The 144,179-nt window shown below is 40.3% G+C and overlaps 1 protein-coding gene and 1 long non-coding RNA gene across 3 annotated transcripts; both read left to right on the top strand.

Annotated features, from left to right (window-relative positions):
- Positions 1-43,190: 43,190 nt before the first annotated feature.
- grik3 (glutamate ionotropic receptor kainate type subunit 3) lies at positions 43,191-139,898 on the top strand (the record flags this gene model as incomplete). Of its 2 annotated transcripts, none has more annotated exons than XM_083990504.1 (16): positions 43,191-43,305; positions 93,616-93,789; positions 98,991-99,248; positions 99,352-99,533; positions 104,072-104,125; positions 107,461-107,631; positions 109,176-109,319; positions 113,298-113,405; positions 115,587-115,700; positions 118,883-119,086; positions 124,571-124,794; positions 128,810-128,928; positions 134,310-134,527; positions 138,075-138,300; positions 138,544-138,794; positions 139,419-139,898. In XM_083990504.1, 16 exons carry the CDS (start codon positions 43,191-43,193, stop codon positions 139,896-139,898), a joined length of 3,042 nt encoding a protein of 1,013 aa, XP_083846630.1. The 2 variants fall into 2 exon arrangements, with proteins under 2 accessions (XP_083846630.1, XP_083846631.1); XM_083990505.1 differs by having other exon boundaries at positions 139,531-139,725.
- LOC310999897 lies at positions 96,361-97,214 on the top strand. The gene is made up of 3 exons (XR_014596069.1): positions 96,361-96,511; positions 96,768-96,863; positions 97,085-97,214. It is a non-coding gene; the product is annotated as an uncharacterized lncRNA (long non-coding RNA).
- Positions 139,899-144,179: the final 4,281 nt, after the last annotated feature.

Genomic DNA, 144,179 nt, shown 5'->3' with positions numbered 1-144,179 from the left:
AGGCACCTTGATTTAAATGGTGATGGGTTGCTGTGTGAAATCATCATGTATTTTCTCTGCTCTCAGTCAGTGTCTGCACAGTCGTCTTTTAATGCACATACATAGTTCTGAAAAAAAAACAAAAAGAAATTGAAACTTGGCTATACCCATAGTGTACAGGGTACTCAAATATATTTGTCGAAAGGCCAGAATTTTTCTCAACAGACACCTTGGGGGCCGAACATTCAAATAGGCCTAGATTGGAATTAAATTCACCTTTTTGCCTAATAATTTTGTTGTTTATATTTTATTTTACTTGTAAGCACATCATTTTTATTTATACACCCACGGCCTATGCAGACAGGCAGGGAAAACCCTACAGTCCAGCTGGCTCCTCAAACTTTCGCGCAGGGCGATTTGGGTAGATGGGCGTTTCCTTATCCCAGTGTAAGGGCTCACAGGCACACACAAACACTTTCACTTGTTTCCTTGTCCCAGTGCATTGACTTACAGGCATACACAGAGACCGGATTGGAAGGTTTGTCGGGCCACCATTTGGGGACCCCTGGTGTACATCTTCAAGAAACCTCCTATGTCATGACTCATAACAGAGAACAAGACTGTTGTTTATCAGCTAACCGGAGAAAGCCAACTCAAACCCCAACCTATATCAATCTATCCATCACTCTAAATAAGTGTAGGCAGTAGAGGATTAAAAAATCATGCTGTACAATACATCTGTTTTTTTTTGTTTGCCTTGAGTAATGTTCTTTGCCCTCATGTAGTACGTGTACACAAACATTTCCACCCATTGCTGCTAAATCAGTAAAGCAGAGAATCTAATTATAGGTCCTTATACTGGGAGGTTTTTCCATTAAACTATTGGCAATACTATCATCCAATTAGTACTGGCTTCTAATTATTATTTTTGCACCACAAATACCCTAACCCTCCATTTCCATGTAAACAAATGGGGCATGCACAAATATATTTCATCACCACTCAAGAGTTGCTGATCATTTAAGTAATATAAATATTAACATCAGAGTTTCTATTTTAAGCACCAACAAGTAGATGCCAAGTACACACAATGATAAATACACACATCCTGAAGTGGTCATGCATATTCATGTCATCCCGCTGGGCATTCATTACTAGTCCTGCTAGAATATGCTATATATTTATACACGAGAGATGTACAAAGACATGTACATCTCCTGTGTTTATAGAGTGTGTGTGTGTGTGTGTGTTCTTTTTCGTGTGCAGGACAAATGATAACATCCCAGATCTGCTACATGGGGGGTCTAAAACATGTTGAAATGCTGCATTCCAAATCGGCCAAAACTGTTTTATTTTTGATTTTCTAATAATAAATTAAATAGCCTTGTAATTGGTATTTTTCTATTTTGAAAATACTGAATTGCTTTCAGGCAAACATGATGTTTTAACAAACTGAACACGTTTCTTTCTCTCATTACCTAGTTCCATTTTACAAACCTCTAACAGCTCCCACAGCCTTGACTACCCTACACTGCAGAGCAGCACCCAGAAATATGTACTCGCTCAGCCAGTTAGTGTGAGCCTTGTTTTTCTAATATTACTGGACATACAGTGTACATGGTTGTTGTGACTCAACATCCACTTTTATTTAGCAACAAAAAGAGCAACACTGCACTTTAACTACTTATTTTGAGTTCAACTTTCTGTTGATAAAATCTAACTTTTCGCAATACTGCACTTACAGAAATCAAAAATACCCCCTCTTCTTTTGTCTGTGTGGCTGCTGTGACTCATGTCCTATAACTTTCTGACTGGGCAGTGGTGGATCAACATGAATGTAGACACTGTCTCTTTCCCCGATTAATTAATAACAGGTGTCAACAGAGTGGGAATTCAGGCAGCCAGTGCACAGCTTGTACTTTATGTATCCCACTGGGTCTTGAAGTCCGGAGCTTGTTTGTCAACCGACTTGTTACCAGCTGTGACAGTGTGGCGAGTAGTTTTCACTATGTGTGTTTGCATGTGTGTAGTTTTAATGTATTAGTGGGGCAGCCTTTATACATGTGGGATCCAAACCTGCTTTGCACAAACCAAAATGCTGGATGCCATTTTGGTCTTGGTTATTCAAAACAGTTGGTTGAAGGTACTTGACACTGAGATAAAATCACATCTGTAAACACAGTCATGAAAATTCGCTATATTACATCAAAAAGCCCAAGAGAAGCCTATGTCGTAACCATATAGTAATGACTACTGAGTCATGGACTGATATGTCAAGATGTGTGATATGTGTATTTCTTTTTTTTCTCTCTTTTTCACCAAGAAATATGTTGCAACTTTTCTGCCTCATTTCTCGCTTCATGCTAGGCGGACAGTCAACAAGAAACAATACAGATGCATTTTCTCTTTTGGCAGAATCAGAATAAATATTTCAGCAACCATCCATGGTGCTGATGCAAGCAGATGAATTTAACTGGACATTTTCAGCACGGGCTACTGCAGTCAGCTGTGATAGGCCGGCTTTTGTTGACGCTTGTCTTTTGAAATCGTTGACCTTCATTCACTTTTACAGTAGGCGTCAAATATTTTGGGTCCTACATTTGTGTCCTGGCAGGACACTTTCTTCCGTGGTGGGGTTGCTGTACAGTAGCAGTTTAAAAGGATTTTAATTTGTGGTGATACATTTATTGTCAGAAAATAATCAATGTCTGTCTGTTGTGATGTGACATCATGGGATGGCATATAAATAGTGTGCCATGTGTTTCAGGACGTTTCTCGTGTCATGTCTATTCATATTAAACTGGTCTCATTTAACATCATCTACTCCCGTGTGCCATTTACCTTTTAATTAAGGTTAGAGTGTAGTCATTAGAGAAATTATGTGTCATGAAATTATACCACATGGAAAGTACAAAACGCACAGTGAACACGCAAAATGACTTAAGTAACATGGTGAGTTATTCATTATGCTGTCTGGTTGCAGTTGCCTGCTCTGTTTACCTTTTTCTTTGCGAGATGGAAGTGTACAGTGTACAGGCCTGTGTTTGACACTTTGAATGGGCCTTTGTTAGATTATTGCTGGATCGCACAAAGGCTGTGCTCAGATCAGCAGGGTAGACTCCAACCACCTACTTGTCTTTCAAACACTACTGTGTGACACCTGCGGACCTCAAGTGAGTCTCTTCTGAATGGTGGTGGGCTGAGGTGTCACTCTAACCTGTTTTCATCCTGAGGAACTTTGGCTGACCTCCAACCATTTCTCCATGTGGATGTAGTGCACGCTCAGTTGGAAATGTTAGGGATGATGGGAGCATACTGCTGGTTCAAGGGAATATGATAGTCTCATTTTCATTTGATTTCATTTGATTTCATTTGATTTCACACACCACACATATTACTCAACGACAATATTTAGATCGTACTGGACACAATTGTGTGGAGCGCCAGGTCTCTCAGGAAGCTACAGTGCTTACAGCTTATACAGTAGCGGTAGCCTGAGCAGCAGTTGGTCAGCTTAATAAATCAGAATGTTAATCAAGAACTAATATAATACATATAAACAGAAAAAACAAAAAACATAATAATACAAGACAGAACGCAACTCACAGAACACACATGGACAGACAGACAGACAAACCCAGATAGAGATTATACATACAAGTTAAGTAGTTGCTCCTTCAGTTTCTTCTTGAAGACTCAGATGGATTTGGATGTTTTCAGACTCAATAAGCCCATTCCAGATATGCAGCCCCCTGATGGTTATACTTACAGTAGGCTTGCATTTCATTTTTCTTTCCATTTAAAAGATGTGTATTTCTGGTGGAGTGAACATGCACAGGGCTGCTGACTAGGAGGGGCATAGAGAGTCTGGGATTCAGGTTAGAGACAACTTGGTATATCATGGATGCATTTTGATGGACACTGAACTCTATAAGCCTCAAGAGGTTAAAGTTATGGAAGAGGGGACGTGTGGGAGTGTTAAAACCAAACTCTCTCTAAAATCTTTGAAATAACAGGCTAGACAGATATTGGACGATAGTTGGTGATGCTATTTTTTATCTTCCGATTTGAATATTGATATTATTCTTCTATTCTATTATTATTCTAGCTTCCTGATTTATATCCAGTCATCCTCTGGTTTCTGTGCTTAGTCCCCCCGCATACCACAGCAGGAAGGTGACTTAGTTATAGTTTAGTTTGGCCCATGTCCTCATTCAAAACAAAACAAAATTGGACTGCTACTTTATGTCTTTTACCTGGCGTAGCCCCAAATTCCAGACCGTTAGCTGTCAATGTGCTCCTGCGTTCATGCACTCAGTGAGAGCGGTAGGCTAAAGCTTGCAGGTTGAGGGCAGTAGTGGGGATGCAGTTTAACAATGATCAGTAATCCATGACAGCCAGGTGACTCAGTTCCATAGAGTCATTTGCAAACGCAAAGACCCCAGCCATGTAAATCGGAATCAAAACTGGGCTGGATGGTAATTTTGGGACAGCCAGACAGCTACTTTGTACAAACATGTCTTCTCAGACGTCAACAGTATTACTTACTGTGGCCTATCCCCAGCTGTTCAGAAGTGCTTGGGCTTCCTCAGCTTTGGTGAACGAGTATTTCATGCCACCATGCGAGAAAGAGAGAGTAGCGGGGAGGGCCATGTGGAATCGGATATTTCTTTTAATCAGAAAGTTGCAGACTTTGTTGAAAGACCTTCTTCGTTGAATGACTCCTGGAGACAGGTCATGTCGGATGAAGACTGTAACTCTGTCATATGTCAAGGGCTACTTTGCTTTGTAGGTGGCTGGGATCTTTATTTTGTCCGCGTAGTTATGCAGCTTGACTATGACCATACGGGGTTTGTCTCCTCTCGGAGCCCATGGCGTCCTGTGGGCTCTGTGCTTTGTGTCAAAGTCCAGTACCTTAGGCAGCCAGGTTTAGAAAAAATCGATAGGTTGTCTTTCTTCGATCCCCTCTTTCAGTCCAAATATACGGATGTTATCATGGCGGCTGCAACTCTCAAGATCGTCAGTCTTTTGAACCAAGGTGGAGATTGTTTTTTCTGCCTGGTCAAGGCGTGCTTTTCAGTTTGGTTACATCATCCTCGGTTGCAGAGATATATGTGTTTCTGTTGCCTCAACACGTTCATCCACTGCTCAGAGTCATTTGTCAATGTTTTCCAGCCTTGTGCAGACCGTGTTCAGTGTTTCAAAAATTTGGGCTTTTTCTTTTTTGTATATTTTTTGGGCCTTTTATTGCCTTTAACCTCTTCATGCAGAGGCCATTTTTGGCAATTTCCGCCTGTTTTTGTATCACTGCAATTAAAGCTTTTTATTTACAGAAGTACTAATCCCACAACTATGGTTAATGGCTTAAATGAAAGAAAACCTTTGTCCCTTTACATCTATATCTATAAAATATTGAATTGAGTCATTCCATAAAAAAATGGGCTTCTGAAATTACAATTTTTTTTTGAAAAAAAAAAAAACGAGTTTGAAATTTTTGGTGAAAAGGTGATATATCAAAATCCTAATTATAAAACAGGTTGAATTTTACATATATGGTTCACACACTCCCTGTCCACATATGTACCAAATTTTAGGTTGATATGTAAAACTACTGAAGCACTATAGAGTTTTTCCAAACAGTGTCCCTTGGCGATGTACAGCGTGCAAAAACTGTCCAAAATTGTCCAATTTGGCTAAAATGCACACTGCAAGATTTTAGTGAGATTTTTTTTTTTTCCAACAGATAACTTACTGGGGCCAATCACATACTTGATGGCTTTTAGGAACACCAGTTACATAAGTAAAATGCCATTTGAAAATTTAATTTATGGGGATGAATATTTAGTGTCCAAAACCCATCCAAACAGGAATTTGACCTATTTTCGCCTGTATTATATTGTTATTTTCCTTTACAACTCCAGAAGTAAACATCCCACAACCATCAGTGATGGCTTAAATTAACAAGGACATTTGAAATAGTTAATTTTGTCTTTTATTATTATTTTAATTAAACTTGGGGCAGTAAAAACACACTTTTTGTGGATACTTGTATTGCTTACTTGTTGACACTAGGGGGAGAGGGAACCACAGGAACCAGCTGGGTGCAGGCTTAAGCTTTGCCCAATCAGGGATCATTATACATCAGGTCACACCTTAGAGTCTCTGCTATTGGACCAAAAAGTTTTCACCCCCGTGACTTTGATTGACAGGCGACGAGAGATGCGCAAAGCGGGTGCGCAGTCTGACGGATAATAGCTCATAGCATTAGCACTGCGGGTAAACGTAACCATTAACGGATTATCTGGTCACGATGGATTAAATCACCCATGCCTGTTTTGTCGAGCACATCTTCAGCTTGAAAAAGAGGGTAAGCTTGTAATTTTATTCAGTGTTTTAGTGGGTCTGTGACTGATAATGTCCGTCTTTTTCGGCACTCGAAAATGACTTCCGGGTTTGTTTGTGTTGCAGTGAGCAGGCTGGTTTAAACCTTTAAAGCAGATATCAGCTTCACGGCCGTTTCGGCTAATGCTGCGTTCAAGGCAGGCTTTTGAAACCGTAAGTTACAGCTTCAAGTCACAACTACGACTTGGTAGCGTTCCAGGTAACCCGTAGCTCGTGTTTTTACCATCCTGTTGTCTGTGAAAGTTCCCTATAACGGCCACTCGTAACTTCCGACCCGTGAACTCGTACCAGATCGAACTGGTATGACTTCACAGGAAGGAAAAACACAAAGTACGAGTTTCTTTGAACGCACCATGAGTTAGCAGCCCCCGCCCTTGTCAGGCATCAATTGGTCCTCGTGCTACGTCACCACATTCACGCGCATCCCTTGGCTGCACACACAGCCCTTCATGCCGTTCTCTCTCCTCATTGGATAACACTTGTATCCCACAAGGAAAATTTTCTCCTCGGGTTACAGCAGAGCAGAGTGACGGAGAGACTCGTGTTTAGGCTGAAATACTTCATGTAAGTGATTGCTGACGGAAAATAGGACTATTTAGGACTTATATTAACAAAAACATTCCACTGATATCTGCTTTAATGGGGTAAAAACTGCATTTTTGTGCTTTGCTTTTGTTTATATGACAGTTTATGATTTTTTGGTGGTGAAAGAAGAGGTGTACAGATGGTAAATATATGTTAAAATCACCTTCGTTGTTGACGTGACGTCACTTGTGGGCTGCCGTAGTCTGATATTGTTTGAGACATTTTCAGTGACTGTGAAAAAACCGTAGCACCTAAAAACTTCATTTTTTTTTCTACATGTTGCCGAAAGTGTCCTTAAAAGGTCTGTGGTGGAGTTTTCATTACAGCATGCCTACTTTTCGTTGTATTAAGGACGCCGTTCATGTGTTATTGATTTGGGACGCCGGCGTCCCAACCACTAGGGGGCCTGCGTGAACAGGTTAACTCATTGGCTGCCATTGACGACTATAGACGTCAATTGCGTTTTTCAACGGGAAGGGCTGGAGGACGGTCTGGCGGAGCTTGTCCATCAATATCAGGCTTGTAAACTAGTGTAATGACGTGTAGGTGCCCTGTAGGCCCTGTAGGGGGCAGCAGTGCCCTCTTTGGATGAGAGATCAGCATTGATTATGAGAAGAAGAAGCGAGATGACAAGAGATATGCTAAAGAAACTTATGCACGGAGCCTATGTGTTCCGCACGTCGGCACATTATGTACCGTGTGTGTCGCGGTAGTTCGGAAAGGAAGAGGGTCGCGATCGTGAGAAAACGACGGAGATCATTGAAAAAGACACCGACGACCGACACCGACGCTGGACACCGGCGATCAAGCCGGGCCGAGCGGCCGGTGAGAGCAGCAGCTGACGGTGTCACCACAGACCAGAGCCCAGCTCAACTGACGGCTCGGTGGACGTGACCCGAGCGATTCCATCCGGATCAACCAGGAGCAGCAGAGACTCGTCCCCACGCTCCAGAAAGACATGAAGGTAATAATATAATACATCAATGGTAAAAATAATAAAATAAACTAACTTGCTAGCGAGCTAACTTTTACTGCTTAGAGAAGGGCGGATCGCTTTGATCGGAAAGGTTAAAAAAAAAAAAAAACTCCACATCACACTTGACTACATCTAAGAGATGTATTTTTATGGTAATTCTATATATTTCTATAATTTACAGGTGGTGGATCGAGCAGTGGTCGACCATGGGGCAGAGGTCATGTGACAGCTACAAACGTACAAAAAAGTTAATGCATTTTTACTGATATTTGTAAATAAATTATTATTTTGCCATCAAAAGTCCTTTCTCAGTGTTGTTTTTGTTGTTTTATAGAAGGAGAACATTGTTCAGATGTGTGAGGTGTCACTAAAGCAAAAAATATCAACGTCAAAGTCACTGTTCTGCTTGACATGTTTCTTTCCACAAAAAGCTTGTTTTCTCAGTGTTTTGGTCAAAAACTGCTGTTTTTGGCGAAACCAGCCTACGTTCTACTGCTGTTTACAAAAGAACGGAAAAAGGTAGAAACAAACTTTTTTTTCCTATTGAACAAAGAGAGTCTACTCTTTCTCTTGGTAGTTTCGGTGTTTATATAGTCATAGAACACAATATTCTGTGGGTCTTATAAGATCGTTCAAAATGCTCTAAAACGGCTGGCAGTATGGGGCTCTCTGATCTGAAAATGGCTGGCAGCCAATGAGTTAATCGATAGTACAGTGGAGATAGAGACAGAAAATGGGGAGGCAGAGAGGGGCAATGACATGCAGGAAAGGCTGCCCGTGCCCAACACAGGATTCGAACCGGGGCCGCCTGCAGTGAGGACTGTAGCCTCAACGTGGGGTGGCAGCTCTACCAAGTGAACTAAACGCCGTCCCATTTGGGCAAGTTTTACCTCCAACAGAGCGCCTACTTGATTTGCTATGTCATAACTATTAGTGAAGCATGTTCAATGGTCAGCAGGGTCGAAGTGGTTGTGAGGTTGGCGTCTCTTTCTTTGGCAGCCAATGGATGCTTGACGGTGGAGTACGCTTCTTGTTAATCCTGGTTCGACAGAGGTATTTGGAGTCTGTAGAGCTTTCTCCTTTGTCATAGGACTAATTCAGCATTTGACGTGGCAAAATGAAGCCAAGAAGTTTTGTAGCGTGGGGGAGCAGGAGCCAGGTGCATGTCCTCTCAGTTACGCATGCTCCAGATGAAAAAACATCACACTAATAACTCAAGTGCATCTACTTCAGCTGCATGTGATAGACACTGTTTTAAAAAAGACATTTAAGTTAGGTACCTCAAACTAAATATTTCTATGGACACAGAGATGCTCATCATGAAAACAGATGAGAGCAGCACCTCTTCAGATGGACAGTGTCAGCCAACATGACAGATGAAGCAGCAGACTGAGACCAGAACAGCATCCATCAGCACCCATCTCATTGGTTCACTTACCTTCACTGTGCTGTAGCAGAAAGTGCTCGCGCTTGCACAGCTTGACAGAGAACCAGAGCCAGGCTCACAGATCCCAGTATGTTAGATTTCTTCTATAGATGTTTCAAATTGCGATACTAGAATTCAGAAACTGTAGATCCTGCCCTCATTTATTCAACCACTCATTAACCCTTCCATCCTTCTGCCTGTTCTCTTCACATGTCTCTCTATCTGGAAAGCTTTTGCTAGTAGTGTAATACTATAATTAATAATTTTATTGGACATATCATGTTTGAAATGTGCACCTTTAAAATTGATATTTACAGTACGCACACTATGCAAAATTGTTTTATTTGTAGCAATCTTTAATTATAGCTCTGTGTGTGAACTGTAGTACCACTGTGAGAGAAGAGAGAAGAAAGAGGAAGAAAAAAGAGAAACAAGAATGTGTCCATTTGTATGAGTGCAAGTAGCATTAGATCTCAGGCTACCTGGGTATTCATCTGTTATCATCTGTAAGCCCAGTTTAATGAAAGTAGTAGTAATCCTGTAGTTAGGCTCGGAGCTAATGCATCCCGATTGGCCTTTTCCTCTCCAGGCAAACCCAGAGGTGTCAGACTTCATCCGCTCCCGTCCTGCCGGAGGGGATATCACCGAGTCTGATAAATGATGAATTCCTAAAGGATCGCCTCCAGTCAGTCAGCAGACAGAAAATAGCTCACAGCTCACATGACGAATGTTACCCTCCCCACACACTACATTTGACCCCAGGAAAGATGGACAGCCTGCCTTGTTGTTATTTTTCCTCTATCCCTTTTAAACAACATGCTCAGCTGTCAGTAATGTTAACAATTACCACGTCCACCTACCAAATGGGTACATTTTCAGCAGGCGGATTTAATTCCTTTAACATACGCGTGAATTGATTGTTAGCTTCAGAATCGTTAATTAAAACATGGGACATTTCCTGGCAAGCAGCGCATTGATGGAGAGCGGATCATTAGTGGCCCTTTGGGTCCTTTTAATATACTCTTCCGACAGTGGGCAATTCAGCACTGACTTGAGTGGGAGGAACCAACCCACATATCAACCTTGTTGACCTGTAATTTGCTGTGGATAGGATATCAGCTGCATGTACATTTATGCATACTATTTAAAACACCATAACACTAACACTTAACTGGTAATGCTAATATAATGTTTTGGTATATTGCTGTATTCTTAATTTAAACTAACAGCATGAATTGTAATAACCACAATACAGTATACAACCTTGACAAAGTCTGAATTGAAGGTGGTCATTGCCATGCATTTACTTTGGTCTACTGTATATAAATTATCTGCCTGCATTTCTGGACTAAGTCCTGTTGATCTGTTATGACTGGCGAGCCACTCTGAGGGCTATTTTAGTTCAATAGCAATGATCACCAATCCTGAAATCAATTATGTTCTTATTTCCCCACTTGTAAGTATTGGCACTTTGATAGATCTCATAACTTCAGGGTATTGCATGTAATTAAAAGGACTGAAAAGGATCCTTCAGGTGACAAGGCTTTGCATTTCAAATGACCCCATTTTCAGAACCTCACGTGCTGGTGCAGATGGAGATAGAAAAGAACAAAAATCAACAGCAACATCGACTTCACCATGAACACATCTTACCAAGACTAGTAAGATGTCACATGCGTGAATGTCCCCGCACACAACACACTCTAAAAGGCTTGTGACCTTTACGAGAAGGAAGTGCTCACACTCCATTGAGGGTGAACTCAGACTGATGGAGAAAGGACATGCTCTCTGAGAGCACTATTTTTGGACCAGAAAAAATGAAAAGCTATGAATCAATAGGTTGCCTATTCTTCAAGGGGTATCTCTATGGGGCAAACATTTGGTGCTGGCAGTTCCCCTGTGGGCCCTGAACCCAAGAAACAGTAAGACTTAGTGTCACAAATCAAACAAAGCTCTCGATTGCATCTTCAACCACCATTGATTTCCTGGGTCTGTGGATGACCACAATTCAATCTCTGGCCTGTGATTAAACACCGGCTGCATATGTGACAAAGTGGTGGAGGTTATCTCTTGATCGCCATCGGTACCACTGGGAATCCAATGCTGATTTTTAAGTGGTTAGTTCACTGAGCGGCTTCTTGTTAACGAAGCAACCCCTGACATGTGGGGGACTTCCACTAATCTTGATACAATTACAATCAGAAGCAAAAAGATTGAATTTAAGCCCCACAGAGTACTACATTATGCTTCAAGAAAAACGAGGTTGAAACCACTGTTCCAGATTAATGTTTAAAACCACTGCCCCTGATCAAGACAGCACTCCAAGATCCCTCAAGCATAATGAATCAGGAACCAAGACAAAACTTAACCTTTTATGGTGGATAAGATGTAAAAAAAAAAAAAAAAAAACCTTAAAGACGGCTTTGAGAAAGCTTTTTTCAGCTCAACTGATTTCTGTAAAGCTGGTTTTCGATCTACGGCTTTGAAACATTCACAGCCAAAGGCAACACAGCAGGTCACCTGGGCTTTTAGTCCTTTCTGTCCGAAACAAAAGAGCCATTGTGTCCTTTAAAGCCAAATTAAAGCCCAGTTGAAAGTATTATGAAGCATTTGAGATTGGCTCCTGTAGATAATCGTGTTTGTTCCTGCCATCATCAAATGGCCATGAAAGACGTCTCTGAAATCAGAATTTGTGGGCATGGTAGTGGACACCAAACACCACAAGGATAAAAAAAAAAAGCTCATGTCTTTTGAAATCAGGGTAGAACACATATGGATCAACCCCTCCAAGAAAAGAAGAGGCTTGCACCATTTAGCATTTTAGCTGGGCTGGTGTCCAGTATTATCTGGTAACTTGCTGAACACCCAAATAAAATGTGCAGTAAGGAGTTTTTCCCTTCAAGGAGGATGTAAACGGATGGGGTGCTCTGCTAGAGTGGATTTGGGGGAGCCAGCCGAGGCTGACTAATCAGAGGGTGCTTGGGAGAGCATTAAGACAGACGTGTGGAGGGGAAATGTGACACCTGGAAATTACACAATGTAATGGAATCAGCCAAGTGGTAAATGTAGCTTTTAAATAGGTTTTGTGTTCCCCATTAACTTGCCAGACACTGATTGGTCCTGACAGCAAGGGAAAGTGACGGTCAGCATGTTGCCCCCTCCCTCCAATGCAGCCTCTACTGCTCTACTGCACACACACCAGAACACACAGACACACACACTGCACACACTATGGGACACAAAGTTCTTTTAGTTAGAGGGGTGTCTGGAGCCAAATACAAGTCCAGCTGGAGCTGGGCACAGGTGATTCAAACACAGTGGCTGTATTCAACTGCATAATTTTGTAGCTACAGGGGGAATGTTTTTATTTGGTTTTTATTATAGTACTATTTTAAGTCTCTATTAGTCTTTTGTCATCAGTTCAGAATGCATATGCATATTACAGCAATCATCTGAATTAAATTTAACTCATTTTGAAATGAAAAAACATTACTGTACATATAATTATTTGTGTTTTTGAGCTCCTACATGTTTTGCTACAGCTCTGTTTACATATTCAAATCCCGAGGCAAAGGAATAATGTGCTTGTGAGAACAGCTATCTTTCAGCATTGCTCTAATTAGGCTTCTAACCCCAAAGGTTAGAAACCTAATTAGACACATTTGACACATATTAGACACAAGTCCAGCTCAAGCTTCTCTACGAAAAACATCTTGGAACATTCAAGGCCATAATAATAGATGTTAATTTGCATAAAGTGACAAACAATTAAGTTAAATAGTTTTGGACTGATTGTATACAACAATGGTATCAAAAATCATGGAATTTCAAGGATATTGGAACTGACAAACACATCCTTGGCATCCTATCCCCAGGATAATGTTATTTAATGGTGGATCTAGCTGGAGTTAACTGTCATTCTTTTAAAGTGACAGCAAATGTCCAGACTGTGAGGCCGCACAGTAATGGGCACTCAAGCAACCTCAGTGCTCTGCATATTACACTGTGACTTGAATCTCATAAATTCACCTAATCAGTCAATGCAGGCAGGCAGTGAAATACTAGGTAATACACCATGTAACACATTAACATACACTATACTTGCATATTTATTCAAGTTACCGTTTATGCCTTGCTGCCAAAAATATGAGTGGGGGTAGTGAGTGCTGTTTGCCTTGCCTTTGCTCACAGCTCTTACATGTTCACCAACATGTGGGAGTAGGAACTGGCTCAAGGGGGCCCACACAGTGCCATGAAGCTCATGAGCCTCAGCCTTCACACAAACCCTGCAGTCCTTTCAATGCAAATGAGAAAGGAAAGGGCTTAGTTGGGTATGTTCAGTGTCTGCCTCCATGCTTTTGCATTTCAAATGAATAAATGATAAAAGCCCACTTTTTAGTCAGTTGGTGACTGTCCTCTCTCACTCTTTCTCCCTTTTCATTTAGTGAGCAGCCTCACTCTCTTCACCCCTCATCCCATCCTCCCTGTCATTCTGAGTTTACTGTGACTTCCCCTTGACTGCATGATTATTTTTATGAATCTGAAGTCACTTTTGCATAATATCTAAAGCACACATTATCCAGCTAATTTGACCGGTTGTTGAAACTGTTATTCTGGAAATTAACTTCATTTATTTGAGAGCCCCTGAGGTATAGAACTAACCACCAAAGAAAAATAAAGAAAAAATTAAAACACTAAAACACATAAAGTAGATTCTCACTGAAGCTAACAACTGTCTGTTCAGTGGAGCAATTTCTTGGAGATGTACTAGGCTTTTGGATCCCAATTCGGCAGAAGCCACCCTCTCTACCACTGTTTCCACCTCTACTCTTTAGCCTTATCAGCCTGTGGTGAATGCTATGGTTGGTGTGCATTGAAATAATGGCCCATTACTACTTCTATCTCTGAAGAACACTGCAGGCCTGTAATACCAGAAGAGAGGGAATGATTGAAGCCATGGGATGCACGGGTGGATAAGAGCATGTTGAAGTCAAACACCAATTACTGTAGGCACTGAACTCTAGACAATCCAGGAGTGAGAGAAATACTGAATATTTGCAGAATGAGTGATGTAATGTATTTACAATACATTACAGTAACATGTTGCTACTTTGACATGCAGGAGTTAGTTTGTTCTGTAGGAGTCTCACTGGCCATGAGCTTGACACAAGGTGGAGAAATGCAGCCGCCAATGACTAAAACGACTTTCTAGCTCTATTTCAAATACTTTGAAAATTATTTCTGACACTCGTTTAGAATCTAAGGAAAGTCACAATAACATTCCTTTGTGTGATCAGTAACTTAATGTCAGGCTTAAAGCGAACTTTTTGTACGCTCGCTACATACTTACACTACATGCGGCTGAGCCTGTATCACTAGGTATTGTTCATAGGTTGAGGGCGTGTGAATTATGCAGCTTCACTGAGAGGACAGAACATCCTGAGTGCTGCCTGCAGCCACCAGTCCTAATATTTAAGCTAGGTGCAACACGTTCAAGACATCCATTCATTCTTTCTTTTTAAATTTCTGCATACAGAAAATACAAGTCATGAAATCAATGAAACAAATGTAATTGATTCATTTGGTATTGTGTATTTAGTAATACAATTACTGTGATTAACAATTATTCTGTCATGAGTATGGTCATATCTTTCAAGTGGCTGGTGCTGAAAGATGTAAATATGCTGGGGGCCACATGCAGCCTTGGGCAAAGACACAACTTTTGCATATTGCATTCTGTCTCAATATAGTTGCACATTAATGTGGTCAACATACTGCAGACCACAAGATTTTTTTTTTTCCAGTGCCAAACCTGAATATGATTTTTTTAAAAGCAGCACTCAGACCGACTGGAACACAGAATGGCAAACAAGAACATTTCTATTTTATTTCCAGCTGAACACTTGGGCCTTGTATGAAGGTGACACTGAAAAGAAGCTTTATCACTGTGAATCCTAGATGATACTTTATTTACAGACAATTCAGCCGCAGGGACTCATTGAAGAGTTACAGCATGACATTTCTCTCTGTATCATTGTCTATTCTCTCAGCCCAAGATGCTCAGTATAGCATTGCCATTTGATGGTTTTGTTCATTTTTAGTGAAATAGAAACACATGATATATTCAGATATCCCAGAAATATTGAGACTTACTAAGAAAAAAAATATACTAAAAATAAATAAGAGAAAACTTCTCAGTGATATTTTTTTTTAATACAGAGAGAACATTTATAATCTTAGCACTCTAAAATGCATATAAGACTTTAGGATTTAATTTTTTTTTTTTTTTCATTATTGATGTCAACATGAGAATGAATACTGTAAGAATTCTAAAATACTTTTAACACAGATGATGATGAAATTAAAACTTAATTTTTTTCCCCAACACAAGATACTTGGTTGCAGACGGGTTTGCAAGCAGAAGAATCTGGGACAAATTCATTCATTATTAATCCAACTTTTATTTCCACACTTTCTCATTTGATTATCTGCTGTCTGAAATGGCGATGCTCATTTGCCTTCATATATTAATAATTCAGAATTTATACTGGTGTACAGACACAGATACTTTAACACTCATGGTGATGTGCTATACAGCAATGCTTTTGTTTCCTTGTTGCGTTCAGCGATGCTGATTTCCTGTCTAGATCACTGGGTGTTCCTATTGGAAACCAATACAGAATGTTGAATTAATGACTGAAACATTAATCCAACATTCCTTGCCTTGTTTTCTTGTTTTTCTGCACCTGACAGTTTCCTCACGGTGACCGTTTTTAAAGTCTGAGGCAGCAGTGACTTTACACAAACAACATCTACAGCCTCTTAAAACTCAAACTGTGTACTGAACTCATGGCTCCAAATGTAGCAGCACGTGTTTTCTGCCCTCACAATGCTATGTGAGTAGAAATTCTATTAGGCTCAACATTTACCACATTTAATCTTTAATGAGGCTAGTTCTAATTTTATCACATTTCCCTTTTTTCGAAGCATCAGTCAGAATCGTCCACGCCTTGTGAGAAATCTGAGGCCATGATGCGAGACGGGTCTTATCAGAGAAGACAGATGGGATTGTCGATAGTTGACAGACATGCTGATAACGGATTTTGGTTTTATCTCCAATCACTTCATAGGCTGGAAAGCCTGACAGCCTGCATCTTCAAAGCGACAAAAGGCCAGAAACACACCATGCTCTGACAGATGGAGAGGCTGTGTTTTTAATAACCTCAGTGCCACCGCGGCCCGGCAGTGATGCCAGACACAGGGGTGCCAGCGCAGGAAACCACGCTGTCGTGCCCTCTTGGCTCTCACATCTGTAAGGCGGCAAAGATGATAAGATCTTCTCCAGCGTTACAACAATGTTAATGCGATAGAAGGGGCTCTTGTGTTCTGGAATTTGCTCTTTCTGTTTGCTTTGAGATGTTAATTTCTCCGTTCCATGTGGTCAGATTTAAATGCGGCAGCCAGATGCCGGGTCACAACTTTGTGTCCCGCTGCTTCTTATTTTGAACACTATTAAGTTCACAGCTCCTCAAGGCTATACACTGAGTTCAGGTAGTTTGGAAAGCTTGTATATTTGTTTATTATTCACTCACATGCCGCAGCCCCCGCCCCCGAGGAAACACAGTCAATGTCAGGTCAAAGCCATTTATCTTAAGTAGAAAAGCTCAGTTCATGTGACATCCCTGCAGCTGGACTGACACCTCACAAGCTTCAACAAAGTAGCTTTAACTGTCTCTGTGACAGTAGCTGAAGAGCCACAGCTGACCACGGAGGGTTAATGTGAGCAGATCTTAGTCTCTCAACAGTGCGCTGAATTCTGATGTCAACAGTCATGCTCATTTTTCATTAGTATTATGAATCACTGCCTCTGCTCATCATACTATTGCTCTATGACTCACTGATGTGTAGGTTAGCATAGCTAATCAACCCAACCCCCCTGACCCAGCCCTAAACAACTCCTAGTGCCGCGATGGATTCCTCTTCCAGCTCAAAACCCAGCAAAGAAAATGGAATTCAACAGGAAATTTAGACCCTGCAGAGAAAAGAACTGACTATTGACTGGCCATTGATAAATAATGCACAACTCCACGGATCAATTCGATGAGAATTGTGGAGCTGCACTGTTTTAAAATGTGGATAAAATGTACATACTGTAGGCATGGGTGATTATTTAGCCACTGGCACTGAGCTATGCATTCGGTAACAAAGATAGTGAAAGCATACAAACGGTTCACCCCGAGGTATTAACAATATATCCAAATATTATTTGTGTGCTAAAATGCTTTTCTTTTTCATTGTAAGCTACGATTAACAAATAAACACTCATTTAAAGCTTGGACTATACAAAATATTTAATATATACCTGAGTTGTTATCTCATTCTACCGGTCCACATATTTTCATAATATAAAATAGTGATATTGTATGTCCTTTATAAATACAATACATAATAGAAAATTACTCTGTGAGCTTATTTATTTCTTAGATAACATTCATGCTGGCCGAAGTAGTGAGGCTGACTGGCCGTCAGATTCTTGCTGGTGTGTGCAATCCAGTTGTTGTCTGACAAATGCAGATTGCTGGTGTTACATACAGTATAAATGACCCACATACATCTCCTGCTGGAGCATCTCTATGAAAAGGCACATGAGCAGGCAGGAGACTCAAACTCAACAGTGTTGAAAAGTGGATGAACCTGAGCAATCTGACTCACTGAAGGAAAAACAAACAAACATGAGCCTAGAGTCATGCTAACGGCTCTGTGAGGCTGTATTTATGGATATAGCAATGCCTTAAGCTATCTCTAAAATCAGCAAAATGATATTGCTAATGCTAATAGTCTAATGTTAATATAATGTTTAGTAAGTGCACCATCGTAGTTTGGGTGCATTAGTATGCTAACATTTGCAGGTATGGCTGGTGGGAGTGCTTTACAAGTAATTCTGACCCCATGATGATGCTGAATGAAAAAGTATTGAAAACAAAACAAAACAAAACAAAGCGTTTACAAATCCTGAAGCAAAGATGTACCTACACAATCCATCACACCTCAAGGTGGCACCAGAAGAAATAAAGTCAAGGATCACCAAAGTTGTTCTACTTCATCCCCTCACGACCATGGAATGTCTGTGAGGTTTTACAGAAAGACTTCTGATCTTGGTTGAGATATTTCCATCTGGATCAAAGTGGCAGACAGTAACTGTCACTTCCTCCGCAGTGGAGGAAGTGACAAATTTGTTAGCTCTATTGTTTTGTCTGAGTCACCTCCAACTAAAACGTAGAGTACGACCATACAACATGCTCCTAAAAATAACAGCAGACTGTTGACAAGCAGTGGGGAACCTCAGGCTCAATCTATGCACATCTGTCAGGCAGGTCTGAGCAAAAGCATGCTGCATTATTAACGATGTGCAGCTTAGGGAGAAGCTGGAGGCCAAGCCTAGGGATGGCATCTATCAAAGAGCAGCACATCTTTTTCTCAGCTCAGTCCAAAGGGGTGTGATGGGAAGAAAAGTGTGTTTGAGGGGGTCCTTCTGGATTGACCTTCAATTTCTTTAACCTTTATTTATCGCCCATTCTTCCCGCTAATTTTCTTACATTACTGGCTTTCCTCGCTGCGCAGTTATACGCAGCTTTGTCAGACAACACACTTGAGGCTATTTTAGAACTCATTAGTTTAATTGGCAATAAACTGCAATTATTTTGCAGCTGCAAACCGCATTTCGAAGCTACTACAAACACTGTTGGACTAGCAAATGAAAAGAATGCCAGCACCAGCTTCCCTGGATTTCTGCCCCTCCGTCCTACACGGCTGTATGGAGAGATACAGTAATAATTACTGCTGAGGGGGTAGGCCAGTTCATCGTAACAGTTCCCCTGCACCAAAGGAGTCAATTTCTTCTCCCCTGCTTAAACAATTGTACATTTGTGGGCTTCTCTGTGGCTTTCCATGACTCAATAAAAAAAGATGAATAAATAATAAGCTCAATTGAAGGCACTTGGTCAACATTCATGCTCCAGCTTCTTCTCTGTTACACAGAAACCTCTCTATTCCCTCCTCACATGCATTATTTATACATTTACGAATGCAAGTGTGTGGTAGGAAACCTTACTGTGTGCGAAACTAACTTTACAGCAGGAAGTCTGAAAAGACTCTAGTTTGTTTCAGTGTTTATATACCTCATCACATATTACTACTTGAAATATAATATACATAATAAATATAATATTGGGTAAGGCATGTTGTATACTGCATGGTACCATCCAGTGTAGTAGCCCTGCACTATGTTCACTGATTCGAAATAAAGGCACACAGCTGTGGCATTGTACCAACAGAAAAGCAGAACATTGCAGAATGTTCTCTTATTGAAAAATGAAGGTGGAAGGAGACAATCATATTAGTGAAAGAGGTGGACTAACTAAAGGATCAAAGCTCATTTGAGACCAGTTAATGGCCACCCTACCCAACTGGATAATGTACCACAAAGAGAGACAAGGTCTGGTTCAAGACCGGTGTGTCGAAGGTTGCGCAATTAACCTCTGCGAATGATTGTTTACTGCAGAGGGATGAATAGGTTTTGTGAGTGTGTGTGCATTTTTCTCTGCATTTTTTCCCCTATGTGTACATGTGCGCATGTGCATGTGTGCGTATCTCTCAGGCAATGAGACCTTGGACAGGAGAGTAATTGATTCAGAGAATCCTCAAATCAATTCTTGGACAGCTGGGGCCGAGGAGATTAGAAGTGAAGCACAGGCGGCCTGGAGTACAGTCAGACAGGTCCCAGAGCAAACAGTAATCTCAGGATTATAGACCTGGGGGAGATGTACCTGTTTTCTCTCATTTCGTTCCCTCTTGCTCTCCCAGCAGTGACAGTCTATATTCACTACTAACCACTTTCCCCAAAAAAATGCTGCACTCCCCTCTTCCATCTGTAGAGCTTGACAATAAAAAGGTGACTAAAAGCTCTTACTGAAAATCAAGATTTCAATGTGAGTGCATGAAAGAAAAGCAATCCGAGTTGATGTGCAGTAGACTGACTGATATACACTGTTGGATGACTTCTGACCTTTTTATTTGCTGCCTTTTATTTAAATAAAGCTCATTGTAGTAGCCAAGTCAGAGGCCAGTGGAGATTATTTGGTCTTGTAGCTCAAAGGAACCACTTAACCTAATGAAGTAAATAAGGTAATGTGTTCAAAGGTCATTTGTATAATTGTTTTGGTCGGACTGAATGCAGACGCATATTGCAGACCTTTGTCCCATGGCTGGAATATATCTCATTGCCCTTTTCAATTGATTGAATTAAATCACAAGAGTAAATCTGTCAGCTTAATGGTGGAAAAATCGGCCTTACAAGGAGGTAAGGAGGAGTAATTTTAAAAAGAGCTCAGGAACAGACAGCACCACAGGCTGCAGTTGACACAGAATAAACCCTCGTGACTTGCTCTATGTGTCATATTTGCAGTTTGACTTCTGAGTGCTTTTTAACTCTGCCTCTGAGCACCCATGAAAAATAGAGTATATAAAACCCCTAATTAACCAAAGCTCGGGAGGTCCACTGAATGCATCTTTGCATTCACAAGATATGTCTCGGTATGAGAGGCAATGATAGGCCAAATCCCTTACGCTATCTCCAGTATTTTCCCAAACTACAACAGTTTCCTCTGGGGATCTTAATGAACAATGGAACAGCAAAACATAGGGTAGTGGGGCAGTGCATGCTCACCAGTCACTCGGTCAAGGAACTCTCCAGGGATGCTCTTCTCTCTCATTAATATTCAGGGAAACCCACACTGACTAAAAGTATTCAAAACTTTATATATTACATTTTAGCTTCATATCTCCCACAAATGAGGTGTGAATACACCTTGACAATGACTCGCATCATGACTATTTTAATAGGCTGTAGGGCAACTGTTTATTTCCATGAAATAATGGCAGCTCTGGAATAAATAGATAACATGTTTGCAAAGAATAACAACAGAATGCATACCAATACAACTGAGATGACACTACCAAATGAGCAGTTACCATAATGCTGTATAGTCTTTTGGGACAAATGAGTCACTCATGCCTGATTTATCAGTCTGTTCATCAAAATACCGCATGTTCCATTTGGCAGCGCAACACTGAAAGCAGCTCTTATTTTGATTTGTTCAGCATGCAGTCTATGAGGCCGCCATTGTAAATAAGAATCTGTCCTTCATGGCTTGCCTGTTTGAATAAAGGTTAAATAAAAAGAAGCTCAGCTCTAAGTTAGAAGTAGTTTTTTTTTTTTTTTTTTTTGGGGGGGGGGGGGGGGGGGTTGACCATTGATAAGACAAAAAAGGCTATTTGAAGTATTCACCTTGGCCTCAATTAGTAGGAAAAACAAGATCTAATTATCATAAGTGGGAGGCCTAATCTGCATAAATCTGAAAATGCCATTTCTTTGAGAAATTTGAGCTGAGACCTGGAGGTCCTCTCTTTACAGTGTCTTCTGTGAAAAGCTCAAATTGAAAATGTTCTGTTTGAGGAGATTAGAGAAGGAACAATGGCTGGAGGATGGATATCTCAGTCAGCATATTCAGGCTGGCTGTAGTTCAAATGAAGGCCCATAACAGGATGAGACTTCTGTCAGCTGTGTGGTCACATTGATGAGAACGGTGTCCCCCACAACAGTCTGTCAAGGGCTTGACAGTCTCTTAAGGTGATTACTGGCTGATGAACTTTACAGTAATCACGAGATGATTCCTGACACTGAAGTGACTGTTGCACCACATTTCAAGTCCTTTAGCAGAAGCATTATTCCTGGCCAGTGAGTGAGATCAGGCATGGTTAGATGAGAGAACTTCTGACTGTGTTTAGCACAGGCAGGAACATGAATTCAACTTACATCAAAGCACCATCTTGATGCACTTTGCAGCCTGTCTGACAATCTAACATCAGAGCTGAATTGCTGATGCTGGCTAAATTACTTTTGATATCTACCTATCTCATAAGTAAGGAGCAGATCTTTGAAAGTAATACTTAATATTTGTGTCTCACCTGAGAACTTCAGCCTGTGTAGGGATGGGTACTTTTCACATTCAAACCTATACGGTACCGATACCTGAGAACCGGTACCGGTAGCGACAGTACCCGTTTACTTTTTTGCTTTTTATGTGTGGTAATTTAAAGGGACAACAAGGAGTTTCTCCAGCGGCAGAACGAAAAATTCCGCGACAATAAAAAAGTCTCATATTAATGTGGATGAATCTACGTTACCCACACTTGTTAATGGGCCCATTTTCGATAAACATATCGTTTTGTCTCTATCGTTATTTTGTTATTATTATTAGTGGTGGAAATGGTGGGCGAGCCGACCAGCGTTTCCTTACTTTCAGTTTCACGGACGCTGCCCGGCGGGTCATGAGAATAACGCCGCCGAATCGCCGTTTATGGTCGGGACTACGACGGTATCTGAACGTCTTCAAACCTCTGACTTTAATTCTTGAGGAATGAAAACATTCTTGGCAAGACGTCCGTCTTGCGCCGGTCCAAGAATTTCACCGTGCATGCAGAGGCTCATGGTAAATGTAGTAGGAAACACTTTGCTTTCCAAAACTCCTCGTTGTCCCTTTAAAGGGACAACGAGGAGTTTTGGAAAAGCGAAGCGTTTTCACACTACATTTATGAGCCTCCGCATGCACCGTAAAATTCTTTTGACCGGCGCAAGACGGACTCATGTTTTCATTCATCAATAATTAAAGTCAGAGGTTCAAAGAGGTTCACATACCACCGTAGTTCCGACCATAAACGGCGATTCAGCTACGTTATTCTCATGACTCGTTGCGAAACTGAAAGTAAAGAAACGCTGGTCGGCTCGACCAGCATCTCCGCCACCACTAATAATAACAAAATAACGATAGAGACAGAACGATATATTTATCGAAAAAGGGCCCATTAACAAGTGTGGGTAGCGGAGATTCATCCACATTAACGTGAGACTTTTTTATAACCGATTAGAAACTCCTCGTTGTCCCTTTAAATTATTTTGTTTATAAAAAAATTGTCAAAACTTCAGAATTTTGAATATTTATTGTTGTGGTGTAAACAAGCAAAGCAGGCTGAGGGGTCTTCCTTAACGGCAAATGGGATTTAAGACGGGCTTCAGAGTGTGCACGGAGAGGAGGGGCCGACTCACATTAATTCTCAGCCTGAACACGACCCAAACCCGGCAAATTCTGTACTCATCCCCAAGTCAGTGCAAACAGGAATTCAGAGCCACGTTGGGCAGAGCAGTGCTCTGAGCTACTGACTAAGTGACATCACCATCCCTTGAGCAACACAGCTAGTTTTTTTAAGTCTCACCTTTCGCTTACTCTAACGAACAGGCAATGGTGAACTACATTTCACAGCACCCACAGCTTTGCACCATATGTAAATCTTAATGCCGTACATTCGACAGAAATGGTAAAATCTCAGTGAGCTGCATTATGACGACTGCCAGGAGTTTTCCACACCATAAAAGGGGGAATCAAGGGATGATGGTGCAGCGACGGAATCTGAGAGGGGCATTTGCTTTGCTTTTTCCAGAAATCAGATTTAGAGGAGGAGAGGCAGCAGGGTGGATGAGTGGATTCTGGTTGTAATGCACCACTGTATGTGTGCAGCGATCCACAAAAGGGAAGTATCGGATCAGGAAGAGAAATTAGAGGAGCTTCTTGCGAAGCTTTCCGCTGCAAAGCCTGGGGTTTGACGGAGCCATGCAATTTTTATACTTGTCAGAATGTGTACCAGATGCATGACATGTAAATTGAACTGGCAACAAAACACTGCCACTGGGCAACGAAGGCAACTGAGGTCTGAAGTTCCCACTAAAATATCTAAAAGTATTCCCAGGGATCAGATTTTTGAACGAGCGTGTTGCTGTGGCTTCTAGAGGAGCTCTATTACTCTCTGCAGAAAACAGTTGGGGGTTGGAATTCCTGCCTCACTTGTCTAACATTGCCAGTGGCAGTCAAAAAAAAAATCAATGAGTCCAAAATAAGACTGCTGCTCCTCCAAATCCTCTATGATTACTCCCACATCACCAATAACTACTGCAAACACTGTCCTTAGCCACACTACCTCAGATAATCTGATATACAGTCCTAAATGACCCATAACTGAATATACACTTGTTTTAGACACAGGGAGGACTCCACTCTGGCAAACCATTGTTATCTGCAATACACCAGATATCAATTTCTCCTTCATCTCTTGGATAACATGCTGGGACACAAATAGAATAAAAGTCCTGTAAATCTAGTCGTTGATCAGGAGAGTGTTCTCTGGCTGACATTTGGCTTTTTTTTCTCTCTTTTTTTTTGAATCAGCTACCTGGAGCAGAGCAATACTTTGGCTGCAACCTGAGTTGTTTTGGTCCCATCATATTGTGCAGTATTGGGGCAGGCATGTTTTTTTTTTCATGCATATGCTAGCTGGCATAACCTCCAATGTGGAAAGCTGGGAGGAGAGAGAGACATGGCTGCAGTCCAAACACTGTGGAAGAAAGGTGTAGAGCTCCTTCTCATGATCAGATAAATCCTACTTTCAGATTCAGTTTAATTTATCACGATTCTGTGGTTTTAAATGCATCATTTCATGACAGGTCTTGGAATTTACTTTTTCTCCTATCCACACTCTCAACCTTGTAGCATTTTTCTGTACAGTACCCCCGAATGATTTTCTACATACAGAAGCTACAAAAGACAGCTGAAAACAGTGAGCACAAAAATTGTGAAAATAATCAACTGAAAAACTTTCAGGTCACAAAAAGATGAGATACACCTATACTCCTGTAACCTGCCCGTCATATGTAATGGACTTTTTTCCTGTATGATTGCTGAGCATGAAGACAACATCTAAAAAGAGGCTCATGCACTCTGAATCTCAGGGTCTGCCAAGAAAAACTGATGTTTACATTTATGTTAGAGATAGGTCTACTTTTTAAAACTCCAAGGTAGTTTCACTAAAATATCTCAGTTTGACAATACAGGGCTCACAATTATCCACAACCAGACCAGAAAATTGATGCAGTGATACTGTATAAGGTTACTGATAGCAGTGTTTTAGCAGTGTTACACTAAATGGATTTAAGATGGATTTTCATATTCTTAAGAGAAAACAAATACAAAACAGTAAGACAAAGACTTGATGAACAGAAAATGACTGTTGTTTGTTTTACAAATCCTCCAAGAAATCAGCTTATACATGTGAAATTTGAATGCTCACCACCACATTTGATTTCAGGAGTTCCTTATGCATTCATGCAACCCCTTTTTCCAATTTTCAGGATAGGGAGCGCATTAGCGTGATTAGCAGGTGGCCCCAAATGTTGATTAATGTGATTTGATACAGGGAGATAATTCTGCCTGATGCCTAATATTTAGCTGATCCAAAAGACAATGGACATTAATTATAATTATTACTAATGCTTCTGGCATGAAATGTTCTCATTACCTATTCCCATCTAATTTAACACAAGGAAAGGCAGAACAAGAAAGAGAGAGAGGCAGACTGATAGATACTGTAAGGCATGCCAGAGAGATAAATGATGAGAAAGACTGTACAAACACACAGCTACATAGTGATAGATCAACAAATGGATAGATGCCGTAAGGACAATAAAGGTCTTTTTAAGTTCAGTTGAAGTTAACACTTTTTTAACACGATTTTCTGTTCTCACATCCAATTTACATTGATTACAGGTGAGTATTACCCCGTCAAAATTTGTAAGAAAATTGGCTCCTCATTGCAAGGCAACATCTGGATGGATTTTTACTGGCTCTATCTGCGATTGCCACCAGCTTATTTGATCAGCAACAGTGAGGAAGTGTTAATCTATACTACAGCTTGAATGATGTGTATAATTGGGAAAATATTCCCCAACTTTTCAATGTTGGTGGATGTTTGTTTTGTTTTTTTTAAATGAGAAAATCAAGTCTTGCATCTGATTTCCATGATTTAATGTTAAACTGCTGCCAAGCACCAGGTAATGATTCCATCTGTCAACAGACAGTATTGCTAGTAAGAAATTTTGTGACAGGTTAAAATCAAAATATCGGCAATTCTGTCTAAGAAAATCTTTAGATATTATGACAGATTACTATGGAAAACATCGCCATGGAGAAGCTACACAAGATCAGAGAAATTCAGAGCACATCGGTTGGCATATAGCACCTTTATTTTTTTTTTTTAGCTGGCTAACTTAAAATGCTCTATAGCCACCCCCGTTAGTGGTTGTACTAATGCAAACTCTTGCTCAAAGTACTAACAGGGTTACAGATTTCTTATTCCCTAGACATGTTGGCACTTGCTGCTAATTAGCAGGGCATGCTAAAATTTGTAGCCTTAGCATTGTGCAACCCTTTCGTTATACCTCTATTTTTAACCTTTAAGATAAGGGGAAAAAAATCCATTGGTTAATACAACCAACATTTTCCTTCATGATTTGTGTAAACACTGAACTAGTTCAAGTAACATTCAGACACCATTGAGAGTAACGCTGAGATTCTTCAAACCAAGAAAATATTTCAAACTCTTGTACAATTTTTTCTCTTTGGAGATTTCAACTGATCGAGGACATTCTTCTCTGCTTGTATTACAAGACCTTTTGTTCTGTTGAAGTGAGTTAACTGATCCTGTGGCAGATCTTAGAAAATGCCTTTCCTTGAGGTGATAGAAAACTTTGTAATGTCTCCCCATCCAGCATTCAATGGGAAAACAATAAACAGGCCTTGGGGGGGGGGGGGGGGGGGCAGAGATTGATAAGCATGCAGCTCTGATCACTCAACCAACAGAAGCTCACTTTATCGGTCCTGTGCTTTATACACATTTGTGTTTATGAAATTGCGATCGATTGTTTCAATTACATGCGCAGTTGGACCATAGCGCTGTCACAATTGATGTGCTATTCTGAGTCAACCTTCGTAAAAATCATTCAAGTTGTAAGTGGTGTAAAAAACTTAGTTTTCAGACAATTACTTTTTCATCATATCCCGCTGTAGTCTGAAGCACTGCAATTATACAGCCTCAGCATTTGACAATGTTGGTAAATACCAAACTGTACCAGTCAACAAAGCTGGAGTCTTTGAATCAACCCTCATCTATGGACACAAGCTCTGGGTGGTGACCATGAGGAAAAGATCATGGTCATAGTGTTGTGTCGTTCAAAAGAACGATTTTTTTGAGCGAACTTATGGAATAGAATCACTTCATGAACTGATTCGTTCCTTTCTTAGTTCAGTTGAGCTCAGCCGCAACCGTGGGTGGAACTGCTGTTCTTCGCGAACCTACTGCACACACAGAGAACTGCCGCTGAGGACGCTGTTACTCACTCACTCACGAATCGCGAACCTATTGCACACAGAAAACTGTCGCTGAGGTCCGTATGAGTTTCGCTTTTACCGCGCACTGCTGTCATGCATGCACAGTGCTTCTGTGTGTGTGTGTGTATGTATGGGAAACACTGTGTACTATGGTCCGTGAAAGCACCGCCACCGTCCCTCAGTAAGTGCGGTGAGGTTTCTCTGTGGGTGGCAAGACTCCTTCCCCATGACAGCATATGGATTTCAGTGATCTAAAAACACCTTGGATTCAAACAGCCATGCAACTAAGGCACCTGGTAAAAAGTCTTTGTGGTCGACCAGCTCCTGCAAGGTGGCCGTTACTAGAGCAGAGTAATGACCTGATGGAGAGACTACATTTCCAAACAAAGTACTCGTTACTCTTTTGTACATAACACTGAACCCTGAAGCTGAAGCTAGCATTGAGGAGCTTCTTTAACTGCAGCTCCCCCCACTTGTTATTATAAACATCATTGTTGGTAAATCCTTTACATACAATATGTTTATTGGTTGAAATGCACTGAATGTCTATGAGAGCAACATGATGCTTTTACACTTACTAGTAAATGGTTAACAGGGCATCAACCTCATTAACAGTGTATGTGGGGTTGCTCAACTAATCAATTTAATTATCGTAGTATTTGAAAATGGAGCCATAAGAGCTTTTCAAAATTACAGCTTAGCAGAGAGTTTTACAATCACTTATTGATGTGTTTGAACCACCAACTCAACCCCAGGAATAATGGTCAGAATGGAACAACCAGCAACATACAATTTATGTCCGAATGCTATATTCAAGTTTTGTGTGTGCGTTTATGTAGCAAAGTGAATGACCATGGTGTGGTTGTATAACCACCATCTTTTACCAACTTCAGTCAGTTGTTAAAGTTGTTTTCTTATAAATAACATTGCTGTCATGTACTGTATGGATATCATTTTTTAAAATGTGTGCATTAAATATTGCCACTGAATGGGTTTGGTGTCAGGGCTGGTATACTGGATGGTGATGTTATCCCCTAAATACAAACTACAGAAGCACTCATGATCTAATCTCAACTTAACTGGGAAAAATTAAATAAATAAGAAAACTGATTTGTAGTTTTTGCATCTGTTTGGTGCTCACCACCTTGCAACCCTTAATAACAGGAACTTTACTGATGAAAGGCCATTTTGGCTTTGCTGCTCTGTCATTACCACAGGCCAAAAATAGATGGCTACGGATGATTTTGATCAAGCGTACAAAGCATAATGATTTTAAAGTCCCCATGATGAGTGCTTTCTCAAATGCCATTATTGCCCTTTTTATTGCTCTCTGAAGAGTGGTTGATGCTATTTGGGTAAACCAGTACCCTCCTTCTAGAAATTAAGGGCAAATCATATTGAAGGATCAAATGTTTGGTGTTGTCGCTTCCCACAGCAATAAAACCAGTGCTGCTGTTTTTTGTGTAATTGCGCTCTTAAATGTATAATCATTGCATCCTGCAAAAATGACCACACAACTTCATACGTCACCACCAGTGACAGGAATGCAAAGAGAAACGTATTTACCCATAAAAAAGAATATATTTTGTGGTGCAGCTCTGTCAGGTAATCTGCTGTTAATTACTACCACTGCACCTGTGTTTGATTACTGTCTACAGAAGCTGATTTCTGGGCTCATAACGTGTCAGCACGGCCTGTCAAATAGGCTCCTGATAATAGGGTGGCAATTAAATGCTCCTCTCTGGGTTGTAACTGGAATATAAAGTGAACATGTGACTAAATTATATGATGCAGTGCTTCTGGAATTTAATATTTATGACCTGTTAACGACAGCGCTAGAAAAGCCACTGCCAGTCTGTTGGTCAGCCTGTCCCTCAGTCTGTCACTTTTGTCTGTTTCCTGTGAATATTCATGGTCCACAGAGGACAAATCTTACTGCTTTTGGTGACCTTCTCATTTTCCCACTCTTGCCAACATTTGTCTACTTGTTGTCACAAACTGTGAGAATCTAAGGGACAAACTGTCCCCAAATTTTAATAGTAAACTATTGGTTCATCTTTAAACTAACTTATCATCATCTATGTACTTGACAATAGCTAAACAAATTGCTGGTCAAAAGTGTTTTTTTAGAGGCCTTTCTCTATAAATATAGGCCACTAATATTAATGTTTAAAGTCACAGTTATTCCTGTGATTCCTTCTTTTTCTTTTTTTTTACTGCAGAAATCAGACTTAGTCATAGCTTACACAGTCCAATCAATATAGTTCCAACAACAACAATCCACTTCTGTTGCTGGATTAAAAGAAAAACAACAGCAACATTTGTTCCACATACAAGCAGGTCTGATCCACTGATATAAACCACAGCTAGCCTTCCTCCACTAGGATGGATGTGCTCTCTTAAAGTGACAGTTGACAGGTGATAATTACCAAATTGCTAAACCCAAACTCAAACTTTTCTCTATTCTAAAAAAACTGTGAGAAAAATATCAAGCCAATCTTTCACTATCATTATTTCTAGCATGACTTAGTGATTTAGAAAAAGCATCTTTTTTTCTATTGACTCTTAAACTGGTGTTGATGAGCATGATAACTGAGTTTTTCTGTGCCACATTTTTATTATGTCCTTTATTTCTTCTGTATGTTCCTGGTCGGGTTTTTACTATTTAAATAAAAGCAATTGGGTCAAGTTTTTGTTACTATTCTTGTTTCATTAAGAGCTGCTGAAACCTTTGAGACTGTACCTGTAATTAATGGGGGGGGGGGGGGGGGGGACTTGTCCTTTCCCACAGTGTACAACTCCCCTCTCTCACCTCAGGTCTATCATTTACTGAGGTAGCACCAAATTGTTGATTAAAATTTCATTGACTGTACACAAATCCCTGGCCTCTAATCCACATAATTCCAACATATTGTATTGTCATTAACCACTCACTGGCTGGTAAATACAAATCCTTTCACCTTTCACTTTACAGTCCATGGATAATTGCTGCATCTTCTCCTCAGAAGTGTTCCCATGGGGAGATCCGAGCAGCACACAGGAAACAGGCGCAGTTGTGCTTGACACTGTAATATGGAGCTACAGCAAACTGGAGTTTACTTGGCAAGTGGAAGGAAGGGCCCTGCCATCGCTGACAGAGCAGACACAGTCGCTAATTAGACCTTTGCAACCTCCCAGTGGTGAAACACTTAAATGTTTGGTCTTTGAGTTGAAGCCCGATCTTTAAGGCTGTTCCCCAGTGGAGCCAGAGCTCGGTGGTTTATTTAACAAAATGGAGGCTGCTTACTTGAAACTGAGACGCTTCCACTGACCGAAGAGAAGGATTTCATGTAAGTGTAAACGTAAGATGTATTAAAAAACGGATGGACTGTACTGTAAAACATCTAATTGAAAGAGTGACAAAATTGAATCAACCAATTAACAACATGATGATATACTCCTCTTGGCTGTTGATAGCAAAAAGCCAGTCGCTCTCTTACTGTCATTTCAAAGGATATTGCACACTGTTACCAGGAACAGAGAGGCAAAGGAAACAGGCAGCACTGTGCTTCATTAGACTGCACATGTGCAACAACTTAAATAAAATTTACGTTCTTGTCAGGTCACTCCCATATATTGACTACGCAAGTAAAGGAGGAGCACTCGCTTGCACTATTTCCCACAGGGCCTTCAAGGGATGTCACCATGAACAATATAGGTTAATTAATTCCCATGAGACTTGTCCTGGTCCATGATGACTATCTCAGAGAGATTTCTCTGACAGCTGGGTACATTAAGAAAAGAATGAATAGAGAAAACTACAGTAACTAAAAAAGATACTGAATGAGGAGCATTCTCGAGCAGCATGAGTATTAGTGGTAGCAACATCATCTTTCTAAATGAAACAGAATATTCTCCACTTTTTAAAAACAAAGCCTCAGTCCTTGCTGTAAACATTATAAAGATGCTGGAATTATTAGAGGAAAATGTAAAACGACAGTTAGACTTTTTTTCTGGCAGATTTTTTTTTTTTTTTTTTTTACTTTCAACAACAAATAATGTGTATATCTTCTTTTATTTCTTTTTATTCTTCAAATATCTTGGAGGAGTTGTATGTATGTTAGAGACATACATAGGTCTGCTTTATGGTTGCACCAAAAAACTGCCCCAGTCCATTATGCAGTATCCATGCTGCCCCTTGGTTTCCATGGTTATGCAGATGATACATAACTGTAAATCACTAGTGAACCAAATGCTTCAGGTATAAACTCTGCTACTTGTCTTCTGGCAATGACTGCATTGATAAGCAATAACAATCTATCAAAGTGAAAAGTGGATGAAATCCAACTAGTCAGCCCAAAAGCAAAGAAAGAAACGCTGAAATTCTTGTTTCGCATATACTGTATTATTAGATTTTTTTGTTATTTTATCATTATATCTATAAGCAATGATATTGTGCTTTTCACCAGGTTGATTCCTGTTTTAATGTTCATTTGGTCTATTTTCACATGAATCACTCGCTGCCATGCAATATCTTGTGTGTAAGGTACTTTGAGGTCTTTTTCTTGGATGAAAGGTGCTATACAAATAAAGTTTATTGTTATTATTCACTATTATCAAAGAAACTCAAGTCAGAACTTCTATGTGAACTCTTCTGATTTAACTCTCAAAAATCTTTCTTCTGAGAGTATATTATCTTCAATCCTAGTCAGAGTTTCCCATTGGAAATCTACTGATGGCACCCCCTAGGTCTGCCTTCAGTTCATGGTTTATTTTGTTTATTTATCAAAATGATCCAAGTGAGAACTTCCACAGAAAATTTACTTTTAACTCTCAGTCAAAAACCCCTTTGAAATGAATTGAACTGCTTTAACTCTCACGTCTTTCTTCCTGTTGAATCACACCCATACTTAAGTCTCAAGTAAAGTTTTATGGTTTTTAAATATATAAGTATTGTTATTATTTGCGTAATTGTGGATCATTAGCAGTAGGTCCCTGGTGTGTTTTCTTGGACGTTACTTGTCTGTAACTCCTGATCTTGGCAAATTAAGATTCACTCCCGTCTCCGCACCCTCAGACAAAGACTAGAGGAAAGACAGACTGTGTGGCAGGAATGTCTTCTTGTCTCCTGTCAATCATCTTGTGAATAGATTAATCTCTAACCCCCTAATGGGGTTCCGGGACCCCCAGGTTGGGACTTGGTTGACTTATACTGAAGGCAAGGAGACTGACTGGACATTAAATATTCATGAATGCACAAGGGTTGGTAAATTAATAACTGGCCAAATGTCTGCACATTATCCCGTCACACATGCACCAAGGAGTCCACCTCCAAACTAATGTGTAAAACAGTGACTGTGATTTTCCTCACCACTTCAACATATTTACTGTTACTCTGAAACAGATTCAGAATTGTGTTCCAGCCTCCCATTAAAGAGAATCAGCGTCAAACTATAACCACGCCGGTGTGTAAAAAATTATTCGAAGAGAGCGTTTTTGATCTTTTCCGCTCCATGTGGATAACATCACACGCAGAGATCCACTGAATAGTGTCTGAGCGAGACTGACTCCTGTAACTCAATATATGCAAATGTCAGCCAGGCAAGGTTCACTTGTAGTGATTATCCACATACAAGATCTTTGATTAAGCCAGCACGGTGCAGTGTACATTGATTGAAAGAGCACGTTTCCAAACGACCCCTCTCTCATTACAGTTTCTTTTCCTTAACCCAGTCAACGGTAACTTCAGTGAGCGTGGTGGTCATTTTTACACTGTGCTTCATGCATGCAGCCATAATTAGTCAAGCATTAAATAGGTATTTTACATGTCAACAAGAGCACGCCTTGTAATCATCATCATTTAAATATCTAATAATAAGCCTTGCTGGGCTTACACACACACATGCACACACACACACACACAAACTTATCCTTATTCACGAACTCAGTACACCTTCATGGTTTCATCATTATGTTATCTCATCAGATGTATCCCGAAGGTCTCTTTAATCCGCTCTGGAAAATTGGTCTCATGTCACTCAAGATATTAAGAAACTCTAGAGGGAGAAAAGCTGCCAGAATATGAGACTTGTTGGTGTAACGCTGCATGTTGTTGAGCTGGTGCTTTACATGGATCTACCCTGGTACGTAACTGACAAACTACCTAAATAATTGAGCTTCCTTTTTCCTCCATTTTTAATTGAACACACTCTGGTGTCTACATGTTTTATGGTGGAGGTTGCATAATAAAATGCTGATAAATGCAAACAAGAAAATGCTGTTTCATGCTTGTTTACGTGTACAGTAATAGTTAAAGAAAAAAAAAAGATTGACATTTCAGACCTGGGAGATCTAGATGTGTTGGTCAAAACTGGTTGTGAGGCAATCATGCTTCAACGTATTCCTTGACTTGAGTGTGACAAGAGGGACTTGCCCAACATGAAACTGTGAGTGACATGCAGCTGGTTGGTATATGTGCTTCACTTCACACTCATCTGCTCCTACGATGATGGACAGCACACACACACGCACACATCCATCTCCACTGGGAGAGATGTTTCAGGCATAGGCCATACAAGACATAAATGATCCATGGTGCCCGAGGAATATGTTGCAGTGGGGTCGTTCATTCGTGTTGTCAGTGCTCTATCTCTGCTCTGCGCTGTCTTCAAAAAGGCAGAAGAAAAAAAAAAGAGAAAAGGCTTCAGCTCCCCTGCTGCCTTTCAGCTTCTGTAAGCACTCCACTGATTTGCTACACATTATTTTTAAATTCCTTATCATACGTAACACAAAGGATAATCCCTGACTCACATCAACAAAATACCACGGTGTGAGTTTATCTCCTACGGTTAATAAACACGTTTTTTGCGATTTAGGCAAGCTAGTCCTCGTACAACACCGACATGAATGTAACAGTTCGGGACTCTGGCGGAGACATTAATGCAGGAGAGTAAGTGCGCTTCGTAACATAATTAAAAGTTGTCCAGGGGTAGGGACCGCTGCAGGGTGCAATTACTCATAACTGCCAATGTGATAACATGAAAGTCTGCGGATCACTGTATTGTGCACAAATGCAAACACGTTTCAGATGAGTGAGACACTGTATTTCACAGGTTGTCTGAATGTGTGTGTGCACGTGTGAGTGCATGACTGGTTTACACACACAAACACGCACACACAAAATAAATAAATAAAACACAAACAGTCTCCAAGCTGAAATCTTGCCTGTCCTGTCTAAAATGAACATACTATTTCTGACCAACATGTTTGCCCAAACAATAAAGTTGATATCAAATGCTGCAAAAACCTCCAGGTCTCTCTCGTCACAGAAAGACACACAAACTCCTGTTGATCCTTGTCTCATATTATTTGTCAAGCTCATGTCTGTCCAATATTAAAGATCCATCAGAATAGGCCACATGAGGATAATCACATGCAAAAACCACAGGTTCACTCGCCCTGTTAACACCTGTGCTTTCATGATACCCATTTTATGTTGGTGCACATTTTTTAATGGGCCGTTGATTTGGCAGACACAAACGAAAACAAGGTGGAAATGCATTCTAAAGCATTTATAATGTAGTTTTGAAGCCACTAAGCTTGTCTGGGTTGGATGCTGCATATAATTAATTTCTCATTGTTTGTGTTAGACAGGGTCGTTGAGGTTAATTGAGTCTTACTTCAAAATTCTGGCTGGGAGCCACACGAGCAGTCTTTACTGTATATTCGTTTTAATTATTATAAAAGGAGTATGCAGCCATGCCTTGCCAAGTCTAATGATGGCCAAACGCTGTGTAAACAACAACAAAGGCTGGCCCTGTTCAACTGCCTGCGCAGTATTAGCCGACATAGAGTCTAATCGTACTGTGGCTGTCACCACTGCTCCCTTTCCGTCACTGATAGATAGGCTACTTGAGTGAACTGAGAGGAGCGCGAAGATAACCTCCGAAACAAAGCCTTGTGGGTATTGGCTGCTTGAGTATTTGCAAAGCATGTCATGATACTGGCCTCTCACTCTGCCTCACTTTGATGCTCTGAACACAGTAAACACACTTTACGGATGCTTCACTAGTGGCCTTTTTTTATAGTTCAAATCTGAGAATCCATAATTAGCCATTTTACATACAGTAGATTCTTATTATAGTCAACAGACCTGGTGCCTAACGGTAGGTCCAACTCTAAGGGAGAAAATCAGTGATGATGCTCATAGGCTAGTGGGATCGGCATCACTGTACAGTATAAACACTGTCATTGAGGGGGAGAGAAAAAAAACCTTGAGGGTTTAATGCTTCTTCTTTTTTTATCTGCACAACTGTTACAGCAATACTTCATTCTTGTTCACTGTATTGCCACATTATATGAAGGATATCTGTACAGCAGAAAAGATTAGTCAATTTGTTCATTTACATCCTTTTTCCCCATTAATTAATATTAATGGAAAGATCAAACATTTTTGATTTGAAAACTACGGTATCATATCTTTGGGTTTGGTGCAACTGGTTGGACAAACCAAGATGCTGGACTCAGCATTTTCTGACATTTCACAGACAAAAGCTTTGATTGATTATTGGAGAAAATAATCAGCAAATGAATGCATATAAATATAATGTATTAATGATGTTAAGAAGGTAATTCTTTATTTATATAGCACATTGCATAGCTTGAGGTCACAAAGTGCTTCACAGAAATAAATAAAAACAATAAACATCTATCATTACAACACAACCTGTTTATGGTTGTCCAAAAGACTGCCTAAACTGTCCGGTTGATGCAGTCTAAAACACATCCATTTGGTTTTCAAATGATCTACCTCCACTATTTCAGGAAGTGTTAAATGTTTTATAAATTTGGACTTTCATATACGGGTTTGTGTTTCTACTTTCAGGAAATTCACCAGGGGCTTTATCTTATCTTTTCTCTCCCTGATGTAAAAATACTGAAAGAAATATGAAAAATGCTTTGATTTACTGGAGAAGGTATATAAACAACCCCCAAAAATGGCAGTTACAAATGGTAAATGCAGGAAAGCTGGCTTCAGGTCAGTTGTCACTTGTCAGTCAAAATCAGATTTAACTTTGGGCAGAATAAAAATTTTGCGGCACTTCTTAACTGCACCTATACAAACCTTTTATATACAGTGTATGACACAAATTAATGCAATCCAATGCAGCAGTTCCATTAAAAACTACAGTGTGCAGTTTTTTTGACACTGTTATATATTTCAGCAGTGAGGTCATAGTTACTGCTGGTATTTTACTGGACGACATTAAAATAAGATATGTTCCTAATATACTGCCCTCCTCATGTTTTTAAACAGCTGTGAAACATCCTGCAATATGATGCTGTCCACTTCAACATGAACTATAAGCTCTACAATAAACATATAACTGAACTGACAACTCTCTGACTTTGCCAACACATGGTGAATATTACTTGCTGTGTAAAGGTTGAATTTATGGAGGAGCTGTTGTCTTGAATTGTAATAGAGTGTACAGGTGCACAAACAGCTCAAACAGTAAAAAGCAGACACCCTGTGGACACGGTGAAACAGTAGGAATTATAGATGGATCCCTCTGTCTTTAAAAATATATTTTGAGAATGTTTAATTTTAGGCTTTGCATTGTGTACGTGGGGACATGAACTGAAATTAAGTTTTGTAAAACTCCTACACTAATTTAAGGCATTTTTGATATTATTTGACAGTCTGACAGCAGAGCTTAAAATTGTGCACATTGACAGCAACTGAACATGATGGTAGTTAATTGTAGCCCTGAAAGCTCAGACAAAAAACAAAAAACAAAAAAAAGCATGCACTCATTCTCGCAAACATATCCAGTGTATGACATGACTCAAATTGTGTGACCTCAGCATGGGACAAAAACAAACATCCTGATCCTGACTGCGTCCTGATGACTGTGTGAGTGTGGGTCACGACGGCAGATGCATACGGCGCACACAGTGTCAAGTATAATCACAGAGAGTTTTGTGACAAAATTAATCACTCCTTGATTGCACTCTATAGGTTCTCCAGCAGGAGTGTTCAAGGGTGGTTTTAATTCCCCAGTTTGCCTCCTTGACCTCAAAGGTCTCCTTGAACATGGAGGACCCGTCACTTGAAAGCTGAGTGACTTTGGATGTGGTTATAGCGGGGGATTTTTTTTTTTTTTCTAATACAGTATAAGCATCTTTGCAACTATGGCACTAAATGTGGTATTTATAGAGGCATTTATTTACTTAACTCCAAATATAGATATGTTGATTCAAAGGTTATGGAACTGTGGCCTCAGATTTATTTATTTTTTACACACGCTTTCAAACGGTTTCATAATTTTAAAGATGACACTCAGTAGTTATTGGAAGACAGATGAAGGGGGTGATAGGGATGATAACACTAATAATTCAATTGATAAATCAGGTTGGCCGCGAATCTATTATTACTCCGTGCCTTTCTCATCTATAACCAGTGGCTGAACCCCGCTAGCAGTCATTTCCCATCTCACAGACTGTCTGGATGACTGATCAGGGTTGTGATTGTCTCCCCTCTCCGCAACACACCACCGCCACATACGTCAGCAGCAGCACATACATCTTGAGCAGTCTGTAACTCCGAGCCAGAGCGGTCTAGGGCCCCAGTAAACGTCGCAATCAGTGCCAGAATTGGGCCAATTCCTCATAACCTTGTCTGCACATGGCACCTTGCCTTGAATCATAAGAGCGCAAGGCTGAAGCAAGTGCTCAATCTGTCAGCAAAGCAGCTATGTTGCCCCAGCGCAGTTGAGGAGGGTAAATCGACATTTAATTATCTATGTCTGCCCACAAAAGCTGCATGGGCATTGTGGACCTGGTGTAATGGAGTTGCCACAAACCCTGTCGCGGCAGCAATATGTACGAGCAGCAGTTACATTGACACGGCAGCTCGTCTCTTAAGGCCACTGTGTGCTGTGGCTGACAGCGACAGGTACTGTGAACAAAGCTTTTTGAAATGTTTTAATTCCATGAAGACACAGGGTCCCTCACAAAAAAGAAAGAAATGTGTAATTGACATCTCAGGTGTGCTTTATTCTGCTCACAATGAAAACCCAGATATGGAATATTTATTCACAAACATCAAGCTTCTATGCCTTCAAACCTATTTTTGATTTGTCACTATCTTTTCTTCTGCGAGATCAATACAGCTCCCTCGGTTTGAACGGTTGACTCTGTGGTCTTTTGATGAAACAATCATCTTTTCTTTTAACAAAGCTAAAGCTTCACCCTCACAAAAAGTGAATCCCATCACAAAGACTTGAAAAGAAAGGCGTCTAATTTATAACTACATTAGACCTAGAGATGAGTTCCTATTGACTCATTGTTGAGGGGAGATGTTCGATCTTCAGCATTATGTTCAGTCTGGTGACAAACTTCTTTGTGTTTCTCCTGAAGAGAAAAGCAAAATCAATAGTGAAAATGTTTCACATGATTCATTTTTGAGGCTCAATCGAAGCACAGCAATTTGTCCAAATAATTATGAACAATCTTGGGTTGCACATCTTCTCCAACCAATCATAGGCACCGTGTGGAAATTGATTGTCCTCTGTCTCCTCTTGCACAATCCTCAAAGATTAAAAAAAAAGAAAGAAAAAAGACAGAAATGAATAACAATATGTGCTGATCAATCCAGTCAACTAAGTACACCTCTCGCCGATGTCTCAAGCTTTACAATGGAGACTTGATGTTTCTGGAGCCATTAGTTATGACCAAGTTGCCAGACGAGGCATTGATCGCTGGCCAGTTGTAAAAGCAACAGCAATCATTTCACAGCGGAAAAAAAGTAGGGCTGACTGTGCTGTTGTATATGTATGTGTGACCGCGTAAAAAGTGTCAGTGTAAATGACTTTTTAATTTACTCAAAAGCAGAGACTGGACTGAGTTATTTCACCGATGGTTTTATGTCTTTGTAGCAGCCCCCAGTGTCCTTCAGTGCCACTTTTACCAGATGTTATAAGCCTATTAGGACATTGCTTTTACACCTCTGTCTCTCTCTCTTTTTTCTTTTTTGCCTCAGCTGGGGCCTTGCACAGTCACTACTGATATCATACAAAGAAAAAAAAGGACAACCCTTTGTAGAAAATACTACCATTTTGGATTTAAATGGGAAGGAAAAAGCAAAACTGTGCAGCCTGCTATATTCAGGTTCAAGACACCGAGCACTGCCATTGTTTTCTAATCTGAGAACTGATGAATATTCTGGTGCTGCTGCTGCTGAAAGACATCGGTTCACATCAACTGGAGCATCAGCGTGCATGCAGGCCATATTATGCTCTGCATAAAACCTCACAGATTTTGTCTTTTCATTTCAAACAACAATTTGCAGAAAGTAGCACAAGAACATTTGCTCTGTAGTTATTGCACCACTTTTTAAAAAAAAAAAAACTTTTATTCCACTACATTTCAGACCTGGGGGCTCTACTTGATAGTTTTCAGGTTATGATTTTGCATTAAAATTTAAAATAACCTATAAGATTACAATAAATTGTAATAGTTTATTCATTTCCAGTTCACAGTTTGTTTTATGAAATCACATGTCCCTCGTCAAAGTAGTTAGCAGTTCAAATAAAGAGACATTTCTCCTCTAATAACTGACTCGGCCCCAAAAAAGTCAAATTATCTCATTTTTCACTCCAAACAGAAAAAGAAAAGAAATATGAAGTCAAATTTGTGTAACAGAACACTGTTTGTTTCTTCTGTTTGCCACATGAATCATTTCATGACTCCTCAGATTTATCTTGTGACCCAGTGGAGGGGCCAACTCCTATAGGCTGGGAACCTCTGGACCAAACTTAACTTGCTCCACCTCAAAGAGCTGCAGGATTAAAGTACTATATATATATATACATACATACATTATTGGAGCACACATTTTAAGGTCAAATAATTCACATGTTTGCACAGTTATTTAAACTGTTGCTACTTTAAGTACATTTTGCTGATTATTCTTTTCTATTTTTGCATTAGTAGTGTTTTAAATGACTTGACTTGTAATGGAGTTTTACATTGTTGTACTGGTACAGTAGATTTACCTGAGCAGAGATCTAATACAAGCCCACAGGACACCCCAGCACTGCTCTGGTCTCTTTTAATAATCCTCCTGGCTCCACTCCCGTTATGCCAACACTGACAAAGCACATTTCTACAATTTCTTATAATGGCAGGAGACATTATAACATTATGTCTTGTCTTCTTGTCTTCATGCCTTTTTGCAATGACGTGCAGTGGCAGGGGCACAGCACTGACAAAACAACTCAAATCCAGCCTGCCTCAACGGCTATTCAAACATTAATTGAGATAGTTCATCTCATGCTTTACATTTCATTGGTGTGTGACAGCGGGGAGCCCTCCTGCTCCAGGGCCTGACTCCCTCCGGTTATCAGTCCAGGTGATTGAGAGCACAGACCGCCATCTCTCTATAGAGGGCACCCACAGACCCCGAATGTCTTGTTTGCTAGAGCTGTGTACATTTTGTATTTGAAAGAGCAGCAAGTCAATGAATCTCGATAATGCGAGAGCCGGGCCACATAACTCACGTTGATAGTCCTTACATTGTGCCAAGAGGCGATAAATCTGCTCTGGGAGACATGAATATGCAGTGGCAGTCAGTCTGGCTTGTTCTTGCTTGCATGCCCCCTGATGCACAGTTTACTCCTCTCCCCCATTTCCAAACAGAAAAATAAAACCAATGAGCCGCAGCACCATCTCATCAGCGGCGTTTCTATTAAGCACAAAAAGATGTACCAGTGCATTTTTCAAAATATGCTTAATAACTGCATATTGTTCATGTCCCAAAATCCCAAAATGCTATTTGTGGTATGAAGTTATTAGAATTTAAGATCTAAAATATGTCAGTTTTTTATTTGTGATGTCAAAAGTGTATATATTTTTTGCAAGGATAACACATCCTGTACAGTATCTGTTCACCTCTCTTATCTATCTGTCTGTCTGCATTTTAAAATTCCTCTACATTTGAAATAGGGTTAATTAACCTGAAAGTACTTTTTAAAGAGAGTACCAAATGAATCCTAGAGGCTACAGCTTTCATCTCTCCAAACTTCATTTCGACCTTTTGATGCTGCTAGAAGTTTCAGTTGCAAGCAAAGTGCATAATACACCAAAATCCATATAAAGCATCCAGGCAGTGCCATACACTTTGAGCCCTTTCTGCCTTCTCCGTTGCAGTGGTGAGAGAGACATGATCAGCACTCTGCCTGTGTGACTGTGTATGTAACCTGCAGCTTGTATTTGACGGCTCTTTGTAAGGGATGAAAAATGGAGAGCCAGATAGGCACCAGCACCAAGCAGTTACGGAGGTTTAATGTACTCATTGACACAGGCGGCATGTCTCAAATAACAGCGATAAGAAGCCTGCTTTGTCAATGGACCAATCCTCAGCTGACACTTATTTCCCTTGTGCAAAGAATCCATCCTATTCACTTCACTGTAGACAGCAGGGGGAATTCCTGTTTTTTCTCTTGCGTTTTAATCAAAGAAAAAGTAATTTTCCTCCCTGTGCGGTAAATAAGACACATAAACAATGTATAAATCATACATGTGAAGGGATGTATAGATAACGTGATGTAAGTGGACACGACAGCTGGGGAAGTAGAGAACCAGGTCATTACTCGGAACCCTCTCACCTCCATAAAAATACTTCTTGGACATAGTTGACAACTATGCGTAACGACGCGTGCCTCTAGTGGCACCGTGGAAGGAGAGTCGTCAGACGCACGCAGATGCAGGGCTCTCTGCACTACCTTCCCGTCCAGCACCAACTAGCAGATGTTTTTTTTTTTTTTAAATGAACGCTGTGTAACAAAGAGTCTTTTTCAACACGTTTGGACGTTCTTCAACAGCCAGGCTCGTGCCATCGCCGTGCGCAACTGGAGAGAGAGCGCCTCTTTTGCACCTGCACAAAGTCTCTCTGTGTTGCACGAACTGTTCTCATCACTGGAGCGGGGGGGACTGGAGTGATTAAACTGCAACAAGCATTTTTTGAATGTCTGCAGAGCGCTCAGACTCCTCGGCACTCGTCGTGTAACGCGCTCCTGTGTTTCGGGGCGACACAATCATTTGAGGCGACCCAAAGTTCCGCAGGCGCAGTTCTCCTCTTCCACGGCGGTGCGGGAGTCTGGCTCGGCTGTTGCCGTGGTACTTGCCAATAGACAGATAGCATCGGCGGTAGGAGGGGATACAGAGACTCCTGCAGGCTAATTGTAGCAGCCTGTGTTCGCAGGTGTATCGCTGATCCGTCTGTGAGGGACTGGGGGGCTTCATCCAGACCGAGCCGCTCTCAGAGTTGTGAGTAACAGGAAGAAAGAAAGAAAAAAAAACAACCCTGGGAGAATGTTGAACCAAGTACAATGAGCGTAAATTTGTCGCAGACACCAAAATCCATACTTGCTCCGTCGAATTCAGTTTTGATGAGCAATTCTGAGCCGTCTTTGGAATTTTAAAAAGTGGATCCCGCGACTTTACAACCATGCGAAATACTTGGCTGTCTCCCCGGAGTGCGATTTGGGAATACTGGACATCGCTGATTGCATGTCTCTTTTGGATTCAGTACTGTTGCGGGATGCCTCATGTTATTCGAATAGGTAAGTTCTTCCCATTTGCAATTATACACACAAACACACACATACATATATCCTATACACACACACGCACGCACACGTTAGTACGGTAACCTTCAAATTTATTCCCCACTCAGCTGATCTCAGTGCGGCTCAGCGGCAGCGCTTAGTTTTAGGAGCAGATGAGCAGCTCCCTTCATTTACCATTCCCCCTCATTCTAGGAGTGTGTGAATTTTCATTCGACTTAAAGTGGAGGGGGGGCAGAGGTAGAGAGCAACAGGAGAGCGGTGCGTTATAGCAGACGGGTTTCTCTAAAACTGAGGATGCCTTCAGCACTCAGAGACCACGAAACTGAAATATTGTGGGTTAGTGTGACCTCTATGCACTCTGCTTTGTCTGTTCCATTTTCTGCAGCCAGCATGTTGAGTCACCGGCTAAATTCAGGCTCGCTGCCATGCCTTCTGGAAGTAAGTTTGTTAATGACAGTCTGCTAAATGAAGAGCTACAGTTTTGCAGTGAATACGCCATCGGAAAGTTTAAAACTATTTATTCAGGGCGAGATCAGGAAGGTTAATGTCTCATCTCTTCTCATCTTTCCTTAACACCGCGAAGACAACAGTCCTCATTCTGAGTTAAGTCTTGTGTCCTTGGCCCCTGCTCGTGCGCAGCCCACAGTGGGACACAAAAACAAGAAGCTCGTGCTGGTGTTGTCTATCTCTAATCACTCACAGTAGAAAACAATGTGATAATTGTCATTCAGAGGCTGGCGAATCGATGAAAGATTTATTTTTCTTTCTTTCTTTTCTTTTTCTTTTTTTTTTCCAGAGAAGAGACATAAACAGAATAGGGATCGATACCGTTTTTTGTCAAGAGGCAAATCGTTTTTGACATTTGGCGGACTGCCATACAGGACAATTACTCAAAATGGCATTGGCCCACATTAACATGCCACTTCAACAGCCGGAGAACAGGCAGGGAGAGAGAGCGTCTTAATGGCAGGGATGGGGGGAGTGGCGGAGGGGGTGGGGGGCAGGAGGGTGGGGTAGGTAGTGATGGGGGGGCTTTTTGTCTTCGAGGTATAAAATAATGGGGGGAAAGTGGATGTTTATTACCAAATTGCATATCCCATATTCTTAGTGCCGAGGTAATTGTGTCTCATAACCAAGTGGTCTCTGGTGTGACACACCAGCAACAACCCACTCCTGATTTTGTAATTCATAATTCCAGTGGAGCTCAGTGGGTGGTCAATGAAAAGCTACTTTTGTTCAAACAGAGAGCTATTAGACATTAACAGGAGTAGAAGTACAGCTTCATGCTGCAGTCATATAACCTTGAATTAGGTATTTTTCAAAGTCTTATATAAATGATGAAAATAAAAAACATAAAAATGCTCCAACCTGAAACACAGCATCAACTCTGAGACCACGGAGTAATGTTTACTGCTGAGCATCATATGCAGCTGTCAGGCAGACCCAGCATGCCCCTGTGATTGACTGCTGCACTCTGAGGAGCCATGACTTCTCTGACATTGCTGTGTATGGACTTTGGTGATGTCTTAGAAACTGCATAAATCCTTAAAGCTCCCTTTCTACTGATCTGAACTGAAATCGTTCGGTCAAAGGAACATTTTTTTTCTTTTTTTAAAACTGTGGCAGCAGCTCAGATGAAGACCTGAAATAGACTTGACAGGCTTTGTTTTTAAAAATGTCAAAATGCTGAGACAAATTTACCTTGAAATGTGCTACAGTAGCAATATTGCTTTTTATAGAATCTATCATTGCCTGTGGTGCAGGAGCAGTTTGTTTTGTTTTTTGGTTGTTTTTTTTCGGTGATTTTTTTTTGTGCGTGTGTGTTTCTGAGATTGTATTTTGACAGGTTGAGAAGAGGGACACGCAAGAGACAGCTGCTGAATTTGCCTCAATGCCAAAAGAAAAACAAAATTCAAAAGGCTTGTGGTTTCATACGATTTTTTTGAAGCGGTGTGTTTATGTTTAACGAGGTGTTTCCATTTAATTGTGTCCATTTGAAAAATAGTAAAAAATAAAAAATGAAAAAAAGAAGAAAAAGAAAAAGCACCATATGTGTATATATATACTGCATTGACAGAATTTAAATTTCACCTGTTTTAATAGTGGAGAAACCTGAGGACGTGCACAGAATGTGTTATATGTATATCGCAGATATAGTGTAGTTAATATTCCAGTCTGTTCATTTGTTTAAGGATGAGCGCTTTTTTGAATGTGTAGTAGACTTCCCCCTCCTTTTTTTTGTACTTAGTGTGCAAGTGTGTGTGTGTACTCTGTGTCACAGCCACCCAACAGAGGGCTCTCTGATAGTCTGTTCACGGTGGCCGACGTCGCTCCACAGCACTGGTTACCAACATAAACAAACCAGTGAGAACGGTGGTGGTGGTGGGTGGTGGCATTTGAGCGCGGCACTCTGTATCTGCTCTTGGTTAGGTGGCCTGTGCACCATCTGGGTAATGGTGGGCATCCAAGGTAGAGTTGTTGCCATTGATTTTAGTGCTTTTTACAGAGCATCGCTCTAAGTCGAGGCCAGATGGTCGCTCCGTCTCATTCTGCAGCTTCTATTTGTTGAAGGGAATAAAAAGACTACTCCTTCTGTATTTGTCCTCTCACACGCTGAGCTTCTTTTTGCTCTTTACTCTCCCTCTGCTTGCCTTTCATATTTTCTTTTCTTTTCTTTGTCATCCTCACATGTTTTCAGCTGCTAATCCCATCTAGGAACCATTTCAGCAATTTTGTTATAATAAAGACAAATGTCTCTAGGATGTGGTTGGGATTATACTCTCTGAAGATAGCGTGTGTCTGCAGATTATCTGTATGTTTGCCAACATGGAAATGAGATGCATTTGAAGGCAGCACGCTGACGCTTTCAGTTGTTTTTTGAGCTTTGTTCTGTAACTCCAAGAGCACTGATCTGTGTGTGCAGTTCATTAATATCCAACCTTCCCCATCAGATAGGGATTCCCCGATTTGATGAAATGAAGATATATTCATAGTGCAGATTTATATAATATATCTATTGCACACAGTAATGACATATCATTATACATTGTCTCTTTCATCTGTGGATTGATGAAACTAATTCATCATTTGTTGTCTCTGTTTTCTCTCAGCGAGGTTATTCACTGCCTGACAGGGATTTATTGAATAATCAATTACTTTATCTACCTAATACTTGAAGCACTTAATCAGTGCCAGTTAATCAATCTCCCTCATGATTTCATGTTGATTTCATTTCCTTTGCTCCTCACTCTGTTCCTACAACACCTGGCCACATGCATTTTTCATTTAGCGTCTCTAAAATGCTTTAGGCAGCCACGACTCCAGACTTAATTATTGTGTGTGAAACAGCCCGAACACTTAAACGTAAGCTGACAAATGTGCAGCACTTGAAGCTGTATGCAGTGTGACCACTCACAAGCTTCAGTGGGATAAATCGGGTTTGTGGTCACCACTTTTGGTTGAAGTCTCCCCACACAGCCACTTCAGAGGCTTGTCTTTATCCCCGCACCAGCAGAGGGAGAGAGAGAGAGGGAGGGAGAGAGAGAGAGGGATGGAGGACCGAGAAGTTTTCATGTGATTAACTCCTCTAGCGGGCTATAGAGAGTGCACTCTCCGCTCGCATGCTCCCGGAGATCCTCCTCGCCGGGGTTTGTGCAAATGTCTCATCTGAAATGACTCAGACATATTTCAAGAGACCGCAGAAAGCTGTAATGGTACTTTGGAATTCTAGTTTTAACAAAGTCAAACCCAAAGGGGTGCTTGTATTGAGGATTACCCACAGGAGGACGGTACGGTTGGTAAAAAAAAAAAAAAAAAGGAGGGAGGGAGGGAGGGCGAGGACATTAAGAGAAGAGCGTTTGGTGATGAAAAACAACCAGGAGATGTTGCATCAAAATTTGTATCAAATTAAGATGGCCATCAGTCGCTGAGTGGAAATGAATATTTCATTTCCATCTAAATTTAATCTCTCCCTAGGCACAGAGAGGAAGCAGGGAGAAGCCTGCTGGTGGAGGCTTGGTTCTGAGGAGTTGTCGTGGTGAATATGAACAAAGGCTGGTAGAGGTCACAGAAGAATCGGATACAGGCAGAAGCTTCTTTGATGTGTAATTCCATTATCTGTTCGCAAAAGCAGAGATTGAAGGGAGCGCAATACAGTGATTGTTTTACCTGCGCTAACACACTCCTCTTCATCCACTTGTATAAACATGGGCGGGTAAACACACTGCAAAAAAAAAAGAAAAAGAAATGGCTGAGGCCAACTGTCCGCCTCTCCGTCTCACGGCCATCTCCACACACATATGGACACACACTATATAAACCCATACACTCCATCCACAACATTCTCCAAAACATATGTCTGGTCTCCGTGGGCCTCTTGTACACAATCCAATTCCATTCTCTCTGTCAGCACACTCACAGCTCGTCATTAGCTTCAATCCTGCTGATGAGAAACGGCAGATGTTCGTTTTGTTAAGCAGAGGGCCCGTCTCTGAACGTGCCATCTCCTGTACCCGCCTGTGATCCTCTCTCGACGTATTAGAAGGGAGCATTCTACCTCCACAAACAAATATGAGCTCCAGACGTGCCATAATATATTTTTTATAAATCGCAGCACCTGGTTATAAGTCAGTAAAACCAGTCAACTTGGGTTTAAATGTACTCTGAGTCCAAGTGAACGTGTTTATGTCTCAGAATAGGTGTAATAAATGCGTAATGCGTCAGAATGGGCTCGTAATGTGTCTGATCACTAACACTAACAAGACTTAACTGCATCAGGGAAGTGCAGGTACTTAGCTTCTTGTTCAGTCACACATAATAATGATCATCCAATAATCCAAGTCACTAGGGGCTAATAGAGCGGATCTACCAACCAGTAAGATAATCCTGTGACACAGCAGGGCCCTATCTAGCCCCAGTTAGCTTAGCCTAGCCTCTGCTCACACACCAGATGGTGTTTTCATATCATACAACAAAGTGGGTGCTCTGTAGTGAAAGGTCTGCCGCAAGCATATGCTTCCGTTGCCTATTGAAAATAAATAAGCTACTACATTTATCATGGCTATAGATTTCAGCTGTTTCATTCAGCAATCATGTTGCTGTTATATGAATGAAATATGTTATTCTAAAGGGGAATTTCATTCATCTCATCTGTAATTATCTAGGGATGAAACAGGAGCTTTAAAAAGTCACTTAAAATAATAACCCTTAGTAATACAAAGTCATGTATAGGTTTGGTTTTATGTGTCATATTGTGTGTATGCACTGAAGGTGAACAACAATTTGTGGATTATTTAAAATTAATAAGAAAGTCACATTACTATTACTTACTATATTTGAGTGGACACAGGAAGATGAGAAATGATGGGGTTTATTTGTAATATATAGAGATGAAAAAATAAAAAATATAGACCCTGACTATGAGAATAAAAGAAGCATCTTGAAAATAAAAAACGCAAAACCTGAGCAGATAATACCAGAATTATCTGGAAGGTCTGATACCAGTAGAATTAAGAGGAAAATATTCAAATAATATGCAACAGACTTCAATATAATAATACAATAATAATGGTGAACTAACCTGCTCAACATCTTTGCACAACTCAATGTAGACACGTCCATCAGAAACAACAGCCTGATTGATGTGGCCCACAATCTGCCCAGAGTCCCCCCTGCAGGCCCCTCAGGGACTCAATGTCATTATAGCAGGATGTGTGTGTGTGTGAGTGTTTTTCCCCTTTGCTTTTTTTTTTTTTTTGACAGTGTTTTGAAATTCATGACATGTCAATGTTGGCTATTTCCCTAAGAATGTTTCTGTACCAATGCAATGAATCAAATTTCATGCTCTAGCCATTTGTCTTTATTATGTGCCCTTGTCCTTTCCATTTGACTCTCCCATCTCAGCCCTCCTCGGGGCTCTGCTGGAAAAGTCGAATAACATCAAAACAGTTTGAGAAGAAAGCTTGAATCGTGGGGCTTTTCACTCTCAGGGTCATGCTAGCAATATAACATAGTGAATTAGAATCATCTTGTTGTAGGTAATTTAGTGATCTTTTTCACATTTCAGCATGGAGAGTAATTTGTCTTCACATTATTTCATCGTGTATGTTGGCAAACCGCACACACACCATAGGCGAATAAAGTAATGCCGCAATAGAGACGGAGGTGTGGGAGTGGGGGGGGGGGGGGGGGGGGGGGGTTACATAGATGAAGCTAGGGGACTCTTATTTAGCTTGTTAATTAGCTTGAACCTTTTGATCCCAATTTTAAAACCCGCCACGTTGCAATGCTGCCGCCTTTTGTGTGTTGTCCCAAGCCTGATAAAACTAAGCTTTATTCCTGTGCCTTTCAAACACCACGGCATTCACCAGAGCGGTATTAGCTTTGCTTCCCCCCTCCCCACGTTAGTGTTGTCCTTATCTATTCCCAGACGCTCTGTGTAAACTTGGTCACCTCTGACACCCCGGTAACGTACAGCTACGCACATACATTACAATAACAAGACCTTTTTATTCTCGCTGCTTTAAAGCAATCAGGACAGTGGAGATATCAGCTGCAATGCACAGGTTTAAATCCTATTTAACTTGGGCTAAGGACAATGAATGGAGGGCGACACAGTTTCATTCTGCCCTTTTAATCAAGCTCTCATTGTTATGGGTGCATGGCAAATGTCAGGTCTTGGTTGTGTGATTCCCTCAAATTGCCGTTCCCTGACTGTAGGGAGACGTGTGTGCCCGAGTGTGTGTTTGGGAGTGCGGAGACAAAGAGAGGAAGTGTGAGTGTGTGCATGACAAGGGGATGTATAAGGAGAGCTGGCATAGAATCCCTGGAGCGTAGGGGTAGAGCAGGAGTTACTAATCAACTGTGAGAGAGTAGGCTAGAGAAGACTCAACCTCTATTTTCCCCCAAGAGAGAAAGAGAAGGAACAGATAAGACAAACCTCTTCAGGCCAAAACCACTACAAATGAATGGTTATCACCAAAAATATCTGGGGGAAGTGAGGGGTGGGGGGTGGGCAGAGATCGCCTCCTCCACAGTCTGCCTCACACATCCCGCTTTGCTTTTCATCCCTGAGAGGACTATACTGCAGGAGGTGCATAAGACTCGGGGGTTACCTCTCTAGCCCCTGTGCTCATTCCTTCACTGATGGATAGCCAGGAGGTTGGAAGCCAATGTCAATTTAGTTAACACAGCCAATACCCAGAAGATTCCACTCAGCACTTGCTCTGTGTGCAGCCGACACAAACTGGGATGGCCTCTCCTGTCTCAGTGAATGTTTTACCGGCTGCCGATCTACTGCCCAGGTTGCCCCCGGAGAGCAGTGTGGTTAACCACAAAATGTTCCCCCGCGACTCATCCGAAGACAGCTTGTCTGCATGCAACCGGCCTCAGATATGGAGCAAGACAGACATTATCATTGACAGGGAAGGGAGGAGGAGGAGGGGGGATTGTGGGTGGTATGAGGCTGGCAGTACATTTTTAGTAAAGCTGTTAGTGATGCTTGTATGAATTAAGGCCTTTAATGTAAAGCCAGAAAAGGAAGTAACGACGATGCTGCAGGTTTTTCCACAAGCTCAGAAGGGGTTTTGAGGAGCAGAGATGGCTGTCATAGTAACCGAAGCCCACGTAGTCGGCAAACTAGGATGTGATTGGTGGAGATTATAGCATGTGATTAGCCTATCGTCTGAGCAGCAGGGTTTTGTGTTTTCTCAAATCAATTCCCTATCACAGAGTTAATGAAAAAAAATTGGGTTCTGATTGTTTTGTTCCTAAATTGTGTTTTCGAGTCTCAAGTGTTTCTGTTTCTACACTTCCAGCTTCAAGTGGTTTTTTTTCTATCTTTTAGAGATCAGTCCTGTGGGTTATTGTTATTTTTTAGCTTTCCACTGTTGTCCACCGTCAAAATTGTTTGACAAAGTTATTATTTTGCTACAATTTGGGAATAGCTCACAATCCATTTTTGTGTCTTGAACCATAAATTATAGCATCTGCAAAAGTGCTTACTGTATACCGTATACTGTATACAGACACTTGGGAGAATTTGTGTGACTCATTTTGAAGGTTTTGGTTTTGGTTCTCACATTGCTAAGAAAGAAAAATGAAAATGCAGCTTCCCCCTTAAAAAAAAATGCATATCAACATCAGAGTTGTGTTTATGTGTCCAGAGGAAAAAGAGGAGAATTAATTTTGTGAAAGCTGCTTAATTTTAGAATGAATGCCTCTCATTGCTTTTCCCTGACAGTGAACATAATACTGTGAAATTTGCCTGAGCCAGAACAGTCTGCAATCAGCAAGTATTATCTGGTTTGATGAAAAGGATCAATTGAAGTGCAATGCATGCCTTGCCACCTGCTATTTTAGTCAAAAATATGATAAAAGATTAACATTAGATATCATCGAGGGTCTTTAAAAACACATCTATCTCCAATGATTCTGACAGGAAGAATATTGAACATCTGTATTAGTAAACTGTGGTAGGTTGTGGGTATTTGCAAAAATCACTTGTAATAAATGCCAGATGTAATTTGAGGCCACAAGTGGCCACTGTGTCAAATAGTGTGTCTGTGATGCAAAATAAGGAGAAAAGGAGCTCTTGGCTGAAATTACATGTCTGGAGTTATCTATTATGAAAAGTTAGATATTCAATCTTCTAAATGGCCTTAAGGGTCTATTAGAAATGTCACAAACTGCAGACAACAGAGGTAAAGACAGGCACAGTCGTCATGGGGCTACATTTCCAGATTGTGTTTACACTGCAGGCATTTAATTCCAATTCAATTCAACAACTAAAACACTCTTCTCCTTTGCTCCAGCTTTGCCCTTTCGGTGCATTTACACATTTGTTAACGTGAACGAGTGGTACCTGAGGAAATATAAAACCAGCAGAACATTGACCACGTTTAAAATAATTGGCATCACGCTGGCATTGCAGAATGCTTACTTAATGTCCTGCTCAGTCTCCCTCTGCACTGTTCACGTATGGATCGCCTGTCTGCCAGAGGGGTAATTACTTCAAATGTGGTTACGACCATTCCACTGTATATATGGAGAACACCGGCCACAATACAAACGAGCAATCTCGTAATGAAGCTATTTAACATAGGGCTGAAATCAATCAATTAATTGATCAGTAAAGTCACCAGAACAATTTTTCTTTCTTTTTTCTGTTTTAGACATTTAGAAAAAATCTGAAAAGTTAATGTAAATACATTGACTATCTTTTTTTTTGGGGGGGGGGGTGAGGGGGCAGTATCTATTGGCATTTTAAATTTATTTAGAAAATTTAACTATGAAATATTTTTTTTGCATAAAACAAGAAAAAGACAATAATAAACTGCTGATTAATCAGTGAGGTACTAATAGAAAAGTAATTAGAGGCAGAACATTAATCTTTGTGGGGGAAAAAATCTTTACTGTATGTGCAATTCATCAATTTCTGCTATTTTCTTTTTTTTGTCTTGTGTAAGAATGAATTGATCTAACGCTTTTTTGGCCTGTTGGTTGGACAAATCAAGTTATTTTAAAATACATTGTATATCAGGCTTTAAGTCACTGAGATGGTCACGGATGGATGACATCATTTTATATATAGATATGAATTTAATCAGTGATCATCCCAAATGGAAATTTACATGTCAATCAACAATAAAGCTATACTGATTCTATGCAGCGAAAATAAACCTGGTGGGTCAGTTTGGTACATTAGTCAGCACAAAGAATTGTAAATGTCTTAATAGAGTATTATGTAAGCCATTCACGTTCCTAAGTGTCGAATGTGTGTCTGTCCCCAGCATGGTAGACAATCAGAGACTTTGCCACACATGAAGGAAAGATAAGTATAAAAGAGGAGGATTTGTTTCTTTCTCCTCTCTATGAGGGTGTTTAGCGAGCTAGGGGACAATCAGCAGGGTCCGTGAGCAGGATTTCCAGTCTGTAATAACGGCTGGCTGGAGCCCAGGCAGATCACAGACCTCACGTTCTTTGTCAATATTCTGCCTAAGCATCAGAGGACAGTGTGAGATGACAGGACGGGCCTGGAGTGTGTGTGTGTGTGTGTGTGTGTCCATGCTTTTCTGAGTGGAGCCTATTAGTGCGGGGAGCCTCTCCAGCCACTGTCAAACTTAAAACGGGGGGACAGGAGGAGATATTACCTCCAATTACGTGCTGTGGTGCGTGTGTGTCAAGTCTGAGCACTATCAAGCTGCTGGCCTGTCAAACTTTTGTCCGCTGATTAATTCATTTTTTGTCCAACATTATGGCGTCACAGTGAGCTCTCTCTTACCCTTTCCTTGTCTCCCTCTTCTATCCCCCATCTTTCCTTGTTCGAGAAGAGAAACTATTTATTTGAAGCCGTGTTCTTTCAAGACAGAAACAGATAAGCGTTTGTTTAGATTTCAGTCACTTCCTCCTCCGGGCTGTGACCACGCTATCATACACTCGTAGTGTTAATCCCTTACCAGGGTAAAATGAGAGCTCCTCTCACCTTCCTTGACCTGTACTCCTTCTGTCTCCTCAACACGCTGCATTACAAGACTTACATTTCAATTTGCAAGCCCAATCACCGGGACCTCATGAGCCGCGCTTGGAAAGCAATTGAGCCTCATTCACTCTGTTCCCCTTGTGTTTTCAATCCATTTATGATGATTTAAAGATATTAAATGTCTTGAACAAACCACTTGCAGAGCGTTTTTTCCCCCTCTTTCTTTCTCTTTTCTTTTCTTTATCTTATTTTAAGACTTCATTTGATTGCGTCCACTGAGCACCTATGCCTCCATCCAGTGCTTGCCTGGTCACCGCTGCACCTTGATTTGAAACTCTAAGGTGTGGGGGGGGTGGGGGGAATAACAGCACATGGAAATGGGCTGGTGATTGGCTTCCTCCCCGCGTGGTGATGGAGGGCTTGAGTGATCGTGCCCCTCAAGTCCTTCCTTGGTGGTTGATTAGCTGTGGAGCCCTGGAGCTCCGGAGTGACACACTGGCTCATCAGACCCCGCTCTGCCTTCCAGGGACCCCCTTGATTGCAAGGCGCTTCATAATTGTCCCCCCCCCATTCTGCTTTAGTGTCCGGTGTGCTGCCGTCTCATCTTCGTGTCAGTGAATGTGCCACTCTGTGCTTGACTTTTGCAGCTGCTTTCCAGAAAATGCACACTTGAAATGTTTCCGCATGAAAGGAATGTGTCATAAAAATTTCAGCCATCTAGGAGCTTCCAGTTATTAACTGGTGACAACATGATAATACTCTTTGAGACACTGAATGCACAGAATCTACACTAACTATCCTGAAAATGTGTCCCCTCTCTGAGACCTCAAAACGATCCTGCAGCCACCATCTACCATGAATGGAAAAAAGAAAAGGTCGATTATATGGGTGCTAGTCAAAGGAATGCCGTGTTATAATAACGTATATTAAATTGTATGCAAGCAAGGTTGAAGTGAAACGACAGCTGCGGTAACGCGTGACGCTGTGTATGTCAAAGAGAGCCTTTGCTGTCTCCCTGTCTCTGTCTGCCACCACCAGCAGCTGCAAATGGGTGCGATGTAATGTCTCTTTTAGTAAGGCAATTGGAAAAGAATTGCCATTGTGGCATTTATAATCATGGGGTTGGTATCCATGATTGAGAGTTAAAGCAGTCAGAACGGAGGACTTTCTCTGGCTCGGGTTATTGATTCATATAGCTTTATGTGGGTGAACTGCCCAAGGTGTGGAACTCATCAGCTCATGGAGTGTATTAATTATTTTTATGTCCTGGCATCAGGCTCCACTGACACCTGGATTTCTTTAAGTCGAGACTTGTGTTGAGACTGTCAGACACTGGCTGATATTATTACTGGCATTAGATTAAAGCAAGTCAAGGTTTATTTGTCACACACAGACTCAAGGTTGGCTAAAAGATGAGTGCGAAAAATAATAAAAGAAGACAAAACACGAAAAGCAGTGTAGACCTGACGGTGCCTGATCAGTTCAGCACGGCCGTCTGCTCGGTGTTGCTGACATCCTGTAAGAGGCGGTTGCACCACAGTGGCAGGCTGCCCACCTTTTTCAAGGTAGGTCTTCTCATCATTGTTAGTGATCCGGCCTATTATTACTGTGCCATCAATGAACGATGTGTTGTTCCTCTCCCTCTCTCTCTCTCTCTCTCTCTCACACACACACACACACACAGCCACTCTTGAAGGGAATACAGCAGGAGGCCATAAACAACCTCAAGAGGCAGCTGTGCTGTGCCGAGGATGAGGGTGTTCAGGGCGGGACTGCCCACCTGACCAACTTGTAGTTAGGAAGTCCAGGGTTTTTGTTGTTTATGTCCATCAGCTTTCCAAGCAATCGTGTTAAGCTGAAAACAAAGTGACTGCTTATCAGCCTTCCTCACATTCTACCATGGTTTTAGTGTCCTCTGATGCAAAATCCAGGACTCTGCTTTTGTGTCCTGGCTCAGATACAAGGCCCGTTTCAGACACTCTGCTTATGCTTTCCATCCGTCTCTCTTTTTGCCTGTGGTGAGAGGCCCAGCAGGTAAAGTCCATACATAACTCTAAGTCTTTTCCACTCACAACAAAGCTGAGATGACCTTCAGTCTCTCAGCCCAGCAGCTGCTTTCTGCTCAGTCAGGGCACATGTGAAAAAAAAACTCTCTGCCGTTTTGGCTGCAAGGAGCATGCACACATGCATATGCACACAACACACACACACACACACATGCACAAAACACCTATGGAGTAAGACATCCAATATAAAAGACGACCTCTGTGTTTTGTCGAATGACTTGCCAGCTGTTTATGATGTGTGCAATTGCATTTAACTGCATGCCAGCTTTTATCTTATTTCCTACCAAAGAAGTGGTGACTGCAGCCACGGGCTTATTCATGTCCAGATTTTTTACTCACCAAATAGGCTTTTTCCTGTTGTCAAGCTTTGGATAAAATCACTCACTAGTGTTATTTGGTGCATTTTCTTTTAGTTTTTACTCTTATTTCCCTTGGCACAGTGGGAATAAGGGTAAAAAAAGAGCACATGAGTAAAAAGAAAGAAATAGCCAGTGTCTCACTTCTTACTTTAGCACTCGCTTTTTCCTGCTCCCTAGGCTTTGTGTAATTGTCTGTCTTCATTGGTACATTGGCTTTATTCACCCACTACAGTGAGAGAAAATGCACCTGCCCTCTCTTTCCTGGAGTTTGAGTAAAAACACATTTGCTTCGATAAATATTATAGTGTCGCAGCTCTGAAAAAGGACTGTGTCATCTCTTGCACAGTGTGATGGACACTAGATGAGACTTGTGTTGAAACATAAATAACTATTTTATTCAGTGCAAGGATTTAGATAAGTGGATGGCTGTAGCAGATGAGTGGCCTCTTGTCATACTGTATAATATTACTCATCTTTTCTGTTAAGAAATTAATCAAAGTGTGTCAAAGGGGAAACCTCAGAGAAAATGCTGCTAAAGAGTGATTTGACCGGAGTGGTTTGTTGGTTTGTACCATCAACCTCCTTATGTCTCTGTATCTTTGTGAATGTGCAGCAAAATAATGAAGGTACAGTAAGTAATAGTATTACATTCTTTACACAAATTGAATGCAGAACGTGAATATTTGCTATTTCCTGCATATTAGTCAAATGATTCAGATCACAGCGGTGATGCACAGGGATCAATTTAACAGCTCTCTGTTTGATATTGTCGCCGTTTTCATACCTATCTTTTTGTGAGCCACATCTAAACACTGCGAGTGCTGTTTAATTGGCAGGGGGAGCATCAGAGCACACCAATGTGAGCTCTGGGCTCCTGATGATTCTGATCCCAATCTTCTGACAAATGAAACTTTTTTTCCCCTACACTAACTCAGTATTGCTTATATGGCATCTGCTTTGGATTATTAGCAAGTCAGAATGGCTCATACAGAGACAGGAAGTCTCGCTCTTTATTATTTACTGGAACGGAAGAGCTGTGTTCTTATCATATCAATAAGTCGGCATCCCTTCTGATATGTGTTGGGAAGAAACACGTTCGGAAACTGAGAATTGGTTTCTAATTTTCAGGAACTGGAGATTATTTATCAAACGTGCTTCGAGTGAATGGCAGTTCATCCACCCGCAGGAGATGTAGCTGGAAGCCTGGTGACACAGCAACTACTTGTAGGTCGTGCAGGAGCTACTTTCTGTTGCAGCTAGTGTCGGTCATGGAAAAGAACAAGAAGAGGACATATCTGTTGAACTGGCTTGACCTTCATCAGAGAGGAGTATTATGAAATTTGATGATGTGTCAATCCTAATATGATAGCCTCCACTGTGTTGGACTGCTGGGTTCTTCCACCCCCTTAAAAGGTCACCAATGTCAAGATGATCTGCAGTTAATCAGTGGATTCTATCTAAATGAATTAGTGTTTTGGTTATAAATACTAGTGTAACTCAGACCGTAAGATCTGTTGCTTTTCTTGGTTACTTGGTGGAGGTTTTATGTTCTCATGCAAGCTGCAGTAAGAGCTTGTTGCCTACACCTCAACAAATCATCACCGTGTGGGAGCCACGGCTTATACCATTCCTCCTATGCAGAGGTATTTTATATGCGCCGAAGAGCTAGCAGTCACTAACACTGACAAGAAGTATTGTGTTTGCATTAACATATGCTTAACTGCATCAGACCTCATTACAGCTCTGTGCAGAGCAGATGCAAAAACATTTCAGTCTGCTTCCTCCAAACTGTTGCCTGATTGCTTACGGTATCAGGAGGCATTTGGTGGAGATATGACAGGGGAATCGCATAATGTCACTTATTTTCGTGAAATAGTCTTTGCCAAAAATAATGTGGTTTTCGTTTTTTCACATGTTTTGGTTTCTTTTGGGGGCTCAGATACAATTCCAGAGAAATCAATAATAAACATACTAATGCTGTTGAGTAGCACCGAGGATGTTCCTGCCAAAACTGAGACATTCTTAAATGTAAATTATCCTCATCCCTCACTTTTAGAACAGTACTGCATATACCTCGAAATTCATGGTATTTTCAGCATGACAAAAACATATAAGAGGATTCTCGTCTACTGATGGAATAGGCTGAAATATGACTCCTGAGTTCAATGTCCACCCTTCGACTATGCCACCTTTATGGACTGAATAATATGTAATGCTTTGCAAAGCTGCACACCTTCCTAGTAATGTGTCATTGCTGGAGCCAGTTACACACACCTCAGTTCAAAGTAAGGCATGTCATTTTGTTGACAAGCTGTAGCTGGGTGCCTGTGAGCTTGCTTGTGCCTGCGAAGACATGTTATTCTGTATTTTCTCTCAGAAAAATCAGCATTGTGGCAGCGAGTCTGACAGTGCTGTGTGCTCAGATCACTTAACTGGAGCATCCAGATGTGACGGAAAATCAAAGGCCAAGTAATGATGGAAAACAAACCTGTTTATGCTCACTGATAATATAGAAGTAGGGCAGCGTAGGAGAGGCAGAGAAAGACTTCATAGGTGCTCAGTGATACAATGCCATTGAAGTCTTAGAGATGTATGCTGCTGTCAAATGTAAAGGTAGCCTGTAGAGGTTTCTTGTAACATTAAAAAAAATGCTATATTTGCAACCAGCATCATTTTCATCCATTTTAAAATATGATACCATTTTGCATTTGATCGCCACTCAGAATTATATCTAGACCAAAAGACAGTAAGACCCTCCTTTTATTTTATAGATAAATCAGCTTCGTTCATGGCCTCTGATGTAGAGCTCCAATTATTGGTCAATTAATCAATCAGTCAATTAGCAGAACATTAATCTATTACTATAGATAATTCTTTAGGGAAACATTTTCTCACTCCAACTTCTCAAATATGAGGATTTTTTTTTTTTTTATGTAGTTTTGGGGTTGTGACAGTTGGCTTTTTTCTTTCTTTCTTTTGAAATGAAAATTCACAAAATTATAGTGAAAATAATTATTTGCAAGCTGTTTTGGTGATTTTTAGTTGAGAGAGCTAACATTATTATTCCAGCCCTATGTTCACTTAAGTGATTTATTTTTTATTTATTTTTAGAGTTATTTCATGTTTGTCTATTTGACTCAAATGGACTTCATGTTTTACCTGTTGCCCTCTGAGGGTGGCAGGGTCATGTGTTGTGTCACTGACCCTGCTAGTGGTCCAAAACTACTACTGTATAGGATTTAATCAGATGTTTTCCAATGACTGTGCTATAGCTTCTGAGCCACATGTACAGTATGTTTTAATCATGTTTGCCATTTTATGAAAAAAAAAAAAAAAAAAAACTTTTGTGATGGACAGGAAATCTTAGCATGTCTTCGTTCAGCACCTCGCTCAAGGGCACCTGTGTAGCATTTTTTTACGAACAAGATAAAAACTCCCTCCGGCTACATCAGTGACCTCCTGGTTGCGAACCCACTTGGCTGACCTAATGCCTGGGCATTGAGCCATATGAACTGAAAAGCTTTGCCTGGTGGTGATTCTGTGCATTGTGGCCTTGGCCCCTCCAATGGAAAAGGTCAGTATCGATGCACATACAGTATTGCCTTAACAAGTGTTTCCCAGGCCGAACATTTTAATTTCAAAAACTCTCCCTGCAGCAAGTAGGAAGGTGGGAATCAATAGGAGTTTCTCTTGGCATGCGGACGTTGTGATTAACTCGTCCTGTAGCGTGAGATACTGCATACTGTAATGTGTGTGCTCGCTTCAAGTGAGGAAAATATGGGAGCCTTTTTTTTCTGGGCTGAATTTGGTTTAGGAGCAGGAAGTCAGTGCTCTGGATACTGGTTATTAACTTGTCGTGATTCAACATCTTTTATGAAGCTGAGTCCTAATTTTCAACCCCTGCAGCCTGTCTTAGGTCCAACCCCCCCGGTGCTTTGTCACTCTGCTCTCATTCAGCCAAGTGTAAACATTATCACTTGAACATATTTATTATCAAAGTGTAATTATACTCACAGTTTCAGCCTGCATGTTTCCAGCTGACACACAACTGTGAGAAATGACCTTCAATTAAATTTCTGCCAGAGTGATGTCGATGTATCTCTGAGTGTAATCAGTGGAAAGTTTGTTCAAATATAGGAGGAGAAGGGATTCTGCTCTTCACTCTACTTTCTCCTTAATTAACAAAGGGGTAGGCATTACATCTTCTCTCATATCACCTCATGGTTGTCATGCTCTCTGACAGTGTTTAATTGAAAAAGGGTGTCTGTAAATTTCTTACTAAGTTCATGATCAGCACTGATCATAGAGTGTGTTGATGTGAAGTGAAACTTGTCTAGAAGTGACACTTTAAAATACACTTTGCACACAGTATTACCATGACCATTACCCGGCCGTTCTCCCTCTCTCTCTCTTCTGCCTTTTTTTGGACACGCTCACGCACACGCACAGATAAGACATTTGTGTTTTCCAGGCGATATTCTGTCAGGAGAGGAAGACTATGAGACAAGCCATCCATTATAAGAACTTGATTGGTTCTGTAGTGGCAAATATCAAAGCACCATTTAATACCGTCACCACACACACAGATACAGTACACACACAGAAGCACAAACACATACACCTCGGCTCTGTCCAGCCCAACAGCCCCTTTCATAATTTTCTTGTCAAGCATAGCAGACAGCATAATGTTAAGAGGGCACGCACACAGTAAACAGTGGACAGATTTTAGATGTATCACTGTAATGGAGTAATTACCCCGTCAGTGGGGGACTGCACAGGACTGCTTACCAACACTCTGGTTCAACAGAATCAAAAGGAATCTTCAAATAAGTTTTTAAATTTTAATTACCAGCATCTTCTGGCTGCTTAGTTTGCTGAGGCTGAAGTCAGTCCATTTTTTTTTTCCTTTCTTTTTTTTCCACCCGTGATGCTATTCCCTCATCCAGCCCCAGAGCACTGATTACATATGATTTTTAAAGCACAGATTGGTACATGAATATTTGAATGCTTCGGATGACTGTGGAGCTGAAATCATTAGTCGATTTATCAACTCACAGAGGATTAAATTGGAAACTATTTTGATGGAGGATTATTATTATTTTTCACGTTTTGAGCAAAAATTCTAACCATTTGATTTACTGCTTTACTGTGTTTATCACTGTAAACTGAAATATGTGCACATGATGATGCCGCCTGGAGCTTTTTTGCTATCATCTGAGATAGCAAGAGTTCATAGAGACCATAAGAATAATACAAAAAATAAAAGTCAAACCCACTTACAGTAATCACATCTATAAGCGGATAATTGTTATTACAGTTTTTTTTTATTTCTCATGCAGATTATCATCTCATTTGCATTTGCATATTTATTACATGAATATAAAGTAATGACACAGACAGCTTCCCTATTTACTGATCTAAAGATAAAATAAACTGCGGGCCTCCTGCTCCAAGCCTATCGTCTAAATGGTCAGGGTAAAAACGTTGCACTCCTGTCACGTAACACGCCTGCTGCTGTGAGTGTGTGGCAACCATAATTACATAAAAGTCCCAAAACGCGAGCATAGCAGGAATGGCTGGGCAAAATAACTCACTGAGCCGCAGTGGTGAAAATATCACATGGTGCACAGCACAGACATAGGAACAGACACACACAGTGAACTTGTGTTGTGAAAGCAGGCAGGGACGGTCATTACACACTGCAGCAGTCCAAAAGCCTGTACAGGTAGGTCTGAAGACCCAGCATGTGGCAGCCTGCAGTAGCAGGTTACAACTGCTTCAAATTATTTTTCCATATGTTCTCCAACTAATAAAGTATATTAGACAAATGATCTGAACATCCATTACATCCATCTAAGATCTGTAATCACTTGTTGCAACCCAAGCTGACAGCACAGAGATGAGAAATAACATGATCAAAAGTTAAAGGCCTACAGCTAAGGTGATAAACAGACCAGATCATGGTCACGCTATGATCAATATAGTACGAAGACAGCAGCCTAACACCAGCAACATTTATAAAATATGTTGCTGCTGCTCAGTGAAATATCTGTTATTTTGGCTCTTTTCTCCTGCAGCTTAATGTTTTATTTCTAAAAAAGCTTGAACTTTTACAATGTTACTGGAGGTGGGTTTTCTTTTAGCTTGTAAGACACTGTGGGAAACAATGCAATATGTCTTTCTCACACCACTGTGTTGGTACTTTGGTCCTGTTTGCTATGTGCTAACAGCATAGGGTACTGAATGAGCAGCTGATTTGGGACAATATCTTATGATTTTTGCATCAGTATGTTTGATAATAGTAATTAATTGTTCAAGCAAAATGTATTATTTCACTATATATTTATAGATTTAACATTAATATAATGTGCCATATGATTTTACAACATTTGGCAATATCTGTACAGTACAGTAGCACTGTTCTGCAGAGCCACAGGCCCCTAAGGCCGATAAGCAGGTAGCAGAACAGCTGTCAGTTGTTTTGGTCAAAACTGTCAGCATGATGGTAAATGATACCAAAGTATGATCCTAGATGGAAATTATAAAGTTAATACCCACGCAATAGATTTTGATCTCACTTTGTCCCCTTATTGGGAGGCACAGGAAAGCTTGGAATCACCGTGGTGCTCACACTTTGTGGCGGCTCCTGTACTGAAAAAAAGAATTATTAGATTTAATAGTATGTAGCGGAGAAAAAAAGCAATGAATAAATAAGAGGTTATACAGTGGTGCAATTCAAATCAGCCTTGGATTCAATTTGTCGATGGAATGGTAATAGGAAGGCCAGAGAGAGGAGGCAGAAAATGGTATGTGATTTCCTCCACTCGCTTGCATCACACCATGCTAATTTGTGTTTCATGCTCTGGGAGTGAAAGCCAAAACTGCAATTTTTCTCCCCCTCAGTCCTGCTACACGATTAGAATTTTGTTTTTTTGTTTGTTTTGTAAGTACTTTATTTATTTATTGATTTGGTTATTTTGAGAGCATTAACCTCAAACGCTGGTTTTGGTAAATATTGCGAGAGCGAAACAGCTGTTTAGGGGCCTTTCGCAGAAACTTTCAGCCCCGAGTGGCAGGTCGCGTTACATTTTCATCATGTCTGCATAGCCTTGTGCCTCTCTTCAAAGACCACAAAAAAGTAGTGTGAATAAGAAAAGCACAGTGTAAATGGCCCTCCTAATGACTCTCAGCAGGACTACTCCTTGTATCTTTTATGAGCCAGGAAGAAAGGCGCGCATCATTATACAGTGCCCATCTGAAATCCACCAGCAGCATGATGCTCAACAAAAAGAATCCCCTCCTGGCAAATCGGGCGTAATGGGACACATTAGCGTATCGTTAGCCTGTTAGCGTGCCTCGAGGTCAGACACTGGCTGCCAAATTCCTGCTGCTGTAGAAAAAGAGGAGCTGGCTCTAGATGTCTGTTCATTCATTTGTGAACAGAGAACACTAGCAAAGACATGTCTCTGTGAGATTTTGCATATTTTGTCAGGATTTACAAGGGATAATGATTAATTATTACTTTTGCATCTATTGTATCAAGAAGAGACAATCAACTAAGTCACTGATATCCAGAAACATCCCTCAGAGTGTGTGCCCATTCCCCAGAGTAGCAGCTTAAATTAAGGCAAATGTTAATTAAGTCTCCTGTATGCATTAGGAGCAAATGCATTACTAGGACTCGTATTTAAAATACACTGAACACCGTATTACTATTCAATACGGAGAAAATCAGTTTAAGGCTTGGGCAATAATGTTAGGTCATGGAAAAAATAAGTGCTGGAGTAAAAATTTCTGTTTTAATGGATTTTTCGCTGCCTCTGTTCTTTACCTCTCTGCTGGGAACATGCTACAGGTTTCTTTTATTTAAAGTCATCAGGAAAAGTTTATTGTCTCACAGGAGAGGTCCATTGCATCCATCAAAGCAAATTCATTTATGCTAAGAGTTAGTAATGGGGCATTCACTATATATTCTGAGGGAACTTGCCTTTATGTGTTTTAGTATATTCTTGTACAGTAAGACACAAATGTGGAGTGTGGGAATTGTATTATAAGTGACTGTCATAAATTTGTGAAGCAGCACAAAGGACTTGCGTCACTGATGCAGATTGCAGGGCAGCTGGGCAGGGATTCACAGGGAGATGGATGGAAACCACAGCAACAGATGATGTTGATGACGGCGGACAGAGAGATAGATGGCTGTGGTCAGTGAGTGGTTAAAAGGGGGAAAGAGAGAGAAAGTGATGAGGGCTCTGACCGCAGCAGCCACTCATCTGTCACTCACTCTGCAGCGCCCTGTTGATGGGTCTGAACCCCAAAAATATCATCTAATTTGATTCACCTTCAAAACTGATACGCTCCATCAGAGGCACTGTATGCTGCATTATGGGAAAGTGGTCTTTGAATAGTAAAAATGAATGGCCTGCTAGGTCCTGCAGCGCGATCATGCAGTAGAGAGCGGGAGATGCTTCAGTTTCCAAGGAATCGTAAGTGACGCTGCAATGCATCACTGTCCAATATAGTCAGCGGTGAAAGGTGGGGAAGAGGGGAATGGTAAGGCTAACTAGGGCAGGGGCTGGTCAGCAAATAAAGTCATCTGTGAGAGATGACTATCAATTAAAGGCACTTAAGGCACTAATGATCAGCAAAGGGACCCTAATGAGGATATGTGAAGGTGGGATCACATCTCTGTAAAGTCAAGTGCAGTGTTAAGATTCCAGCAGTAACGCTAAAAGCCATGGATGCACACAAGCCCACTCATCACACTATCAAGGTCATTAGATGCTGTAATCAACTCCGGCAGCACAGTTTCAGGGAGAAACACAGTAACTTTGCTTTAAAGTGGCGATGGAAACCCGTGTGCTGTGGTACAGCAGGTGATTACACTAATTAGTTCCTTCTGTCATCTAGGAGGCATGCTAATCAGTGATATCACCGTGTGTGGTGTTTGGTTGGAATGGAAACCTGAAAATGTTTGGCCGTTCCCTGTCACACGGTTGCTTATCCCTGCATTATAATGGAGAATTGGAGACAGTCCCAGACTCTGCTTAATTAGCTGATTCAGGATCTATTAATACATTGTTCAAATATATCCACCTGCCAACCACCACACAATGAAAGGTAAAAGTGTTTTCAAATGTCAAATCTTCATAGGCTTGATGACATATGTTGGATTGTTTTTTTTATGTTGTTGTTGTTACTGTAAGTCATTGAAACTATTCCATCTTGGCATTGTAGTGCTGTTTTAAGCTAATTAAATAATCAATCATTAATCATCATTAAAGGTCCACTGGTCAATATGTTTAATTTGAAAGTGGTTGCTCACAGGGCAGAACTCATAACTTTTTTTCCCCATAATAGCTTCTTTTTTTTTCCTAGCGTCCTTTAACTCTTTTTTTCAGCAGCAGTAGGCAGCCATTTTTAAACAAGATGACAAAAGCTATAGTAAATAGCTGTTGAAAAGAGCAGAATATGGAGTTAGCTATAGAGACAGAATCAAGACTACAAATGCTGTGGTTAGCAGGTGTTAGATATGAGTGTTTGCTAAAGCGTCAGCCAAATAAGGTCCATGCAGGCTGATAAAATTCCAGTTGGAGTATCAAGACAATAATGTGGTAGACAGCAATGCATTGTGTATAGTGCTTAAAGGGGATACCTATATCAGTATTAGTATCTCTGTTTCGAGTAACCCCACCTAAAATTCTCCTTTTTCTTTGTATTGGACATTATAATGATGAACTCATTTAATTCAATGAGAAACCTCCCATTAATATGATATGATAGATGATATGTTCAAGTCTTGAGCACATCAGCGGAGCAGCAGTGTAGGCACAGCGTGGATTAAGCCTGCTCTATCTTGGCTTTAGGAAGAGAACATTGTCTGGGCAGGAAAGAGCATGATACCACTGACACTGCACACTCGCTCAGCACCTCCGGGTATTTGATTATCTCCGTAGCAACCTGCTCACTGATGACCCCCATTACCTACCTGGCACACAGGTCAGGCACGTATTGCGTCAAATAAAATGTACTTCCTGACAATCTCACACACACAAGGCCGCGGAACACACGGAGAGGCTGGAAGAGGGCCGTCGACAACAATAAAACCATCTGTGCATCTGTGGGTTCATTCAAACATAGGCTACGCTGCTACATACATTATTATCCCTCCAGATGTCTGTGTGGAGCAAAGTGGTGTCTCTGAAATATTTATTTGTGCTCGGGGGGCATTGGAAGCTGTTGACACCTGAAATGCAAATGTAATTTCCTCACCACTTGACATTGTACTCCACTCTGGGTTAGTCTTCCTCCAAATTCAGTAATGAAAGGTTCCTACACCTTTATTTTGACAGTTATGCAAAGGGTATCACCACCAGTTCTAGCTGTAGAGGACGTGGGTTTGTGAATACAAAGGTGTGATCCTCTGAGGACCTGATTGCTAAACTAAGCCTGCACAACTTATCCAAATAACAAGGTCCACCTTCACAGTACATAGACCAAAACTGAGCCAACACACAATGGTGCATTCAGGCATCCCTGCTCAACTCATAAGTGGAAAATTATCTCCAGTGGACAGGTGGTAAAAAGTGTGCATGCTAATGTTAAATATCAAAATTATTTTTTTTTCTATGTTGCCTGGCTGATGCTTTGACGTGTCTCCTCAATGGTCTAGTTCTGGTTTTGGATTCACCAGTGACTCATCCACCCGGGGTTAAATACATTAAATATACAATGTGGAGGTGATATTTCCCGACATTGTGACTGAGTCATAATGAATCATCACGTAGTTGCAACCACAAAGGATATACAGTGCAGATTATGCCCTCCAAACCTGGACAAAATATATCTGCATTTAAATGTTGGAGGACCCAGTACCTGATTTGGACCACATCTTCCAGTTTAGAATAATAGTGAACATGACCGGACTGATAATGGATTTTGGAGACTGATACTGATAATTGATATCTGAGATGTTGTTGTTTTGTTTTTAAAATCCAATAAGGTTATTAGCTCACCTTTTTCCATAAGCATAGAGCATGGTTTTCTTTTTTTCTACATTAGATTTTGAAACATTTGTGACCAACAGAAGTGCTGGGGGCTCTCTGGCTGACCAAATATGGTAGTGTCACTGTAAATGATTTGCCTCTATATTATCTGTGGCATTTTTCTATTGGAATCTATTTTTTTGATTGACATTATGTGCCTATTAGATATATCTGATAGAAGTGTGCTGCTCGGTTAATTTATTCGTTTATCTCCCAGGCTGTTTAATTGGTTGGAATCTAGTACAGATATGTGTATCATCTCTCAAGGTTAATATTTCATGCTTTATTTCCTTGAGTGCGTTGCAAAATTGGGGACAACACACATTTTAAGGATACAGACTGACACGTGAGTCTTGAGGTTGAAATCTGGGTCGCGCTAGATATTTGCGGATCTGGAACAACAAGATGCTGCTGTGTGAATGTGGCATCTGTGATGGAAAGCTGATTGGGTACGCGTTAGAAAGAAAAAAGGCTTTTTTTTCTCCATTACTTTTTCTGTCTGATATTTCCACAGGTGTGAGTGAGGTTTTGCCATGTGCAGCAGAACTAGGGCACAATAGCAGATCAAATGTCAACACAACTCCTGCATGTGGCTCCCTCTGTTGGGCTTGAGGGTATCGATTGTAAATTCATAAGAAATCTTCTCTACATACTGGCATCATTTCAGGCAGTTCATGTTCAAGACCAGTACTTGTGTTAATGAGACCAAGTCCCCCCCACCCTCCCTGAGCAAAATAGAAAGTGTGATTTTTGTGGATGCCAAAAACGGCAATTTCTCAACTATGAATATCATTTTAATAACAGTATTTTTCAACCTGTTTCCCTTGGCAAAGTAGAAGCGTGACTGAGTATGTCTGTGTCATTTGGCCATGTGGGTGTTTTGGAATAGAGTGCAAGCTTTCACATCTCTTGCAGGTTATTTTTTCATTCACTCAACTGTGTTAAGGAAATGGTGAAAACATATGCTGTACATCATTAATACGGTTTTCCCCATAATAGACATATTTTGAAAATGGCCCTGCACGCTTGACAAAGGATGACGTTTCTCCTGAACTGTAAAATGAAGTTTTCCACGCATGCCATTCATCTTAAGGATAAATAAATAAGACTTTGCTGCTCAGCTCCGTTCATTTTTGCATCATCGCCACTTTCCCATTCATTATTTTTTTCTCAAAACATTAAACGATATTGTACATCATGCTATTCCATGCATCATGATACAGTCATGCCCACTTAAACAGGGGTAATGTCTCAAATGCCCTGATTTATGATGCAACAAATACAACATAGAATGTCTATTTTTCAAGTCTGACAATCATCCATGACAATAATCTTGAAGTTGAACGGAGATTTCCTCACTTTTATTTTCTATTACGGCAACTGATTTTCTTTTTAAGGGAAGGACTTTTTTTTGGACGTACAGTATTTATGGAGACGGCATCTGAGCTTGGATTGCTGGCTGTATACTTAAGCATTATGTTGGTTACATTAGGCAAGTGGGAGCTAGCAAGCCAGTGGACAGAACTGAGTCATCGGCAGCTCCAGCACGCCTCACTGCTACGTTTGTCTCACATTGTAGGAAGCAGGAAATTCTTGTAGTGTTTGCTGATTCTTTTTTCTATTGGGTATCATATGGTCGAAACTCATGGCAAGTCCTGCTACCTCAGCATGAAAAAAATGAAAATAATTATAATGATATGAATAATATACTAATGAAGTGCAGACACATAAAATAATATGAGCAGGATTGAAATGCTGCTCAACTTCCCCTGTGACTATTTAAATTGATGTGATATTTAGTGCTGTCGAGGGATTAACAAAAATTGTGAGATTAATTAATTATGATCTGTAATTAATTGATCTGATTAATCTCTTTTTTAATCTCACCTAAAAATGGCTGCAAAAGCCCTCAATTTGAGAGGTATTTTCATTTAAATTCATCACATTATTGTGGCAGATCAAAAGATTGATACAGTATATAACAAAAAAAAGTGGCTTTATAAAGTAATTTATTGTTTGACTTGAACAGATGCAGTCCTAGCCATTTACATTCCGCTGTATTTGAGACTAGTCCCAGGTGCTGCCGGCAACCTTTAGTTTCGATCACTGGGGGGGAGGGTTTTGCTGTGCTCTCCATTAATTAGAAAATGAAAATAAAATAAAACATCAGGTCCTTATAAAGTGCTGTAAGTTAACACACCAAAAAACTTGTGTGTTTTTCAACTTCCACAATTAATCTCTCGTCGTCCATGGTACCGAATCTCCGAGACCCTGACGTAATGTTGATGTGAAGTTGTCCTGTCTGGTGCAATTTGCTCTGTTGAGCTTCACGCGATTTAGCAACAGCTCTGTCAAAAATAGAAATGCTACAGATTGATAGCCCTGCGGCACGGAGAGCCACAGCTGGGACGCTGCTGAGACGTGCCGTGGTGCGCCTGGTGGAAATGCTCTCATTGATTTGAGTGGTGGCGATCAGCTGCAGTGACCGCGACGCAGCCGTTCTGCGCCGCTGACGGACCCGGGGAAATTGGGGCCTGGAGATTAAAAATTAGATTAACGCGATTAAAAAACATAACACGCTAAACATGACTGTAATTAATTAATCGCAATTAACACAATAATTTCACACCCCTAGTGATATTACTAAGCAACAATAACAGTGGAGACGCTTTTCGGCCAAACACGATATCAGCCCGTTCTTACCCTGAGGACCGATTAACTGCTCTAGAACAGGAGACATTGGACAGTCAGGTACAATTCTGATACCAGATTTTTTTCTTGGCCAACTTCAGGCTCTCACACAGTTGAAGCAGAGACATGAGATGATTCCCCAGTGCCAGTTCCTTTTCCTCACTGCGTCAAGTGGTTAACAGAACGTCTGAAAATGCCATGGTCACCCCTCCTGTCGGCACAGTGACGGTGGCCTCAGAGTGAAAAAAATAACTTGTTTACCACGACTGGGAGTATTTCAGGAGCATGGAGCAATGAGGTGAAGGTCTAAACCATTTTACGACATGTCTGCTGTTTCCTACTCCTTATTCTTCTTTCCTTCTGCCTTCTTCTTCATTGGTTTATTTATGAATGCGAAACTCGCAAAACGTGCTCTCTGACTGGCTGGATTTTCCGTTCGGGCTGCCGTACAAACATGGCGGCGCAAGATGGTGACACTCTCTAAAGCAAGACCCTTGTTATATGTAGAATAATTATAAGGCTACGAAAACCAAACAAATTTTATTTTATAGCGATTATACACTTATACATTCATGGGTAGTATATTCAGATATTGCCAATAAACCCAATTATTACACACTGGACCTTTAACTGACAATTGTCAATAACCAGGAAGGTCTGGAGGGGCCGACATGACATCTTTACGTACAGTGTGGCATAAACAAGATTTTTGAAATCATACAGGGTCTCAGCCTAACAGTGTTTATGTAAGTAAGTGTAAGATACCTTTAAATGCTCATTTCTTAGCAAAACATTTCTGTTAAATTCTGAAACAACACTCACAAAGCCAGACTGCTCTTTTCTATATGTAGCCTGGTGGAGTTGACAGTATAGTGGCCGACAGAGACGTTAAATGGCCAACACGGCCCCCGTGGTAGCACGCAGTGTTCAACAAACTGAGTTGCAGCCATGGCCCCTAGAAGAGAAGTCCCTAGCACCCTCCCACACCTGCCAGGGACAGGCCTTCCTGCGGTTGCCTCTCCTCTTCCTCCTCCCACTGGCAGCAGGGCAGGCGGTAATTAATTTCCTCATTTTAACTGGGAGGCAAAACGCTAGCGTCCTGGGACTGAGGCGCATGCCACCAGCCTACATTCTGGATTCAAGGGATTAGGATAATTAGCCCCCGGAAGAGTGGGCAGACAGATGGAGAGAGGAGATGATAGCACCTTGTGGCCGGGGAGGCCGATCCCTCCTGTTCTTTCGTCTAGCTTATAGAAGAAAAGAAGCTGTAAACAATAGTTTTCTAACTAACAAACAGTTAAAAAAAAAAGAAAGAAAAAAAACTAACCAGATTGCTGAATACTTTTGCCTCAGGATAATGCATCTGATATGTTTTTATGATGGTTTTTACTGCACATTGCTTTGGAACATCTCAGACTCTGCTACGGAAAACTTATTGCATTAACTTGTTGCAGGAGTACAGGGGAGAGTGTGTATGATGTCTGTGACAAGTGTGTGTGTGTGTGTCTGTCTGTCTGTTTATGGGCGTAAAAGTAAGCAAACCCTGTTTCTCAAAATGGGTGCCTGCTAATGTGTGTTGACGGTTGGGCAGGGCGTTTTGACAGCAGCTCTGCTCTCTGTTCAGCTCAGCCTCCAGGATCCCTCAGTCACTTAATGAAAAAGAGAGTGGACTTGTTGCAAGTCACTGAGGCAGAAAACAGATTAACTCAGCTGGGCTGTACTTGCCCAATATCATGTACAACAAAAGCATCACCTCAAGTGGTGGGCATGAGGGGAGACAGTACAAGGATGGGGAGAGAATTTGATGCTATGAATGTATGGTATACTGTATATACACAGTATAACGCAGGATTGAGGCTGGGTGATACAGTCACCATATAACTGTATGACAATATGAAGTATTGGAAAGAAATGACACAACATAAAATTACCATTAACTGTGCTCCACTGTCATGAATTACATTAGAACAGAACGACACTGAGCGGGACGACCACCTCCACCACGGCACATGTCTGCCTATTTCAAATAAAAGGAAAAGGGAAGTAGCCTGATATGCTACATCATGATCTATACATTATTTCCTGAGAAATGTACTCTTTTTGGTTGTGTTTATTATGTTTATTGTTTTTTTTTTTGTTTGTTTTTACAATCTAGTCTTAAACAGATGATTCGTCGCTCACAAATCTTAACTTGAGAATATTGTCTTGGTATTTTATAGACTGAACAAATAGAAAATAATTAGAAAAATGTTCTTTATTGGTCTAAATTGAAAAAATAAATAATTAAAAATGGTGAAACACAGCACTTACACTAATGGTAAGCTTTGTACTGCCTACCCTTGGATGGCTGTTTATATGAATATATGCAGCTCAGGAAAACAATGCAATAAAACACAATTAAAAATCCAATCTAAAGTCGATCTAATCCCTCTCAACATGGCTATGAGTCTGATTTATATTTAAAATTTGTTTCAGTTTGAGTTTACATTGATCCTATGATTGTTTTTTGTCTTGCGAGTGGTGTAAGCAGGTTCACATATTGACTCCCTGGGAACAAAGACATTTGTCCAAGTGAGGTTTTTACTTAAGGGCACCTTACAATTCCCCATAGATGAACCCTGAGCTAGTGAGCCACAAACCACAAGATGCTTCATTATGTCACCGCAGCACCCTGTGCAGGCATTTATTGGTGAAAGCTGAAACATGCATCAACTGATTTTCCATCCACATGGGAGGCAGTGCATCAAACTGACAACAACACTGACATGTTCACCTCATAGAGTTGTTCATTTGTTACCACACATTTGATATGCAGCAACATTAACATTCATTAGGAGTCATGTTTCTGGCCATGTGATGGATCTAAGGCCTAGTCCACCCGAGCCCGGGTATTTTTGAAACCGTGAACATATGTTCCCGGTTGTATGTCCTGTCCACATGCAACCGTGCTTTTGGAACCCTGAAACCGTGGTTTTTTGAAACCGGAGTCCAGGGTGGGGTTTTCGGCCGGGGTTGGTTTCACCGGGTGCGTGTGGACACTGCAACCGTGATTGTTTTACTCGTTTACGTCATAGCTGCACACGTGCTGATGTAAACACTGCCAGCCCGCAGAGGTTGTTTGCAGCGGTTTGCAGGTGAGCTCGCAAAAATTGAGGTGACAAAGTGGATTTTTATCACTTTTTTTTTTTTTTTTTTTACATCATCTAAATGCTAGGCTATTTGTATAGTTTTTCGATGAGAAAAATATAACGAAACGGTCGTCAGGACGATCCTCTTGTCAGCTCCAAACTCACCCTCAATCACAGACCACAGCTGGTTTTCCACACAGCATCATTTACAGTAACAAGTGACGCTACAGATCAGCGGGGCCGCTGCCGGTGTGTTTTTAAAATTACAGAACTACTACAGTAGCGCCGCAGTTTCTTATTCCCCACCTTGTTTGATTGAGAGTTTTTCGGGATGATTTTCATGAACAGGCAATAGCCTATGTCACTGTCAGACCGGGTAGGCTACGACGGGAGGGGGGGGGGGGGGGGTCACTGCTGTCATGTAGTGATAAAAAAGAGCCTATGCGGAGATGAACGGAACGAGCCAAAAGCCGAAAATGTATCCGTGACGTCCGCGGTCGATATAAAGTGGATATGATGTTTAATTCATCCATGTTTTGACAGACAACACAACAGCCAGCCAGGTGACGCACACAGCACAAGAGTCAAGACACAGCGCAGCAACATGTGCAGGCTGCTGCAGCAGTGCACGTCAAAGGGACACCGCCGAAAATAAAATAAATAGGCTACACATTTTTATTAAATTAATTAATATTTAATTGTTGGACTTGGAGTCTGTGAAATAAAGCTATAATAACACGTAGTTTTGAAATGGTTTTTGCGCATGTTTACATCCATAAAATGACCAAAAATGAACACTATAAGCGGATTTCTTGATAACGAATTATTTAAACAGCATTTGTATAGAAATGATTCCGCCCCAAGCCTTTTGATCCAAGCGGTTTTCCACTGTATTTTGATTGGTTAAAACAGCCTTCCACACGTGCATTGCGTCACTTGGTAGCGGATTTCACGGTTGCGTGTGTACGGAGTGTTTTTTTTACACCACTGGTGTGGACGCGGAGCAAAACTCCGGTTTCAAAAATACCCGGGCTCGTATGGACAAGGCCTCAGTGCTCCACTAACTTTCTCTGTGTGCTGTCTGCTGGTGGGTAGCCAGGGCGCAGTAAATTGTGAGTTAAAAAAAGCTTCTGTGGATGAGAACAGAGCTGAATAGAGCAACGAGACTGAACCAACAGAGTGGGTGTTTGCTTTGAAACCAAAACAAGGAGCTAAAAGATGATGAAATGCTTATAAATATTGATCAGTGAAGGTTAGTATATAATGCTGAATTATCACCCCTTCCCTTTTATGTAAATGATATAAGAATAAGACATCGAGAATACTAATGCACACACAGAGACATAAAGGCCTCTGACTTTGAATTCCCCTGTAGCACTCTGTAGCAGCATCACTGACAATACTAATGTTACATGACCTCCAGCATGTTCATGCCTTAATGATTTCCAGCAGTGTCTGACAGCTTCGGCCATTTCTCGCATGTTTCTGTTGCTTTTCGCTCGCTCTCCTCACGAGAAGCATGGGGGAAAAGAAATAAGTGACAGTTAGCTTCCGAGACTCCAGCGCAGTGGTGCACTATGTTAAGGCTGGCATCTGACAGGCCGCAATGGAGTGGGGGGTGGAGGGGTGGGGGGCTTGCAATTGTGAATAGAGTTTGGGGGTGGGGGATGGGGGGCGGCAGTGAAGGATGGGAGCCAGCAGCACAGTGAAGGCTTTTGACAGGTAGACAGCAGGTGTGAGTAAAGAGGATATACTTGTTCCTGTGCACAGTGGGCTGTATCACACCGAGTGTTTCTCATATCATCCTCTTTTTTTTTTTTTTTTGGCAGGAGCTGTTTGTAAAACTGTGGCATTCAGATGCATGAATTGTGGTTAGTCCTCCCTCGATTTTGTTTCATTTAAGGTAATAAATCCATCAGTTCTCCCGGTTCCACTGGTGTGCTCTGCAGATTTAAAGTTGCACTTTTAAAATGTCAGAGTATGGGTTTGTTGTTCAACAGTAATTGTAACGACCTGATGTAATAACTCTCTCAAGCAGTGAATGAAAAACTGCCTTTGGGGTCACTTCATATAAGTGCTACTGCCACCATTCTTTAGACTTGCATAATTAAAGTTCGCTCTGGTGTTAACAGGCACACATGAATTAATTCTTGTGCGGTTATACTCTTAATCAAGATGACCTTCAGTTTGAACTGCTGATTGACTGTAGAACACTTTATTGTTAGACTTGAGAGCAGGATATTGTTTATTTTACGTTTCACTTGTCTCCAGTGAGGTTACGTCTCAAAATAAATTGCCTTTTGATTGGTACTGTACAGTATTAACTGAAAATGTGATGAATATCCATGCTTTGACAGTAAAACACTAACCTGGACCTTTTCTTTTATATTATTAATTTTGTTTTGGATGAATGATCTCAAAGGATGATGAAATTTGCTGTTAGTGTCAAGTTTTATACAGTAAACTCACAGCAGATATTAAGGCCAAATATGGGTCTGTGGAAGGGGAGAGAGGTGGGTGTTAGGCAAACTTGATTGTACAGGATTGGAAAATAAAAGTTGTTGCCAGTGTATAAACTGGACAGGAAGCCTTGCAGGAAAACATGGTACTGTAATATTAAATCTATCAGCAAATGCCATAAACATGATACCCTGTATAACACACCAATCGTAAATCTCTTCCATGGAGATGAACAACATCTGAAGCACATGCATCATTTTCATATGCTCCAGTCTAAACTTAGCTATTTTCATCTTTTGGGAAATGCATGCAGACTGTTTTTGTCTTCACAACAGCACCTGGCAGAAACAAAAGGCTGTAGATTTTTGCACAGTAGACCATAGCTTGAAATAAAAAAAAATAATTATGTCCAAATTACCTGGTAAGCAATCATTTAATTCTCCCTGTCACAATGAATAAGGATTAATTTGCAAGCAAATATTACACAATGAATTATTGAATAACTCATCTCCCAAGCCAAATTAATCTTGAGGATTGATGATGTGGATGTAACCTGTGATCGGAGCAACATATTTCATGAGTCATTGGTGGAGCGCTTCGCATTCGCAAGGGCATTACCAAGTGATGACTTGATTTCCACTGACTGTCCCCATTTGAATCCAGGTTATATAAACAAATGGGGACGCTGTTGTGGCGGTAGACCGAATTACGGTTGCACAGTCACTCAGCGTTTTAATTAGCGCTGTTAAGGGATTATGACAGTGACTGAAACATCACGCATCACATGTAATGACTCATGAACCATTCCTTCCCGATACCTCCAGACACACAAAATGATTGAGCGCAGTGTCCTTTAAGAGTTGACAGCGGGGCTCCCTTGATGTTTGGGATCTGGTCTCAGTGATGCACAAACAGCGATGCAGCTGTACAGCTTGATTTTCTACAGTGGGCCCCTCAGAAAGCTGTAACAGGATACTATGGACAAGGTAGAGAAGTTCATATTTAAGTTTCTTCAGACATCTCAGCGCTGCAGGCCATCCCTGCTTTGAATGACAAAACACGTCCTTGACTCCATCCGCTTCACAGTATCTCTGCTTTCACGTTGCACGTGTGGCTGTTGAAGTGACTGTTACTAAACTAGTGCTGCGTGAAAGTCCTTAAGGAAGCGAGTGTATCACGGTTGTTTCTCTGTGTGTTAACGCTCCCTCTCTCGCCACAGTGCCAGCTCGCTTTAGGCCGGGCGTTATGCTTGCTTTGGTCTCTTGATCCCACAAGCACCCTTGAGATTGGCCGTGCGGATTTAGTAGTTATATGGCTTTTCTTATACAGTGTTAGATTGAAACAATGGCAGAATTAGGTCTCTCTCTGTTGGAGGCCACAGGGCACCACATTTAAAGGCTATCCATGATAGATACCCAACAACCCAACAGCATGGTTCTGTTTCTACATTACTGTGCTATGTGTTTTCAAGAGAAGTGTAATCATACCTTGATTATATTCCCTCACGATGTTATTTTAGTATCAGAAGTGATACATTTACTGTATGCTCTGCACAAAGCCATAACATCCACCAGGGTGTGAACTCTTGAGTCCCACAAGTTCAGGCAACAAAAACACTTTGATTAAAGTTACCCCGAGTGTGTGTTTGACCACAAGGGCACAAGAAGAGGGCACTCTAGTGAACATGGAGGTAAACTTGTGTACAATTTCAAATATCACAAATATCAGCATGGCAAAACTCATTGTGGACATTGTGGAGAAGAAAATACATTCAAGGCCACAGTTTGATGTGTATGAAATATTGTATAGTTAAAAGTGAATGTTGTTGGAAAACAAATTATACACTTTGAATATTTTGCAGATGTTTTTGTCCTGATTAGCGTTAGTCATGAATTGTTAACTCTGAAATGTAATTTGCAATTCTGAGAGAGTATATTCACTGCTGCTCAGTAAAATAATCCTTAAGAGTCAGGGTTGAACAGTATGAGGTGTAGGCTACTGTTGAGTTTCCTTTGAAATATGTCCACATTCTCCAGTTTGCATGTACTGTACTGTACACGCATGTGTCTTGTACGTCTGTGTGTGTGGGTGTGTGTGTGCTATCCAACCTCACGGCGTCACTTGGGAGCAGTGATATTTCTAATATTTCCATCTAATTTCCCTAATCATTGAAAAGTCTTGGTTTGATTTTCACCCATATTCATCAAAACGCATTTTGTATGAACTGGACAAGCAGCGGCCTCTGAAGTTGAATAATGGAACAAAACACACTTGGTTTGATAGGTTACAGCAGCTACAGCGGAGGCCTGAATGTGAGGAAGGGAAATATGGGATTAAAAGCATGACCTCGATTTGACACTGAGCCACTAAGCATTGTGGTGGCCGGACAGGAATTGCAGCGTGTGCAGTTATTTTTGAAACCTTTTATTAGTAAAAGCCTCATAAGGAAAGCTGTTAGCCAGGTGGTTTCAGCGGGTAATGAACTTGTCAGCTCTGAGGTTTCAGAGTTTGTTGGCTTTGTCGTTATTTGTTATTATTCAATTCAGCACCTCGGTCGCTCTTCTCCCCCGACTGATTTCTCAGGTCTCTGCTCGGCTGCTGGTTTTGCACCAGGAACACATTTTAGCCTCTCCCATCGGACCCAAGGTATCGAATTGCCTCTCATTCAAAATAAATAATCTGCTCCCATAATGCTTCTGCTGTGTATTCCCACAAATGCTAAGCAGCCAAAATGCTGTTGTAGCAACGGGATTTTCTGTTCTTTTTCAACAGCCCATCAATAGCATTAGGCCTGCCAGATAAAAGCACTGAGACTTGACTGCACAAGAAGGTGAGGCTAGTATGAGGTATGGATTTGCCTCGGTCCTTTTTCACTTCATTTGAGATTTCTTGCCTTTTTCATTTGGCAGAGGAAAATGCCATCGGCTCAGGCGGCATATATTACTCAGCAGTGGGTGGGATGAAGTTTTTATAATACCTTGTAGGGCCTTTGTGATACTTTGAAGCCAATTCCATGGACAAAAAGGAATAGAGCTGCTGATTATATAATAACTGCCTGATCATGTAATAGCACTGCATTTTCACTACACAGAGCCACACCAGGTGATATCTACCGGTATGTAACATATTATGACATTAAGCAGCCAAATCTGATTAATTGCTGCTAGTAATATGTCTGAGAATTATATGTTAAAATGGTTTTACAAATATTGGCAGAATGCATTGAGGCTATATGTATAAAAAAAAAAAAAAAAAAGAGCAGGTACCATTAATTACACACATTGACATCTAGAGCTGAATAGAATAATTTGCACATTTTCATTAACTTTTTACAGAATAAATATAATGTCTATGTTCATGCAAATATGAGTCCATTGTGTTTTATATGCGTTTTATATCACTGTAGATGGAATAGCTTTGGTTTTGGCCTGTTCATACAAAATGATGCATTTTATAGACCAAACAATCAAGAAAAATAATTTGCAATACTCATTGTAATAAAAACTGAATAGCTACGAAACTTGGAATAATTACACAGTGAAAATCTGTAGTTTACCCATGGAAAGCAGGAGCAACATTGTCATCAGAAAAGATGGACAACCCTTAGTGAGCATTAAAATAAGGTTGAGAACTTAATAATCGCAGGCTTTATTGAAAAATAACAATCATAATATGAAGCCAGGTTTATTATTAAAGTTGTCACACTTGTTTTCCGAAACGTACAAGAGGATATTTACAGTTACCAGGGTTCTTCTTATTTAATACTTGTCCATAACTGATTGCTTTACCTGACCTATCTCAATTGGAGTGACAGTAATTCGAAAACATTCAACAAATATGCAAATACGCCACAAACAATAACAATATCATAATTTGTTTTCTGGCATCACAGTGAATATTTTCCACATGCAGCCTGTGCTACGGTTTCTAGTCTGAAAATCGTCAGAAGTCTGAGCGGAAATCATTATCCTACTTCAGACAAGTGAGTATTTTCCACTGTGTTTTTCAGATGAATGATCAGACATGATGCACACAGCCTGCTCTATAGGAAATCCACAAGGTGCACACATGTTATGTGTTCTCTCAACAACAAAGTGTCGGCTGATTGTCAGCACTCCACACAGATCTGCTTTAGCAGGATGCCATGTCCATGTCAGGGATCAAAGCAAACAGTGAAGACAATTTATGCTGTGCAGCGTGTGTGACCATCGCTCAGGGGGTGAGGGGTGGAGGAAGTGATGTGAGAAAACAAGTTGTTGCTGCGGATGGAGGATCCTGGCAAGAGGACAGTGTTGTTGTTAGGATGCTTGTCCAGCTCCTTCAAGTCATGTTCAAATCAGAATTTTTCACATCCTGTATTGTCGGTGTGATTTGCTTGTTTGTCTGATAAATATGGACATGAATAGGAAAAAAGGGGAACATTTTACAGACTGTCCAACACAAAGGAGGGGTTGATAAGACAGTGGTGACATTGGAATCTACTCTCATGGAGAGCCTCTAATAATGTTTCATACAGGAATGTTGTGTATCATAAAACCTTGCAAGTGAAGCTCTTGAATTACTGTTTAGGGGAAATGAATTTTCCTCAATAATGGACAACTTCATTGACCTTCAGAATTTCATAAGTGTTGCTGTTTTACAGTCATATGAATTATGTACTGTACCAGGGTGTATGTAGTAGAGATAAATCCACAGGAAGCTAGACAACTATAAACAATGTAGCACAGCATCACAGTTTCAAGGACACATAATCAGATTTTTTTTTTTTTTGAGTGAATTTAATAGAGAAAACAAATTTAAAAAAAATTGTAAGTATTTCCTACAGTATTGCCTCAGGACTTTATCAGTGAGTGTGTGTAATGAAACACATACTTAATGGGTTTGTTTAAAATGGCCTAATGGTGTTCTTGGTCTGTGTCCAAAGATACTCAGAGAGGCAATGCAGGAATAATTTCGACATTTAACTTTGGGCCGTATATTTTTGTCAAGGGCACTGATCTCATTAGAATTATTCCCTTATGCCACTGACTGACGTCCCTTTTTGTGCTTTGGCTTTGTGACTCACACGTGTTTCTTTGATTTCGATTTCACCGCAACCGGTGGTGCGAAGGAACTTGGCACTATGAACAAAGATCAGTGATGAGACTCGTTGCACCTGTCAGAGTTGACCAGATCAGGTAATGAGGAAAGTCCCCCAGGATGTTAACGAAGCCATTAAGCGCTCATGTGTGAAACTGCTAGAAAGCCGGCGTGTTAAATCGTAGCAGCCAAATTAAAATTCACTGCACATGGCACTGAAATGTAAATATCCTGCCTTTGCAAGGATGAGCTGGCCTCCTTCTCCGTGCTCTAATCGGCTTTGAAAAGACGGTGCAAAGTGCTTAGGAATAATGCTTGTGCTCTGTGATAAAACAGGCAGCTTTTATTATAAACCTACAATAGTCAAGCCATGTTTGAAAAAGAACTAAAATATAAGCTCTGCGCATTTTGTTCTCCACGCTGAGAATAAATGACTCTTATTCAGGGCACAATGTGCATGCAACAGTTTTTTCAAACAATGTCTCTTGTCATATCGTTTTTTGTTTTGTTTTATCATCCTGAGGACAACACCGACACTAGCTGTAGATTGATACGTTTATTTAACAGGAAGGTTTTGAAACAGAGATCATAAAGCGAAAAATCTGTCTGATTCAAATATAGACCTAGGTCGCTGTAGCTGTTTCATGGAACCACATGACCAGCCATGGAGTGTGTTTACAAGAGAGGTTTCATGTTGACTGTCAGTCAAATCAAATGCAGTCAAACATGTTGATTTACATAGTCATGAGGGACAGCTTTGAGGCACTCTGGTATTTTTTTTTCCTTCAGTATCAGGCTTTTTATATGATGCGTTTTACATAAATTTGTTAAAAAGAGAAAACTGTCTACCTGCTCTAACTTCTATAAATGTCGATTTTCATTTTGCAGGTATCAGTTATTGTCCCTCGGTCGACTGGTCCTTCACATTCATTGCTCTCTGCTAATCCTCGCGAGTACGTGGCCCATGCACACACACCCCGCGGGGGAATAATCTCCCGCCTCACACCACTGGCAAAGTTGGAGAACGTGGATAAAAAATGAGCGCCCGGGGCTTCAATTCAGACGTGTTGAGATTGGTCTTGTTCCAGAGAATGTGAACGTTCTCGCAGACACCGTGAAGTTAATTTCCAATTGAGCGCTGCCTGTCCCAGAAACTAGCCAGAGGTGTCCCCAATGGTCCGACCTGCACCTCCCCCTCATTTGTCTACATTAACTTTGCATGTGTGGTCCGTCCAATAATAAGTGGGGCAGATTTATATTTAGCCTCATACTGCAATGACTTTGAAAAACAGGGTTACTCTTGTCTTCAGACCTCTTTCAACCTCTCAGCTCGTGGGCCTTAGTCATTTATTAATATCACATGTATTTTAGCCTTTAAGTTAGCTAATATTATATATATATATATATATATATATATATATATATATATATTTAGATATATGCCATTAATTGGATAACAATCAAGCTCAATGTGTTTCTGCCTTTGGATTAGAATGCAATAAAGTTATTTACTGTGTTTTACAACAATAAGACACAACATCATAAAAAAGATTCTTATGTTCTGTTTTCATTATCCCTCTGGCAAAAGACACTCATTTCTGTGGTTGGTGAACAGTAATAGAACTGTCAAAGAGTTTTATATGAAGCTGAAGTCAAACTTGTGTTCTAATTATGTTTAGCATTAAAGCAACTAAGCGGTTGTCAAAACTACACGGTAATAAGGTGGCCTAAATTAAACAATGCCTCTCCATTTTAGTATGGACTTTGAAGCAGCTCAGAGCAATAAACACAGGCCTCGATATTAATTGCACCTTTAGTCGTACAATCAATGTCAATTACCACTGTATGATTTTGTGACCCACAGCGTTTGTCCAGCCTTCCATTTTCAGATAGTATACATCCAATTGTGGTGCTTTTAACCCTCAGGTTGAGTCAGTCGGTTGGCAGCAGGTTTTCGATGGCGAAATTAAAAGGTTCCTCTAAAGTGCTACTGATGAAAACTAAGCCCTCGAGCCCCCAAGTGACTGGACACAAAAGAATATGACCATAAAACTCAGTGGTGAAGCCTTGAGGTGGAAGGCTATTAACACTCAGCCTTCGGTGCTCCTGTTTCACTGACACTCATCACTTTATATCGATTCCAACATAAAATGCAATAAAAAGGAAAGTTGACAGAAGTAAAAGTAAAAGTAGTCTTTCATATACAAATTTTACTATATGTCTTTATTTTCCCCCTCCAGTATGAATGAGTGTTAACTATCACTAGCCATTATTCTTTTATGGAAGAGTATAATAAGAAGGGGGGGAAATAATATTACGCTTGCTAAGGGGCTTTATAAGCATGGTGACAATAAAGAGGAAGTGTGTTTCGTGATGTGGTGCAGTCCTGCATTAAGTGGCAACAACAGGGAGCTGCACTGGTGTTGGAGAGTGTGGTTCATCGCAAACCAAAACACAGCAGATGTATAACTGCAAGACAAATACGTCTTGCTCTTTGGTATGTGTCATCACACTGCACCACAGATAAAGCGGACGACGGTTCGCCGGGCAATGGTTTTGCGGTGGCTTCACTGCTGCGCTAACGCAGTGGTTTCACTGAGACAAAAGGACGGTGCTGCGTTCTGCCACACAGTTGCTGCTTTGTGTATGAACACGTCCCGACTCTGCTGCAGTCGAGACACTCAGAGAAACCACTCTGTTTTGCTTGCCTGGCAGATAAAGGCCACTTGCCTGCACACTTGCGTAGATCCCTGCTTTAAAGTGCCCAGACTGGAGGAGAAAAAAAGGACAGAGCTGTGTGTTTATGGGTGACAACCTGTATTTTCAGATACATCTTAAACAAACAATTCTCAGTTGTCTGCTGTTTAGAGGCTACGTGCCTGCACTTTGTGATGACTCGAATGTATGGAGGTTAGCGGCTGAAAGCATCGTAGAACATTTCACAACTCGCATTGTGATTTTTTTCCAGGATTATAGTGGAAAGCCTTCAGTCATTTGTATTGCATAGCGTACTTGTGCGCATTTCCTACTATAATTATCGTTATCAATTTCTCTGTTTTATTTCACGCTGGTATATTGTTTGATCATTATTGTTGTGTGTGACTGGCATGTTCCCTTTCATAGCTTGTTGGGAAAACACAATGTGACAACTTGTTGTAAACAGAAGTGCAAGGGTACTTGAAAGTTTCACATTTAGTGTTGAAATGCCATTGCAGAGTGAACTGTTACAAGCTGTTCAAGTCTTTCAGGAATTTTCACACTTGCCTGAATACACTTGACAATATTAGTGTACGTTTGAGACAGCAGGAGAGGGTATACATAGCCCATGGCTATAAGGCTTCACTGCAGTAGAAACATTATTAAAGTCATGCTGCAGTAAGGTTAAAGACATACTGTTAATCAGTTAATTAGCCTAATAAGATTTTAATTTAGTATATATATTTATGCTGGAAATAAGGCCAAGAAATACAAAATTACTGAACTACATGTAAGTCTATTTCATGGGTTTAGAAGCAGCAGAGTGTGCACTTTATTTTTAAACTAGAGAAAGAGAGGGCAGCCATAACTGGCTGGTGAGTAAGCTTGTTTGGGGTCACGATCAAATTGCTTATTGACAAATGCCGCCAAGGATATAACATTTAACTGTATCCTGTAGTTATCTTTATATAAGTCATCCTCCCTTACCCCTCCACCCCCAACCCCCACATACACACACAGGGGTGCACCTTCCAAAGCCGTTGTTTATGCACAGTATGGAGCTTTTTCCTGCTGCTGGCCACCTTTGTGTCCCACTGTGACAAAGTGCCAAGGCTGCAGGTCTGCATATTTTCTGCCACCATATGCGGACAAAGACGGGTGGCAGCGGGCGAGGAGATGGATGGGGTAGGGATGGTGATGGACACAGGTATCTTGGCAGAGCGCGGAGCCCCAACTCGCCTGGCGTTAGTTACCATTGTCTCGCTCCCCCGTTTTTCCTGGCCTTTGATTGAACTGGCGGTGAGGTGAGGATTTGGCATGGGCTGGGTTTTACCTCTGTGATAACAATGGGCCACAGGCGAGGGAGGCGGCTGCTTGTATCGTGCATTGTTGAATGGGATTGTCTCATGCAGGTTCACTGTGCATTGTGCAGCGTTTCTGGAGAAGGGATTTGTGGTTTGTAAAAGGGCATCCGAGTCCCACTGCTCCGTTTGGCTAATCAATTCGCTGTCCTCACCGGGCTGTCCAACAATTGTCCTCATACAGAATGAGGCAGGTTCTCTTTACTAAAGGATTTAATTGACATAGCCAAGTTTTACAGCATACAGCGAGAAATATACACCCATTACTTCTAATTTTGAAAAAAAAGAGAAAAAAAAAGGGTATTTTCATTGAAAGCACATCACCGACACCTCTAATCATGACCAGGGTGCCCTGTACGGTGCAGAGCACAGGCTCCCGCCCTGACAGATTATCCGGTGTGAATGTTTGGGAATGATAATGAGATCAAAACACCTCACTAAGCTGGGAAGAGAGGGTGGAGACTGGAGAGGGAGAGGGAGAAAGGGGAAAGCAGGCAGGGGGAGAGGGTGAGCGATAGCTGCGATAAATTGCAGAAGCAGAACCACTTGAGCATAAAATTAGATTTTACAAATGTGTTGTTACCTGACAGTCCTCTGACAGAGGAGATATCACAACATTATAGGGCTGCATGAGTTCTACTAATCGTATCAAATAAATAAGAATGCCTCTCAGCTGTGATAGAGCGCGATGGAGATTCAATGTGGACAGTGGGTTAGGGGAAATAACATAATTAAAACAGCCTTTCTCATTATGGACTCAAACATTAGAGGCCCAAATTCAATTTATATGATAATATATTATTCTGTATGAAAGCTGTGCACATTACGACACATTTGTCTAAATACTGTGACACTTAAAAGATTGTCACTGACTGCTGATGTCATGTTTTGATGAAAAGCCTTTTGAAATAAAGAATGATTGTTTTGGATGATATTTCCTTCCTTCATGTACAAGTCTGCTGTTATTCACTGTCTCACAACTGGACCCCCCTGCTGTTATCAATTACCAGTATGTGATTGTTTGATAAAGAGAAGCTAAATCCAAGCAGTGAGTCAACATTCAGACCAAATTCATAATCTTTCTCCATTTGGATCTCAACCATATCCTTTTTAAGTTTTGTGTCTGTGTCTTGAATGGGTGTGAGACTAGGGTGGTGACAAAATCTATCCACAGACAAACACCTGCCAAGTGCTCACAACCACCGCTGTGGTAGTTCCCACTACAGCAGATGTCTCCAGGACAACATTTTGCCATGATGACACACACACGCACACATAATAATGAGGTGAAGACAACTGCTGTTATGGCTGGTAAGGCACATAGGATAGAAATCAGTTCTAGAAATATATTTCAATGAAAAGAAAACAGACTGTCACTTCATGTGCGGCCTGTCAAATAAATATAATGATAACAAACACTGAGCATGATGGACTGCTGAGAGACTGAGCATATGAAGAGACTTTTTTTTTTGCCATGTTACTGGTGGTTACAATAGTAAAGTAAATACATCATTAAGGCATGAATAAAGACTGAATGAATCAGTCTGAATGACGAATGGAGGCTCTAATTCAAGTCAGCTTAGCACAGACAGTGTGTGTGAGAGACAAGTCACTGAGACAAGCTTTATCTTCACTATGCTGCAGGAAGAAATAGTGTGCATGTGTGTGTGTGTGCATGTGTGAACCTGCTGTGAATGTGTAGCACTACCAGTAAATATATAGAGCGTTTTATTCCCCAGGGTGATAAATCTAAAAGGACAATATTTCACCTGATGTTTATTGCTTGATATTTCAAACAGATAATGATGGTGGTATCCGTTACAGTGCAATGGTCTAAACAGTCCCATCATTAATAATCTATTGTTAGACAGTTTTATTTCTGTTTTGGAACAGTTGGTTTCATTTGCATTTTGAAGTTTAAGTTTTTCACAGATGAGTCATGTCAACTTTCTCAAATCTATACCAGATGCCACTTTTGCCCACAGGGAGGGGACTGAAGCCTTCTTGATACATTTGCATATATTTGACATCTATTAAGCTAAAGCAGATTGCTGAGTCCTTCATAACTTGGGTTTGTGAGTTATAATTATGTGGTTGTATTGAGTGTGTGTGTGCCTGTGCCACTGCCAAGCTTTGCCGTCAAAAAAGAGGAAAGTTAGGAGAACTGGTAAATTTACACACCTTCACAAAGGGATCTCAAACACTGCTAGTGTGCCTCAATAGGATCAGATGAATATATCTGATTGAAGGGCTTGTAGTAGAGGCTGGAGTTGTTTGTGGTCAGCATCAAGGTTATGACGAGGAACCTCGGGCCTTCTCCATCGATGTTCAAGTCGTTAATACTATTGGTTATTTATCAGCGGTAATGTGATGGGCTAACATTCTTATTTGGGTTTGATCAGACAATTGCCCAAGATCTTAGCTGAATTAAATGAGACTATTTAAAAAGAAAAACAGTGTCTATGTTATTTTATCTGTATGTACCTGGTGGTTACACACTTATTTAATCCAATGACCAGAACAGATAGGCTAAACATTGTTAGTCATTGTATGGAATTTATTGAATAATGGAAATTTAGATATGTTGCTTATTTATTCTCTATGTAAAAAGTATTTATAGAACTGGTACAATGCCCCCATTACATAGTGGCATTTGAATGCGTCATTATCAAAGTTAATTTCTGTTAGAGAAAACTATTTGATTGAAATACAAATGTTCCCTTATTATACTTGAACATCATTCTTTTTTAAAGGGATTAAACTGGAATCAGTGTAAGTTTAGTATAATGTAATTATTGATGAGAATGAAGGATGCACATTAGCTGCATTAAATTTAACTTGAGGGTTTATTCTTCTAGTTATGCTAATTAACATGCATTATCAGTTGAGACAGAGACGTATAACAGCAGATTCCACCCATACCATAACATGGCCCATTTAATCCTTTAAGCTATAGCACTCGTTACATTCAGCGTTTGAGCTGAATGTAATGTAATCATCCGCATTACCAATCACAGTATATATGCTCTGTAAAAATTATATCCAGCCTATTAATTTAAAACAAGAAAACACTGCTGATATCTGTTTAATCATATGGCTATGAACACAATTGTAGCACTGGTCCTACAAAAAGGAGAACTTTTAGGTATTTAAATTGTGTTTGTTTGCTAATATATGTTTTTATTGTTTTGGCTTGAATCTAAAAGTTCAACAGTATTGTATGTGTTCAGATAACACAACAGATTATAACACATTACACATTAAATACTGTATGTATTACACTACATATGACCTGAATAGCCCTAAGTGGTCATTGAATATGTTGTGGGAGTGTTATTTATCTGTACCTCCTTCATATATACTTGCAGTTCCCCCATATCAACACTTACTATCAGAGTAATCAATCACCCATTCATCTATGCTCTTACTCCTAAGAAGGGTTTGTAGAAGGACTGGAGCATTAAAAGAAATACATGGAAACACCACAGACAGGTGTGTGATCCACTGCAGGGTTAACACATAGCAAAACACATTCACACTAACACCTACATTGGAGTCTCAGGTTCACCTGACCTGCATGTGTTGGGACTGTGGGGAGGAAACCAGAGCAGTGGGGTGAAACCCAAGTGAACATGGGGAGAGGAACCACAGCTAAGATCAAACCTCGAACCTTCTCGCTGTGAGGTGACTTTGCTAACTAATGAGCCAACATGCTGCCAGACACCATTAATTAACCAGCACCCTTAATTTCCTGTCATGATGCTTATCATTGATTAAATGCAGCAGATTCCTGGCCTGCTTTTCATGATACAGAAAGCACTGCTGGCTAACTCAACCGCTGGTCTCAGTACTGTAAAACTGCTGCAGTCCCCAAGTGTTGTGTTTTTACCCATAATTATGAAGGAACATATTCTTTCCGAAATTGGCTGCATTTCTGAATGTTCATGGTGGTTTGCGTGTCTGCTTTGTGCTGGTCATTGTTTGCTGCCATCATTGTGAAACTGAGTGCTGTTGCACGTCCAGGGAGACAGGAAGCTATTCACAGGGAGATTGGGAATCCCACCAGTGAAAAGAAAGTACAAAAGAGAAACACTCAGAAATGCAGTGGGCGAGCACACATGTATCCAAGAGCATAATCAGCTACTTTCATTGTTTAGGGTTCGGCACTGGTTTGGCTGGCAGCGAGGAATTTGATTTAACAAGCACAAGGTATAATACAGTACAATGGAGGACAACAAAAATGAAATTGTTACGTATTGCTTTTACCTAGCTCTCTATATACGTTATTGTTGTATTCATAAACAAGTTGTTAATTTCAACTAAAACAGGCCCCAATGAAATCAGCGAGTCAGTCGTCTTGTTTAAGACCCCACAGAAATTAGGTTCCCAGGTTTGGAAGGACAGGCGAGGTAATGTAGTCATGTTCAGTGTTGTTGGGAAGCTGTTTGTAAGTGCAAGTAAGGTCAGGTATCTTGCTTGGCAGAAAATAACAAAAAGGTCACTGATCTTGCCTCTCCTCCACACAAATTCCATGGTGCACAAGGGCAATGGTATCAGACTTAATACTTCAGCAGGAAAAAAAAGTGCAGTTATCAAAAATGACCTTGCTTTGCTTTTAAATTGTGGGCACTACGTTTATTTGGAGAACATATACAGTATACATGGTTGGGAAGAATAAAAAGACAAACAGTGTCTGGTGTTATAACTAGGAAGTGATATTTCTGCAGCTGAAAGTTGAAATTGTCCGATTTCTTGAACATGAGAGGACGGATGCTAATCTTTGAGGTGTGTATTTCGTGATTACTGTTTAAGATAGAGATAAACCCATTCTCGTAAACATCCATGTTTACACTTCGTTACTGCTCTCCCATCTTTTGGATGTAATCCCAAACAATTGGATGGACCGTGGAGGAAACAACATATCAGATTGGTCCTTGAGCCTTCTTTACCATACAACAGCGGGTTAGGTTTATCATTTCCTGCATTAGGTTCAGATAATGGATTCTTTCAGATAATGAAAACAAAATGCAATCTTTCTTCAGAAACTGTGTCATAAAGTAGAAACATGGAAAAACTAAATTTATCAGAACCTTGACGATGTACATCTTTAACATAATGTGGTAAAAGTCATTGAACTGAAAGACAAAAATAGCAAAAACAACCTCTGGCATATTTCTATTTTAATGTTGCTTTGTTTTGGCAGATTGTCATCCTGTCACTCAGATCACAGTCTTTGAAGTCTCGACTCTGTAAATGAAGTAGATGTAAAAGAAAAATGTGTTTTCTGTGTTTCCCACATGATTCCAACCTAACCAAGTAAGCTGGCTCGCAGGCAGTCTGCCACTGCATAACAGCAGAGAGTGGGTTCATGCTTGTGCGCTTGCCCACGTTGTTGCGGGCACATAACGTGGGGCTTTCATGCTACAACCTTTTTTTTTCTTTTACAAGGGCATGTTGAGCTGAAATATAAAACTTGACTTGGCACAGCCTGTATCTGTTCATTCCTCTAGGCCCTAGCAGACCCCTCCGCACCAACAGCTTCTGTTTAAGAATTAAATTCCACTTGATTTTCATTCACACCACAGATTACCAGTGGCCTTCATTTGCATGCAGGCCAAATGTTTTATTAATGTATAATTAATTAGCTGAAATAATAACATTTTGTGCACTTGTAATCAGCACTGTGGTCACATTTGTCAGCTGAACCGTTTTTAAATCTTTCTGAACTTGTGCTCCTGGATGATGTTAGCTGTACATTGTCTTGTCGCTGCCTGGTTGTTTTGTTTAACTACATCTGCAAATCATGAACGCTTAACATGTATGTTGTAATATACTGTATGTTGTAATGGACCATCATAACAGCGTTGGGATGAACTACAGCACAAGTTTTTTTCAGGCTCGTCTCAGAGGGTAAAACCTGCAGAGAAGAATTTTAACTTGGATACAGAGTGACAAGTGGACTAATTGAGGATAGTTAGACAGATTTAAGTGCAATAAAGTGCATAATCAAGCCCAATAGAAATTTTGATTTTTATTACATTATACAGTACAAGTGCTAGTTGACAATCCTCCTTTTGTTACCATGTCTCTAAGCTTGGTGAGTCTAGTTTAATGTATTCTTTGCAGTGTGTGAGAAGTCCTCTCCTCACATACGTCAGTGTGTGTGGCTTTTGAATGCAGCCCAAAGTCCTCAAAGGACAAATTATGGAAAGAGCTGCAATTAGTGGCTGATTTTTATATTGTGGTAGGACCTTGGAGACTAATTAAAGGCCTTTGTGTATTTGTCTCCATAGACATGCTAATCTGAAGCCTTTTGACGGAGATTCACAAGATCAAGTCTGAAATTCATGCGTCTCAATCTGCACTCGCACATGCACTGCATCCACAAACACTGAGTGCAGTTGTTGAAATAGGAACTTGTAAACATGCGCCATAATATTCTGTTGTTTAGATCACTGGAGTAAACTCTGCACAATGATAAAAAGAACAATTTATCTCTTGTTGATGGAGTTGCAGAGGCTGTTGTACATTAGGCCTGGCTTTAGCATTTGAAACAAAACTCTAAAAAGGGGAAAGAGAATTATCTGCAGGATTTTCCTCCCAAGGAGCAGGTTTCCCCATGTTTATTAGATTTGTTAAAGTGCTTCTGAGCAATGCACATTTTATCCTCTTAACAGTCAAATTACTATATACTCCAGCAATTACTTAATGTACTCTAATGAGATTTCCCCATGAAATGGAAGGATTCATTTATTTTAATGTGACGCATTCCACCGGGCGGGTTTATGCATCACGTCCCCTCGCAATCCGGGAAGGCTTTGAGTCATAAATAGTAAGATGAGCTCGGCTTCCAGACTTGCCACTCTGCCCACAGCAGCAGAGGTATATGACTCTGTGATCCAGGCACTTTGGATCTGCTCAGGGACGTCAGTGGGTCACACGTGCTATCTCCAAGCTTAGCTCTCTGCAACCAGGTATTCTTGAGGATTAGTGAAATAACACCAGGCTGGCTGTTTGTGGGTTATGCCATGGCCGTATGGCTACACTACACTAAAATAAAACAAACTGCTTTGTGTTTTTTGAAATCCCAGTTGGCCACATTAAATGAAAGGATTTTTAATAGATTTATTTTCCCTCGTACCTTTTAACAGTGATGAATGAGTGCAAGAACCCAGAAACGGTGCATAATGCATTATGTGGCAAAATACAACCGATTCAAAATTTCACATTTTTAATTTTAAAAGTGTTTTAATCCTCCCAATAGAAGCACAAAATATCCTTCAACAGAATTGATCAACAGCAAAAACTATCATTAATTTTATATTATGATATTTTATGCTCAATATTTTTCCATTTTGGACTAAAAACGAAATTGGCAAATGCACAAGTGATCAACAGATCTATAGATCATTAAAAACAATGCTTAGCTGCAGTCTAAATATCAAGTGACCTATGAAAATATGAGTCAATGAAAAAAAGTAACAAGTAATTTTTAAAAGCTCTTGAAAGTCTCTGATTGAATCGAGGTTAGAAATGTTTATAAAATTTCAATGTGACTCAGCTTGAAAATAAATTTACAAGAAGCAGAAACACCTCGAAAATAACTCCAAACTTACGCCCTCTATGGTGTGTGTTACTGGTGTGTGAGCTCAATGCAGAGAGAGCAGGTTTTAAAAGGTTGTTTCTGCAGCTCAAATGATGGCCATAAAAGTTACACTTCAGAAACACATCTGTAACTTTTGATGACAGTGAATAGAGTTTTTTTTTTTTTTTTTTTTTTTAGAAGTGACAGGAGATGGCAGAGACATTTTGCTTTGTTATTGTAATGGATAAAATGATGAGAGTGGAGGTGGAGGAGCCATAAGCTGATGTTCCTACAGGCGTCTTTTTAAGAGGCTGTCTAAACTGTCTTCTTAAAGGCTGCAGCTGAACCACAGAGGAACTCTGCTGTCTTACACTTGACAGTGCTTGTAATGTTTGCTACTTTACCAATTACACAGAAATTGTGAAGGTATTTTAATGTTCCATGCCGAGGACATGACAGTGAACTATTTCAAAAGGAGACACTACAACTTTCAGATACTATGTGTTCACAAAGCAAATTATACATATTTATGTCTTTCAAACTTTATGTCCTCCAGATTTTCTCTTATAAAGATTATACTCAAAGGCCATGCAGATATAACACAGTTGATATCACTATGGCATCATCAGGGTCATTTTCTCAGACTTTAGGGAGCCCACTTTAGCTGCCCTCAAGCTTTTTCAGATCAAGCAGTGTTCTTCAGGGATACACAACCTTTAGTATACATAAAACTTTCTTTGAGATTGTAAACTCTGTTGTATTTGTCCTGTACATCCAGCACAACATGGAAAAAAAAAATCATCTCCAAACGAGAGTGTTTGAACCCAGACATGTTTTGTACATTTTCAGCAGCTGTTTGTTCCATCTAAGAAACAGAAAAAAACCTTCCTTTGAATTTGATGTAAAGGCAGAGTACCCAGGTCCAGATATCCACTCCACCACTGTGTTTCTCTGTTGATATAAAAGCACATCTTAATGGAGAGACAAAAGCCTAACCTGTTCAGCTGGCCTGATGGAACAGACAGACAGACACACAGATGCATACACACATACATACACTCCCATAAATCCATTATGGCTTTAGACTTCAAAGCTGATGTTTTGTTTTTTTCCCCCTTTCCACATTCCTTGAAAATGGAGAGAGGGTTGCTCCACGTTTGCTGAGCAAATTTAATACCTTGTATAATGTGCACTGCTCCCCCTCACACTGAGTACAACCGCCTCTCAATATTTCTCTCCATTTAGTCCCACTTGGAATTGTGCTTGTGTTTCTCCATTTTGCTTGTGATTATGTTTGAGACCAACTGTCACAGGCTTTAAACAGTATGTCCTTTCTCTTTTTTTGTTGTTTTTCAGGTGGGATTTTTGAGCAAACAGATGGACCTGTTTCACTTGTAAGCGCGGAGGAGCTTGCCTTTAAATTTGCTGTCAATAACATTAACAGAAACAGGACTTTGTTGCCAAACACAACATTAACATATGACATACAGAGGATCAATATCTACGACAGCTTTGAGGCATCAAGAAAAGGTGAGTGGCTTGTTTGGTGTACGCTGAAGGATTGTGAACAGACTGTGGGGGAAGACAAGAATCTGGGCGGTTGAAAGAAACAAGAAAATATCTGCATGATTGCTTTGGCTGAAAAATTAAAGTCCTACATTAAAGTTCTTGGAAAAGTCTTAAAGGGATACGCCAGGGATACGTGTCTTGCCTCACTCCCGAGTCCATGATAACCAGATAGACAACATCCTTTCGACTGTGCGTATACACTGTAAACCCGAATGTTCAAAATAATTAATTGTATTAAGTAGTGTAAACTTAAAATCATCTTAAAAGTTCTACTTACTTAAAAATGTTGAGTGCCAATAACATGTTCCTTCTTTTTAAGTTAATGAAACTTGTAATTTTTGATTAATATGAACTTTTTTGCAGATTAAGTAACTGCTACTTAAAATAATTAAGTCATAGATACTTAAAACTATATGGATTAAACATTAATTTATGTCTTATTTTGAAAAAAAAATAACACACACACACCATAGACTGTAAAAAGAATGGACGTAGCGTCCGTGACGTCACCCATTGGTTTAGGGGAGTCTGTTTTGTGCCGCTACTACGGGGGTTTGAACCGCGCCATGTTGGATTCTACTTGCCATATTTGGAGCGGTGCGGCCGTTGGCCGGCCGAGAGCCCGCCCACTGGCCTCGTAGCAGCGGTCGCCGGACCTGTCACTCAACGGTTCTGCGCCCTGATTGGCCAGAACTTTAACCCTTATAATAGTAAAACGGTAGAGTTTAAAAAAAATTCACCCCCCTCAGAGTGTGTGCGGGGGTAGAAACTATCGATTGAGACCAAAAAAATAAAATGTACCAGGCTGTAAATATGTTTTTTTAAGCTGTAAAATCGGCTATTTTAACATGGGGCTCGATTGGAGTTGCTCCCTTCTGGAGCCAGCCCCCAGCGACAGCCGAGGGGATTGCAGCTTTTTGAATGCGGAAGTGAGCTTCACTCCTCAGACCGGCAACTGCCCCCTTGACACACACACACACACACACACACACACACACACACACACACACACACACACACACACACACACACACACACACACACACACACACACACACACACACACACACACACACACACACACACACACACACACACACAAGGAATTCATGGTTAATAGTTTGCGCTCATCAACAACAAAATCGCTTCCACCGGAAGTGTTCACGGTTTTATTTTGTAGTAGTTGCGTGCACTTCCTCCCAGACAGACGGACTCGGAGCACAGGAGACAGACGAGCGGGAGACCAACCGACCGTTACCACTCAGCTCTGCACCATTGAGTGAAATGTAAGTAGTAGTAGTCAAGGTAAAACCTGTTTAAATGTTTGTTTCCGGTAGGTTTAACTTGTTTTTAAAACGGACAGAGTGCGTCATGCAAAACAGTTAACCGTCAGGTTTTTTTTTTTTTTTTTTTTTAACCGTCAGGTTAGCAAGCTAGCAAGTTAACATGGAAAGTCATCAAGCCAGTTAGCTGTGTTACACGGCTAATGTAGTTGTAAAAAAAAACTGGTGATATCAAACGTGCAGTGGTGGGTAGATGTTCCGATTCCGATACCTATCGGTGAGTACTGAGTCCAGACAGACACTATTAGTGTTGTTAGCTCCTTTAGCTTGGTTAGCTCTGTTAGCACCATTAGCGCGGAGCGGTCCGTTTGAAATGAGCAGCAGCCATAGGCAGCAGCGCAGTAGGGGATTAAAAATGAACTATGTATCAGTAAGTCAACTATACCACCAGCAGCACGTGTGGAAACACCCACTGTGACTGCATTTAGGCAGTTTTTGATTCAATTATTTATTACAAGATTTATATTTGTTATTTTTCAGTTATGTCTGACTGTCAAACTAGACAATAGAAGTAAGTTAAATATGTGTTGTGCGTGAAAGCAGAAAATAACTCTAGCACTAGGCTTAAGTTATTCTCTGCATGTTAAATTAACTGGTTAAATAAAATGGCTTTTATTGTGATTGCTAGGAGAATAATTTATGCTACTGGTCCAACTTTTTCCAGAGTTTCAAGGAGTGGTTTTGGTTTACTGCTCACCACAGATCGGCGATCACTGCATGATCATATTAAACACACCCTTGAATCTATGCTTATGACATGCAGTTTGCAAATTCAGTTCAACAGCCTGTATATAAATTAAATAACATAAAACTTTACATTTATTTAAAATGTTGCAGAATGGACAGTCCGAGAAACATCTAATCCATCTGATTTATTGTACTATTTTGTTGTACTCTTAGTATGAGGAATATGACTGCAGTTCTAATGAAAGTTTAAAGTTCATGACAGGTATCCTGTAAAATAATATTTCTTTTATGTGTGTGTTGCTGCAGGATGCTGCAACAAATATACCACTAGTGACTTGACTGGTCCACCAATGAAAGATATCATGGACCTCTGGCCTGCTCTTCATATGCAGTCTGAGGTAACGTTGATCAACTCTTTTGTCTGTTTTTATCTTTGTGTGTACTTTATATCACATTTGTGTCTAGTGTTGCCTAATTTAATTCATCTTAAAATAATTAATTGCTGTTGCTGTACTGTCTCTTCCTCAGTGCAGGTGTATGTGGCATTCCAACGGATAACTACCCGTAACGAGAACCGTCCTAACACTATGCTGAGCTTGATTGTCGCACTCCTCGTTTGATGACCTCAGTGTGACTGAGAGCTTCCAAAACTGGTAAGACAGTAGATGCTTTGGCTGACATTTAAAGTCCATGATACACAGGTGATTATACATTTCACAGGTGAAGTCTTGGTGCAGTGTTTGGAGTTGAATGCTTCAAATAATATTTTGTATTCCACAATTGCACTAGGTAAACCAGCAGATTATTAGTTGATTATTGTGCAGATATCATTGTGGTGGCAATTGGGTGGTACTGTTTGGCATTGTGTGTAAACGTGTCACAGTACTTACACTATTTTAATCTTATTAGGAATTACATGATGTCCACACAAGCAGCACCACCGTTCTCCATGCCCTTCCTGTGTCTTTGTGTGAGGAAGTCCCTGGATCTTTCAGAGCATGTGTGGTAAGTCCCAGTAAAGAAATATCAGACCTATTGTAATGTAACTTGGCCAATTCATATTTTCAGTGTTTCAACTGCAAACTTTTGACAAGATGTTTAGAAACCTGAAGTGTCTTTTTGTGCCTCTTTCACTGCAGATGAAATCAAGTAGCTATCATTAGCCTAACAGTGGCACACATCTCAGTAAATGTGATTAGTATATGTCTTCCATTTTATGTTTTTAGGATGACATGGATGAGCCAGTCCTGGGGAATGCACCAGTGGTCCTCTCTACAACCGTCAGTGACAATGCCACATGTCCAGTTCACTACCACCCAGTGAGAATCTGTCGTCCAAGAAGGTGATGTGGTTGTCAGCCTTCCCAGGCTTGCTGATGACTTCCTGGTAATGTTCTGCCTGATCTATGCACAACATCTCAGCAATCCCAAGGGACCGACCAAAACTTTTGAATTCACACAGAAAATCTTACTTGGTCTGGATGACTGTTACCCAGGCTACAGACTCTCAAAAATGCCATCATGTTTTATGTGTAACTAGAGATCTGTCAAGGACTGGTGGATTCCGATGGCTCACTCTTTTTGAACATAGACTTAGTGCACAACAAGAATATGTCATGGTCCATGTTTACTGTTTAACTGGTTTTCAGCAAAATGGCATGTACACTCTGTCTTTGTACTTGTTAATGTAATTTATATTTTATTATTGTTAAACTTACATGCAGTGTGTGTTAAATCCACTATTTCATCTTAAAGCATAAACAAGATGACCAGAAGTAGACATCATATTGCCTTTGTAGGTAACAGCGTTAAAGTAATTTATGTTTAAGTCCGATGGCCCAATGCAATTGTTTTTTTGTTTTTTTTATCTTATGTATTTTGTACTAAAATACTTGGCAAGAAAAGTTTCTACCAAACAATTGAATAGAAAAAATATTGACTTTTAATTTGATGTGTTTTTTTTTTTTTTTGTCTTTTAAGTCAAGATTACTTGATATTTGTGAGGCAATCAGTTGCCACAAATATTTTAAGTTTGGAGGTATATGATTTTGAGTTTAACAAGTCAATGTTTTTGAGTTGTGTGTAATTAGAATATTGAAACAAGAAACAAATAAATGTTGAGTTTATTGAACATGAAATCCTGAGTTTTCATACTTGAAATGATTAAGTTCTGTTAAATTATTCCCATGAGAAAGATAAATTAATATTATGAGTAGCATGTACTGAAAGTTTTTGAGTTGGCTTAATCTTTAATTTAATTTACTGATAATTTAAAATTACACTTAACATAAACTCCATATATTTAAGTTCTGATGTACTCAAATGTTTGAGTTTGTGAACTCAAAAAAATTGTGGCAACTGATTGCCTTACTTTTTTTGAGTTCTGCTAACTTATTCGGGTTTACAGTGTAGTAACAAGGGAGGTAGAGCCCGTACCGCCCGTAATTAGCTTAGCTCAAACGCTGGAAGTGCATAGGTAGTGTTAGCCTGCCTCCTACCCCAGCCGAAATCAGCAGAAATCATTTGTCTAAATACCAGCTGTTTACAATTTTGTTCGGACGAATTTGGCGCTACTCAAGCTAGCCGTTGTGACCAACGCACTTCCGGTTACTTTCACAAAATAAAACACCCGTTGCCCTTTACATACAGAAAACCATGACGATAGAATTTGTGCTTTTACTTTGAAATAGGAAGCTAACCTACCCTCGATGTAGCTAGCTTGAACCAAAATAAACCGTCTTTGCTTGGACCCTCCATTTTGACCGATTTCGTCCCATTACCGGCATTTGACCACTTAAGTTGCCTTACCGGAGAGTCTTGTCAGCTCTGAGACGAAGATCGGCCCGCCGGTTTCCGTTTAGAGTTGCTGAAGAGTTTCTCTGATGACTTTAGGTGGAGGCAGGCTAACACTACCTATGCACTTCCAGCGTTTGAGCTAAGCTAATTACGGGTGATACGGCTCTATCTCCCTTGTTACTGCACGCACAGTCGAAAGGATGGTGTCTATCTGCTTGTCATGGACTCGGGAGTGAGGCAAGACACATAAAACAAAAAAAATGTTGGTGTATCCCTTTAATGTGACAGAACATAACTTGCTGGTCTCCTCAAGCCTTCCTCTTCTGTTTTTCTCTAGCTTGTGACCAGCTGTCTTTAGGTGTGGTTGCAATATTTGGCCCCTCACACAGCTCATCATCGAACGCTGTGCAGTCCATCTGCAACGCGCTGGAAGTGCCGCACGTCCAGGTGCGGTGGAAACATCACCCGATGGACAACAGGGACAGCTTTTATGCAAACCTGTACCCGGATTACTCATCGCTAAGCTATGCTATCCTGGACCTGGTGCAGTTTCTCAAATGGAAAACAGCCACTGTTGTGTACGACGACAGCACAGGTGAGGAGACTTTTATGTCATGATCCGATCTTACTGTAACACAATGCACATGTTAGAAAACTGTCATCTTCATCAATTGGTGTGTGATTTTTCTCTTCCTCAGGTCTAATAAGACTACAGGAGCTAATAATGGCCCCGTCCAGGTACAACATAAGACTAAAGATCCGCCAACTTCCTCTTGACTCACAGGACACAAGGCCCCTTCTCAAAGAAATGAAGAGGAGTCGGGAGTTTCGCATCATCTTCGACTGCAGTCACCAAATGGCCGCGCAGATTCTCAAACAGGTCAGCGCACGGGCCCTCACGGCGGCATCGACCCTCTGATATTCAGAACTTGGTGTCTCGGGACAAATGAAAGCACATGTGATCCTCTTCCACACAGCTGTCTCTGATGCTGCTTGATTCTTATTAAGAGTCTGCAGTGAATGAAAATGTAGAGGCTTTGACTTACAGAGATGCTGGCAGTGGCTAAGTGGGAGGAGAGCAGCAACAGAAGGTGCGCCAGTAGTGATTAAGTAGCAGTGAAATTTTGTTGTCAGGGAGTGTGGGGGACTTCGTCTTGTGCCCACCTGCCTGTTACAGAGCAATTTCAAAGCGGAAATATCCAACAGCAATATTGGCTGGCTAGTGTAGATTCAGCAGGATATATTTTACTTTACTATTTGAGTAAATTAAGCAAAAAGGCAGGTCATGGTTTGGCAATGAGCTGTGATCAATAGTGATTCTGAGCCGCTCATTTTCACATCTGTTACAACTGCCTTCATATTACAGCCTGTAAAACTACACGGATATAATGTGCTATTCTTCTGATTAATTCGTTGTTTGATATGTTTTCATTTTCCTTCCTTCCATTATTGTTCTCCTCCTGCCTACTCTCATGGAAAGACTTTTTTGTGGTTCAATTGTTTCCCCTTTTGATTGAATTAATATCCATCCCATAAACAGGAATATGATCCAGCATGTTTCATTATCAACACTGTTTTGATATAAACAAACAACAGTCGACAAATAGCTGTCAGCGTGATGCCGAGACGAGTGGGGACTGTGTAGGTGATCTGATGCTCTATAGATGTCAGTAACAGGCTGACATCCCCTCCATTTAGCTGCTGTCAGCTTCTATTAACATGTTTACCCAACGCATCATCTCATCCCAAGTTATTTAAATAACTCCGTCCTCCCATGTTATCGAGATCTAAGTTGACGTGTCTCCGCTCTTGGCCGGTCTGCACATGTCGCTCCAAGGAATGAGTGTCCACTCGAGAGAACACGCGAGAAAAAGATTTTGGGGCAAAAACGCTCCAGTCAGTTGTCTTCCATGATCAAACTGTCAGGACACTGTGCTACAGACCCAAGATCCTCTATTTAAATGTGCTCATGAGACACTTCATCTTGTTTAGTACTGTAGAGTAATAAGATGAGATGCAGTAATTGAAAGGCTGTGTTGTTGTGATCCACTGTGTCCTTATATAAATAATTGTGCAGATTCAATTTGCACAACTGAAGCATTCGATAAAACAGGACAATATCTGCCATAGTCATTCAATAAAGATTAGGGATAACAATTATTTTGCATTAATTTTGTGTGTGACGCTGCACCTCCATCTCACAGCAGCAGAAACAAATAGGTCAGTTTTAATGTGTATGTTTGTACTTTATTGGTTTTATAAAATTTCAAATCAAATCAAATTAACTTTATTGTCCCGACAGGGAAATCTGTCTCGGGCACATAGTGCTGCAGGCAAAGAATAAAAGAAAAAGCATATGAAAAACACATGTAGACAAACAATATTAGACACGGTGGACGAACAGTGTTAAAAAGGGGACAGAATAGAGCATTGGCATCTGAGACATGATCGTTGTTCAGTTGGTGCAAGTTGCCTTACAGTGGAATAACAACAATAACAGGTTACAATAAAATAGAAAATAATTGATTTATAAAATGTAAGGAAAAAGTGCAGAAATGTCCATCACAAATTTCAGCAACCATCACTGACATTGAAATCACCCAGCAGTCAAAGATCTGAAAATATTCATAACAGAGATGTTCTGATACCACTACCAACTCAAACTACCATAATAAAGCATATGACATGACTGCAGTCATCAGGTCAAACTCATGTAAAAATACAAAAATGCCATTTGACCTGTTTTTCGTATCTAATTTTCAATTTAAAAAATAATGTTAAAGGGGACATATTATGCAAAACTCACTCTTTCATTGTTTTAGTATGTGTATTTGCGTATCCAGAGTGCCTCCTCACCCCTTAAACGTATGTTTTGACAATTACATCAACATTTTGTAAACTGCCATAGTAAGAAAATGTGTCACTTAAAGCAGAAGTAAGTGATATATTTGTGTTAATATAAGTCTTAAATAGTTATATCTTCCGACAGCAATCACTTACATAGAGTGTTTGAACCGAAACACGGGTCTGTCAGTCACTCTGCTCTGCTCTGCTCTGCGTCGAGGAGAAAACATTTATCGTATCCTACAGTTTTTATCCAATGAGGAGAGAGAACGGCATGCAGGGCTGTGTGTGCAGCCAAGGGACGCCGTGAATCTGGCGACGTAGGGACGAGGACTGTTATGGTGCGTTCAAGGAAACTCGTAACTCCGACCTGTGAAGTTGTATCAGTTTGATCTGGTACGAGTTCACGGGTCAGAAGTTACGAGTGGCCGTTATAGTGACTTTCACAGGTAAAACAGGTTGGAAAAACACGAGTGGGTTGCCTGGAACGCTACAAAGTCGTAAGTTGTGACTTGAAGCTGTAATTTACGATTTCAAAAGCCTGCCTGGAACGCAGCATTAGCGAAAATGACCGGATCGCTTACTTCTGCTTTAACAAGCCGTTTTAATTTCACCCGGCTTATTACATCACAAGCCGGGTGATGTGAATATTCAAGCCCTCGCTCCCATGGTTACCATGGTTACCTCAGCTACCAGAGCGAAGATTCTAAACCGACCGTTTAGAGCAGGGCTGTGAAACTGGTGTGTAGAGAACCCAGCTGTGCTCAACCTTTCGGTTTTTCTGACCAAAGCATGTTACTAACATTACTTTTAGACATCAAGGTACCATGTCAAGAAGCAGAAATGAGCATAATATGTCCCCTTTAAAAATAACATCTACTGTAGGAACAAATAACAACTCCTCCACTAGCTGTCCTAACACCAGTGCCACCACAAGGAATTGAAGCCTTAGATACCGTTCATGTTGCCTTTTTACTGGTGGAATTTTCCAAAATAAAGTATCGCAAAATTGCTGGTGTTTTGTAAATGGCCTCCACTATTTTTCAGAAAACAATTTTCCTTCAGCACTTTAAAACAGTTGTCACCAGAGGCTGCACAGTAGGCTACTGTCATGTAGTGGTGAAGGAACAGATGAAGAAAAGAATTTGTGGAGAAACTGCTTTTATCAAGGTGTGAAGCTATAAAGTTTATTTAAAAATTACATGTTATTGGACCAGTGCATAGACCACAGCCACCTGATATTGAATTTTGGACAGAACTGGGAGTATATCTACACCAATTTTTTGGGCATTTTACTTTATCTTTCTGAATCTTGCCACTGTTGATAATGCAGCACACAAACTAACCTAACCCTGCAGTTTGAATTGAACCAGCTACAAAACTGATCAGCCACTGAGTTGCAGTGTATTAGGATTTCCAGGTGGCTCAGCTACAGCTTTACAAAGCTTTGCCCACACATAAAACAGTAAAAGCCAATCTGGTGCATTGAATTCAAATATTGTGGTGGTGCACGTGCATGCATGTGAGGGACAATTGTATTTCAAAAGGGCTCAAACATCACAACTGAAGTGCCTGTATTATGTTTTTGAGATATTTCATTTGTCATGCCATCATCCTCAACAACATGTGAGGTCTTGTTCTTTGTTTTGACAAGTTCACCTGTACTGAAAATGTCTTTGTCAGCTTATATTCCCTCTCTGAGTGGATGGGAGAATATAGAAAACATGTCCTCTGTTTCTTTAAAAAAAAAAAAAAAAAAACACTCATCCTGCATCATCATGTGTTTTCAGTCGTAAGGGTAAAATGTGACCAGTGCTGCTGAAGAGAACAGGGACACATCAAGATCAGCTTGGATAAAAGCTTGATGAAGAATGGGAACGTTGACAGAACTCGGTTGCCTCATACTGTAAATGTATCCTGCAGCAGTGGAAGAATGATTTCTAATTAATGAAACCTCCTGCCGACAATACAAACCATGACATAAAGTTTCAATGTCGTCTATTTGGCTTCATGTCTATTTGGTAGATGGGGAAGTGAATTTGCTTCCACATAAGCATAGCATCTTATTTACATAACCTTGGCTTCTTTTTTTTCCCCCCTACAACAGATGGTACAATTAAATGGGAAGCACAGTCGCCATGGGAATGTGGTGCCTTTGAATGTAGATTGAGTGAAACAAGTGGCAGTGATGGAGTGTTCGGATATGAGACAAAGATTACCGAGCTCTTTTGATTGAAGGCTGTCCTCTCTGCTGGGATAACGTCACATGCCCCCGAGCCATTGCAAACCATTTAAATGCATAGAAAAGCATCAAGTACTGTTGGTGTTCGGTACATTTTCTGGACCACATATGGTGCAGAAATCACAGCAGAGACTTGCCAACAAAATGAAGCCACATGTTAATCAATATGCTCATTAAAACCTGGCTACTTTTTCTTTGCTGATTAAAGTAATTTTGTGTATGTCTCTCATATTGTTTGTTGTGAATGTGCTGTTGATTCTATAACACACCGACGTGACAGAATGACCATTCATTCACACCTTCCCTATTCCCCTCTCTCTGTTTCCTTCCAGGCCCAGACCATGGGGATGATGACAGAGTATTACCACTATATCTTCACCACTCTGGTAATGTACCGTGCTTGTTAATGCAAATAGAGTCTCATTTGTTCTCATCTCCCCACCGCTTGAGTTTTTGATGAATAGTGGCTAATTGCCAATGGGCTTTGGATCCAGTCCATTATATCAATTTTGTTTGACAAGCTGGAGGCATAATGGAGTCTTCAGTGTGCTGTAGTAAACACTATGCTTTATATAGTAAAGTCAACAAAAGTCTTTGAGGTCGTGGCATTAAAAAATAAAGAAAAAAGGAAACAACGGCTTGAAATTCCAAACTGAATGAGACCTTTAACTTTTCAAAAAACTATAATTGCTCCTCTGTGAGCTTTTACAGGATACATAATACAATGAAATGCCATCAGTTTTTTAAGTGAGCAACTTCCAAATGTAAGCAAAGCGGTAGCAGAGCAGCGGCAACATTAAACCTGAATTTTAACCTGATATTATTCCTCAGTTCATTGACAAGGCTTTTAATCAACAGACTCTATCAAGGGCTAAATTGAAGTTATTGATTTCAGACTCTATGAAAGGTTTGTTTACATTGATAAAAATATGAATACAACAGGCCTGTCGTTTCAGTAATGAAATGAGAAACACTAGTTACTTGTCATCTATCTGTCACTCTATTAATAAAACATATGTAAATAGATTATAAATATTGTTGTTGCATGAGTCTGGTGATATTCCATATTTTTGTATGGAAATAAAAAAAAAAAACAGCTAGGCCTATAGATTAATCCCACCAAGAAGTCTGTAGTGTGTAGCCAGTTGCCTTCATTTTTCCAAAAAGTAGAAACTGAAAACTATTAAAAACAAACATATGAGCTTCACCTCTCAGCTGGGTGAACAAACAAGAGCACTTCATGTTACGTTGATCCCACATGTGCCGTATTGCTGCAGGAAAAGCGCAATAGAGCATCAAATGTGGATTAATTCACATCTGAAAATAGTCCCCAACAGACACGCTATTCACAACTGTTAGAGTAATATTTCCTAGAAACTACAATAACCAGCATCTTCAGGAAATTATTCTGCCTTTTTAGAGCCAAAGACAGGACTGTGTTAGACTGCACTAATTTGAGCATGTGCATGTCGGTACAAATGAGCAGTGAGAATGAGTGCACTACAGAGTAGTACTCACACACATTAGCCTTCATTTATAGATGTTTGTTTCCCCTGATGTCATACATGTTAACATCCTGGGCGTGTTAGGTTTATATGGTTCGGTATGTTACAGTTTCATCCCCAATCTCGCATGTTTTAAGTTCTCACACTGATAAAAAAGGATATTGTCTGACTAATGCACGCAGACCCAGCAGGGAGGCAGCACTGCTCCTCACTGTGACGCTGGCTATCTGGTGACAAACAGACTGAATGGGAATGAACACCAGCATGTTCTGTGCTGTTTCCTTCACTCCCAGTTATTGTCTCCTTTTCTGCCTCCCTCGTGCGCATACACACACACAAACACAAACAAACACATGCCTTCTCTCTGGGCTGGGCCAGTCTGTTGTGATAATGTGATATGACATAGGGGTCCAGGCATGATGTGTGTCATCGTTCACGCTCGACAGCGTGGCAATGACATTGTTCTGCCATGCGTCATGTTTGTGTGGCATGTCTATTGCTTTAATAGGGAAAATCCAAAACGCTTTTTCTTTATTGCTGGTGCACTGGTTTATTTGTTAAGCGGAACAGTTTCCACACAGATGGAACAGAGAAATATTTACTTGTGGAGTTACTCTTAAATTTCTGTTTGATTTGATTTTCTGCAACAACAATATTTCCCTCATGAAGGCAGGATATCTTTATAGAATCAGAGTGTGGTATCTCTCTAACGCTGCAATACGCTGACATATTGATAGGCAGACCATTAGGAAGATTATACCTGGCGGCTTGATTTGGTCCAAAATGATGAATACTTGCATGGTTTACATGGCAATACAATTTCCTCTCGATGGAAGCCACTGATGTCTGCGTTTTATCTTCTGAGGTGAGGTAAATGCCGACTTATCAGAGCATGAAAAGGCAACAGCAGAGTGGTATAGGTAATAACTTCCTTGTCCTTCGAAATGAGTCTGTCATAGCTTGCGTCTTGCCATAGCCATCTCTTAGAACCTAATGATGAGAACTTTGTTATGTTTGCCACCTCCAGAACATATCTGCAGGTATACTCAGGGATATGCACCGTGTTCTCCAGCTAAAGATTTCTGTGCAGTGCTGTTGTAGGATTCCGTTGCTTTTGTGCCACGGATGTGTGCACAAGGCAGAGCTGCAAAAAAAAAGTGAACTTATAATTGGAACAACTTGCTTTCCTGACGTTCCAAAAAAGATGCCCTGGAATGAAATGAGGATGTCACAAAAGATGAATTGTATTTTACAAACAATTCTGTCCCAGTTAGTTTGTATTCTTAGCTACAAAGCTTAAAAAAAAACTTGTAACCTGATCTACTTTTCTGAGTGTTTCTGAATGTCATATAGAACAGCACTGATTGACTTTGATCTCTGTACATAAAAGATAGTACAGTACCACATTCTAGTGGGAAAGAGGAAAAAAAAAACGGAGAAATATTTCAGTGACTGGCGGCGACCGTTCTTTAGTAAGTGTCTTACACGCTCTCGTTCCCCCAGCACTAACCCCACAGGGTGCTAATGAAATATCTATGTTCATCCAAATGTCTTTTCCAAGCCCCCTGGCCCACTCCAACACGACATGTGTCAACATGTGACTTCACACTTCAGTTACAATGGCTGCCCCAGAAATTACAGCAGCTCAAATTGAATTGCTTTTTGCTTAGAAGTCGCCAAGGGAATGCAAGTCTTGAATTATTAATATGATCCAACAGAACTAGTGTTTTTTTTCCTACCTTCTTAATTTTTTCTTAGTTACAAACTGTAATTATAAACTTCTCAAATAAGAAATCTGAACCTGTGGAGATTTTGTATGATTGAACCTCATAAAGAAAGACATACACAAGCTTGTAGTGTGTGCAGTATAATTCATTATTATGTAGGTACAAAAACAATAACAATTTGTCAATGCTAAAAGGATTTGCCAGCAGAAAAGCGACGCCACCACTGGAGCCTTTTTAGATTTAATTTATTACATATACACAGCTTCAGACACCACAGTTAAATCTCCTGATTTGACATTGAAAACTGTATTTCTCCTTCCTCTCACTCCATTTGGTCTCAATATAGCATCTCTTTAATCAGCTGCTGCGTCATTCTCTTTTTATGTGAGGAGACAGCATCCAGGATAAATACTTAAATACAAAAGATCCTCAGTGCTGGCAGACTAAATGAGAATCCATCATTATTCTGTTGTTTTTCCACAAAAAAAGGACCTGATGGCCATTGACCTGGAGCCATATCGCTTCTGCGGTGTCAACATGACCGGCTTCCGCATCCTTAACGTGGATAATCCCCAGGTTGCATCCATCGTGGAGAAATGGTCGATGGAAAGGCAGATACCACCTAAACCTGATTCAGGCCTGCTGGAGGGCATCATGACGGTATGTTTTATTTCTTCTCTGTTGTTCCAGTTAAAATCAGCTGTCAAAATGTCAACATAAATACACCACATCCGCCTGTCAGTCTGTCTTATCTGTGGCTTTTGCCGTGGAATGAAATGGTTTTAACCCCAATAGCAGCCAATAACAAACTCCTCCAGCCTAGCAATTGTTATTACTATATAAGGTAAGCACTTTATTAGGCACACCTTCTAATTTAACCAAACAGCTCTCTCTTTGAGGCTGTGGCTGTGTATGAATAAAAGATACATACTTTATTATGCATGTAAACAGATTTGAGTGGTTGGACTAAACCATATATTAAGTCATTAAAAAAAAAGAAAAATATATGACCATTGGTATCATACTGAGAGGTTCCAACCATTTTATCAACATCTACTGTAATCCGGGATTTAATTTATGTCAATATCTGCTATTTTATCCAGTGGCTCTTTTGGTAAAAAGAAAAAAAAAGAAAAAAATTTGATTTTATAGACAAAAATCAGCCAAGCTTACACAGAGTTATGGGACATTTGTAAATGACAACTAATTAGGCACTTGGGTATAAAGAGGGCCACGGAGAGAACAAGCTCTCTAGACTTGAACCTTTGGAGCACAGTTTTCACCACTGCCATTATCTACAGCTAGTCAGCCAAGATCTCTGAACCCGAACAGCTGAGCAGGAGAAAATTGCCGCCTGGTCAGAAATCCTGGTTGTGTTTTGGCAGGCTGAAGGGAGGGTCAGATATTGGCAAGAACAGTACATTGGAGTTATCTTTTTTCACTTTCAACATTAAAGACAGGGGTGATGGTGTGGAGAACATTAGGCCCTTTCAACAATTATCCTTTGAATGTGCTGGTCTCTATATGTTTCCAGGAGGAAAATGAAAGCAAATTTGGCTTAGTCCACTGTGTGAGGCCCAATTTGTGTCACACTTGCATGAATTAACTACAAGATTTAGGTCTTTAACTATTACTACTATTTTTTTTTACTATCATTATTACTAAATATTGACCATAGCTGGTTAAATTTGTTTGTTGTGTGTTTTATACCCACTAATGAGGAAATCCAAATACTATGCTATTGGCATTAATTTCATTTTTACAAATAAGCAGTCCTGTACAGCAACTAAACTAAAGCAACTAAATGCCCAAAGATACTTCCTTTATGTTAATAAAGCGCATTTGACAAACACAGGGCTATATTTTGAATTATCAGTGAGAGGCACAGAGATGCTGACTTCATAACAAATTAAAACTCTTTAATTGTGTATGAAAACTTATCTCAAATTTATTTACCTGAAAAATTTAGCGACTGGCCTTGAAAGAGGTTCTGAAAGCTTAATTTACTAGAATAAAGGATTAATAGTAACTGTATATATTATATAATTGGTTTTAAAAATGTAATGAGGAAATAACAATAAATAATAAAGTGTCAAAGGGATGAACTTTTTATTCCTCCCAAATCAGTGTAAAGATGATAACGACCCAACTGCTTATGTCTTTCCACAGCCATCAGCTGAAATAATGTTCACCCCTTATTCCAGACAGATGCAGCGCTGACCTATGATGCAGTCCACATTGTGTCCGTCTCATACCAGCACGCTCCGCAGATGACGGTAAACTCGCTGCAGTGCCACCGCCATAAACCCTGGAGATTTGGAGGACGCTTCATGAGTTTCATCAAAGAGGTGATGGGACACCTGTGGCCTGTTGCTATTTGATTTAAGTGTTATTTATTTTACTGATTGAGTGGTGAGCATGACAATGGGAGTGGAGTGAGGACAGTGTAGTCATTTGGGACTTAGATATTTACCCAGCAAATCAATAATATCCACATACAAAGAAAACCAAGGCTTGATAGACACATCAAAGCAGTGTTGTTGTCAGCCTTATAAATTCCCTGTATTCATAACCTATTTTCCAGAAAGCATGTACTGTAACCCTTTGAAAGCACAACTTGTGTAATCGGCTCTTATTTCATCTAACACAAGAGTCTGACAGTGCCTCAGTATACACAAACAAGTCTGTGCAAAATGGCAGATGAAGGTAGTGCAGAGATGCTACTATTTGTATCTTGATTTGTTCAAACAACTAAATCATTTGTATTTGCCATGGGTGTGGTCTAGAAATGGAAAGGAACACCCCACCCCCACCCCCCTTCATAAGTGTTACTGCAAAATTAGCCTAAAGCATGAACCACCTCAGTCTTCTGTATTTTACAGAGGCTCTGCCCTCTATGCAGGATAGCACATCTGCAAATACTGCCTTATAAATTCTCAAAAACCCACAGAGCTATAGGAATGACAGCAACAAGGGCCTGACCTTATAAAAGGACAGAGACGGAGGGCATAGTCCTGGTGTTCTGAGCCCGATCCAACCGTCAAGATACCACCATGTGTTTTGGTGGTAAAACTACAACTCAGGGCCAAAGTCAGACCAGGCTACCATTGTGCCTGGCAGGCCAAAGTGTCTCAAAGGTGAATGTGACTGTGAATAGATGTCTGTCTCTATGTGTCAAGCCTTGACTGGTGGCCTGAAGAGGTCGGTAGCCCATGTCTCACCCACTGGCAGTTGGGACAGGCCCAAGTGCTAACGTGATGCTCAAGGATAAGAGTATAGAGTTAATGGATGGATGGATGGATGGATGGATGGATGGATGGATGGATGGATGGATGGATGGATGGATGGATACAGTGCCATGACTTGGCCTGAGTTTTGCCTCCAAGCAGGCAAGGATAGAGGGGACAGGTGTGCGTTGTTCCTCATGTTGTCCATCCAATGAAAAGAATACAAGGTGACCCCAAACTCATGGTGTAATATCAGCTGCCACTCCCCCCAGGGTAGAGGATCCAGGTTAGAGGAAGCCAAGTATGAGATAACTGCTGATCTGGCTTGCAGCCTTGCTTGGTGGTAAGGAGCAAAATCAGGGCTCAAAAGGAGAAAAAGAATAACCTTTTATTTCCCCTAATGCATCAATTTGAAAAAAAACTTGATTAAGCAAGAGGTTTCACTAGGCCCCTCCAGGTCGTGTCTTTACCAGCAGACAACGTCCTTGAGAGAGCAAAGCCTGACCTTCCATAATGGTGCTAGACCTTCTGTTCGCTGGTATTGGGCGGCTGTGGCTCAGGAGGTAGAGTGGGTTGTGCACTAATGAGAAGATTGGTGGTTAAGCTCTTGCAGTCCACATGTTGAAGTGTCCTTGTGTGACTGGTCGTGTAACGCGGTCACTGAGTCTAGAAAAGTGGCATATGAATTCAGGTGAATTTACGATTTACCATTATGTGTATTCAAGACTAGCAGTGTTCGAAATCATCATCACCCAAATCCCCTTGTTAATCTAATAAATAAAAGGTGATGTACCAATTTTCAAGTGCAAGTATAGGTGGAGAGGGAGGGATATTCCCAACTTGTTTCTAGTTTCCCGCAACATTCCGTTTTGGATCAAGGATGACAGGTCCATCTGTCCATGTGTTCAAGACAAGCCAGGATCGAAGTGCAGATGCTTGTGTCCATGGAGCTGTGCACAAAGACCAGTGAGGTGTTGAATTTTCCCACCATCATCTGCAGTTTTATTAGTAGTGTGCTTTATGTCTTTTGACCTACAGTATTGCTGAAGCCGTCTCACTAAGTCACTCCAATGCGACCCAATGGCCTGACTTTTGTCAGCATCACATAATGGAGTGCAGTTATCATGCATTTCCTCTTAGCCTATAGTGGCCTGCTAGATAGAGGTGTTTGTGTGTACTGTAATAGAAGAATTATAATTGTAACCCTATCTATGATATAGCATTGGACAAAACTACCATTTCTAAGGACTTAATAAATCAGTGGAGGGCTGAAGAAGGTGGCAGCGGCTGTGTGAGTTGAAATTATTCAGAATCTGACTTTCAGTTTGTGGTTGGGCAGAAATGAGGAGTCGACCCTGCAGTACGGAGTACTTGTGGTGTACTTGACGGTAAATAGAATTAGAGTTACAATATGTAACCATGCATTTATAATGACAAATAAACAATGAATGATTTAGGAGTAAATGTCACTTTTGTCCTTGCACTCATGAGGAGACTGTTTACAACAATTCCCATAACCCCAGAATTTACTGTGCAAAGTGTGCTCTGAAATCTGATGACCCCAAATTACAATGTTACTCAGCTACACATCCCCAACTGGCACAAGATCCATGAATACTATTGTTTGTGTCTGAGTTGGAGGGGACAATATCTGCTTGTCTGCCAAATGTGCAAACACAATTTCGCTTAGGCTTACGCCACTACAATGCACAATAAACAGTGTCGGCATGACTATAGTCACTTGAAACAATGAGCTTGTTGGCCATTCTAAGAATATGTACCATTAGGAGTTATGTTGGTGACATAGTGATCATGACAAAAGCCAATGAAGTGTTATGACAATGTTCCTTTTATGCAAACATACTGTAGTGTTTGGTTATAAAGACACTTACTCAGGCTTGATTTATGCTCAGCTTCAAGACAAGAGTCTGACATGTTCTGAAGGTCGAATTGGCCCTTTGGATGTGATGTGCTGAGGCATTTATGTCACTCTTTGAATTAGAGCTGTTTGAACATGCCACCCACCTCGGTGGTGTGAGGCGAGATGAAATGAGATATGAGGCGGTTTGGAAGAGGAGAGTGCCACAAATTTCTCCTTGAAGCTTCGATCTTCTCGCAGCAAGTTCTGACAAGGTACAGCAGCGATGGGAGGGAGCCATCGCCTGTAGGGTTGTCACACTTTGGATTTTAAATGTCAGAAAACTGCTGCCGCTCGACACACAATGATTGATTACTCTGTTGTTCCAAGACCTAGTAAGAAATCTAGTGTCTTCATCACAGAATGAAAGAGACAATAGTAAATTTAAAGTTTTTTTTTTTTCACGTGAAGATCACAAGAGACAGAATAAAATAACACGTGACACCTAAATAGTATAACCAAAGTGTTACTATGGCATTTGAACAGAAAGGATTCCCCCTAAATGGCAGGGAATGATGTACCGATGCCAAGACTAAAATAAAACAAACAAGAACAATGACAGAAGAAGAGTTAGTTGATAAATGGCTACTTCTTTAGTGGAAGTGTGAGAGGACTGTCATGTTTGCTTATGCACACATCTGTGGAGGTGGCGGGTATCAGGGAATAGTAATAGGGGGCAGTTATGTGTTTTTCCCCCTCATGGGGAATCAAGCAAAAGGAGATGGCTGTTAATTAACTCTGTAGTCTGGAGGGAAAACGCTTCGGAGGCGTTGAGATGTAAAATGTAATTAAAAAAAAAAAAACGGAAATGCAGCTTGTTAGAGTTTATGTTTGTACTTTTGGTCTGTGGGCGTATGAATTTTCTGTCAGTGAAAGATAGAGGGTGTTGTAGTGTGTTTTGATGACAGCACTGTTATTTTGCTGTATTTGTGTGATTATTTCTACATTATTCTGACATATTGTCATTTGCACCAAATGTTTAATTCTGTGCAACAAAGTGCACAAAATGTAACAATTGTGAGTTACAGGCTTAAAAAAGACAGTATTTATTGCAGGATTAATATATTGATAGGCTAGGATGGACAGAAGTTAAGACTGTGTTGTGCAGAATTCTATGGCAAAAAGGTTAATGCTGGACTTGTTTAAATATGGAATAAATATGTAGATCTGTTATCTTTCAGTCCCACTGGGATGGTTTGACGGGGAGACTGTCATTCAACAAGACAACTGGTCTACGTACAGACTTTGACCTCGACATCATCAGTCTAAAGGAGGATGGACTTGAAAAGGTAAATATTGTTAAAACACCATTTTTGAAGCACCGTCTTTTTCAGTATATCCTTTGCAGAGGCAGAGAATAAAAACTAACAAGCAATGGCGCATCACCACATGCAGTGCGTGAAAAAAGTAGAACTTGTGAGATAATTATAGCATGAAAGGAACTTAATGGATTATTGATTTCAGAAATACATTTCAGAATTTGCTCTTGATGTGCAAGAGATAATGCAAATTTGACAGTATCATTTACCTCCTAACAAGGAAGCAAATTGGCTGTTTCAACATAAGCATAAGTTAGTGGATCATAAAGCAAATTGGATTAGGGTACACATTAGGGTGTTAATTGCAGCCTCTCTTAATGATAATTCGAGGTGATGCCCAAAATGCTGTTTGGTGGTAATGAGCTGTATAAACATGCTTTACAAAAAAAAGGAAAAAAAAAAAACCTAAATGGTTGGAAATGCAGAACTTATTTTATTATACTGGAAGGCAAAGTACCCTCTGGACTATAACAGCTTTTCTCTACCAGAGGGCTTTCATACATTATGAATACATCAAATAGGGATAAGTCCCATTATGACTTCCTCAAGTACTCCCTAAAGGCTCAAGACCATATAATAGCTGGGGCTTTTCAGCATGTAACCCTTCTGTTCCAGAGAGGAGCTTGTAACACTACTGCTTTGAAATGATTCTTCTTCTGCCTTTCACTGGCATCTTGTCCTGTGTGCGGTCAATTAAGCTGAAGCACAGTCATCTAACAAAAAAAAGTATTTGATGGCATATTAGCATCCTCTCATTGTGTCTCTGACAAATCCTGCGCTCGAGCACACTCGCGTTGATCCTGCAGATCCTTTTTCCTCTCTCTTTTTTTCTATTTCTTGTATATCCGTGGAATCGGCTTTAACTGTATGAGCCTGTTAAGATGTGGACTTTTCTCAACTAATCCATTGTAATTGAATATTAGCCCAAGTTTGAGCTTTTGCTGGAATTATGAACAGGTTCTCAGAGTGCCACTTTCAGCGCAGGCATGCTCAGGAGAGTGAAATAAATGCAATTCTCAGCATGTGGTTACGTGAGTAAGTAACTTTTGAATCAAGTCTTTTGCTAATCATGTTTAATGAATTGGGTTAATTGTAATTGGGTACAATTAGGAGAATTTTGAAAAAGCAGAGTGCATTCAGAGATATTTTTAAATCTCTCTCCTGGAGTTCTCTTTGGTTGTGTGACAAGCTGTAACTAATGTGCTTTTCAAATTAGAGCATATGCCTCTCTCTGGATTAGGCAGAGAGGACATTTACAAACGTTTTTCATGCTTTTTTTTTTTTTTTGGTGCGTTGTACGTCTTTAAATGGATCCACCTCAAGCACAAACCCCTCGTGAATATTAAACGCTTGTGTCTGTGGTAATAAAGAGAGCAGCAAAGATGAGGGAGGGCTCGGTGGAAGGGCTTGACTTGCAAACAGAGATTGTTACCGACGGCCACAGGACTGTTTCTGTTAATGATATGTTCCAGAGTGTGTCTCTACAATATGCAGAGCTTTTGTTGCCTGAGGGCTCCTTGCATGTATAACTCCTTTTTATTTGTTCAAATCTCGTAGCTTATTTTACTGAGACTGCAGAGCAAAATGACTTTACGATGTAATCCGACCAGCAACCACATGCTGCACCATCATTCAGATTAACTGCAGCCATCTTGCAATATTTGCCATCTTTAATAGGTTTTCTGTTTGTTTTAGCTTCACTGTTTAGCCATTTTTTTTCCTTTTTCATGCGCACATACACATCTGAAACACCAGTACAACACCAAATGTGTAATACTGATAATCTAACATAATCTGTTATCTTTAAATAACATTTTTCTTGTGTCTTTTTCCCTAGTTATTGGTTAATATTTATATACTTGCAAAACTACGCTATTACCATTAAGTCTTATTTTAACATACAGTTCATCAAATGATTCCAGTTTCTTTGATTTGCCCGTGGAGCTCAATTTCTCTCGAGATATACACCTTAACTGAGCTGTGCTTTCCAAAACACCTTGTTCTGCTGATATGAAGGTGACTCATCCGATGCTGCCGGAGGTGTGTTCAGCCTGGCACTAATCTGGTAGACTGGTTGGCAGGGGAGTCTGCCGGGGTCGCACAGCCCAATAGACACAGAACACTCAGCTACACACTTTTCATCTTCCACAGGTGGGGAAGTGGAGTGCGTCCGGAGGTCTTAACATCACAGAAGCGCCGAAGCGAAAAGGGATGAACATCACTGATTCCTTGGCCAACCGCTCCCTCGTCATCACCACCATTCTGGTAGGTCACCTGTGTAGCCTGGCATATAATATGTCCTCGAGGATGTCCTATTAATAATACCCTGGAATAAGGTTTCTTTTTTTCTTTTACTTTCAATTCATTGTAACATTAAAAAGAGATGCACTCAGCTTACATCTGTTTTCATTGTGACTGACACAATACGTTTGCCAGCTCTCGAGTGATAAATCACACATCAGACACTATGTTATAATTGACGGTTCTCTAAACCCTCCATCCTACAGCAGTTGGACAATCACACTGTAACTAGGCACTGTCAAACCTTGAGTATATAAAAAAAACACAACGGAAAGAATGAATCAGACAGTGTGTTTATCTGATGTAACGTAAGCTGCAAATCTTAGCGTTCCTGGCTAGCAGGCTTTCATTTACAAGTACAATTGTCATGACATTTGAAGCCTGACAGCAGGTGGTGTTTTATCAACCTCTGTTGTCCTTGTTGATATGAATTTGCTTCAGCCAAATTTAACCTTACTCCAGCCTGTTTCCTCCTCCTGAGCCTTTGGAAATTTCTACAGTAAGGGAACCCGGTGTTTCTTCTAATTTCAGCCAGCCAGCTCATACAATATAAAATTCTGAACAATTTTATACTGCTACGATATATATTGCCCTGAACAATAAATAGCAATACTGTCACATTAACAATATGGCTATTGCAATGACCAATAACCTGGAAACGGCCTACGTACTTTGGTTTTGAAAATGACCAAGAATTTCAATCTGTAGATCTGCTATTATTACAACTGCATATGCAAGAATAGAAATATTGATAGCTTAGGAACAGTGTCAAAGTCAACGAATGTTTAGTTATCAGTGATCCAGGTGAGATGTTAAACTTTCACCATGATCATCAAAGATCTGGGGCTTGTAAAAAGGAATAGGTAGTGAGATACAATGAGCAATCCCTGAGAATGGAAGTAATTATATGTTCAGACGTTCAGGAAGAAATGGACGACCCCTCCCCCACCTTCACATCCTATTCATTTGCACATCCCCAGTTGTATATGTACTTAACACTGTCACTGGATGTTGGGGTCTTTGTGGAGCTATCAGGGAGGTGATGACACAGATGTCCCCCTTGATGCACCTTTTCAGGACAGATATACAGCCTACAACAATAAACACTATCATTACGCCTATGTTGGATCACAGGGCTGTAATTATGACAAGTGAGGTCAAGGCAGGACATAATTAATGCCTATCAGGTGCGATCTATGTTAATTTTGCCTCAAAGTGCAGAAACGGAGCGAGGATTTAAGTGGTGGATTGTTGAACTGCTGTACAAGGAATTGCCGGCGTTTTCTGATGTCATGCTGAAATTACAGCTGTTTTGAGACATGTTCCTCACCGAGCAGTTCAAGTGCCTCAAGTTAATTTCAAGTTTTCCCGAAAAATTTAAAAAGACATTTGAATATTTCTGACATGCTCCTGGATTTGCAATTTCATTGGAAATCATTAGTTTAAGATCATAAAGCTGCCTACTTTCAAATTTCTGATGAGTGTTTTAGCTCTAATATCAATCTCTCCTCTTAGCGTAATGACATTGCATCAAACTGATTCCAGTGATGCATGAACAAGACGTCTGACAGCTTTATAGTGATAACTCTGTCAAAGAGATTAAGGCACTTAATGTGTTTTCTCGCTTACATTAATTGTTTGCACTCCATTGCCTGTAATGTCTCTGCACAGGCCCGACCTCCCTCCTCTTTCTGTTATGCACGCCCATGCTGCGACTGTGAGGGTAGAACTGGTATAAACACTTTGATTTGACTTCAAACCTTCGGGAATAGCAAGAATTGGAAGGCTAGAAACAGATGGTAATGACTTTTTCCCTTAACATGCAAACTTTTTGATCAAGTTAATTGGACAACTTGAGCAAAGTTTGTGGCGAAGCACTTGCTCTCTAAATGCATTGTCATCAAGTATTCATAACTTATTATTTATTTAAGAGGCCATCCTAATTGTAATGTCCAAATGGCTTCACATTTTAATGGCAAACAATTAAAGATGTTTATCATTTCCTGTATATTTTTTTATAGGAATTTTAATTTTTTCCCCGAATTTATGGGATACATGATGTCTTGCTTTGTGTTAGGTTTGGCTAACAGTACTGTTTACAGGCAACTAGCCTCCACAAATCTAACAAACAGGACAACAACTGTGTGTCCACATGCCACCAGCACATGATGTTGTATTTGTGTTGCCCCCACCTTCACCCCCCTCCCCCATGGAGGGGGGTGGGGGGGGGGGTGGGGGGTACATTCCCAGGGGATGTGCAGTGACCACCTATTTTCTCCTCTTTGACTGTACTGTTCAGAAAAGAAAAAAGAAAAAAGCAGGGTCACCTTCACTAGAGAATCAATTACTCTGCTTCTGAGCTCAGTTTGTAAATTATACATCTGGCTATTTGAGGCAATAAATTGTATTACAGCCCTTGCATAAATGGACCAACATGTTTTGAAGTGCACAGCGGGATATGCAAGTCTATCTGGCAGGGAAATGGTAACAGGCACTAAATAAAGGAAATCATTTATGAGCTATTCTGTGTTAGTCATTGTCACTGCAGGCATCAGCTCAGTTGCTCTCCCTTGGAGGTTGGTGACAATTGATGAAGGCAACGTTGTGGGCATGTTCCATTTCACTGCTGCATTCTGTTCCTAATCAAGCTTTTATACAGCTCAAATTATGAGCAGCCAGACAGGATATTACAGGCCAGTAAAGAGTGTCAGCCACCTGACCATAAAATGAACCGACCTGTGCACCAGCTATATAGGTCAACGCGCAGCAGTGTGGGGGAGAGTGTGGCAGGTTTAGTTAGCTGAACACTGCAAGCACATTGATAGCATAAACATGCCTTCTGTGTGCATTACCGTCACTATAGCAAATGCTGGGTACAGCTTTGCAATTTAAAAGGCATTTACTTACATTAGAGACTTAGGTCTCTTGTTGCTTATACATCAGTCTAAGAAAAACCTCAGCATTCTTTCATATTTTAACGCTCCCTGTAGCCGCACACTGAACCAGAATCTGCTGTCACTGCCTGTTAAACGCAACAGCGGCTCATCAGCTCAGATCACTTTGCTTCAATTAGGTGCATGTGCTGAAACAAATTGAAAAAGCTGACCTCACCATTGCTTTTCATTTGATCTTTTGGGTCTGTGCAGGAGGAGCCATATGTCATGCTTAAGAAGTCTGACAAGGCGCTGGTTGGGAACGACCGTTTCGAAGGATTTTGCATCGACTTGCTGAAAGAGCTCTCCAACATCCTGGGCTTCTCCTATGAGATCCGCCTGGTGCCTGATGGGAAATACGGCTCTCAGGATGAAAAGGGCCAGTGGAACGGCATGATCAGGGAACTAATAGAACACGTAAGTTGGACTCCATATTGTCTGCTTCACTGTTTTCCTTAAAGGGATACCATTACAGGAAATGTACTTTTCTGCCCTGTTGCAGAGTTAGATAAGAGATTGATGCTACAGTGACTGTAGCTGGAACAAGCAGCCTGTTAGCTTAGCATAGCAGTTGCCAGGCAACTACCTATTACACTCTAGGTAGAGTGTGTTACCATCGGACCAGGCTGGTTGTTTTAATGCTAAGCTAAACTAACTGCCTCATCCAATATATTTAGCATAGAGTGGTATCAATCCCCTCAGATTACTCTGGACAAGCAAATGGTTGCATCCCTAAAAATGTCAAAATATACCTTTAATATATGCTGCTTCTGCAAAATTATGCAGCTCCATGATTTACATCATCACAACTTGAACTTCCAAAAGCAATAGCATTGAAGTGAATGGCTGGTTATGTCCTTCATGTGGACAGTGATATAGTTATGATTGAGCACAAGTCAGGAGCAGCCTGCAAAGCTGTCAGTCACATTTATGGCACAATTATGTCAAGGTTGCCTAAATGTTACAAGTGTGTTGATGCCATTCGGTGAGACAAACCACTTCCTGTACAGATGGATGAATCACAGATCTGGGGTGAGCGTGTAAACACTGCATATTGTCAGGATGCAGAGAAACACACCAACGCCAATCACCTTGCTGAGGCATACTGGGAAATCGCAGCTGTCTGTATCAAACTCAAAGGATTCAGCGGCCATGAAACAGCCCTACCACGAAGTGATGGTGGCAATTCTCCGCTGGCATTTCATAAGTGCCCCTGTCAGTGCTCTCTCTTTGTCCTCAGCCCCATCAGGTCAGCGCTGTACTCAGCTGAAAACTTGTAATAGCTTAAGTGGCATTTAGTGCAGGGAATCGTATGGCAGGAGTCAATGGCTTGGTGCTGAAAGGGTTGGGAAAGGTGGGCTCCCACTGCAGCACTTTATTTCTCCATCCAAGCTTTTTGCTAGATCCACGTTGATAACAATAACCTTGAGGGGAACAAATGGATTACTAAAGGCAGAGAATGCTGGCACGAAATGGAGATGCATAACTCGATCATTAAACGGCGCAAGTGCTCTTTGTATTAGGCCGGTCTCTGATTTAAAGGGAGACGATGCAGGTGGTCGAAAGAGGCTGTGCATTAGCTTAGAGCCAAATAGGAGGAGGAAAAGTGTGACATAAGGTTCACATGTGTCATGTGAAGATGTAGCATTTGCTGATGGAGACCTTGGATGGCTTTGATACGAGTCTAAGCTGTTTACACACTTTTAGAGCAGTAGACAACAGTTAACTGGTCTAATTGATTTTTTTTGATGTAACATACCAATAGTCACCATCCTTTTTAGGCCTACAGCCTTTGTAAATGGCAGCAGAAGAGAAGATTAGAATCTAGACTGCTAGTTATTGCTTTTACTGCTCCTTATCGCATGACCAAGGATGCATGACGTCGTCTTTGTGGATTTTTAGTCGGTTCTATTTTGTGGTCTGGTGCTCTCCTTACCCATGGTATGGATAAGCTGATCGTGATTCAGCGGACCTGAAACATAAACTTTAAGGCAAGCTCAGGAGATCTGACCCTGGAATGATATGAGAGGCCAGTGAAGCTAGAGATTTCATGGAACTACAAAACTACTGCAGTCGTTTTGCCTCTCAACTTCAACAGGGAACTGTACTCTACAGCTAGTTGCTGTTTTCTCATATATAGGTATTTCATGTTGTTATCAGTTCAATTTGTATTCATGACTACTTTCCATTAACCTCTTAAAAACCTATTGCTCCCTCACACAGATAAATAAGATGTATAACAGTTTACTGGGGATCAGTGCATTTACTTAAAGAAGGGTCATGATGTTAGATAAGGTCTGAGGTACTGGAGAAAACAAGGAAAACATTTGGTTTAAGCTGATAAAATGGTGCTGAACACCAGACTCATGCATTCTTAGCTCACAAAGTCTGCCCTCATAAATCACAGTTGCTTTACAGAATTACACAAAACCGTTTGACTGACATCTTTTAAAGAGAACAAGGCTCTGGCTTATTAAAATCAGTTGTAAGCCTTCATTCATTTCTGTAATTCATCAAGCTTTGTCACACACAGAGGGAGATGTGACAGATATAGAGTAAAGCTCAGTGTGTGTGTGTGTGTGTCTTTGTATGTTTTGGTCTGAATAGGATATTATTGTGCGATTTACTCCCCACGTACTGATGCTTCTCAATGACAAAGTGCAATGTTGCCAAGAGTGATGATTTAGCATTGTGCAACATACAGCCCTCTATTTTCCTCTGTGTAGTCAAAGCTCACTGTGATGCCAAAGGGCATTGTTTGGAAGGTGCTAAATGATGCAACAGGCCTTGTTAAACTTGATTTAGTCACAATAAATGATCACTTTAATCATGCTGTGATGCAAATGTTAATAGCGTGCTTAGCACATCATTTGTTTCTGTCATGGCAATTAATCCTAGCTTCGACAGATAAGTTATAGCCAGCCCACATCCTCCTCGTCTACACAGACAGATAGTCCAGTAGATTTAGGTCAGAGTGAGAAGCTACAGTACAGCACTTTGTCTGTAGTGAGGTTGGACTGATATTCAGTGATATTCATATTTCTCAAGATATGAAATGGTTTTCATAATATATCATTTTAAAGTGTTCAAGTTTTGAAGCACTGCTGAGTTGGACCATCAATTCACTGCTTTGTTTACTGTACTTTGTGCCTTGGCATGTGATGAATGTAACTTTCAACTGCTGAGTGATCAGTTAAGCAAACATTGAATTGTGCATTGTTTAAAAAATAGTGAAACCATGAAAAAATTAGCATAGGTTTGTAAAATCTGAACTGGACTGTGTGGATTTTTAGATATTGTGCAAGCCTTGGTAACACACACATACAGTAGTGGTTGACCAAAGTATCTGAGGATGTTTTGGTCCAAGGGGACAGCACATGACTGCGATTGGACGGACAAGTGTGATTTAGATTTTTATCCCAGAAGCAGGATGAGCTGGCGGTGAGTGGCTGACCCATAGCTGGAGGGGCTTGAGTTCAACAGCCACGACACCAAACATGCTTGTCCCACTTGCCAAAGCACCATTGAACAGATCATAGTTCCCAGCGACCGCTCTCTCTGTTGCCTCAGCCTGCTGCTTATGCAAAGCGACAATTTCTTGATTACATTGTGTATGCCTCATCATTAGCCTCTTGTATATTTCAATATTTCTGTAGATGTTCAGGCATATCTATACCGTTGTTTAGTCTCAGCATAAATGTCATGCTGTGTATTCATATCCAGCCATGGCTTTTGTAAATGCATGTGCGACTACCCAATCAGACGCTTTAGCATTCCCACAGCATCCCTATAAAAAAACTGCTGCTGTTATCTTAAGTAACCATTGAATAGTTCAGCAAACTCTATTTCTGCGGAACAACTCGTTTCACAGAAGCACATTTGCACCTCTGTCTGTTCTAAAAGAGAAAGGTGCAACAAAACAGCACAATACAGTGCTGTATAAATCACACTAGTGGCTGCATATTCGAAGTTGTTCATCGACCAGCCTTGGTTGTCAACTGTATGATAATAACAGAGATAATATTCTCCACTGGCTTAATTACTGCATTAAAATAACTATAGTAAAAGGCTCACACTATCATTTCTTTAGTTCAGTGAGTTTAGAGTCAGTGGGTTGAAAGTATGTGGATCGTGTTAGTTGCAACTTCATGAATCCTCCAGGCTGTCGTCAGGTGAGGAAGTCCGGGGGGAGAACACCACTAAGCCTACCATCTGCAAACCCAGATAACGCCAAGCCATGTGGCACACAGCGGGGTACTATCAGGTTATCTTGCTTGTGCCCACTTTGTGTGCCTAGGCAGTAAGCAGAACAAGGACATGCAGCATGTATATTAGCCCACCGTGGGGATGTCTGGGATCGCATGCTGGTTGATCTTCCGGCTGAGTGGCAGGTTGTTTCAAAGCTGCAGTTGGCAGCAGACAACAGAGGGAGCAGTATGTGATGTACAAATTTGAATAGTTTAAGAGAGACAGCAGATGCACAGCAGGATGTGCCGGTTTTCTCATCTTTCCATCTCTTCAGAGGCCACCGTGCATTTAGCTACCACGGCGCTGACCGCAGGAGCACATAATCCACAGTACCATGTGAAAAGTGGAAATGTTTTCTTTGTGACCTTTGTTTACTGCTGCGTGGAACTTATCATGTGCATCTGTGGGAAGAGCTGTGTAAGCCACAGGGAAAGTTAAACTCATGCCTTAGGGCCTAGGAAGTGTGTTAAAATATGCTTTTTAAGGGTGTTAAAGCAAACACAAATGACAGAACACATCAGTTCAGAGGATGAGGGGAAAACTCATTAAGGTTGTATGTGTTTCTGGACTGAATTGCTGTAAGGACAGGTCTCGTGCATTTGCATTAAATACTCTAAACAGTCAGTCTCATATTATTCGTTAAAAAATGCAGCTGAAGTCCTGTTCCTCTCCCTGCAATCAGTATGTAGGAAGTAAAGAAAGCCTCCCTTTGTGAGCTGTCTTGTTTCTTGGAAGGAAGAGGAATCCAAGCGTGCACCAAGCAGCTGGTTTCATTAACCTCCTGTCCAGACATGGTGCAGGGGAGTTGTGCGGGCTGCCGATATAAATGGAAACATTCTGAATATGCAGTCATACGTATATAATAGGTGACTGAAACTTATCTGTCATGCTCGGCCATGTCCATTGTTCAGTATAATACCCTATGATGTACGTAGGTATGTCATTCCAGTGTCAGTAGAGAATGCATTTGGAGACAGAACTGCATGTGAACATAGGAATGATCTTTAACATTGACTATACATGTATATTATCAATTTAAAAAAAGGAATATATTAATAAAGATGTAATCCGATCTCCATACTTAATAACCCCCTATTATATAACGCACAGCATCAGTGAATCATAACATGACTAAGTCTACAGAGACTGTTTATGCACAATATTGTTTTGAGCTTATTGTTTATCTCAGCAAGGTTAAGGTTGGAGATTACGGATATGTTAATATATCTAATAGCTGTGGGGATATTTTATTCAAATCTTTAAATGTCATTCTGTTACTAAATAAAAAATCTGAGGATCACGAATGTCACTAGGATTTACCTTCAGAGCACCATGAATGTTTGTACCAGGGCAGATATGAGATCATATTGCACTTCTTGGCAGATACTGCAAACTCGTTAGCACCCTTATAATTCATTTCATTTTTGACATAGCATTTGGCCATATTGTGATCCCAATTAATTGTTGAGTTTTAACCAAATTTCTTGGCAATCTTTCCTAATGTTGGTGATATTTTAGTCTGGAACAAAGCAGTGACTGACCGGCCAACAGACATTGTTAGCTTGCGTGCCACGCTGCTAGCTTGGCTAAAATAAAGTCTAATTTGAAACAGAAATCAGAGGAAAATGACTGAATATTTTTGTTTTTCCCCAGAGGGCAGACCTGGCTGTGGCTCCTTTCACCATTACCTACATGCGTGAGAAGTTTGTTGACTTCTCCAAGCCCTTCATGAGTATGGGCATCAGCATCTTGTATCGCAAACCCAACGCCACCAACAACGGCTTCTTCTCCTTCCTGAACCCAATGACTCCCGACATCTGGGTGTACATCCTTCTGGCCTACCTGGGTGTTAGCTGTGTCCTTTTTGTTATTGCCAGGTAAGTGCACAAGTTACATTCAAATTGTCCTATCAGTCCCTCACACTTTTCTCCATGGGGTCTTTCAATAGACAGTAATTTACTGTTATCACTGCAGACTGAAATTTGAGTGCTCCAGCCAGTCTCTCAGACTTTGTTAGCTGCTGGGCAGTGATCAAGGCAGTTATGTCTGTATGTGCTGCACAGCTCAGCAGTAGGAGGAGGAATACAAAAAAGAAAACGACTCCAGCTGAGTTGCAAAGCCGAGTTGTTTCCTGGGCAATGTCTTTGGAAATACCATTGCAGCTTCAAATGATGAACCTTTAAAGGAACATTCAGGAGGAAAAAAACTAAATACAGGAGAATCATATTTAAATCGTAATATTCAGCAGCATAAAAAGAATAAAATATATACACCTCAGGAGGAATTTCAAAAGATAAATCTATTTATAGTTGCTCATCAGCTTTAAATAAAACCCTGCCAGGAATAAGTTATGAAGTTATTATAGATGGAGATCTCATTTGATTGAATGAAAAGTGCCTCACTTGTATTTTTTGGGGGGAGTGAATACCCAGTTAGTATCATTGTGAGTATTTCCTGCTACTTCTCATGCAAAATGGTGCTTGAGGAAGTTCTAGAAAAGCAAGCGTTGAAAGGAGTTCTGGGGGCTTGAGAGCAGACAGCTGCACTCTTCTATCCTCATTTGTTGTCATGAGACCAAACAAATTCTGGAGTGGCTTCACATAAGCACAAAATCATCTTAAATTGTTGCATCAGTTTTTTTTTGGAGGCCGTCCTAGGTAGCAGAAAAGCTGGAGCCCTAAATCTGCATCATGTGAGCACAAAAAAACAAACAGCAGTGAACAATGAGAGGGCTACTTCAGCACAAGAAGGTAATTGTAAATGCTGGACACAGGAGTCAAGGCATTAGGCTACCTACAATATTAGGCAATAAACACTTTGGCTTGTTCTTTCAAACGTATGTAATTATTTTGCAAGGCACTTTTTAAATTATTTGTTCAAAGGCAGATACTGTATTATTGCAAATAAACAAATAAAATGTACTATGACACTTATATACGAGTATGAAAAACACTGCTGCCTTTTATTTGCTTGTATCTAGAGTTCAACTAAAGATGATTTAAGAGGATTTAAGGAGAGAAGTGCCTCTTACTCTATTTATTATTCAGAAGTTCGAGAAATACATTTTACAAAAACAGAAAGATAAAGATAAATAAGCTACTGAATACAGATTAATAGAAGATTTCTCTAATGTGTTTATGTGGATAAGCTTTTACACTCCACTAGGCACGTAATGATGGAAGTTTCTGACTGTAATTCTACATTATATAACACAAGTACGTATTTTTTTCCATGTTTTGTCAGATAACAGTTTTGACTTCACCCATATATTCAACATACTGACAAACAAATCTTATTGTAATGAGGTGAGAGTGATACTGGTGCTGGACTTTTCCCATAGTCCGCAAATTCCACAAAAAGACCACAAGCAAAAGTGCAATGATTTATTGCTTTTTTCATTCACAGTGCCCATTAGTTTATTTAGTGTTATTACTTAGTCAATCCCACACATAACAATGACTGCATTGCTGCTGAGAACGTTGGCTTCAAGCTGCACTGCACAGTTGCTGTGGGAAGATCTTTAGCCTTTTTAAATAACTGATTCCTCTTTTGAAAGATTTCCATCTTCACTAGGAACCAAGGGGATTAGCACTGCAAAGCCACAGACAGGCCGGGGGAAGTTGAAAATGATTGAGTGGCGGATTAAAGCATTGTTGAATTTTGTCTTTTTGTAGGAATCATAGACTAAAACAAAAACACAGAATATTTCCAGCCTTAATATTTGAAAGAATTGTGCTGTTCAGATAAGTTAGGGTTTTTATAACTTTTAATTTTGAAAGAATATAGCAAAAATATGGGTTAAATGTCACTCTTTAACCAGTTCAAATACTGTGAATCAACTTGTGGCAACTTATGCATGTGTTAAATTTAAATTTGTTTCAGATTGCATGACATGAGCCTTATGTTAACCAGAAAAATTGCAGTGTTGTTAGGGTGTGAAAATGAATATAATTTAATGACTAGCAGCATGTGAAACATTAGTGCAAAGTGCATTTTGCATGATTGGGTTGGAGAGTGCAAATTCAACATAATGCTTGTAAATGCGAACATGGCGCTTTTGCTTTATGTAATGTCTGGATGCCAAGCAGTCTGCAGATCACCTCCTCTGTGTAGGCTGTACTCTTGGCCGACAGTTAATAGTGTTGTTTAGCTGACAGTTTTGTATAAGGTTGTACAGCACACAGTCAGAATCTTATAGCTCTGCTTGCCAGCACAACCTTTTTAGAAATTAGCAGAGAAGCAGCACTATTGAATCTGCACTGAAATGACTTTTGTGTAGAAAGTGCTCTCAAAATAGTGAAAAAAAAATACATAGCTCTTTATTCATTTCTGTCCAGGTCATGTTTTTTTTTTTTTTTTTTTTTTGCATGTTCGTGCAACAGTCCTAATCTCTATGCCTCTTCTCTATCACACCACCATGTTATCTGACCATGGCTTTCAATTTAGCATGAAAGTAAAACAAAATGAGACCAGGGAGGATTAATTGAAATGGCAGGGAGCACCACATTTGTACAGCAGCTGCCCAAGGCCCCTCTGATGGAAACCTTCGGAGAAACACTGTGAGATGGAAACATGAGTGCAAGTGCATTTGACATTTTAATGCATGAGGACCAGCACTTAGACAGGCCAACATTGGTCAAAAACCCCTGTTATTGTTCATCAGTTCAGATGTCTAATTGCTTAACTACGATGAGAATTAGTGGAATGATGGCTGGAAAAGACTCCATTATGAAGCCAATTCATGATTAACCACTAGTCTTGTTCAGTGTCTGATTAAAATAGACTATATTACCAAATATTTCTTATGCATATAATTAGACTGAAGTGTATCTATCTCTTCAACAATATAAGTTTCAGCCAATTAAATCTTTCTATATTTCTCTTACTATAGCCTAGCAGAACTCAAATACATACTCAAGATTTCTTGGGCTCCAGTACGTGCAGCATTTTACCAATCTGTTGTGATATGTGATAATATATATATATATATATATTTTTTTTTTTATTCATTTGTTTATTTTTCCACTTTTGACCAAATCTCTCATCAAAGCACCAGATATGGCACATTTCTAAGTGATACTATCTGGGGTCTAAGGGATCCAATTCTGCTCAGCACAACGACTGGAATACATTTTTTCACATTATACATTTTTAAAGCAGGGAAAGTAGTGACATTTAGCATTTTTTATCTCAGCATCTGTTTCTGAAAATGACTTGTGCAATAATAAAGGTCTAAAGCATTTCCAGCAGGTGTCAAACTAAATGGCACATGAGACATGGAAAGATGCCTGCTTTGTGGTTTCATGCAACTTGAAGAAGAGCCCTCACATTCTCAAACGTGACATTTTATACTCTATAAAAAATATTTTTGTGGATCGTTGGTCACCTTTAACTACAAAGAATATTAGAAATACTTGAGGGGATTTCTAAAGGTAAAGCCCAAAAGCTCCACTGACTTGTTGTGTTCTTCAGTTCATTGTTTTTGTTTGAGTTCTTGCAGTTTGAATGTTTATTGCTGTATCTGAAAATAAGCAACTGCTGTGTTCCTCATGTCAACCTTACAGTGTAAGCTAATAATAGGAAAGGTTGTGTTTATAGCTTGTTCTACTGTGGCAAGTGGCCCAAACAAAATCAATCAGCGCTGCTTTAAGTACTGCTTTATAGAGCTGTTGTCCTAATGCAGCCAACAATACTTTTGTTCCTCCAAACCAAAGGTGAATGTCTGAAATAGATGTAACTCTCAGAATAGCTCTCAAGCTATTGTGATTCAGTTTTTGAAATTCTCCTAAGGAAGGAATGGTGCTCCCACAAGGATAAAGACCGGATCATTCTTCCATTCTATTAGATCTCATGAGTTTAAAAACAGCTCTCCACTTCCTGTCTCGTTCCCAGGTTCAGTCCATACGAATGGTACGACGCCCATCCTTGTAACCCTGGATCAGATGTGGTGGAGAACAACTTCACCCTTCTCAACAGCTTCTGGTTTGGAGTGGGTTCCTTAATGCAACAAGGTATGGTGACGCACACATCCACTTCCTTGTCAAAAACAATTCTGTCAAGCCAAACCTCTTCCTGTTCACTGCTAGATCCCACTTTCCGCCTCTTTAACTGACAAGCTCCATGATTTCCATTCCGTGACTGTTTTATAAGACATTTACCTGTCAAGAACAACTGCGCAGCTCAGTCTTACATGACAAAGGAAGGCTGTTGTCACCTGCCTGCTGTTCAAAAAGGGGAAGAGTAGGTGCCAGACACTTGTCAAAGATTGGCAGGTAAGGATGGAAAACAGTGCTGCATTTATTTGCCCATAACGCAGTCACTGGCCCTGCTCAAGAGCTTTCTGAGTGTTGGGACAAAAAGGGTAACTCGAGGTACATGTCTGACAAATGCCAGCTGTCAGCCATGCTACAACTGGCTGGTGTGATGTTTTCAGTGCTGTATACTGCACCCACTATAGAGGATCCATATGTTGCACTCATAACCGCCAAACAAGTTGGCTGCCAATTAAATGTCACTGCTGCTGTTTGATTTATTATTTAGATTAATGCCTGATAGCGTCAGAACAAAAGCAGCACTTTCTTCTTTCAGCAGGAGAACTCTCCATGTTTTGCTACACTTCCCAGTGCACATTTAATTTTTCCTTCTGACTGAAAAACCATAGGGATACAAATAGGTTTTCACTTGCAAGGTGTCCCTTAAAGGGATAGGCAAAGCAAATAAGCAAATGAAGCCCCAGAAATAACCTAATGAAGTCAACTGTGGAGGAAAAAGACCCAAGTAATAAAATGTTTAACCTCAGTGTAACAAGACAAATCAAGGAGGCTCAGTGAGACTCGGGAGTGGATCTGTGCCCGTAAGGATAGCAAACACATTCAGCAATTCATTAAGCACAGAAGCTCGGCAGCACTCTTGTGAAACTGCATAGCAGCTCTGCCAATTTGCCAGTGCAGGCAGAGGGCTACGAGTGTAGCAGCAGCATGCCAGGAGGGAGAGCGACGAGAGAGAGAATCAGAACGAAATGAGCTAGTTAGTAGCCTATATTATTAAACTAAACAGGGGAGAATTCTCTATTATAATTTGTACTATGGCTCACGGTGTTGTCTGTTAACGCCTGAGCCCTTGTGTTTCTCATATTTTCAGGTTGAGTGAAGCAGCTGCTGCAAATCAGCTCTTATTCATAGTTCCCTGAATTATTTAAAAAAAGAAAAAGAAAAAACACACTGGGATACCAACATTAATGAGGTTTATGTGTGTTCTCTCGCAGATTTGTTTGTATTATACATAAATATATTATGCATATTTTTTGTAGATTTTTTAATTTTTTTTTACATCTTGACAGTGATATTGAACATTTAACTGGTTCTGGCTTTCCGTGCCACACAGTTGTCCTACAGTACCTTGCAACACATGCTGCATGGTGGTATCTCCAGCGAGGTATATTTTGTCTGTGTCACATAAACAGACATCCCTTGCTTGTCTGCCAAGCACAGTGACAGCAGCTGAGACGGAAGCCATTTCCTTGACATGTTTAAAATGCAAATGGATGTGTTTGAGGGGATCCAAAAAAAAAAAAAAAATCTGCCAGCTTGTCTGTGGGAGGGAGGTGTCATAGACAACACAAAGAACACAAAATATGAGGAGGTGCAAAAGCAAACACTTTTCTTTACTTCAAATGCATTCTTGGGAGTCTCAGTAGGCTTAGGCTCACAACAAGCATATGTCTGATCATTCCCATAAATTGGTTTCTCCAAATTAAATAATTTTTGAGAGTATGTTTGATTATGAGTTGATTTATTCCCAATCCTCTCATTCTCTCAAGCACTCTTCCTTTCATTTTCTGTCCATAGTTTCAAGCCTAAAATATTATATTCTGTATTTAGTTCTTCTTGTAAGAGAGACGATTTGTGGTGGCATTTCATCTATGGTAAAGAAACTGGAGTAGAGGCTTTACCTTAACTTTGAGATTCAGATCAAAATTCACTAGATTTCTGTTCGCAGGTGTCAATACTTAAAAATGCAATTAACAACTAGTAAAAGCCCCCAGCTCTTTTTTTTTTTGGTGATAAATCCATAAAGAGAGAGTTAAGTGCAGGTAATTGTCCTCTTGGGAAAGCCCAGATCTCTCATGTTAAGGTGAGGCGATGCTAGTGGGGAGAAACACTTCAGAAAAAACGGGGCATCATGTTTAGCACAATACACCCCAAGATCCACAGATAACTGTTTTTTTCTTCCCCAGACTGACAATTCAAAAAGCATCATTACATGCAAAACAGTCTGTTCATTTATTCAGAGGAGAATTTCAGTGTCTGAATGGTTTCTTTATGATCTTCTCTTAAGAAATGTGGTGCGTCGTGGAGTTAGTAGTAGCTACAGCTACAGACACCGTCGCCATTATGGTAACTACACATGCTATAGTAATCACAGATGGTGTGACTAGGCAGTCGCACTCAAGACATGAACATGATGAACATGACAGCCTCCCAAAGTGCTGCTCCACTGAAAATATTTATACATTACAGAGAAACTGACCCCAACATCAGATGGGAACAGAAAGATTCAAAACTCAATTTTCACCTTGATATATAAATTATAAGACAACACAAGAATGTATCTAGCATGCAGTAAAAAATGTATCACAGTTTTCTCTCAGATCTCAATGAAAACAATCTTCAGTTCTCTGACACCACTTTTGAGCTTTACTCTGACAAATGTTAACGTTAAAGATTAAACTACCAAACTATCACAATTCCAGCATATTTTCATTTAATTTGAATGAAAATAATACTAGAAGAACAAGTTTTGTTTTGCATTACCTTTACTGAGGAGGAAAAAAAAGTTATGAAAGGGCTTTTTTTTTATTCCCAATTCCTAACCTCATCACAAAGCTAAGCAGTGCAGCAGCCAGTGAGATATATGGGTTGTTTGGGTTACTGAAACAGCATCAATATTGTCTTGCCTGAAAGAATATTTATATTTCCTCGGTTTACAAGACACGAGACCTTCCTCAAGGAAATGTATGGCATATTGACACCGTTTTATTTCCCTGGCACTGTATGACTGATATGCTTTTTGTATTTATTAGTGTTGTGATGCAGCGCCATATACTGCTCCCTGCTGACAACAGCGCTTTATAGTGTGGAATTCAATTGAGTTACCCGTTGCTTCACTTCATTTTTAGTACAACCACAGAATGCATCTGGGTCTTCCCTCTCTGAAGTCACAGTGAATTAAGGGATGCTACTGTCTTCCCTTGTTTGTAACCATGTAGTCTATGTCAAACCACAAAGGACAAATACAATCAAATTTGGTAGAAGAGGTTAAAGAGCTGACCAGTCTGCCCCCCTTCTGTGAGCTTGTTACTCTTCAGAATTGCCCTCATAAATCTTCTCACTAAAGTAACAGAGTGCACAAAGCACAAGGGTATTTTAAAGGTTGTCAGAGATGAGATATAAAGTAACTTTAACACCAGTCAGTGAGCCATTGTAAACATACCATTACTGTGCAGAGGACCACTCAAAGTCAAGGCTAATGCAGAGTAGTATTGTCACTCTAGCTTGACACTCTTGTCTTGATTGATTCTATTTATTTAAACAGGCTCTGTTAATTTGTTTGCGAAAAACATAATTATGTACATCTAGCAAGTCTGGTGAGATGGACTGATAAGGACAGGGAGGCTGAATTATTGTTTTGTTTTTGTTTTTTTACATGTCACGACAATGTAATTTGTTGATCTTGCTCATTTGTATTTGAACCAACATACACATCCTACAGTAATGCTGTTTAGATGACTGTGTACTTGCATGGCAACCAGTTCACCAAAACTAATGTCTGAATTGTATGGGTATGCTATAGTACTGTCCATGTTTGAGTGATAATCATAAATGCAACATTTATATACCCAACATTTTATATAACATTTTGGATTAGATGTCAACACAACCACATTAAATTTTAAAACCTATCCCAGTAGATTTGAGCATACACCTAACCAAACCATGACTATACACCAAGCTTAAAGGGATAGTTCACCCAAAATTCAAATTGCACTCATTACCTACTCACCCTCATGTTGACTAAGGGCTGGGAGAAGTTTCAGAGTTATCCGTGGCTTCTCTGAGTTACAGGGGGTCTCGGCGTAGTAGTGCATGTCCATATAACAGTTGCAAATGGATACCACTTTTCTTCGTAACAAAAAGACACACCAAAAAACATCCAATGCTGCTCGTATGTAATGTCCGTCTTGTATTGAAGCCCCGAAATGCGAAATTGTTCGGAAAAAAATTAAATGAGTCTATATTTCAAGCTTGTTTGTAGCGGAAGCTCCTCTTCCTGGTTCGTCCAATTTGGACGGACCAGGGTCCGTCCTCTCCCTGGTCCGTCGGCTATGCTGAGACCCCCTGTAACTCAGAGAAGCCACGGATGAAACTCCTCCTAGCCCTTAGTCGACATGAGGGTGAGTAGATAATGAGTGCAATTTGAATTTTGAGTGAACTATCCCTTTAATCATATGTTTATTACTGTGCACACGACAATGAAGATCTGATAAACCTGGTGTCATATGGGCACTATTTCAAGAGACAATCTTAAAGGGGACATATTATGGAAATATCACTTTTTGAAGGCTCTTTAACATAGGGTGTTTTTCTTGCCTTCTGGCCCCCAAAATGCGAGAATTGACAAAAAAAATCTGTAATTTGCAGGCTCCCTAGATTGAAATCCATGTTTTTATGAGCAGTACCCTCAGATGTCTTCCAGTGATGTAACTACCTTTCTAATTTGCATAACCCCACTCCTACCTGGTACCAGTAGAAGGGGTGGGGCAGGGCGAGCAGTGGCTGCTTTGCATTTAAAGGGACAGGCTCTGAAACCAGCCGTTCTGAACAGGGCTGTTTTGAGCGGATGAAAAGAGAGCCGCGATGTTTGATCCTTGGGGTATTTTGACCACAGTATGTCAAGGACATGTCTTTAAGACACCTGGGAACTATTTTAATTTGTGCAAAACGGGCATAATATGTCTCCTTTAAGGGTCATATCAGAAGGTATGTTAGTTGTCTAGGTTTGAGAGAGAGTGAGAGTTGTTGCTGTAAACTCTGAAGTCTACATGAGCTGGGAAAGGCTTTAACACCTAATGTAGAACCCCAGGCAACACACACACATGGTACGTAGGTCTGATCTGCCCATTTTGAGTTCTTAGCTTAGTGTTTGGCTAACCTGCCAAACTGGCTTCATTTTCTGTTTTCTCACCGTGTGCACCTTGATCAACACCAGTGGCACTGCCAGAAACATTTGGAGGCTAATTAACAAAAATACACGTGATCGTTTTTCTGGATTTGTTGAATGCAGTTACAGTGTTGGCAGATATAATTTTGGGTTTACCTTGTGTTACTTGCAGGCTCAGAACTGATGCCCAAGGCCCTGTCAACCAGGATCATCGGTGGAATCTGGTGGTTTTTCACACTCATCATTATATCATCCTATACTGCTAATTTAGCAGCTTTTCTCACTGTGGAGAGGATGGACTCACCTGTGGATTCAGCTGATGACATCGCCAAGCAGACAAAGATTGAGTATGGTGTGGTCAAAGATGGTGCAACCATGTCGTTCTTCAAGGTAAAGTGTAAATATTAATGAGAGGTTACGATGGCTTTTTATCAATTTACAAGTTTCAGATTTAATCTAACTTAATTAGTGATATTAGAAATTTATAAAACAACATGTTATACAACATGTAGAAACAGATGTCATTTTGTGAACAGTCATGCTATAGCTGAAGTGAGTGGATAATATATAGAGTAATAACAACGCTGTATATTTTGTGTGTTAAGAAATGTGGAAGGTGTTAAATCTGAAACTATATAGTAGGCCCATGTTTCCAAAGGAAGAAAAGAATCAATACCATTCCACAAAAGAGATTATATAGGCCTATATACATACAGTTAGATCTTAATTCCCACCGCAAAAGCAAATTCTTCAGCTTCTCCACTTCTCCACACTGTTTGATGTGTTCCTCCATAATAATTTTTTTATTCCAAAGTTTCAGCGCTTGCCTACAGGGTCTTTGACTTTATTTTATTATTTTGAGTTTTGCCTTAGATGATGCTGCTGCTGCTGCTGCTGGTGCAGAATAACACATGTAACAGAGTTACAGTTTCTTAGAAAATGAAAACACTGCACATTTCTATTGAACATAGTCCATAAGTTTATGACATTAAATAGAGAAAAAAATGGATTCTTCCAGGGCATCTGTCTGCCCTAGTTTTTATGCCCACAAAATTTATAGTTGAGCTCATAAATACTGTATGCTTCATTGTTGAGTTTGCTGAATGGTGTATAAACTAGATCCCCCAGATTTGATTATGTAACTGGGCTAGGGATTTTTACTGATATCCTGAGCATTTAAAACAATTGGGGCGTTGTGTTAATTTAATATTAATTTAATTGCTAATATGTTAATATATATATCTCCCATGAATATGAAATGTGGTGTAATGATAAATAGTGCACCTGGATTCATTGACCCCTTAAAAAAAAGAACCCTTAGTGCCTTTGAACAGCTACGTAAAAGGAAGTTATTTTAGATGTGTACTTCGATAGATTGTAGTTGTGATTGTCGCATCATAAATAGAAGCAAAAACAGGTGTCTAATTACCGCATCAGAGCTGCAAGGCTCAAGTGCCCTCTGCTCCCCCTTGCTCTTACAGAAAGGCCTAATGATGTTGACTCAATGAGGCAGAGAAGCATGATAAATACTGAGGAGATCAGGGAGTAGATAAAGACTTCACAGATGTATCTAGCTGGATAGATCTGGCCCTAAACTTGTGTGACATGCTAAATGGTCCTCCATAACCCCTCCCCCCAACACATGGAAGCCCATTTCAGAACTGTTATGCCCACAGTTTCACTGCAGTCCCATTCAGTAGCTTATTTTCTAATGCTTATTGACTGGTAACATTTCTCTAAACTTTAAGCAATCAACTGTGTCTCTACTGGATTTTTTCCGGTAAAAGGAAAATAATTTGGGTTGCATGATAATATAAAAAATAAAATAAAAAACACAGATGCAACTCTATTCTGGCCACTAAAGTCCACAATTATTTTCCTAGCAAGCAAACACATCAGTGATTCCTTGCAAGATGCAACAACAACACATAGGCAGTGGTGTCAGTGGTGTAATGAAACGGTTGAAACAAACACGTCGCATTAGAAACATAATCAGATGTTTCAAGCCAGTGTCGGCCAGGAGGTTGTGGTGTCACCTGAGAGCTCTTCTTATGAGTAGCAGCTGTTTTGTTTAATGGCACATTATATCAAGAGCACTGCAGGGCACATGCAAGTGAACTGCCTCCAAGGAAAGGTTGAAAGAAATTGCTGGATATGGTTGCATGCCATTTTGCACGCTTAGCAGAGAGTGCAATGGAAATAGGGAAACATTCTTTACTGTCATACCTTTTTGATTTACACATCACTGGATTGCAGACCGGCATCAATGGTCCAAAGTTTTGTTGAAAATTTGTTTTTGATTTGAACTTGAAATAGACAACCCACGGCACACTGACATAGACTTTAGGCTGGCTAGCTATACTTGATTACTTTTCTAACTTGATACCACGAATGTTGCAGTGATTTATATTGTTTTGCACACTGTATAGTGTCTATTTTGTTCAATTTTGCATCTGTGAAAAACTAAACGCAATTCCGATGATGCTTGGAGTTCAGATGGGGGGCAGGAAGTGGAGAACGGTGATTGGAAATGATGGAAAGCAAGTACTCAAAAGCGTTGGGTGAGCCTGCACGTAGCAGGTATTGTCTAAAAATAGAAAAACATATCGGATATGCTACATACAACCTGAAGAAAAGCGAGTGGAGAGACTGGGCTGGAGCATAAACCAGCTGCCCCGCTTTCACCCACGGGGTGTTTACAGCTCAGGAAAGGTGGAGGATCAGTCGGACGGTGTGTTGGTAAGATGGTCGAAGCAGACTTGGTGTCTCACTCTTGCTGACTTGTGGCGGTCACGTAATGGAGATAACTTCTTTCTCCCACAATGTTGTTATTATTTTGTTTTTCCCGATTTGACCGGTTTGTACAGCCGTAGACAGCGCAGAACAGACATGACGTCACCTGTAAACCACCTACAATGGGTCATGTGGTCAGTAGGCATTTAAGCACACCTGTTCCGTCTGTCTTTGGTCATACCTGATGACGCTGAACACAAAACCTGTTGTTTGCTACCACTTAATAGTAAAGTCTATGTCAGTGTGCAGTAGTTTGTCTATTTTAAGTTGATGCCTACCATTACCTGACTCTACCTGAGGCTGTGCGTTGATGTTTGATTAACTTGTTTTTGATTTGTTCTCATTTTTTGTCTTGGTGGAATGGCTTTATTTGGTCGTTATGTTTCTTATATCCTGAACCACTCTATAAAATCTGCTCTTCCAGCTGCTATGTGAATCTTGCCAACAACTGAAGTACATCCTAAATGGTGCTTTTAAGCTATAATATCAGACCATCATATCACCGTTTTAGGTAACCAACACTGCATTTACACTCGAGTTACATATAATAGAGGGCTTCTTATAATAGCATCTTTCACAATTTGAAATGGCTTATAGTCTTTAGACAGTAATTATCAAGGATTAGACATGGCATAAACGTGACCCCATATAAAATTGCATGAAATACCACATAGCCTGATGCAAGACTAATGGAAAGGCATTCTATTATTGCAGCTTCAGTAGCACTTATGAGAATAGATGTGTGCAAAGCTTCAATTTACTCTCCTTTAATCCTGTGACAATGGAGATCTGTAGGAGAAATCTCATAAATCTATTTGGGCGCTGGCTATAGAATCTGGACACCTGTGCGCTGTCAGTTGGTGCAAAGGTGTCGTTCTCAACAATTTCTAATCAGGCTTTCAAAGAATCCCCACAAAGGTATTCAGCCAGTTGTGTGGGCACCGACCCAGATTTAGCAGTACTCTCAAGTTCAACAATTTAGGCTATAACATTTGAAGGTTATTTTGTTCATGCCCAACCCTTTCTCAGTGGTAAAAGTACTGTATATTTTTCAATGACTTTTCCTCAAATGCAGCAAAGCAGGTTGTTCGAGTGATGTGCAAAGGCACATTTTTTTTAAACAAGCTCTTTCCATTTCTTGCAGAAATCTAAGGTTTCTACTTTTGAGAAGATGTGGGCCTTTATGAGCAGCAGGCCAAGCACATCACTGGTGAAGTCTATTGAGGATGGGATTCAGAGGGTGCTAAAGTCTGACTACGCCCTCATTATGGAGTCCACTACTATTGATTACATCACTAGAAGGAACTGTAACCTGACACAGGTGGGAGGGCTCATTGACAGCAAAGGCTACGGCATTGGCACTCCCCTCGGTAAGACCTTCAAATACAATTGAGACCACTTACAAATGATAAAAGACAATCCAAGCCCTCTTATAAGTTATGCGTTGCCTTTTGAAGGAGTGTGAAGTATTGCTTTTTAGACGACACCACAGCACAAGATGTTTTTTAAGCTACTAGTCAGACTGAATGCCACAACGTGTTTATGAACCTTATTATCACAGAACCCAGCTGGTGTTTCTTCCAAAAGTAAAACAGGCCTTCTGTTGCTTCCAGGCTCCCCGTACAGGGACAAAATCACCATAGCAATCCTAAGCATCTTGGAGGATGGGCGCCTACACATGTTGAAGGAGAAGTGGTGGAGTGGGAGCAGCTGCTTGGATGAAGAACGTCGCGAGACAGGCCCCATGGGTATCCAGAACCTGGGTGGTATATTCATTGTGCTGGCATCTGGCCTAGTGCTGTCTGTTTTTGTGGCGATTGCTGAATTCATCTACAAACTAAGGAAGACTGCAGAACGCGAACAGGTATGTGTCCCAATAGATCACATACAGAATGCCATATTCTCTTAATTTGATCTTTACTCTGTGGTTTGGATGGATGGGAAATTAATCTCAATAATTTAATTACACTCTACTTGGATTTCAGTTTATTTCACCCTGGATTTTAGCAAAGAAGTTCCTAACCGTGCCCGTTCTGTTATGATACTCACCACATAGCCTCTAAACCAAAGCTGTGCTCTATTCATGGCTTTTAGTTCAAACATGTTATAAAAGGATTTGCATGCCTTTAGCTAATCCCTAGGAGTACTTGGCCATAACACTACAACATTTACTTATTTTAACAGGCATAATTGCAAATTGGAGCATAGAGAATTAATCCATTATTAGTCATTTGAGATGTTAGAATAGCATGAACTCTTTACTGCTGTAAATCACTAATTTGACTCATGCCGAGTAGTTGCATGCATACACATGCACCATACTTGTTCACCCTTTCTGACACAGCAGCAATAATGAACTGCGTGCAGGCTACATGTGGCGGTTGCTGCGATTTGACATTGCTGACAGCCGCAGACTGCACGTACACACACATACACACGCATTAATACAATGTGAATGTAATGTTCTAATGCATTTTGCACTCTTTAGACTGTCGACACTCTCTGCTGTCAGAACAATTTAAAGCTAAGGCATTTACCCCCCGTCCCTTTCCCCTCTTCTCCTTCTTGCTCCCCTCCCCGCATCCTCCCTTTTCGCCCAGAGGTCTTTGTGCAGTGCCATGGTGGACGAGATCAGACTGTCGTTCACCTGCGAGAGGCGGGTGAAACACAAGCCTCAGCCTCCAGTCATGGTGAAGACGGATGCAGTGATCAACATGCACGCCTACAACGACCGACGACTCCCAGGAAAGGACAACATGAGCTGCAGCACTGGGATGACACCTGTCTTCCCATGACATTGTGTTCCCCCCAGGGCAAGAACCTCATGAGTAATGTGTCAGGGACAGTGCCAGAGACTAGAGACAATGGCATAGATGGGATCACCAGATATACCATTAACCACAGTGACATAGGGACACTAACAAAACATGGGCAACTCAAAATGGCAGCATCAGCCACACAGGTATGACAACATTCACCACTGTAATCCTAAACTACAAGAAGTTAAAAAAAAATATTCGGGGGAGGTTCTGGGAAAACAGTACACCCAAATAATCAGTTTGAAGTCTGATGTTTACGTGCGCAACACAAAAACACAAGAAAATACACTTCATTGGAGGAATCGTCAATTAGTGAAAAGACTGAGAATCTTATTGGACTGAAGAAGGACAAAAGGCTTTGATGAGAACGGCAATAAATGACAGACAAGTGGACAAGGAGCAGATTTTTTTTTTTTTTTTTGCCACACATCAAAATTATTTTGTTAAGTTCTTACCTTTATCTTTATCATCTTGATTTACACAAACTCCTGAATGGCCTTTGACAGCAGAAAATAATGTTACCTCAAACACGTTGTCTAGGCTTAATGGTTACCTTTGGGTCATGAGTTGGTCATGAGATATGGGACTGGATCTTTTGAAAGCATAGTTCATTGAGTTATCTAATTATAACCTGCAAGAATACCCATTAGAAAGAAACAAGTTCATCTCAGTTGCGATATGTACTTAACTACACTGTTCTGCATCGACTATAAATAGCCAGTGTTATACAAAGTTGGAAACATGGATATTAAAAACAAGATTCCATCAGTGACTATTGGATTGGTATTAATTGGAATGGAGTTATTTGACCAGAAGAAAGTTTTATGTCAAAAATGCTTTTGCTAATGATACAATTCTAATCCTTTAAACTGCCAAAGATGTGACCATTCAATAGAAGTATACAGAATGAGAGGTGACCTTTTTGGGAACACTCATGTTGTTTTCATTGCAGAGTAAATGGAGTAGTTCCAATTTCGCCACAAAGGGATCTTGCTGTCACCATTATTTCCCAGCCATGCAGAGTAATATGTAGTAGGATAATTGTAGTTGGCACAATCAAGGTTGTGTGTACTGTATGATGGTGTTGCAAACCAGCTCCCCTCAAGAACTTATGTAAAATAATCAGTGCTAAAAACATACAAAAAGTAGACTAATGATTCCTAAGCAAAACATTTGACCCTGTAATTTCATAAATTGTGAAATGCTGAACAATTACTTGAAGTGCAGTTTCACTTCTCAAACATGTGATTATTAAATGGTAGCAGGGTAGAGAATGGATGAATTAGATGAGTGTTTATATATGGACCTGATTTAAAAACAAAAACAAAAAACTTTTTTTTTCAGTGCATTTAATTGTGACATATCTATCAAGCTATGTGCTGGTCTTTGTCCATGTGTGGCTACAGTACCACTGAATGTCCTGAGTACTCCTGAACACATTTTACAACAATTACTTAATTTTTTCCAGTTGTGATCTTGCATTATGAGTTACATAAGAATTTGGCCAATAAAAAAAACAAGTGTTTAGATTGAAATCAAAAAACATATTGAAGGTCATCTCAAAGTTTCTTTTATCTTTTACAGTACCTGATGTGAACAGAGAACTTATAGTGTGTGAACATGTGGAAAGAATGTGGTAAATAGATGGTGAATAGACAAGAAAACAGATGATGATTTTGTGTGTTCCTGTTATTGCCTATGGAGTACACGTGTACATCTTCAACAAGTGTCATGCTGTATGAAGATTCAAGGAGTCTGTGAGCTGCTGTCACCCGGGAGCTGAACGAACAGCAAACCTCTGTGAGGTTTACGTTGTCAATATGTCAAGACAAAAGAAAAAAAAATTAAAAATAAAAATTAGCATTACTATCTATGATTCAAAGAAACTCAAATCTGTAAAACTTAGCATTGGTTTGGTAGAGATTCACTGTATAATCGTTTATCGATTCCCTTCTGCAAAGTAGAGTATGTAGATAAGATCAGCAGGAGAAAATGTATTTTGCTAAATTTATACTGTTATAAATGAATTCTGTTCACAGTAAAATGTTATAGATGATATTTATTTCATTAGAAAGGTCACTTTAACCTACTTCCTCACTTTACACCCCAGTTCCACAGCCCCAAAACTGTTTATTTATTTAATGAAAATGCATTATATTATGGTGTATTGGATAACTGTCATCCAGATGAGAAAAATGTATGTAAATCTTCTTTTATGATGGCTAATATATTTCTACAAGGTGAACATGAAACGGAAATGTTGAACTTCCCCTAGAACTTAGGGGAATACTCCCTTAGAGTAGGGTTTTAACTTATGTAACTGGACCTTTACTCCTCTTGAAAATCCAATTAGGACCTGTCTAAAGTATGGCCACAGCTGAAGTGTGGTTATACTGTATTACTGTTACCCTCATGTGTACTGTAGCTTTCATGCAGGTCATTCAAAGACTCAAGTTTGCTTGTATTTCACTTCTGTAATATGTGAAAAGAATTGAAAACATCATAATCAAAATTAGTTGGAATTACAACAGGGTTTCTGATTTGGCTGATTCAGTCAGTTTGGTTACTGAACATATATATATCTTTTTATAAATCAATGTGAATAATAATGTCATTTTACACAAAATTGTATGAAACGTGAGAGAAAAGTAATGCAAAATGTAAGCTTCATAACCTGTGTTCCATTAGCAGTGTGAGTTTTGATTTTCCAGCAGTCATGACGGTATGCCTTTTTATGGACACCTTTCTTTTCAGTTGCACAGCTTCTATCATTTGGCAGAAAACCTCTCAAACAATATGATAAATATGTTGGTGCCAACCAGGGTTTTCTTTGTGGACATGCAGAATTTCTATGAATATAGTTTTTGTAAGGTTTTGTACAAAAAAGGGAAAAAAAAAGATTTTGTTTTCCTAGTAACTGTATGTGTTAATAGAACATTAGAAATGACTGGCATCTAAATAAAACATGGGGATTCAATTCAAACGAAATGTTACAGAATAGCTACTGAATTATTTTCTTTTTAACACACTGTGAATAATTCAATTGTACAGTTTGCTGTATGGGTTATATGAAGTTTTAAATAAAAAATACAAACTATTCATATCTGCTGTTGGTATGTCGATTGATTAGTGTCATTTTGCTATTTCCATGGTAATGTAAAATAGGACACCTTTTTATTTATATTTTTGGGATTCTCTGTAAAGACTTACAGTTAAGTGATTATTAGCAAGGTTGTGTCTGTTTTTCTTGGTTCAAAGCTGCTAACACCAGCTTATTTTAGCTAAAGTTTCGTATTGCCAAAGTTTACACCAAGTTAAATATCAGCTCTAGCTTAATCGTGAGACCTGTTTTATGCTGATTTCCAAATCACCAGTAACATTGTTAGATCAGAATATGAGGAATTTTAAATGGTAGGGATGCCCTACTCAACTGCTGATCATTATCGGCTGAGTTCCATAAATAATACAATTGGATGATACATTGGAGTTAAAGCATCTAGTCACTGTTCACCTTTAATCAGACCACCTGTGATTAATACTCTGTTTTTGAATAAAGTGGGAGGAGGGACTACATGGGTTTCTCTCAGCTTCAGACCCCAGAGTGCAACAGGGTACACAAACAAAACATATGTGTTGCTGTGTGTCAGACTGATGTAACATGACAGATTGTCTATTGGCTGTTGTACCAGGTGTCAGATATGAGAATGTTATACATGTTTCCACACGTATATGAGAATGCATTTTTCCCTATCGGTGTCCAGGAAAGTTTCTCACAAGTTTACAGACAGGAACTGCTGTGGGTCTAACAGGTCCCGATCCCAACCATTGCTGCCCACTGTTTGAACAGTTTGAAGCCTCTCTTACTACAGTTGTGTATGTTTAGATGGCATTATGTGACTGAACTCTAACTAAAAGGACACAGTAAACAACATGAAACCAGACTTGGCAAAATGCATTCTATAACAAGCATGATTAATACCCACACTGTGTATCTTGATGCAGTTATTATTCAGGCTAAACAAAGGCAAATATATCATGCTTTATATCAGAAAGATGTGAAAATAGATGTGAATGTAGCTGCTTTGCAAGGTAGAGGTCAGTAACAGGCTAATGCACATAGGAGATCTGTGTGCTCAGAAGCACAAAAAGAGGAACCTTTGAAGATCTCTCAAAAGGGTTTCAAGAGGGAATGATTCAGTACCATTAAATCATACCGAGGGAATGGACTGTTTGTATCTACTGATAACCACAATACTAAATAAGAAAATAGAAAAAGTATTCTTTGCTGGGTTTTAAATTTTATACTGGTTATTACTTTGAAATCTCTGAATTCAAAAAGATGTAGGCTGCACTCACACCCAACAGCGGCTGTATGGTGCTGCTTCTCAGGTACAACACAGAGCTAATGTAGAATGTAGGAAGGAATAAAC

Source organism: Trachurus trachurus (genome assembly GCF_905171665.1).
Source record: "Trachurus trachurus genome assembly, chromosome: 16".
Classification (NCBI taxonomy): domain Eukaryota; kingdom Metazoa; phylum Chordata; class Actinopteri; order Carangiformes; family Carangidae; genus Trachurus; species Trachurus trachurus.
The sequence above is the reverse complement of the archived record's forward strand: the minus strand, read 5'-3'. Positions and strand labels throughout refer to the sequence as shown.